This window comes from Tiliqua scincoides, chromosome 1 (genome assembly GCF_035046505.1).
Source record: "Tiliqua scincoides isolate rTilSci1 chromosome 1, rTilSci1.hap2, whole genome shotgun sequence".
Classification (NCBI taxonomy): domain Eukaryota; kingdom Metazoa; phylum Chordata; class Lepidosauria; order Squamata; family Scincidae; genus Tiliqua; species Tiliqua scincoides.
The window spans coordinates 195,105,449-195,223,408 of NC_089821.1; the positions used below are offsets into that span (position 1 = coordinate 195,105,449).

General features: G+C 42.2%; 7 protein-coding genes across 9 annotated transcripts; 4 read left to right on the forward strand and 3 right to left on the reverse strand.

Annotated features, from left to right (window-relative positions):
- Nucleotides 1-584: 584 nt before the first annotated feature.
- Nucleotides 585-23,797, forward strand: LOC136646733 (uncharacterized). Its single transcript, XM_066622725.1, has 17 exons — nucleotides 585-698; nucleotides 1,649-1,801; nucleotides 3,721-3,822; nucleotides 4,919-5,065; nucleotides 7,340-7,446; nucleotides 8,903-9,038; nucleotides 9,151-9,354; nucleotides 9,763-9,949; nucleotides 11,145-11,272; nucleotides 12,123-12,323; nucleotides 12,757-12,878; nucleotides 15,332-15,560; nucleotides 18,222-18,424; nucleotides 19,060-19,215; nucleotides 20,103-20,193; nucleotides 21,505-21,642; nucleotides 23,630-23,797. Exons 1-17 carry the CDS (start codon nucleotides 585-587, stop codon nucleotides 23,795-23,797), a joined length of 2,586 nt encoding a protein of 861 aa, XP_066478822.1.
- Nucleotides 23,798-27,293: 3,496 nt separating this feature from the next.
- LOC136646749 (coiled-coil domain-containing protein 162-like) lies at nucleotides 27,294-32,963 on the forward strand. Its single transcript, XM_066622726.1, has 6 exons — nucleotides 27,294-27,469; nucleotides 27,943-28,060; nucleotides 28,550-28,715; nucleotides 29,939-30,077; nucleotides 31,913-32,066; nucleotides 32,862-32,963. The coding sequence occupies exons 1-6, from the start codon at nucleotides 27,294-27,296 to the stop codon at nucleotides 32,961-32,963; spliced, it is 855 nt and encodes a 284-aa protein (XP_066478823.1).
- A 985-nt stretch (nucleotides 32,964-33,948) lies between these two features.
- LOC136646766 (coiled-coil domain-containing protein 162-like) lies at nucleotides 33,949-43,849 on the forward strand. Its single transcript, XM_066622727.1, has 6 exons — nucleotides 33,949-34,014; nucleotides 34,712-34,926; nucleotides 37,252-37,390; nucleotides 37,971-38,091; nucleotides 40,527-40,636; nucleotides 43,682-43,849. Exons 1-6 carry the CDS (start codon nucleotides 33,949-33,951, stop codon nucleotides 43,847-43,849), a joined length of 819 nt encoding a protein of 272 aa, XP_066478824.1.
- A 156-nt stretch (nucleotides 43,850-44,005) lies between these two features.
- LOC136646782 (coiled-coil domain-containing protein 162-like) lies at nucleotides 44,006-63,857 on the forward strand. Its single transcript, XM_066622728.1, has 10 exons — nucleotides 44,006-44,052; nucleotides 44,178-44,348; nucleotides 48,003-48,155; nucleotides 53,318-53,452; nucleotides 55,327-55,479; nucleotides 58,256-58,465; nucleotides 59,386-59,506; nucleotides 60,640-60,702; nucleotides 63,316-63,440; nucleotides 63,750-63,857. Exons 2-10 carry the CDS (start codon nucleotides 44,199-44,201, stop codon nucleotides 63,855-63,857), a joined length of 1,218 nt encoding a protein of 405 aa, XP_066478825.1. The 5' UTR covers nucleotides 44,006-44,052; nucleotides 44,178-44,198.
- Nucleotides 63,858-65,314: 1,457 nt separating this feature from the next.
- On the reverse strand, nucleotides 65,315-79,890 carry CD164 (CD164 molecule). The gene is made up of 6 exons (XM_066610505.1): nucleotides 79,491-79,890; nucleotides 75,637-75,708; nucleotides 72,692-72,778; nucleotides 70,929-70,985; nucleotides 69,321-69,416; nucleotides 65,315-67,913 (listed from the first exon to the last, which is right to left on the reverse strand). The coding sequence occupies exons 1-6, from the start codon at nucleotides 79,585-79,587 to the stop codon at nucleotides 67,750-67,752; spliced, it is 573 nt and encodes a 190-aa protein (XP_066466602.1). The 5' UTR covers nucleotides 79,588-79,890; the 3' UTR covers nucleotides 65,315-67,749.
- A 4,565-nt stretch (nucleotides 79,891-84,455) lies between these two features.
- On the reverse strand, nucleotides 84,456-100,327 carry PPIL6 (peptidylprolyl isomerase like 6). Its single transcript, XM_066610519.1, has 8 exons — nucleotides 100,229-100,327; nucleotides 97,540-97,635; nucleotides 96,060-96,248; nucleotides 93,564-93,626; nucleotides 87,366-87,513; nucleotides 86,565-86,621; nucleotides 85,233-85,368; nucleotides 84,456-84,567 (listed from the first exon to the last, which is right to left on the reverse strand). The coding sequence occupies exons 1-8, from the start codon at nucleotides 100,325-100,327 to the stop codon at nucleotides 84,456-84,458; spliced, it is 900 nt and encodes a 299-aa protein (XP_066466616.1).
- A 2,610-nt stretch (nucleotides 100,328-102,937) lies between these two features.
- Nucleotides 102,938-117,165, reverse strand: ZBTB24 (zinc finger and BTB domain containing 24). 3 transcript variants are annotated; one of them, XM_066613311.1, is made up of 7 exons: nucleotides 117,114-117,165; nucleotides 112,957-113,934; nucleotides 111,689-111,856; nucleotides 110,341-110,424; nucleotides 109,024-109,107; nucleotides 107,772-107,853; nucleotides 102,938-107,185 (listed from the first exon to the last, which is right to left on the reverse strand). In XM_066613311.1, the coding sequence occupies exons 2-7, from the start codon at nucleotides 113,927-113,929 to the stop codon at nucleotides 106,411-106,413; spliced, it is 2,166 nt and encodes a 721-aa protein (XP_066469408.1). In that variant the 5' UTR covers nucleotides 113,930-113,934; nucleotides 117,114-117,165; the 3' UTR covers nucleotides 102,938-106,410. The 3 variants fall into 3 exon arrangements, with proteins under 3 accessions (XP_066469408.1, XP_066469400.1, XP_066469417.1); XM_066613303.1 differs by lacking the exon at nucleotides 117,114-117,165 and adding an exon at nucleotides 116,740-117,044; XM_066613320.1 differs by lacking the exons at nucleotides 102,938-107,185; nucleotides 107,772-107,853; nucleotides 109,024-109,107; nucleotides 117,114-117,165 and adding an exon at nucleotides 116,740-117,044 and having other exon boundaries at nucleotides 110,342-110,424; nucleotides 111,689-111,876.
- Between the last annotated feature and the right edge of the window lie 795 nt (nucleotides 117,166-117,960).

A 117,960-nucleotide genomic window follows, 5' to 3' on the forward strand; every position in this document is an offset into this window, starting at 1 on the left:
CTGGTCTCCACCGTCTGATTCCATGGCAGTGTCTTGGACATCGAGGACAGCAAAATTAATAGAAGAAATAAAATTAGGCTCACTCACATCTTGCATCCAGGAGAGTTCATCCAGGCGTCTCTGTTTTGAGGACTTGCCGGAGGAGTTACCATGTTCTGAATGATTTCTCTGCCTCCTTGTTTTCCCCATGGCCTCCGCGTTTCAAAATTTGAAATAACAATCCACTGTAATCCCTGCGTTGTTGCAAACAAAACAAGTGCTGCCAGTGCCTTTTGGTTCAGGAACAGATTATAAGACCTCCTGGACAAAAAGTAAACCAGAAGTTCTATCTAAGGAAGAAAAAATGTAGAAACAACTAGGAATGGCCAACAAAGATAACCTGCTAGGCGGCCATTTTCCTCCCTCTCCCCACAATCAAATCTCCGATTGGGCCTCCTTAACTGTGTTCTAGCTTACTACTATTCTAGATCGTCTTTGTTTCTTTTATTATATGCTAATTCATGTCTGCTTATTCATTCATCTGACTGTGCCTTCTTATAGGATCCCAAGCAAGAGGTGTCACCTCTGCCCTCCCTCAACACAGCATGGAAATTGAAGACCTGCAGCCACAACTCAGACTTCTACTTTCTCAGTTTGGTATTGATTATAATGTGGATGATTTAAGGCATTCTGCTAATGAAATGGAACTCTTTTCTATGGTAATTCCAGTGGTTTCTATATAAATGTATATGTTGATGGGATGTAGTAGTGTTTATAAATAGGTCTAGTGCTGTGTGTGGCTCTTCAGATTGGTATCAGGCCAATTCAGACTCCCATCCTTCTCCATCTTGTGCCCACCCATTGCAAATGACCATACTCCTACCCTGCTGTTTTGTATTTAATATTCAGGTAAAAAGCTAAAATAGGTTCAATATGGAAACACTGGGTATGCAGAACCTGGGTAATATTTCTTGGCATTTCAGTTAGCTTTGATGTCTTTACTTTCTTAATAATGGGGACTCTAGATTAAGTTGAAAGTGAAATGTTGGAAAATGGTTTTGTTTTTTTTTAACCTAAGACAAAAAGGTGTGTGTGTTTTAACAATTTACTGTTATTCTCTGCAAGCAAAAAAGAGAAGGACTCTGTGGACATGAGCTAGGGTTGCCCAAGAGGGCCTTTGGATGGTGTGCTGAATCTCCTTGATAAGCTATTTGAGGGGCTCTGAATGACTTCTGGAATATGTTCACTTAAAGTAGTTGAAAAACCAACTGAATATTAAAAAAAAAGTAAGTACCGGGGAGGGGGTAAGATCAGGGAAGAAACTCTGGCAGAGAATAAGAACTTAAAAACTGATTTTGTGGCATTTCACTTGTCCCACTGTGTTCTTGGACAATGGAGAAACTTGTGCAGGATTCTCTTCTCTCACTGAAAGCCCCAGCTAAGAAACGCATTTAATTAAACAACAGAATGACAACTTCCTTTCTGAATGTCCCATGACTCACTTTTTTGGTCATCCACCAGAGGAGTAGTAAGGAATTTTGAATGCAAAGTGCAAGTAGATTTCTCTGGATTCTTCATAAAGATTCTGTTGCAATGCACAAACTGATCTAGAATTATGACCTAGCTGTATGCCTTACTGAAATGAGCATCTTCATCTTGTGGTGCTTAGGTCCAGGATAAGTTTAGAGGCATCTTCAGTAAGCAACAGACAATGAAAACGTTTCCTGTTTATGATGCTGGAATGCCTGGATCAGAAAACTGGGGTATGATGGGCCCCACCATGGCTTTGAAAAAGAGAGCCAACTGGATTCCTTTTATAAAGGTAAATATAACTAAACGGGATGCACTGACATCATGTTTTATTATTATTAAGAATATGCATAAACCGCTTTTCAACTAAAACATTCACAAAGCTGCTTACAGAGAAAATCAAATAAATGGTTCTCTCTCCCAAAAGGGCTCCTAATCTAAAGGAAGAAACAGCAGCAAACAGCCATGTGAAAAGATACTGCTTTGGAGTGAATATGGACAGTTACTCTCCTCTGCTAAATATCAGAGGAGCACGACTTGAAAAAGTGCCTCTTTACCCAGTTAGCAGTAGTTTAGAACATAGCTTTTGAGCCTCTGTCTTCTTCAGATACATATTTAGTATCTTATTCTTTCATCTGATCTTTCCTCCAAGGAGATCAGGTTAGCGTACATGATTCTCGAGCCCCTCCCGTAATTTATCCTCACAACTACACTATAGAAAAGGTTAGAGTAGGCCAGTGGTTTTCAGACTGGGGGTCACTCTGGCCTCCTTCCCCTTAAGGGGCGGGGTCAGGGTTTTGCAGAAATGGAGGGCGATCACTCCACTTTCACTTCTAATGAGTTGGGGAGCCCTGCAGGTGCTCATGCAGGGTTCCCCGCACTCCTGACAGGCTGCTGCAGGGACTGGTGAGTGCATCCCAGTCCCTGTAGCCCTCCTGAGCGGCGCGATCCTGGCCTTCCCCCCGCCCCTGCTGCCTCTCCCCCCTGCAAGGACTTACAGCAGTGCAAACTCTCCAAGAGAGTTTGAAAACTGCTGGACTAGGCTGAGTGTGTAAGACTGGCTAGGGTCACTTACAGCCCAATCCCATCCAACACTGGTGCAGTGGGGCTGCCAGGCCCATGCTGTACCCAGTGTTGAATTTGAGCAGGCAGAAGATCTCCTTGGGATAAGAGAACATTTGCTACCTTACCCTGTGTAGCGCCCCAGCCTGCAAAATGGGCTAATCAGATCTGCACCAGCTATTTAGCCTGCTCTGCCATCTCCTCTAGTGTCTGAACCGCCCTCTCCCTTCCTCTAGAATGCCCTCCTGCCACCTTCCCCTGCCTCTCCAATGCTCAGCACTACACCTACCTGCCATGGCAGCCATTGGGCAGGATGCGGCACTCTTGGGACAGCGTAGGCCTTCCAGCATAGGCAGAGCCTCACATGCAGTAGTTTGTACACAGTGCTCTAACACACCTGGATCGAGTTGAAATCTATTGGGCGCAAGTTCTTTTTCTTCCTTACACAGTAGCACCCTTTTGCAAACATGAGAACCATCATCCTTGCAGGATCAGAGTGAGAAATATTTTTCTGCATGTGCTGTATTGGGTCCTTGACACATTCAACATATTGTTTGGAACTTGAAATCTGATTTGTGTGTGTGAGTCAGGCATTAGAGCCAGTCCCAGCAGCAGTGCTTAGCCAATGTTCCTCGGATTTTTCAAAAGAACTAAAACTATGAACGAACCAGAATGTGCTCCTTTATGAGAGATCTCCCTGAAAGGTGGAAAAACAATCTAAATGGAGGCTTTGTGGTATAAGACGACCTGATCCTCCCCACTTCGTATGGTCAGGTTAAAAATAGGAAGTAGCTACAGTCTGGCAGCATGTTCCTGTATCTTGCGTGAGACAAGCAGTTTACTAGATCAGGGCTGGAGTGGAAGGTAAGGGAGCAAGCCAACTCTGAAGCACCATAGGGTACAAACTTGCTCTCTAGTAAATTAATGTAATCTGTTGTTGCTTCTGAGAAGTGTTCCAATTCCTACTTCCAGCCGATGCTTAACCTGTAAAGAATGTAATATAAATACAGTGTATTGCAAAGTTAACATAAGCAGGGTTTTCTTCTTCAAAGGGGATCAGAACCAGTGAAGCATTACACCCCAGAACTTCACACTGCTTGGGGATGTGAGATGAGTGTGTACCAATATATAATTTCTTTTGTCAAACAGATTAAACCTAAACAAGATCCATGGCAGCAAAAACTGTTAGTGAAACTGAAACAATGGAAAAGAGTAGATGAACTGTTGTGGCTTCAGTCAGTGTTTTTAGAGGTAAACAAGAAGCATTGAGTGATCATGTATTCTACTTCTTTCTGTCTAGAATTCTCTGTGTATTTGACATGTATCCACTTCTTATCAAACTTTATCTCAGATTTTTGATGAATGCTTGATATGCATTGTATGTAAACCAAGATTCTAAAGGCATCTAAAGCCAGGCACCTGGCCTAGATGCCTTTAAAAAGGCATGGACACATTCATGGAAGAGAAGTCCATTATAGGTTAAAGCCATGAGGACTATATGCAACCTCTGGGTTTTTGAGGTACCTCTGAATGTCAATGGCAACAGGATACAGGTATTGTGTTGTCTTCAGTGCTCTCTGGGACATTTGGTGGGCCACTGTGAGATACAGGGAGCTGAACTAGATGAGTTCTTGATCCAGCTTCCGAAACCACCTCTTATGTTCTTTATTTTTTTTAAGTGAATCAAAACCTTTTTTAGAGTCTCACCAAGATGTTCAAAATTTGCTGAGCTTACAGAGTGGGAAGAGATGGCACACCTGCCTTTTCCAACTAATCCAGTGGCCTTATTTGCTCAGGATTACCATGGCAGTTCCTTTCACATTCTCTAGGGAATTTGTAACATTCCCTAAATGTATTCTTTTGTTTACAAGGTTCTCAACATTTTAAGCTCATTTGCCATTTCTGTAAATGATCCTTTTCTGTCCTTCATGTGAACATGAAGATGAAAGTGAAAGATTTTCCTTCCTATTCATACTTCAGTGACTTGCTTTCCAGACGTTTCAGTCTTGGAACAGCTTCCTGCATTTTGTGTGCGTGCGTGAGCTACATCCTTTTTGTTCTGTTGCATCCCAAACTGAATGTGATCTACTTTCTTAAAGAAATTCACCAAAGGGATTTATTTTGTGTTCACTGGGAATGGGAGATGGACTGATGTTCTAAAGCCCACTTTCAGTTTTTCCCAATAGGGATTGTGTTCACTTTCAGTCCCATTTTCTTCTTGTGGAGGAGAAGGAATATGGGGAGACTGTCATGTCCCCATGCAAGCTCCACCAGAACCGAAGGCCTCTGCTTTCATTGTGCCTTCTGTTTCTGTAAATGTAACAATGTTTCTGTGTCTTGGAACTAGGCTTCCAATGTGGAGCGAGTGATGGAGGCACTGCAGGAGCATGCAGCAGCTATACTGGAGCCAAAGCCAATTACCTCAACTACTTTCAACTTGGATCAATATGAACAAGTCTGGAAGAAGATTTATCACAATCCAGAACTCCATCAGGTATCATGAAGGAGCATATAAACAATATGTGTTCCACTGTTCATAGGTATTATGCACACTTCTTTGGGGAATGAGTGTTCCAGACATTGGCTGATAACCCTTTGACTTGGGGAAAGTTCTAGTATTTTGTATCCAAGTCCTTGTTTGACTACCTGCATGTGTGAAACTGGACTGCTACTATTCCTCCCACACTGCAAGTTTGTGTGGCTGTGCTATGTCATGTCCACACTTGTGGACAGCGCATCGCAAAACATTGCTGGGCTGCAGTAGGTAGATACAGTCATTGCATGGCTGTGTTTGGGATGTAGTTGAGGCAAGCAGAAGGAAGAATTTCAGAACTTCTCCTACAACAGGAGTGGTGATGTCATCAGCAGCAATGCTCAGGCACTGCCTTTGAAACTTTTTTCAAAGGATCTTATCCAATAAGAAGCATCAGACTTGGAAGCAGGTAGCCTGAGAAATTTCCCTAGGGGCATGTGTTACCATCATCTTTTCCAAGGACTATCTGAGAGACGGTTAATGTTATGATAAAATACAGTCTTGTGCAAACTGATCTGGAAGTCATATTGACTACAGTGGGACTTACTTGTGAGTAAACACACTGAGGCTAACCCTCTAAATTCTTTTCTATATTTGTCTGGGACATTTTAAAATCCTATTATTCCATTTTTATGTATTAGTTTTAAACAATTGCAACCTAGTCCAAGAATTTGGGATGAAATGGGCTATAGATGAGGTTTAAGTTTCAAAGTGGCAGGAGAAGAAAACACTCTAATGAAGACACTTAAGTTGTACAGTCTTAGTGGGGCTGTCTAAGGGACTGTCATGATGAGCTCCTGCACTTCAGAATTTACAATTATGCATCTGGCTGTGCTATTTTTTTTAAAGTTGGATTTTGACAGCACCTCTGTTTTGTTGACCTAAGCAAGCAAGAAGAAAAGGTATATTTAGGTACAGGTCAATGGCCAGGTACTGGTCAGTGTCTGCTGGTGATCTACATTCGCCTTGGTGGGTCACAAGTTCTTCAGACCTAGCATAGGCAGACATACAATTGGAGGGTATGATATGGAGAATCCTTTGGGATCAGATTAGATATAAGCTATATGAGAAAATACCAATAAGGATTAAACCATTGGCGATAGCGACCAAACCAGATTGGATTGAGGAATTGCAAAACAAAATGTATTGAGAGTTGCTAAATGAAAAAACAGAACTGTGGTTGAAAGAAGAACTTAATAACAAAGGTATAACTCTGGGCTGGTGGTCAGAAATCCAAATAAAATCAAGACTGAAGGAAGATGAAAAAACAGGAATATATTTACATGATACTGACTTTGATAAGTTATTTTTAGAAGATGAAGGAAAATATATAAAAAAGATGTATAAGTTTTTATTAGATATAAACATGGAAGATGAAATAGTAAAAAACACAATGATACAATGGGCCAAAAATATTGGACATACTATACCTTTGGAAAGTTGGGAGCAGATGTGGAAAAATAATATTAAATTAACTAAAGCAGTTTCGTTTAAAGAAAATATTTATAAGATGTTCTATAGGTGGCATTTTTCACCTGATAAACTAGCTAAAATGTATACAGGATTGTCTAATAAATGCTGGAAATGTAAAGATTCTGTGGGCACATTTTACCATATGTTGTGGACCTGCCCTAAAACAAAAAAGTTTTGGGAAAACGTACATTCTATGTTACAGAAAATGTTAAAATGTTTTGTCCCTTTTGTTCCAGAATTATTTCTCCTAAATATTACACCAGATAGTTATAGTAGAAATATTAGACATGTTTTGATCCACATCAACACTGCAGGAAGACTTTTATTTGCACAGATGTGGAAAAATATAGAGGCACCAAATATGAACATGTTGATAGAAAAAATTTATGAAATACTTGAAATGGACATTTTAACAGAGAGATTATATGATGATGGTAAATTAAATAGAATTAAGAATATATGGGAAGCTTTTTACAATTGGTTAGAAATAGAATAAATAGAACAAAATGAATTAGAAGAGATGTCAGATCTGTAGTTATTTGAAAGACAAAAACTGTCTTCTGGTGGAGACCTAATGTATTTTTCCTATGTATTCCCCCGACCTACGTATGTGCCCTTGTACTTATTCCCATATCCGAATAAATAAAATTTGGGAAAAAAATATGGAGAATTCTTTGTTCATAATTCTGTATAACACTCAGAAACAAAACCTGTGTGTGTGTGTGGCTGTCGCCATAATAACAAGTTTTCAAATTGGGGCAGGAACAAACAAGTAATGCTGCTGATGATATGGCAATTGGTGAGAAGGAAGTGGAAAACAATAGCTTTAATCAGAGTTCCACATTTTCAAGAAAAAAGAAAGACACAAGGTGAGACTTGTATTGCTTTTTCTCTGCACGTAGGCATTTATTTTCATGTCAAAATTGTGTGTGTGTGTGTGTGTGTGTGTGTGTGTGTGTGTGTGTGTGTGTTCATACAGATATGAATATATAATAAGGTACATGTGTAATATATTACTACGAGTACAGCATTAGTTCTTTCAATGCCTATTGTCAGTCTGCTCACAGAGCTATACATATAAGTATAATATGTGTAGCTAGTTCTGCGAAACTGCATCAGTGACATTGATGGAATCCAGGAAAGAACCAAATGGGAGATAACCAAATGGGTGACCACTCCAACTGCATATGTGGAAAAGTGCCTTGTCTAAATTGCAAACTGGCAACCTTAACTGGGATCTATGGATCTTTCATGCTTCTCCCATGCATGAATACTGTAGAGCAAGGGAGCCCCCAGTCTCGAATGACCCTCTGGCCCTCCAGAGACTTGCTGGAGCCCACGCTGGCCCAACGCAACTGCTCTCAGAATGAGGATGACTGTTCAACCTCTCACCTGAGCTGTGGGACAAGGACTCCCTCCACTAGTTGCTGTTTCACGTCTGTGATATAGCAGTGGCAGTGAAGGAAAGGCTGGCCTTGCTCTGTGCAAGGCCTTTTATAGGTCTTGAGCTACTGCAAGACATTCATTCATTCATATAAGTTCCATCTCTAATAAATTCATTTATGTAAATTTATTAAAGTTTTAAATGTAAATTAATTCTTTTTCCCCCCGGCCCCTGACAGTCTCAGAGAGATGATGTGGCCCTCCTGCCAAAATGTTTGGACACCCCTGCTGTAGAGGTTAGAGTGGTAAACAAGGGCCAGGAGTCAAATTCCCACTTAGCTATGGAGTTCACTGTGATGATAGAAGTGGGGAACCAAGTTCTCTGCCCTGAATGCCTTGGAGAAAAAGTGGGATAGAAATGTAATCAATGCATTAAGGTTTCAGTGTTATACACATTTTCTGGGAGTAAGCCCCATTGAATACAATGGGACTTGCCTCCGAACAGACATGAATAGGATTGCATTGTAAATAACAACAACAACAACAACAGTATTTATATACCGCTTTTCAACTAAATGTTCACAAAGCGGTTTACAGAGAAAAATCAAATAACTAAATGGTTCCCTGTCCCAAAAGGGCTCACAATCTAAAAAGATGCAAAAAGAATACCAGCAGACAGCCACTAAAACAGACACTAAATAATGCCTTTTAATTAATGTATGACTATGCACATGTGATTTGCATTCAATTTAATGCGATTGCATCAAAATGCACTATCCCTATGTTTACATACTACTTTGTTGCACAGGTTTCTAAGTGAGTGATTTCAATAGGAAATTGCTTTTAGAAAGCAACTATAAAGAGATTATTTAATTTAGATATAGCTTAGCAATCTCTTGGAGGAACAGTGACTTAATTAAATTTCTCCTTCTTGGAAAAAAGATACAGTTGCACAACCACTTCCCAGCTGCTGGGGTTAGATGAGGGCATGGAGGCCAGCAACAAGGACCTCACCATGACTAAAGGAGCCTACTTATCTCTACTTTTTTTGCGTCACCTGAGAATCCGAGAACTGCAGGTAAAAAAAAAAATCCTACACTCTTGAACAAGGTTTTATATTATTTAAGGCTGTAAAGGCAAAATAAAACTTTACAAGAGAAAAACATCTATTTTTATCTCATTTGTAACAGAGAGTTTGCTTGGGAATCCTCAACTACTTTAGATCTGTTGAACGAACACTAACAATCAGCACCTCAAGTCTCACCTTGCGTGCTGGTGATCTGGTCTCCAGTGCTGAAGATTCATGTTGGATAAATGCAGCCAAAGGAGGCATTGGTGCCTTTGGTGGCCTTGGCTCTCACTGCTACATGCATTATACACCAGCTGACTATAAAGTGAGACACTTGAGAACTTTGTAAAATATCTTCAAAGATAGTAATGCCAAATCAGCATTTCTTATGGTGGCTGTCTTAATCTGGTTTCTAACTGTCATATAGCAGTTAAACAGTTTTGATGTCAAAACTGATGGACTTATGGAGTGGGGGGGGGGATACATGGGTAATGCCTGTAGGTGGATCTGCTGACATTATACCACCTATATCACCTACCTAGTACATTTTTAAAGCATTTATAATTATAATTTATAAAAATGTGCCCTTGCAATAAAAACACATAACATTGCTTTCTACATTTTTCTTCCTTGGGGAAAAACCAGAATCTGTGGGAAAAATAAAAAAGTTTAAGAACACCTCTAGTTATGCATTTTATAGCTTGCTTTTTCTGTTTGCAATCTACCATTGCAGGTTCACAGTGTGGAATTTATGGAATTTGCTGAGGCAGAAAATCATGATGATTTTTACACCTTAGACAATATGTACATTCACACACAGGATCAGCGAGGGGCTTATGTGATGTACGATGTTGCCCTCCAGGACCTGAAATTACTAGAAAAGGAACTTTTGCTTGTGGCAACCCAGTACATTGAGACAGGTTAGATGGCTAAACTTCCATCAGCTCTGTTATATCTTCAGTCTAGACTTTTGAAGGGGAGTAATAAAGAACTATTCCCAGTCCAGAAGCCCAGCTTGGGGGGAGGGGGGAAGACCATTTTCAACCACAATGCGTGGCACGCTGGTGTGCCGTAAAAGGTCTGCAGGTGTGCCGTGGGAGTCTGAGGGAGGTCATTCATTAGTAGGGCCATTGGAGGATGCAAGCCCCCCATTGACAGTACAGTGTGCCTTGTCAACTGTCCAAAAACTGATGGTATGCCTTGGCCATTTTAATCCCTTGACAATGTGCCATGAGATGAAAAAGATTGAAAATCGCTGCATTAAAACTAGCTTGGAAGGGTGTAGCAGGAGACAATAGGCAGAAACAAACTCCAATAGTTAGTCCTTTACCAATTCTCTCCTGCAGGGCAAATGTGGGATAAGAACTGTGTGTGCTTGGTATAATGTGTATAACCCAGAAATGACAGCTTTAAACAGGAAAAAAAGAAGTACCTCTCAGACATAGTGCTGGTTAACAGTGGAGCTGGTGCAGTTCACCATCGCTGTTCTTATGCTGCTGTCGCTGTGTCCTCCTGACCCTCATGTAATTTGTTCATCCATTTCAACTGCTGGCAATCAATATAGGAATCTGCATGGTTCCTGTACAAACGGAACAGAGCAACAGTTAGCAAAAAAAAGTGGTTTGGGATGATTGTCCAAAATGATGATCATGTGGTATGCTAAAAGCTGTGAGTGCCTGTTGCCACTGAATGATCAGTCTTGCTGGGTTTATAACCATCTGTTCTCCTTCCCCAAACAGAAACTTTGAAATGAGTGTGCCAGCCACATGTCGCCCCACATGCACCAAATTTTTCAGATGTATTGCAGTGTGGACTGTGGAACAACAAGGGCCATCAGGCACCTAGGAACATGGGCCTGTGTATCACGTACAATTACAATTTGGAAACTGTCCAAGAACTTTATTAGTGCTAGATTGGATTTGGTGACAGCAGATATCTTTGATTCTTAGCTAGGCTGCTGATTTATATATATACAGGAAGGAAAGAAGGCTTTCGCAAAGAAAAGAATGGTAGTGGGGAAAAATAAGCAAGCATCATTATGCTCTAACATATTTGGCCTCTTACCATGATGATTTCTGTGGAAATGTCTGTGGTTGTGTTGTTTTCTTTCCTAAGGCCACAAAGCAGGCAGTGCTTCCTGTCATAGCAATCCCTCGGAGTTGACACATGCGCTGGTGGATCGATCTGCAGTATTGCTTGACCTTTGGACTTGTGAATCAGCTTTCTTAGAAAATAAGTGGCAGGTATACTTACTTGTATTTTTATTTAAGAGTAGGAACCTGATAATTCCTATTCTAGTCAATTTAGGACACAATCTTAACCAGATTTCCAGCACTGAGGTAAGGGCAATGCAGCTCCAAGGCAAGGGAACAAACATTCCCTTCCCTTGAGGAGGCCTCCGTGACTGCCCCCAACTGCAGTATGCAGCATATGCCTATTGGCACAGCTATGTCAGCGCTAGCAAGTTGGTTGGGATCTGGGCCTTAGTGTGTTTTGGATTTGGTATATAATAAGCAAAGCAAAAACTGAGTGAAGTGCTTCATCACCAATTTACTTTTTGGGGGAGTTGGCTCTACCCAATTTTGTGGGTGGAAGTGAGAAGCATTATTTTCACCTTGAAGATGAAGATACTGTGACTTAGATGGAGCGCTTTATGTCCTTATATTAAGGCTGTCAAGATAAAAGCATACTGAGTGATGCTAAGATAACCTCTTGTCCTAAGACAGCAGTGGCTTTCATGCTTGCCTAAAAATGGGTTAGTACTTATTGCTTGACTTGCCTTCAGTTATGTCTTTACAAAGTTGAACATCACCTCTGAGTGATGCTGAATCCTTTTTCAGCAATGATGAAATGGGAATTATGCTTGTCTTTAGGAAAGACACTGCTGCAAAGAGACTTTTCAAGCTATTATTTTGTGGGTAAGAACCTATGTCAATAAGAAAATATACTACAGTAAGCTATGACCCAGGAAATTCCTGGCTAAAGTTTTACTTGAGACCCAGTGAAGTCCAAAGTATTTGATATAAAGCTTTTAAAAAAAAGGCTAAAATGGGAAGGAAACTTTTCTTATTTTTGTTTTAAATGTCTTTTCAGCTTCTGGAAAGTTACTTTGAAGCTTACCAGCATGCCTTAGATTTGGAAGAACGATTTGCTCTGGCCCAAGTAATAACTGACATCATATATAAACGACCGCGATTTGATTTCCACCTTGGATATTTTGTCAACACCTATGAAAATGAGTGCATGTGCCTAAGATTTCAGCTACAGCTGGTGAGGGATATATTGAACCAACAGGTGAATAGAGACCAGGTTGGAGCATTGGCTGTAGACAGTGTGTGAACCAACACTTGCCAAGTATTAGCTTTTGAAACCTGTCCCCAGTGTTCTGCCAGACATGAAACTAAAATTTCAGTTTGAGAAAGTGATGCCTGAGGGTGTGTGCTAGAATTCCTGTAGTCTTCTCACTACTGAAGTGGAAGTATCAATGTTAAAATCTGTATATTGCTCATTGTCCATTTCATCCATGTTTAGTAGAAAGAGGGCAGAAGAATTCTTTTTAGTTGATAAGTCTGGCAACCTGCTCTGGCAGTTGTCTGCCACCAGGTCTTCCTGCAATATTCTTGCAGCATCCATGAACTACAAGTGTACTATCATGCTCTTGAAAGCTTCCAGAAATCCATGAGTTTCATATAATCTTACAAGAGATTTTTGTTTGCTTGATTTTCAGATTGATAACCAGCGTGACTATAATCATAAGATTTGGCGTGATGGTCCCAAAGGTGGCATCAGGGAATTTGGTTTTCCTCCATATATAATTGCAAAGCAATTAATTGCTATGAATAACAGTCTGTGAGTAATGTATGTCTAATATGCTACATATATTTTAGTGCTGTTCACCATTACTGTCTGTGCTTGATTGAAATCTTACAAGCCGACAAGTGTCCCACTGTTATCTCCTTTAATTTAAGTGACCGTGGTTAAAGTAAGCTAATCCAGGTGCAGTGGCGTTCCCAGAGGGGGTGCACAGTGCGAAGTTTTGCAGGGCACCTCCCCGTCCCCCTCCCAGCCATTCTGGGCTGTGAGAACAATGCAGAAGTGTGGTCCTCTTCATTGCTCTCCAGCCCAGGATGGCTCTGATGGCAAGGGGGAGGGGCAGCTTAAACCACATGTTGAGATGTCCTGAAAAAACGTAGCAATGTAACCCCCCTCTGGGAACACCACTATCCAGGTAGTCACTGTTGGAACCTTCAGCATTGTCATTTCTCAAGCTTAGAATTTTCAGATATAACCACTGCAGACACGTGCCTATAAGTCGACACCACAGATAAGTTGAGGGCAGGTTTTGAGCCAACAATCATGGAATTTTCTATGACCCTCGGATAAGTCAGGGGTTAAACTTAGGGGGGTGTCTGACTATAGTTTTGTCTGATTTTACCCGAGGCCAGATCCTGAAAAATAACCTACCACTAATTGTTACCTAAGAATTGTAGTCTCTAATTAAGTGATTTTCAACCTTTTTCATCTCACAGCACACTGACAAGGCACTAAAATGGTCAAGGCACACCACCAGGTTGACAATTGACAAGGCACACCATGCTGCCAGTGGGGGCTCACAACTCCCATTGGCCCTATTAATAAATGACCTTCCCCCAAATTCCTGTGGCACACCTGTGGACCACTTGTGGCACACCAGTTGAAAATGGCTGCTCTAATTTATTCAAAACGTAGTAAAAGATCATAAGATACATTTTTATTCTTTTTAAAATTCTGGTCTTGACCACCTTTTTGTAAACACTATCAGAGTAAGTGCACTGTAAACTACATACCAGTAAAACAGTGGTTCCCAACCTGGTATTCACATACTCCCAGGGACACTCAACAGGACCTTTAGGGGTACTTGAAAAAGAATGGAATAATGGCAGAAAAAGGAATGCCTTGCAAGGACCAGCAAGGCAGGAAGGGAGGTAGCTAGTTGGCTGTGAAAGCTCCACCAATAGCTAGTTTTTGGTCATCAATTCATCTATGAACCAGTGATTGAAAACCAGCACAGTCAAAAAGCTGAAACATAATATGGAAAGTGATCAATCACCCAGAATTTCTCAGCACACTTCTGGTGCAAAACAGTGCAAAGGCAGTTCTTCAAACAGATGAAAAGAGAAAATATGTGATGAATACATGAAGTCTGGGCTTTCATATGGAGGAGATGAAGGCTTGTATTATTAATTACAAACATTTTGCTAATATGAAGGGTACAATTTATGGAAATGCGCTGCCAAGGGATATGCAAGTGAAAAAGGTTGGGAACCACCATGAATCAAATCCACCTTTAAAGGTGTCTGGCTCTACATACAACAGACAATCCATAACACATAACTGAGAGTGTGCAATTCAATTTACGACAGAGAGATGAGATATTTGCAACCCTTTTTACTCAGAAGTAGACCCACTGCTTTCCATAGGTGTTATTCTTAAGTAATGGTGCACTGAATTGTAGCCTGGGAATGAGGATCCCATCCTGGTGTTTCAAAAACCAGACCTGCTTTGCAAGCATTTGCCAAGCAGAACCAGGCTGCAGCAGAAGGAAGGAGAATAAAAGGTTAATTTTGGCTGGAATGTCCCAGGAAAATCACTATAGCAACTAATGAGGTGCCTGCCTGAGCTTTGCTGAGCTGAGCAGAGAAAGGAAACTGTTCAGAGTTGAAAGGCTCTGCCCTCTGATTGACCCAGATAAGGCGAAGTGATAATTGTGGAGCTTGATTACTTGGCAAAAATTTCACATACTATATCTATGGAACTATGGTTAGTGCTGTTTAACTATGGTTAGTTAAAAAGATGCACACACAGTTGTAAATTAAAAATACATATGAGTACACAGACTTGTTTTTAAATCTTTAATCCAATTATCCTGCACATAAAGACTTGTTTTAACTTCTGTAATAATGGATTTCTAGCTTTGTTTGTAAAACAGTACATGTATCAAAAGTGCTTTTATACAGTATATATCATCAATGTGATTTCAAGTTGATTCAGTCAAAAGGGTCATAATGACTTTCTCTGTATTCTTCCTGTTCTTCATCCTATCAAATCATGAAGATCAATGAAGATCATTGATAGAAGCCCTTTGGGGTGCTTTTTTCAATGATTTATCTCATTTGTTTATCCTGACGTCGGCTGGGAAGATGGTAAACCACTTTGAATGTTTTTCTCATCGGTCTTTTAGAGTGAGGGTTGTTTTTTTTTGGTCATCCTTCTGCTCTTTCATAATTCCTCTTAGCCTTCTTTTTTCCCCCCTTCTTTTAAAGACCGGCTTTGAAGAACATTTATTTACTAGAGTTCCACCCCTCCCTTGGCCTGATATCTCTAATCCCCAAAGCTCTACACCACATTCTCCAGGAGTTCCAGCAAATCTGCCGACCAAAGGCAGCCAGTGAGGCAATTAATCTCGAGAATCGGGTACTTCAGCTTGCAGTGAACACGTGGTTGACCATGGAAAGTCCCGAGTCTTTTTATGGATCTCAAATTCAGAAAGATGTAAGTTCTTCTTCTATCTCCAAAAATTTATGGTAGTTTCTTCTGGGTTTTTGAAACCAAGGACAGAGACGCTGACATTTTAAGCCATGCCATAATGGGAAGGATCTACAGTACACACCATAGTCATTCTAGCTAGTTCAGCCAAGTATTCACATTTGTTTTCGACAAATAGATACAATGGATTGGAGGCCTTAGCTAAATGGGCCCTGCATCACAAAACCTGTTAAGCATAAACCTGTCATCGCTGCTGTTCCTGAGCTCTCCCAGCAGTGCTGAGGGAGGGTCTGAAACTAGGTGGGAGTTCTGACAAGGGGCATGGAATTTGAGCCCCCTCAATTGGGGAGTCATTCAAGGGGCAGTCTCGGGCTCTTCCTTGAGTGACTAGGGTTCCCATCTCTACTGGGGGTTCACCAGGACAGGGGCTAGGAGAAGGGGGTAAAGGGGGTCATTTGTACCTGGGCCAGCGTCAGAAAGGGGACCCAGGAGTCAAAGGAGGGGGCCCAGAAAGTTCCTGGGATCTGACATTTTCCTATCTCACCTGAACTTGCTGCCTGCGCATGATGCTGCAGGCACAATCATGGGCATGGAGGAGCAACTGGGCCCAGGAATGCTTCCATGACCCTCCTTAACACAGTGTCAAATCTGGGAGGAAACTGGCCTGCTGCAGTAACTCTTTGGCAATGAGTTGAGGAGAACTCATTGGGTACAGCTACTGGTAGGTTCTGATAGCTCCATTGTGGTTGAATACCTGTTTGCCTAGGAGAAAGCTGACCTCAGCATTTTTTGAATGCTACAATGTTTGGGCCTCTTCAGTCTAGAAAAGAGGCACCTGAGGGGGGGGGAATGATTGAGACATACAAAAACATGCAGGGGATGGACAGAGTGGATAGAGAGACGCTCTTTTCCCTCTCACTTAACACCAGAATGAGGGGACATCCATGAAAGTTGAGTGTTGGGAGAGTTAGGACAGACCGAAGAAAATATTTCTTTACCCAGTGTGGAACTCCTTGCCACAGGAAGTAGTGATGGCATCTTGCCTGGATACCTTTAAGAGGGGATTGGACAAATTTCTGGAGGAAAAGTTCATTACGGATTACAAGTCATAGTAGGTATGTGTATGTTCTTGGTTTTAGAGGCCAGCTGCCTCTGATTGAAAGATGCACGGGAGGGCACCGGGACACAGATTGTGTCTGTTGTCTTGTGTGCTCCCTGGGGCATTTGGTGGGCCACTGTGAGATACAGGAAGCTTGACTAGATGGGCCCTTGGCCTGATCCAGTGGGGCTCTTCCTATGTTCTTACGAATGAAATCAATGATATAGATTGCTGGTAGAATAGACTCAGAAGGGCTGAATTTCTTCCTGCTTTGGTTCTTTAAAGTGACTCATGGTTCCTTTTTTTGTATGTTTATGCAGTCATATTGCTTTTAGTTGGTTGGTTGGTTGGTGCAATAGTCTGTGAATCTTATTCTTGTTCCTTGACAATCATAGTTGAACAAAACTGGTTGGCATAGTAAGTGTTTGAAGTATTTCCATTTGTGAAGTAGGCAATGTTGTTTGCCCCCGTTTTAAAAGGAATTCATTGCTGTGTATCAGAAAGCTGCTCAGGACCTATCCATTATGAACTACGAGTTGTATAGAACCCTGATTTTACCCATTTAATCTTGAACTTTATAACATTAAGACACCAGTTTTAGTTTTCAGTTCCATCAAGTACATTTTTTTTTAACAATAAGGACAGGATTTATAAAGAACAACATTACAGTGAAAAAATTAGGAAGGAATGCATTCGTATTTATTATTTGAATCCACTTTTCAATGAAATATTCCAGAGCAAAGGGAGAATAATGTAATCAATAAAGTAATTATGAAATGAATTATGTGAGTGTTGCCATTTGTGTGAGATACTTTGGTAACTTTATGAAAAGGAGAGTATAAATATTGTAGTTCTGGTTGCACATCAGTTCTGATTGCCACATCTCAAAAAGGACATAGTGGAAATGGAAAAGGTGCAAAAGAGAGCGACTAAGATGATTACGGGGCTGGGGCACCTTCCATATGAGGAAAGGCTACAGTGTTTGGGCCTCTTTAGTCTACAAAAGAGGCGCCTGAGGGAAGACATGATTGAGACATACAAAATTATGCATGGGAAGGATAAAGTGGATAGAGAAATGCTCTTTATACTCTCACATATCACCAGAACCAGGGGACACCCACTAAAATTGAGTCTTGGGAGAGTTAGAACAGACAAAAGAAAATATTTATTTACTGAGCGTGTGGTTGGTCTGTGGAACTCCTTGCCACAGGATGTGGTGATGGCGTCTGGCCTGGGAGCCTTTAAAAGGGGATTGGACAAGTTTCTGGAGAAAAAATCCATTACGAGTTACAAGCCATGATGTGTATGTGCAACCTCCTGATGTTAGAAATGGGCTATGCCAGAATGCCAATGCAAGAGAGGGCACCAGGATGCAGGTCTCTTGTTATCTGGTGTGTGCTCCCTGGGGCATTTGGTGGGGCTGCTGTGAGATACAGGAAGCTAGACTAGATGGGCCTATGGCCTGATCCAGTGGGGCTGTTCTTATGTTCTTATGTACATGTTTTGTTTATTATAATAATAATATTGACTCTGGTTGGTTGTTTCTAAATCGTATGCTTCTCTGGTAGTTATTTGCAGATGTTCTGATTGAAGATCCATCACTTGTAAGAGAGATTGCAATGTCAGCACTGAAATCCAGAACAGACGAAGGACAGAAGCAGAGCAAAGAAAAACAAGCTTTAATTCTGAATGTCTTTTCAAGGCTTCTTGAACTCCTAACCCTTCGTCATCGATTGATAGAGGCAGCGGTAGAGAGTGCGCAACTGGGCAGGTCAGCAATGGGTTGCAGAGACTAGCACAGTAGGAAGTTCTACCAGATATATTTAAGACTCTTTTTTTCCCCTTCTTCCATATTTTGGATCTGTGGGCAAAAAATGTACAGCCAGATTCTGAGCTGCTGTAAAACGGGATTGTTTACATTCTCTCCTTTCTTTGATCCTTTTAAGATGCGATTGTTAAATCTGTCAGAATGTCCCTTTCCGTATCCATTCAGATCTAGTATGTCATTTATATTGGTCATAATGTTAAAATTAATATTCTTGGTGAAATATTAAAATATAAGTGACAGTTTTATTTGAACACTGTAATTTACTGTGTACTGTAGTTTCCTCCTCAGTAAAATCCAATCTCTAGACTTCTCCCTCCATGTCTTACTTGGCCTAGAAGAAACCCAAAGTCTGCCGCAGGATTGTATTAAGAGCTTTGCCAGGGAGTTTCTGTAGAACCCTCCTAATAAACAACTTAAGTTCATCAACAGCTGTGTATATCCTGTGTTCAAGGTTCAACAGACTTCACAGTTGCAGCTTTCTTGATGACCCTGAAAAACCATTGTCAAGTTGATGCATCCTCAGCACATAGAGTATAGAAATCATATAATGGAATATATCTGTGTATTTTCTTTTGAAGGCTGTATAAAGAATTTGCAGGAGAAATGGGTTTTGATGAGTTCCATTTGTACTTGAGGCCCGTATATTTTGAATTTGCAACTGAAAAAGAAAAAGCAGATCAACCGCCACTGACGTTCGTTACTTGTCTTTTTGAGGATGACACTAGTGTGGATAGGTACGTCGGGAATATGTGGGATTTCAGTATGTTTCTTTTTGTAGATCAACACCAAGCTTAGGGCGCAATCCTAATCAACTTTCCGGCACTGGCATAGCTATGCCAGGGGGGCATGTTCTGCATCCTGCAGTTGGGGGGCAGTCACAAAGGCCTCCTCAAAGTAAGCCAGCATTTAGTCCCTTACCCCGAAGTTACATTGCCTTAACTCGGTATTGGAAAATTTGTTAGGATTATGCCCTTAATTGCTTTGACCCCTTTGACCCAACAATATCAGCAGGTTTGGAAGAAGATTTATCACACTCTAGAACTCCATCAGTTAACAGGTGAGGGAAAAATATCCAAATTTAGTATAGAATAGTGTCCCCTTTTCATCACTTCATCTCTTACTTCTGTTTGGATGCTGACAGAATGAGATTCTGGAGGCTCTATAATTGCTACAATTTCACCTCATCAAAAAGAATAGGTTTTTTTATAGCAGCATTGAGAAACAGATAAATTAAAATTGATATATTGCATTGAGATGTGTCACATTTCTCACATGTCCCTCTAACTAGTAAGGGACAATCCATATCAGGTGTTTATTGGGCGGGGGGAAACCTACTGTAAGTGCTGGTAAGTATTTGAACATGAGTCTAACTTTGGCCATCTTTCAGGAATGTTGAAAGATGGCCAGGAAGTATTTGAAAATTGAAAGATGAAAGGAAGTATTTGAGTCTAACTTTGCTCATCTTTCCTTAATGAAATGATGTTGAAGTTCTTCATAATCCAAAGTGTAAAGGATGTACAGAAGAAGAAAGGATATTTTTTTTCTTTCATTTTAATGTCTAGGTTGAAGCCTTGCATTCTCCTTGTTTCTGAGGTTTTTTTGGGAAATCTCTTTCCTACAGATACATTCCATCCAGCTTGGTGTTAAACATTCAAGATATTGACAATCAAATTGGAAAATTTAGCTTTCGCACAACAGAAAGCATTCTTCAGGTGAGTGAATTATTTCATGTCCAATCTGTTTTAACACTGAATAGTGTTGGGGTCCAGAAGTGACGTCATTAAGCAGGAAGTGATGTCATTAAGCAACTGATGGCTAGAAATAAGCATATTTTTCTCAAGAACTCATTAGCTGCAAATGATGGAAGAGCAAATATGCAAATTTTGATCATATTTTCAAGGTATGGAACAGCCCAATTGTCACGCAGGACCCTCTTTTGGCAGCACCGCTTCTACCAAGGTGTCACTTTGCAGCTCAGGAGCTGCAAAGTGCTCTGCAAAGTGATGCCTTGGCAAAAGCAGCACTGCTGAAATTGTGATCATTGGGCTCTCCCAGCACCACCCTTTCAATAGTGCTCTTTCTGCCTATATGTCGCTTCACAGGTCAGCAGCCGAGAGCAACTGATGCTGCTGCTGGGAGAGTCCAGTTATTACTGGGAGTGGATAAAGAGCTTCTGTGGCTCATATCTGGCCTGTGGGCCTTATGTTTGCTCCCCTACCCTGACCTATGACTGTAAGAGGTTGACCATTGCTGCTGCCATTCCTCCTACATGGCAGTGGTGGAAGATGATGGGAGGAACTAATTCTACAAGTAAGAGCCAGGTTGTGGCCCATCCTCAGAAACTACAGCCTTCTTGTTGAAAAATGCATCTAGATTGTCATGCCCACTGTTTCCTCTCCTGAAGCATTTCCTGGTAGCAGAAAATGAACCCTGTGCTAGCCTGCAGATGCAGCTTCTGTTGGCCGAATGCACATTACCTGCATCAAACATTTGAATGGTTTTATGGAATTTTTAACATTTTTCTTTCTTATAATACTGTATAAATTACACTCGGGACAAAGAATATTATAAAGCAACACTATCATAAGGTATCACTGAAAAGTTCTTGTCTCTTCCACTGTCTCCTGTACACCTTCCTTCCCATGATGCATCTCAAGAGAGCAGATGAATAACAGTCTGAGGAGGGATCAAATATTTTCTGAAGAGACCATTTCAATTCTGAAGTTACCCCTTCTGCATTTCCATCAGAAAACTTCTGACCAACATTTCTCCTTTATTTCATGCCCTTTCCTTATGGGGCACCTGTGATAATTCTGATTTGCAATGAAGTGAGTTTCAAGATTCCATATAGAATATGATCCTGTGTCCAACTATGTATGAAAGCAAAATTCCTATCTCTTCATGAGCCTGTAGTGAACCCAAAGATACATATAGTAATACCAGAAAAGGTTTTCTAAACTTTGTGCTATGAATACAAGATTGTTAATCAGCTTTTTGTTTTGCTTTTAATCTTTACCCTTCAGCTTTTGTCACAGTCGGGAATGGAAAATTTACAAATCACTCTGGCCTGCCAAGTCACTCATAAAAACACACTCCTTGTTGCTGTTCAGCAGGCTGCATTTTGTGGTGTGATGGAGCCCATAAAAAGTGTGGATATGAAGGTTAGCTTGTATTTTTTCTTTTCAAGAGTCAAACTACAGTACGTATGCCTTCTGTGTAACTTTCTACTAAAAAGCTGCAACCAGAAGCAGGGGGCAGACAGGCTGGGGAGTAGTTTGTATCCAACCTTTTTGTTTGCTGTATTTGTTTTCTCTTGCCTTCACCACTTTTTTCTGCTTTTACCCACTTTCATGTTTACAGTTTCCTGTATACCTTCTTCTGCTGGAAGAAAAACCATTTGTGAGGTCCAATTTTGATAGAGGTTTTTACCAGCCTCCTCCTGTGGTACACCTAGATGTACCCTCTTGGAATTCAAACATGGGGCTTATCCCACTGCTTAAAGTGAGATTGAAACACTCAACCAGGTGGACTCTTGCGGGGGCCTTTTGCCAGTGCCTGATCTGACTGACATCTGAGCCCATCGCTGCTAACGACATGGAGTGCATGAATTTTACATGGATAGAAGTCACATAGTTGTGACTTAACCTTATCAAAAATGGACATGGCCTTTAGTTGCTTTAAAATAGGAACAGTTTAGTGTTCAAATATAAACTGCCTGTTTTCTCACCTATGGCACACAATTATATCTCACAATTGTATTTAACTAATCTTTCAGTATGCTTAGTATCATGCAGAAGTAATCATGCAGAATATATGTCTCTAATATTTAGGAAGGAAGCTTAAGTCTGAAGAGTCACAGCAGCTCAGCAAGTGGAAGAAGTTCAACTACTGGGGGTGGAATGGAAAACCAACTGCTGGCAACACCAGCATCAATCTCTTATTCCATTGTGCGTCTTGCCACTAGACACCGCAGTTTAAGGAGGTAGTTTTGTCTTAAAATGGGCTACAGAGTCCTTTCCATGTAATGGTACTATTCACAACTAGTCCTCTGAATATCAACACCATATCTGCAGATCCCATATCCAAGGCTTCACTTGGCCGCAGATGCAGGGGACCCCTGTGCCCTTCTGCTATGCTCCTCTCATTTCCAGAGGCTCTTCTGAGCTCCACAGAGGCCACATGCATCCACCTTTGAGCTCCATGGGGCTCAGAATGGCCGCTGAGGCCAAAAATGTTTTTATACCTTTAAAAGGTATTAGGAAGGCTGGAGAAGCTTACAAAAGCTTTACAAAAAAAAACAACAACAACAGGCTTTTTTGGCTTAAGTGGCTATTCTGAGCCCTACAGAGGCTGTGAGCAGATGCACACAGCCTCTGTGGGGCTCAGAAAAACCTCCAGAGTCAGAAGGCGTCCCTGATATCCACTGATTCAGGAATCCGCAAGGGGCTCCACAATGGAACCCCCCACAGATACAGGGCATGCCTATGGGGCATTCTGTGTGGCATTGGGTCACAGGTGATTCTTCTTTTTTTCTCCCAACCCAGTTTATCTTCAGGAAAAAAGATAGATGTAAGGAGAGGTTTTGTGGGAGAGAGGTTCTTTATTTTTGGCTAGTACAGAAAGCATTCTGAACTTGGGAGCATTCTTTGTCTTATTCATTGGGCAGAAAGTGTTTACTGCCAAGGCAGCTTGATGGACTTAGGAATGTGCTCAGTTGAAGTGAACAAGGTGTCATCATAGGGCATTGTGGAGAATTTCTTAGTAGGATCTTCTGCCTTCAGAGATTGTGCTCCTCTACTTGAAATTTGTTGGGCAGCAATGTGGACATCTGTGCAGATGTTTGCTAAGTTCTGTGAGTGAATTTTCTTCTACAGATGCCACTTTTGGCCATTGGGTTCTGTGTGATATTCTTTTGTAATGAAAGCTCTGAGTGTATTCCAATACTACAGTGTCACATCTCACACATCCTGAATGCCCTTTAGCCTTTCCTCAGAGAAAATTTGGATTATTTATTGTAAGTTTTTGTTTTTGAGAAAAGCCGTAGGACTCCCCTACCTCTTAACTGGTTTAGGATTGGCTCCTCTTTCTGGAGAATAAGTACAAGAGGTAAAATAGTAGAAAACTATTTCTTTCATATATTCCCATAAGATTACCATGTGGACAAATTTGTTTTTGGTAGATTCTTTGCCTGTGTTCTCAGGATTCCTGTATCTTTGTCAGTCTAATCTGAAGGGAACATCCTCAAGAAGTCTGTCAGCAGCTGACCTGCCTCCTGACAAGAAAGGAAAGGATATCCTAAAAGAAATTGTTCAATAACAGAAATTTATAGTAATTTTTTTTTAATCCAGTGATTTCTGCATCACACTTATATTCCATCCTTCCCCAAAGGCGATTAGTATTTCCTGTGTGTGGAAAGAGCCATCCAGTGTAGGTCCACAGGAGGAAGCGAGTGGCTTTCATACTTCTTATTACATTGGGCCAAAGCTGACAGACTCCACTGCTTGCTATGTGGGTGACCACGCACATATTTGTATATGGAATGACCCTGTTCCAGTGAGCCATCTGATTATGTTGGCATCCTTCAGTCTCGGAAGACTATGGTGTCATGCTCTGAATGGTGGTTCTGGAACAGAGTGTCCTCTCCAGTGCGCGAAGCCTGGGTAAAGTAGGTATGGAGGATAGGCTGTTACCCATGCAGCAAATCCCCCCTCTCCACGTCGCTGAAATGGTCCAATGAAAGGCAGAGGCCAATACGGTTGGTTCCAGCGACGTCGCAGGAGTTGCCAGAACGTGACTGTGTTCAGCCATGAACTGCCTCAGGGACTCCGGCTCCGGATTTTGCCTCGAGGTTGTCTCCTGAAGTCTTTTCCGTAACTGGATGTAGCCACAAGGCAGTGGAGGTTTGGGATCAGAGTTTTCCTTCTCTCAGATGAGCTGCCTTCCCAGGCTAATGAGTCCCATCTACCCTGTGGCTGTTTAGTCGCCTCTTACAACAAGTACAGCCAAACTGAGGGCCTATTCTTATCCCCAGCCCCCAGGGGAACCACAAGTACAGCTCCAGAAAGAAGTGAGTGTAATCCTACCGGCTCAGCCGAGGCCACCGGACCGCAGCCTGCAGCTCCCTCTCACTCCACCATCTGATTAACCCGTTACATAATGACCAAATATTGACATTTGTAAGGCAGTAAATACTGGCTGTGCATCTTGCCCTTTCGCAGAATAATATGTCACTCTGACCAATTATTCATCTCAAGGACAGAATTGTCATTGATTTTCCAGGTCCCCAGAAGCTTTTGTTTCAATTCAGCTGGAGAAACAAGGTCCACGGGACATGATGCTTAACATGTTCATTCAAAAGAAAAAAATCCTTGGGAGCAGAATGCAAAACCCTGTAAGTCAGTGATTCTTACCCTTTTTTTTTTTTTAGATCATGGACCCCTTTGAGAATCTGTTGAAAGTTTTGGTCTTCCTCCATTAAAAATGCACATAAACATAGGTTACTAAGTACAAAGGGGGATAGAGTGTCTATACTTTTAACCATTGTTTAAATTAGAAGAGGGAATTTTGGCAGGTGCAGCTAAACATGGATGGGTTTAAAAATATGCACCTGCCACAATTCCCTTGTTTATACAATGGTTAAAGGTATAGGCTCTCTGTTCCCCTTTGTATCTGGTAACCCTACATAAACATATACATGTGCAACTTTTTGCGCCTGGTTCATGGACCCCCAGAGGGTCCATTGGCCTGGTTAAGAACCCCTGTTTTAAGCATATCCAAAATTCTTCTACATTTATCTTACTTAAGACACTGAGCAATGCAATTCCGAGGTAAGGGAACAAACATTCCCTTACTTTGAAGAGGCCTCCGTGACTGCCCAATTGTAGGATGCAACATGTGCCTAATTGGCACAGCTATGTCACTACTGAAAAGTTTGTTAGGATTTGGGCCTCAGTTGTTGTTTTTAGCGAAGTTTGGTCTACAGTTCTAGACTTGCTTACCTGGGAGTAAGTCTCATTGAACTTGGTGGAGGTTACTTCTGAGTTGACATGCATTGGACTGCACGGTCATCATTAATCATAGTTATGTTCAGACTTTTGAGAATTCTATCATGGCAGTTCTGTTATGCAGAATGTGTGCAAGTTATATGAGAGAGAGAGAGAAGTTTAACAATACAACAGTAATGAAGCAGATGTAAGTCATTTAATAAGAAATGTTGTGCTGCTTTAGTGCTTATCCACAGAAAGGAAAATTAGGCTAGTTTGCTCAGTTATTGTGGCTACTCCGTGATGTAACCATTGGGATTCTGATGTGTCTTGTTGATGATCCTCTACATTGGAGGTACTTTCTTTACATTTGCCTTGAACAAAAGTTTCATATGTGTGGATGTGTGAATTTAGTTTGGGTATTTGTATGCATTTTTATGTATACTCTCTTCCCAGAACTTCTGGGATTAGATTAGCTAAATTGTTAACAAAGAGAGGCATTTCAACCATTCCGTGAGACAGTGGCTTGTATCCTGTCTTCTGTGAACAGAAGGCATTTTCATTTGCACAAAAATGGAGTGATTTTTGCCAATCTCCCCCATTTCCACAAGCTTTTCCCCCACACTTTCCTTAGGATTTTCACTTTCCATCCTATCCTTAGGATACAAGCCAATAGTTTTTTCCCCCTTTTTTCAGTGTACAGCTTTCCAGTAAAGCCTGTGTCTGTGTTATATGAATAAATAAATGCATCTTTATTTTGTACACCATTGTGGAAATTTTAGGCAAATAACAAATGATATAATTCACTATAGGATGAAGTTGACAAAGTCAAAAAGGAAGTCATTGTTGACTACTGCCATAAGTAAGTTCATGAAATGTGTACAGCTTGTTTCTCCAAGTCATTTGTGTGAAGTTTGTTTCATTGAGATACAAAAAGTAACTCCCACTCACAATGTATATGGAATAGCCAGATAGCAGTCCTCTCATCCAAAAATGCTGTATTGGTGTGATGTTCTGAAAGGACTTGCTTCAGCAATGGGAAACAAATATTTGTCTATAGAATCAGGCTTTAATTAGAATTTCAGCCCTTTCTTTAGGATAACATAATAGTGTAATAGACAATAACAAATGTCTGTGTCCGTAAGTCAAAAACACACAATTACAATGCTCAAAACTCACATAGCCTGTGGGAGAAAAAGAAAGTCTTCTAAATTGCAGCATCAATTGATATAGGCTGCATATACATTAATATAATAATCTAGAAGGTAAATTGCCACATGAGCAGTCAGACAGTTCCCTTATTATGTGTTGGTAGCAAGTGGGAATTAGTAGGGAGAAGCAGGAGTCTGAACGACAGGTAGGGAAAACAACCTGGTAATGCCTGAAATCTCCAGAGCAAAGATATTTTCACCTGGGACATCACTTCTGGATCTAGCCTTGTGTCCTCTAAATGCAGTAAAACTACAACATGGCTTGCTCAAGGGAACTCTCAAACTTGTTGCACAAGCAGATATTGCAGGTTGAAAGAGTAAATACGTACTTATCTCCCGTTATTTGGAAGAGAAAATCATACGACTATGTTTTGCATCTATAAAATGGAACAATGTGAAATGCTGATTGATATCTATATACAAAGGAACACAATATTCATTAAACTATTTTACATGATATGTATTCCCCACATGGCAGAAAAACCACAGGGTTGTTTCTTTGCCAGTGTTAATAACCTTTTAAAAATCATTTCACTGCAAGAAAATGATAAAGCAATTTGTTACCTTGGATATTAGTTACACAGTATCTTGTTGATGCTAATTTTTGGTATCGTCAGGATGAATCATCGTATGTCGCAGTACTCACTTCGAAGTCAGATCGCTGCATATTACAACAGTATAAAAGCTTTGTTAGGTGACTTCCCCAGCGTGAGAGACAAGTACTTCATTATAGGGTTGCCATATGAGAAGAAAGGAGAAAAGGAGTTAAAAGAAAAGCTTGAGGAGGATCCCAGGTGGGTAACTGCTTTAAGGAGGAGTTTCTGGTTTCCAGAGTTTCATATTTTATGATTTCAAATGGGATCACTACTGCTACCCATGCATTGGCTTCTTTCTGATTTCTGATATACATTCAGCAGCATTTAGTAAAGTTGGATAATATGGTAGACAATGTTGTTTTTGTTTGAGGGATGGGACTGTAGCTCATTGGTAGAATCTTTTTAGCCACAGTTTGGAGGTTCAATCCTTGACATCTCCAGGTAGGGCTGAGATAGTCTACTTCCCCAAAACCTAGAGAGCTACTGCTGTTTAGACCAGACAATAATGAGCCAAGCGGGTCAACAGTCTGATGCAGTATGAAACTATATGTATTGTGCATTGCAAATGAGAAACTGCTATGCAGATCAGACCTTTAAATATGTCCTCAGGTGCCATATAATATTTTGGTGGTTTTCTCCAAGTAATTCAGCTTCTTCCTGTAACTATTCAGGTCATTCCAGCGGCGACCCCATTCTTTGATGTCTGCTGATGGACGATTCATCTTGAATCTGTGGTTCATTCCTCACCCTTCAGAAGTGCTCATGGTGTTTAAAACTTTGCCAGAGGAGGTTAGCCTGCTTGTAGTGTTCAGTCTCAGTAATCATACTGTATAGATGTATCTGTTACTGATCTCTTTTGTGCCTCTTATGAAACGTTTGTGGCACAAAAAAGAGAGAGTGATGCAATGGCACCTTTGGGAATCTAACCACAGTACCTTATTGTTGAAAGATCATAGTTTGAAAAGAGTCTAAACTCTAGTCATTTTGGTACCCAAGAAGGAAAACACCAAGAAGGTGCTCCTTATGATGGGAAAAAAATTGTGATGCCAGCCAGTACCTCATAGATTGGCTCAAAGGAGCTGTTCCCTATGTATAGGGAGAAGATGGTGGGTGGCAGCTTAATAACTCATCAGCTAGGTGGCAGACCTTAAAATTAACAATATGATTGCAAATGGTGACTGCTGCTGATTTCAGCTTGTTGTTCCAAACACTTTCTGAAATATTTGTGCCTGTCTTTGAATCTTTTTCCCCCCTGACTTTTATTCCTTTTTTCCTTAGACTGGCTACAGAGCCCTCAGGCAGACACTGCAAATTGTGGCAGCTTTTCATGATATTATTGGATACATTTTAACCTTTGCTCAGTTAGGAAATGCGCCAAAGTGTTTGGATTACCAGTGTCCTCCTGCACATCTCACTGCAGACTGGGGAGGGACTGAACAGATTGGTTAGTGTCAAGTGTTCTCTTTGGGACTGAGAGTTATGGTAGACCTTAGATGCATGTATAAAAGAATACGCAGAGCTTTTTAAAAAGAGGAAAATGTATGTTGCTGCTCAACCTCTATGCTCTAAGCATTAAATTTACATAAATACACTCACCTTAAAGTATGATTGGTTAGGAAATGTGACCTTGAATCATATTAGCTGGTAGAGATCATTTTTGCTATTCTAACATATGATGTGCCTCATTGACTTTGAGCCACCTATATTTGTTGTGGTAAAACATTATTCTTAATTGGGTGTACTTTGGTCAATGCTACTGTCTAAGGGCCCAATCCTATGCAGTGCGCACTGGTGTGCACTGTCACAAATGTACCGTAAGGCACGTTTGCGGCCCTTAGCACCAGTGCTAGCTGAGTGCTGGTCGGTGCTGGGCTAGTGCCTGTGGGGCACTGGAGTTTTGGCACATGGCAGTGATTCAGTTCGCCAGGCAGTGGAGAGGTAGGAGCATGGGGGAAGGTGGGGAGGAGACATTCCAGGGCAGGGGGAGGTGGAGGGAGGGCAGGGATGAGATGTGCTGGGGAGAGGGAGACGGACAGGAGGGAGGTGGGACCGGTGGAGCTATGCTTCACCAGGTCCTGAGCCTCTGTGCCAGGCTGCCCGCCCAACACGGAGGCTCTTAATTCTATGCCGACCCTTGCGTTGCCATAGAATCGAGTAACCCCATTGTGGGGCTACTCGCCTTACCTGGGGGAAGGGGACAAAAGTCCCCCCAAGCGGCAGCATCTGTTTATGTGCAGATTAGTCTCCTTATACAGTGTCCTCCATTGCATATGTCCTTCAGGTGTATCCTGCAAGAGTTTAAAGCAAAATGTTTAAAAAATTGAAAATGGAATTTAAAAGAATTCCAAAATAATAATAATAATTATTATTAACAGTATTTATATACCGCTTTTCAACTAAAAGTTCACAAAGCAGTTTACAGAGAAAAATCAAATAACTAAATGGCTCCCTGTCCCAAAAGGGCTCACAATCTAAAAAGATGCACATGAATACCAGCAGACAGCCACTAGAACAGACACTGCTGGGGGGGAGGTGGGCTAGTTACTCTCCCCCTGCTAAAAAAAGGAGCACCCACTTGAAAAAGTGCCTCTTACCCAATTAGCAGGGGTTAATTAGGGTGTTATCTTCTCTGGCACTGTCTGATTATTGCTCTATTTGGGGTTCCAGGAATGGAGCTCCAAGAGCTACAGAGAAAGATAGACAGCCTTCATAATCCTTCAGATCCAAGTAAAGTAGCCCAGTTGCTGACCATGCACAGAGACGTGTTGTTTTTGCAGTTTGATTCCATTGTGAGACATTCCATGAGGTAAGAAGTCATAGAGGTGCTCACCACTTCATATTCTAGCTCACAGATCAACTTGGGTAGTGCTGACTGGGGTTTAGAATGGTTCAAGAATAAGGATGTTGATGCAAGTTGGGGAAATGGGGCATGGAAGAAATGCACAGAAGCCTGTCTTTAAGGCTTAAACTAAACATGGCTTACAGTTCCAGGGAACATTAAAAAAAACACAGAAGCATTCTCAGGAGGCTATGAGCTTAAGCAGAGGAATGGTGGGGAGCAGCTACTGTTTAAACCTTCTCCACCTGGCCATTTCTGCATTCTGAATATTTCTGCACTCAAAATTGCACCACTCCAGCTGCTTTTCTATATGTGAAGGTAAAGATACAGGAAATCCTATCTTTTGTGTGGAGTAGCATATGGGCGTCGAATGGGTTCAGTAATCCCTCTTCTCCAGCTTGCAGCGCCCCCCCCCCCGGCTGTTGTTTTAGGATTTTTAAAAAGTTGGGGAAAAGTTAAACACATCTGTATATAATGTCGTCTCTCAGCCAGAGACTCCAAAACTTATAATAGCAGAGCTGCCTGAGTGCTTACACTCCGTGCTTTTTTCTATGCCTTTGCTGAGAACGTGTTTTTTAAAAAGCAACTTTCAGTACTTTTTATTGAAGCTACATTGAAGTTTCTTGTAAGGGGAGAGACATTCATCTATTTAATAAATACATTGAGAACCAGGTTCTTTGAACAGTGATTAAACAAAATGTATCTGCTATTAAATAAAGCTTTCTGCAGCTTGTATTTGATGCCACATATGTAACAAAAAGTAGGAACTGGGACTCAATGGGTGTGAGTCAACTTCTACAAGTAGAATGAAGTTTTTCTGCCTCCCCTGTCCCTTGCAGCTCCTGTGGCCCTGAATGGCTGTTCCGGAAAGTTGGAGGACCTCTTGTAATAGTATAGGGTTGGGGGACAGCAGCAGAAAGGAAGAATTAGTGAATATGAGGAAATTGGGCAAGAATGCCTTTCAGGTGTATTAAAGGGGAGAAAAAACCATGCTAATAACCAGTCCATAATATATGGACTGCAGGTAGTTGGCAATTCTTCTCCCTTTCAGAGTTATTCTGCACATTATAATTAGGGCTTCTAGTATATGATTTGGAGGGACAATTTCCATGCCTCCCTTGTGGTGACATGGGTGAATTTCAGGTGTGTGTGTGGGAGAGAAAGAGAGCAGTTTAATAAGAACATTTGAGAAGCATAGGGAAAAGTGCTGTGGGTTTGGAGAGAGTGCTGAAAATCAAATTGCTCGTTAAAAAATGAAACCAAATCAATTGCTGTAGAGGCCTAAGGCCATATCTACGCTACAGATTTAAACTGGTCTTGGAGGCATTCCCTCTCTCCATGGAATAATGGAAATTATTGTTCTGTAAGGGAGGACGTTCTAACATAATTCTCAGCATTCACACCAACTAAAATTTCTAAGCTTTGGAGAAAGAAGTCCTGCCAGTTAAATTGATAGCAGTTTGTAGTACAGGTATCTCCCCTCACAAATCAAATAAGAGCTATTTTTGGCAGAAAGACATATTTCATTCCACAGTAATTCCACTGGTGGGTATTCTGGTGGAACACATTTGTCAAGGAGATGGTTCTGCTTCAGCTGGTGACAGATTGATTGCTCTGTTCACTTCTAGCAGAGAAGCAGTGCATCTCCCTGAATCACAAAACCTGTGTGATGTGTCAAGCAAAGTCTGTCATATGTCTTCTGAAGTATGAATTTACAGAGTTGTTTTTGAAAAGCAGAATAAACTTGAATTTGCTTTTTAAAATGTTGGTTTTTGTTTGGCTGGGTTTTTTTATCCCTTCAGAGAAGCATTTTTATCATCTGGAAATATATCTGCCTATCAGAGTGTTACAGGCCTCATGTACCATGGGTTGCCTCCCATGAGTAACTCCACTGTCAGAAGTGTGTTTGCTTCCCAGCTCCAGCTTCCTCAGCCACTGGATCCACGTGGTCACCGAGTGAGTAAAACTATGGGCTTTTAAAGAAATGGCTGCCTTTTAGTCTATGGGGTGCTGCAAGTTTCCCTCTTGTCCCCCATGTTTCATCAACATGAAACTAAGGCTGAAGTTATCCAGAGCCTTGTGCTGAGAAATCATCAATATGTTGATGATATCCAGCTCCATCCTTCCTTTATCCATGCCTCTGAGGAAAGTAGTGTAAATCCTAATTGCTGTCAGATAGCTATCTGGGACTGAGTAGGGGAAGAAAAACTGAGACTCAGTCCAGACCAGAAATTTGGATAGATGTTTAACTGATCTTGGCCCAGGGGTTCAGACTGTTCTGGATGGATTGCACTTTTTCTAAACAATATGCTGGATCCTAGCCCCGGTTCCTGAGCTGCGCTCCTGAGGTGGCACAAGTCTGAGGAGACCCATTTGGGCTGCGGTGGCTTGCCCTGGTGTAAGGGGAAGGGTTTCCCCTTACCTCTGGCTCAGCCGCTTGGGCCCCTATCTTGCACTGGATACAGTGCAGGCCTCTTGGCTTGTGTGTTCCAGTGCAAGATAGGATTATTCTGCATGACAGGTGGATTCAGAATAGGTCACAACTTTATTAAACACAACAGTAGGTCTGCAGCAGGTTCGTTCTTAGCTTCTACAGCAATGGGTTGCTAACTCAAAGGGCACTAGGTGAGGTAATGCTCTCTTCCCCCAGCCTTTTGAGGAATCTCACTCTGGCTCTGAGCAGTGAAAAATTAAATGTAGATTTTTGTCATTCAACATCTAAATTTATGAACTTCCAACTTTTGCCTTTAGACACTAATGCTGTTTCCTTGGAGAACATTCCTAGCTGACAGAGGTCCATTTCCCATCACCATTGACAACCTGAATCCCATAAATTACAATATGCAGGTATAATATTTTTACTTCAAGTTTGTATTTTTGGGTGACCTTCCTGGATGGCATTGGGCCAGTCACTATCCCTTAGCATCCCCTTCTTCACAGGGTTGTTGTGAAGGCAAAAAGAGGGAAGGAACTATGTATACCACCCCGTGGAGAAAGGGCAGTATAAAAATGTGAAAACTAAAATATTTTTGTACATTGTGAGTGTAAAAGTTAAATGAAATCTTTTGGTGTTTCCTACCACATACACATCACTACAAAAATCTAAATAATTGACCTTACCTGTTGAACAAAAATTATTTCTTTGACTTGTTACCTTGAGTGCCAAAAAGCTTCCAACAAACAGGCAGCCTGATTCTAAGCCAGATCGGCGCTGGTGGCCTGCGCACTGTCCCAGTAATTGCTGTTGTGTGAGTGCTGTAAGGCACTTCACTGCTGGTGGGGAGCACACTGAACCAGCGGAGAGAACAGCACCAGTGAATGCTGGGCCTCTGCGCTGGCAGGATGCCACAGATGAGAACTGGGTGGTAAGTATTCCCACTGGGAGTGGGGGAAGGCGGGGAGGGATGGAATAGGGCAGAGAGAGGGTGGGCCTGAGGGAATCAGAAAGGGGTGGAAACGGCGGCAGAGTCTGCTGCCGAATCCTATCCCCCCTCTGGAGCCATGGAGCCTTACACAGACCTTTTTGGTTCTGTGCCAGCTCAAGAGCTCTACCAGGATCCCAGTGTTCCGTTATCCCAAGGAGAACTTTGGCATCTTCCCTGGACCCACAGGTTACATAGGCAGCCATTTTGGCACTGCTGAACTGTGCAGTGTCACCAGCCCATAGGATTGGGCTGTTAATTTTCCTCTACTAGAATCAACCTCTTGAATCTCTAATTGCTTCAGTTATTTTTCTATGGGCAGCTCAAGAATACTCAGGATTTCTCATCCTTTCTAGTTATGCCTGTGTGGCTTGAATGCTGAGGATAGAAAAGCTGCTCATGGGGCGCTAGCTGGGATGCAGTTTGTTGCAGAGGATGTAGGCTGGAGTAATCACAAAATTCCGGATGAATACAGAGACCAGGTAAAATAAAAAAGCAACAGCGAAAGTTTGTTAGACATATTTCAATGTTAAGATTATTTTTGTTTCTTGTTCTGCAAGTCAATAACTAGCATCTAGTACTATATTCATGTGAGCGATTCTGTTTCAGTCATATCTGCCCAACTTTGCATATACACAACAGGGATCAAATGAGTACACCTGTGGGCTGGGCAGAAATGGGTTAATACATTTCCTTTATTTTATTAATGCTTTTAAAAACACCTGTACTATTAAACATGGAGTCAGAACAAAAATTTTGCAAAAACTACATGGTATACCTGTTGCTGGAATGACCTGTTTCAGAAGACTGTAGGTGGCATCAAGTATTTGAATGTTTCACCAAATTTAAAAAAAATAAATCCCTGAACATAGAAAGCTGCACATCAGAGAGAAGACTAAAGTTAATAAGTGCCACAGTATATGACTGGCTGAATGAAACTGACAAAGATATGGAGTGTGGTACTCTTTTTTTTTTTTTACATTAACTGTATATCAGTGTTGATTATAATGAGGGGACTATGACTTAAAAATTTTTTTAAAAAAATAACAGTTGCTACCTTTTTAACATATGTGACTTTGGAAAATGTTTGTCATTTTGCAGCTCTGGTTAATGTGCACTGGCTGCACATTTTGTTCCTAAAACCCTATGTGACAATGCATTTTCCAATAACAATTTCAGCAGAGTTCAGGAGCGTTAGCAGAAACAAGTGGAAAAATTAGATCAAAAGCGCTGCTGGAGCTGCCCGATTCAATGGTTTCCTGTGTCTTGCTGAGATCTTACTTGATCCTGTGGAAACAACTGGAAGTATTAAAAGCGGAATGGGGAAGATTTAAATTGAAAGTGGAGGATATCAACACAGTTCCTCTATACAAGCAATTTTCTGAATTCTATGCGTAAGTTACAGTTTGGTGTAAAAAGATTGTCCATCTTGGGCTGCCATAAATGTGTTAATGATAAGTGATATAGAAGACAGAGTAAATAAAATGCTATTGTTTTAAAATTTTATTTTATGGGCTTTCTGCATTATCAGAATCAGAACCCAACCAGATAATATTTCACTCATGATACACTCAGAGGAGCTCAGTGCACCAGATACACCCTGGTGTCGTGACACTATGTTAGCTAAGTATTTAAATAATGTGATTACAGTACGATCACATTACATAATCTTACATAACATATTTTTCAATCTGCACCCTATTTTTTTGGTAACAATATTGTGAGCTGGCTAACTGAAACTGTTAGCTTGCTTGAGGTCAGTCAGTGAATCCATAATGTTCTCAAGCCTTCAGGGAACAAATGTAGAAGGTCATGTAGGTCGAGCTCATTTTGGAATATATTCCATATCTTCCTTAATTTTTGCCTCATTCGCATTCTCTTGTCCTCGCTCAGTACCTCAATGCTCCAGTTTCTCTATATGAGCTCTGCCTTGTCCTCTCTCTCACGCTCCCAGTACCTTTCTAATTGGCTGAACAGGGAGCAAAGAACGTCATTTGGAGGAATTTTCTGCCATCATCATGGAGGTGGTGTTTTGAGGAAGATTTAGCGCATTTAACAATTCATTATTTATCATGCCGCCTTGAGGACATCTACTTTTATCTACTGAATGAAAGCTGCTGATCTAAGGATTCTAAGGATCCTCTGAAAAACTATTGTTCACTCTGTGTGTGACCTGTCTGTTGACAGCAAAACTGTTCTTGGGGCACAGAGAGCTGTAGCAGCAACTGGGGAAAGATGCATTATCTCTGCTATACAAACAGAATGAGGCAAAGCTGCAGCACAGGGTATTTCTCATTTATTTACAGTAAACCTCCTATAATGTGGGTATGTTATAGGAAACATAGAAAACAAAGTACTGTGTGAAATAGTAGCAGGGGTGAATAGTACAGTTCACAGTATTGTACTCACCAGTGCAGTGGTTTTCAAACTTTTAGCAGCAGGAACCACTTTTTAGAATGAGAATCTGTCAGGACCCACAGGAAACGATGTCATGACCAGAAGTGACATCTTCAAGCAGGAAATTTTTAACAATCCTAGGCTGCAGTCCTACTCACACTTACCCAAGAGTAAGTTCCATTGACGATCTTCATTGAAAGCATATACATTGTAGCCGGTTCAAAGTACAGATCTGTAACATTTCCCCAAATGCAGTCACAAACCATCAAGTCTAATATATTAAAAATAAAATATTGGAATCCATGGGGAACCACCTGAAATCGGCTCACAGCCAACCTAGTGGGTCCCAACCCACAGTTTGAGAAACACTGCACCAGTGCATTAGGTTGCAACTTGCCATGTAATTCGCTGTGGCGGCTGCTGTCAGTCCTCCTTCATGCAGTGGTGGAAAATGATGGGAGGAGCTGTCCCCAGGAGGATGAGCCAGGTTGTGACTCACCCTTAGGAGCTACAGGTTTCTTGTTGAAGAAGGCATCTAGACTATATTGCCTTGCCCCCTGCTTCCTCTCCTGAACACTTCATGGTAGGAAGCTATTGGCCCCTCGCTAGCCCAAATAAGCACAGTGCAGACAGCTGTACTTTTCTACGCCAAACTTTGGAATGGTTTTGTGGATTTTAACGTTTTTCTTGTTTATACTATGGTAAAAATTGCACTTAGCACAAGGAGTGCTACAAATTCAGGACAAGGAGTGCTACAACTAAACAGAGGAAGCAGTGCTATAAGGAGGCATTACTTGTTGTGAGAAGAGCTTCCCTGTTGGGATGTCACAGGCCTTGTTCTCAGAAAGAGCAGATAAAATGGTCAACCTGTGCCTTGTTGGTGCCACTTCAGACAGCACTTGAAGACTCATATGACTGAATGTTCTTTCATAGAAGAATGATCTGTATGTAGAAAAGTGGGTGCTAGAAGAGAAGGGTTCCAGCCTGACTTTCTCTCTAATGTCCTACGTTTCTACATGAGTTTTTATACAAAGGTTCATGCCACATGCAGCTCAGACATAACTAAGTGTACTCATCTGAAATTTGTAAGAATTGGGTCTAGATTTTGCTTTTGTATTTAGTTTTTGAACCTGATCTCTTCTTTGCTGCTTTCCTCGCTGAATTTTGTTGAGCAGTCGATGTAATAGAACCGAATAACATTAGTCAAAATTTTGGAAAAAAATAGGGATATGAAAACAGATATATAATACTGAGATATTAATGTGGAATAAATTGATCATATTAAACATATGCATAATATGTGTATCTCTGCATTTTTCCAGTGCAGAAATTCTCTACCCTGCTATGAGATCCATAGCGATACAAATGGGTACAGAAGATGAATTTGAAGGATTTGTAACTACATCCCAGTGTATACTTCCCCCTAAAGAAGCTTCAGAAATTGAAATCAAATCACGGCAGGTAAAACATATCTTTATAGACAGAGCAAAATACAGCACAAGATAAATTTATGAAAGTCAAGAAAAAGTTACCTTCTATAAGAAACCCATTCCCTGCCAGGTTTATTATACAGTTTTTATAATTAATTAGAAGATCCCTTGTGGAAAAGTGCAATGGTATATCAGTTCCAGCCTCCTGTTTCCAACAAGCAAGGCCCTTTCCCATAATTGCTTCCAATCCACTGAATTTCAGAGGCATACTGCTCCTGAACTTGGAGGTTCCATGAAATGATCATGGTTACCACGTGTTCATAAACTGAAGCAATTTTTCAAATGTCAGTGGTCTTGTAAAACCTTCAGTCAAATTGCCCTGTCATTGCTCCTGATGCTATGTAATGATTACCATCAAACAAGAAATTGATTTTAAAAAATGTACTTTCTTCCATATTCATCTTGCTATGCTAATATGATAAAGAAACCTTTGATTTGGATTTTTCCCTTTCATCTTTTCTTTGCATTCTGCAAAAAAAGACACTTTACTGCTGAGTGGTGATAAAAATTCAGTTAACAAAAGCAATCTATTCTCTGGTTTTTAATTTTAGCTTCAAAAACTCTTGGAAAGTCTAGAAATACATATGATTCATGATGTGCAAAAGAAAATTAACAAGGAGATGACACTGGTTATATCTGAAAAAGCAAGAGAAGAGCGAAATCTCCCTACAGGTAATCATAATGGCACATGTTTAGTATTCAGCTTGCAACTTTTATTCCTATTTTAGTTTTGAAAAGAAGTGAAGGCAGAAGAAACAGGAGAAACAATCCCATGGGTTGTCTGAAAGGTGACACACACATCACACCCCCCTTAAATTATCTGTCGTGGGCAGCTTGTTCATTACACAGATAAAGAGAATGTTCTTCACAGTACTGCAACAGACCTCAAAAGGGACATGTGATGGGATATAGAAAGTTTCCTTATCTGATCTTGTGAGCAAGAACTATAGCTAAGGCAGCTGGTAACTTTTGACAGTCAACTTGGAATCATTTTAAAGTGGCTTAGGAGTATGCTTGATTGAAACATAGAAAATCCTTCTGGTGTTTGTTCAGTTGGGATAGCTGTAGGTAGGTAATGTTATATATGTACTGTGTTAAAGCAAGCAATTTAAATAACTGGGAAATAAGATCTTGGAGGATTTAGAGCAGAAATTAATAGCAAGAAAAGGTTTGGTAGGTCAGACATCTCAGAAGAAAAAGCACATTTTGGGAAGGAGGAATTTACTTCTGAGAAAAGAATTAAATATACATGGAGCACAAATATACATGGATGTGAAGCACTTTCTAATGGTGACCTGGAAGAAAGGAAATGGGAGAATTTGAATTAAGGTGCTGGAGAAATATGATGTAAAGTCAGTTGGACAAATGAAAATTAAACTAGAAATTTTAAGAATGGAGAGGGATGAATACTGATGCAGTCATGCAGGGATGTGTGAGAATCACAGCACCAAGTCTTCGAGTCAGTGACCCCCCGAGTTGAGTTGCCAGTCAGAACATGTATCACATGTGTCATGTAACTTGACTCGCAGAAAATTTTGAATCATTTTGACTTGAGTCCCGAGTCATTTCGAGAAATGAATCAAGTCCTTGAGCAAAAAACAAAAAAACCCTTATGCCTTCCTCCTCCCCACTTCCTGAAACTACCTACCCTCCTCCCACCATTTCTGCTGCTGTGTTGATCTGAAGTACAGCTTCTGGATTGCATGAGATCTTTTGGGGCAACATGAAAGTGATGAGGGGACAAAGAATAAGCAAACAAGCACACACACACACACACACTAAAGAGAGTTAGGACTCGAGTTATAATTTGAGTCATGACTCTTTTCCAGTAAAAACCCCAAGTCGCAAGTCAGTGCCTGAGTCAGTGACGTGTGTAACTTGAATCCCCACGTGTTGCCAAAACATGTTTTTGTAACTCAAGAGTGTTGAGTGCCCCTCCCTGCAATCAGGTATGATAAAGGAGCACATATGAGAAAAAGGTGATGAACACAAGATATAATTGAAGAAAATTGGGAGAAGAGGAAGACCTAGAGGGACTACTACATAAAGTAAATGGAGGAGAAAAAAGAGTGATGCAGATGGAGCTGAAACAGCTTGTACAAGACAGAAAAGAGCAGAGATACCAATAAATGGAGTATGTGCATGATCATGATAAGCAAATAAGCAAATGAGTGATGAAGGCTTTGGGATTTGCAAAGCAATACTCTTTCCCCAGGGACTGATCACTTTGCTCTCTTGGTGTTTTGCTTGTGTGAGCTGTGTCCTCCTCCTTCAGGAGGAGGATTTTTTTCCTCCAAATGGAGAGAAGCCAGTGGAGCTGCTGGCCTTTTCTTTATAAAGAAAAAAGACAAATGGGAGGTGGGGGGCAAGGCTTGGGGATGTGCACCCCTTGCTCCTCTAGGTCCACCACTGCTGGATACTTAAACACATTAGAGAAGGGTGGGGGATGCAAAGGAAAGAGCAAAAACCTGGGACTTAGTGATTCTAAATGTTCTGGGGCGGAGGGATCTGTGAGAGCCACTACCCTGTAGGGTTCTATGATATTAGCATATCCACCATCTCTGCGCAAAACATGTAATAGTTGTGCATGCTGGAGCAAGGATTGCAGTTTCTGGGCAACTGCATTTAACAACTCCAAATGCTGTGTGTGTTTTTCTTTTGATTCCTAAGTTCGATATGGCAAGGGTAAAATGGTCATGAACACTTTTCTTTATGCAGGTCAGCCATTTTCACCCACTGTGCCGTGGTACACTGGAGTGCTGCAAATGGCCTGCAGGTGTGCCACGGGAGTTTGGAGGAGGATCATTTAGTAATAGGGCCTTTGGAGGATGTGAGCCCCTCACCAAGTGCATGGTGTGCCTTGTCAGTTGTCAAAAACTGATGGTGTGCCTTGACCATTTTAGTACCCTGTCAGTGTGCTGTGAGACAGAAAAGTTTGAAAATCACTGATGCAGACACTGAGATGGCAGAGCATTTTAAATGGAATGCCTCCCGCTCCAATAATTTCAGTGAAACATAATTCCAGGTAAAGTGGTGCTTAAGACTGTGGCTTGAATGTTCTGTCATTCTGAAAATTGCCAATGGAGGTCTTTTCCTTATTCTTTCAGAGCTCTGGAAGCATCATAGCATGCAAGAAAATTTCACTGTCACAAGGCCAGAAATCGTTGAGTCATTTGTACAGAGGCTGATGGAAAATCATCAAGAAACTGATGGAGAGGTACATATATTGTGTTCCTTATTGATTCTATTCTCAGGTAATTGAATTATATAAATGTTACTGAAATATTTGCTAGCGATAAGTCTATAAATTTCTTTAACCCACATGAGACTTCTTTAAAGCTATATTTAACTATACTGCTTTATAGTTATATTATCAAATCAGTGGGATAGCTAAGGGGCTAAATTGCCCCAGGTACCGCACCTTGAGAGGGTGCCAACCCGCACATCCTATGGCAACCCTGAGGTAAAAAAAAAGTTGGCTGCTCAGAGTGGCTACATGCAACCTCTCTGAGCCTCAGAACACCTCTTGGGCATGATGAGGGGTTGTTAAATTTGATTTTGTCATATGGGAGGTGTTAAAAAATTTTGAACCCCCTGGGAGCCTTAGTACACCACTCTATTAAATCATGATGTTTGCTAATTGTTTTGTTGCCGACAGTTAATGAGCTTAGCAGAAGAACCATGTTATGCCAGGAACACTTTAGAGCCCATCATGAACTGTACTGCAATTGGGCTGCATTAAAATTTGGATTGAAGTTGTAAAAGATATGGAAAGGGATGTTGAGGATTCTGTAGGAGGCACACTTCTTTTGAATGCTCTTGAACAATGTCTGGGCTTTTATTGCAGCTGTTTAAGGAAGGAGGAAACAGAAGAAGTGAGATCATTTATTTTGAACCACACAAATCAGAGCAGATAAGAAGAGCCCAACCCTAAGCAATCAGATTCAGGAACCTTTATTGGCATAAAATAAAACATAAGACAATACATTTAAATCACACCTAAAACAGCCCATAAACTCAACCAGTACTCCACCCTTACTAACTTACACCACGCCTCCTCAAAATTGCATACAGAAATTTTGCAACCTGGCGTGTACATGTGTCATACTTTCCTAATAGCAACTGATGAAGCACAAAGTTCCCCGACTCATGTATGGAAGACAAAATTGACCTGAGAAACTGCAAACGCAGATCGTCAAACCATTTGTAAGTTAAAACCATATGTGAAAGAGATTCAATGCCCAGGGAGTTGCAGCTACACACCCTTGCTTGCACACTCAGGCCATTGTATCTCCCCGATGTAAAATTAGATGGCATAACATTGCAGCGTGCCAGGGAGAAGGCTCTCCGTTCCTGTGAATTAAATAGGAAATGTAAGTATGCGGGCCATTTATCTGGGATGGGGAAAAGTGTAAACCTAAGGGGAGAACAGGTCGTGGTTGTGGCTGCAAACATCTCTTGATGCTCTATATCTTTGAACCGGGTTTTCAGAGTTTTAAATGCCAACTCTGGTGAGAAGGTTCATAGCAGATCTGCTCAGAGACCTATGGCCTAAACCTTATTTAGGAACAATAACAGACCCAGGGAGAATGTTGGATCAGTTAATAGGTTTCTGACCAGAATATCTTACTCAGTTGCGTAACAAACCCTTAGCCAAAATTTGTAGAAACTCACCCAGGCCATGGTTTCTAACTTGTGCTGGCCCACTTCCAAACATAATACTGCGTGTGGGACACAGTGTGGTAGAGCAAATATTTTATATTTTATATAGGAACATTTGTCAAGCAAATGTTTGGAGTACATCTTGGCTACCTCTGACAAAAGGCTTATCGGTTGGAAGTTTTCAAGGGATCTTTTGTTCCCTTTTTTGTGTAGTGAAACCAAGATGGATTTTGTCCAGCAGGCAGGCATAATTCCTGACCTGTCCACCTGAGTGAACAGGCTAGAATAGGGGCCCACCAATCCGGATCTAACTTAAACAGGTCAGAGGGTAGACTGTCTGGTCCAGCAGCCCTTCCTACACTGAGGTCACTAATAAGCTTTTTAATATCTGAAGCTGTTACTGGAGGCCATTCCTGAGTATCCCCTAGAGGGCATAATCAAAGGTTGGTTCTTGATAATTCTCATCAAAACAGATTGATTTAAAATAGGACTCCCACAAAGACGCAGAGATCTGTGAGGGTCCCGTGGGCGGTTTACAAAGAAAAACCTGAGACCACCCTCCAGAACTGCTTGGAATTTTTTGAGAGAATCGCGTTGTGGAGTACCTTCCAATGATTCATATTTGAGCAATGTTGGTTCAGAACGAACGCCTCTTTCAGCTGTGACCTCAATGCAAAATAATGAGCTAGCATAGCTGGATACCTATTTTCTCTAAAAATTTTAAAAGCTCTGCACAGGTCAGCCTTAAGGGCCAAGCAAGTGCTCTCAACTCTGGACATCTCACCCCTTTCATAGTTATGCTCCAGCCGTAGCGGAGGCAGGCTTAGGGCAGATGTTATAGTATCTACTAAGGTTTCAAACCCAGAAATAAACTCTATTGATGACCATGAGGATTGCAAGATGGAAATGACCTTCTGTAAAGTATTGCTTTGCATCAAGTTTTTAAAAAGGATTTTTGTTTTATCATTAACTTTAACACAAGGTAAAATTGCCATATTGAATCCAGATGCTACATGGGGAGCATCCGGTAAAGAAGGTGCAGAAAGTGTCCGACCGCAGTAAGGCAATGCCATAGTACAGGAGAGTGGAAGATGATCGCTTAAAATAGGATCGCAAATTCGGAATTCCACCACATAGGATAAAAATGAAGCAGGGACCAGCATATAATCTATTATGCTGGACCCTTGAGGGGCAATATATGTATATTCCCCCCCTTAGCAATCAGACCAGGACAGTAGTTGTGCCAAACCATATTACAAAATGTAAAGAAAGTCAGCTGTCCTAGAAACCTTCCCTTTTAATTTTAACATATTCCAGGAGTCTGTCTTTCTATTAACGATAAATGCAGAGCAATTTTGGCAAGAGATACTGACTCAGATAATTAATTCTAGCCATTACTATCCACCCTGACTGGTGAAAGCTCTCTAGAGTCATCTTTGAGGATTAGTCTTTCCTACTCCTGACACCTGACTCTTTATGTGGAGATTCAGGGGTTAGGAAGCTCCTGGGAACTGTGAAAGAAGCACTGATACAAATAGATTTGCCTATGCACCATAGGAAAATGGGTTTTGTTTTAAATTTTCTATTTTATTTTTTCCAGGTTGCCTTTGGAAAAGACCACTTACAAAAATGCCTCACAGCTCTGGGTTGTGACATCATGGCCAGAGAACGCAGTAACTTTGAGACTTACTCCATGTTCTATGAAAATATGCTCCAGAAGCAACATCAGCAACTCTATCAAAAAGAACAGGTATTGTTATACTCTTGATTCTGTGGTGGCAAAGAGCTGGTGTGTGGCACTGATTTCTCAGTCCTAGAAGCTGTTTGCATATTATTGTACCAGTCAAGCAGGAAGATGTTGAAAAGCATTTTGCAATGCCTATAGCAGTTGAAAAGTGCTTTCTAATTCTGTTTCAGGAAATGCAAGCAATAAAGGACAAAGGAGAAAATGCTGAATTGGGTCTTAAACAGGTGGGTGGCAGTAATTTTTATTATATTTGTTCAGGTGTGTCTCCATGTCTCAAGTACTCAATGTTTACCCGTGTTATGAATAGGTTTGTAAATAGTCTTTACTGCATCTTTCTTTCCATTGATAGGTAGCAGACCTGAGTCATGAGATGATTATGGAAATAGCAGCTCTGAGAACCAGACTTGCTGACCTACAAGGAGAAGACCAGAGCAGCCTCAGAGAGAAGATCAGAAAAGAAGTGCAAGAAGATTATGAAACTCTGGTGCAAAACATATTTATGATGTGTCTGCAATTAAAAGTATGTATAAAAGATGCACTGCAGTGCAAAATGCAGAGCAGGGTATTTCACTTTGGGCGCAATCCAGAGAGCACCCTTGGTCAGCGCAAGTCCTTTGCACTGGCCAAAGAGTGTTGCGAAGGTGCCGTAAATCACACTTGCGAAGGTGGAATCGCACCATCTTCGGAGGAGGGAGGCCGGCACATGGATGTGTGCCAGTCCCCAGATGCTGGCCCAAACCCCACTGTGCTGGTGGAAGAGGTAAGCCCACGCCGACTAAGTCAGGCTGACGTGGTGATCAGGGGACATTGGAGGCGTTTTGGGGTGGGGGGAGGGCACGTAGGCCCATGGGCAGGTGGCGGGTGAGCAGGGGGGGGAGGACCAGGATCTGGCACTTTTGCCAGATCCTAACCCTGATCCCAGGCAGCCCAGATTGCTCTGCTTGGAACTGTGCCACCTCCTGAGATGGCGCAGATCTGAGTAGCCCCATTGGGGCTGCTACAGCTTTACCCAGGGTAAGGGGAAGTAATTAACCTTTGCCCTGGTCTGAGCTGCTTTTGGCCCCAACCCTGCATTGGATACAGGGCAGGCCAACCAGCCTCCCCATGCCAGCACAGGTTAGGATTGGGCTGCCTGTTACTTAGTCGAGGATTGTAGTGGATGGAGTGCATTTAAGAAAACCGTTTGCTAGGTTTGTTTAGAATTCTCCTGAGACTAAGACCAGCCCTAGGAATAAAGCACACTGGCTAAAGTCTGACACTGCGCATCTCACCCATTCTACTACCACCTTTTGACTCAGTTTCCAGTGTCTGGCACACTACCACCTCCCACGCTGTATCTGTCTTGTGATCCCTAGATAGTCTCCTCACTATTGCTCCCTCATGCTCACACAACCGCTTATCTTCCAAACTAATATTGGGTTGAATCTCAAGTGCTCCTTCAACTTACACTGTTTGCACCAGAAATGGAGGGAGGATTGATTTTTCTCTCATTCCCCCCAATCTGCTACTTAGGTTTGGGGGGGGGGGGTCCCTTGGGAACAGATTTTTGGAGCAGTGATTTTCAACCTTTTTCATCTCACAGCACACTGACAAGGTACTAAAATAGTCAAGGCACATCATTAGTTTTTTTACAATTGACAAGGCACACCATGTTGTTGGTGAGGTGCTCACATCCCCCAGTGACCCTACTAATAAATGATCCTCCCCCAAACTTCTGCAGCACACCTGCAGACTATTCATGGCACACCAGTGTGCCATGGCATAGTGCTTGAAAATGGTTATTTTGGAGAGTGCAGGGAGCTACAGAAGAAATGGATGATTTGGGGAAAAGTCACTCACAAATGGAGGAGCACTTGGGATACCACCAGGCTCAACAGCAATGCATCTTTTAACGCATTATGAGCTTCTGTTGTAGGAAATGCTGTGGCTTGTTGGTGCCAGCTGTCATGAGCATGTATTGGACACACTAGCAATAGAATTACACCTCCTTGAGTCTTCTACCATCTGTGGATACCGTTTTGAAAAGCTTTCTTCTACTTGCTTGTTTCTTTTCTTTCATCTTTAGAAGTTATACACACACATACCTTCAAACATGCAAGCATACCTCTCTCCATGTATTAAGACAAAAAAGACAGCCAGTGCCTTAAGCTCCATGCCCCATAATGGCACTGATCTTCTCCATTGTTTTCTTTTATTAATGTTTTTATGGTTCTGCACTATTCCCCTCTCCAGAGCTGCAAGAACACATTGCACCAAAAATCAAAACACACTAGCAGTTGAGTTTTCCCTTCTGCTTGGTGAAATTGATTTGGTTGGGTGACAATGCAGTTTGTTCAATAAATCTCTGTGAATTTCATTGTCTCCTTTAAGTCTTTATCTTATATTATATAGAGTGCAGTTTAAATAAACACTCTTGAGTTAATGAAATTTAATTAATGCGTTCCTATGGGCAAAAAAAGTCAGAACAAAGTCAAATTTGGTTTACAAAGTGTTTATTAAGTGCTCTTTAAAGGCATACATACTGTACAGAGGATTTCAAAAATTTCAAGCTCAAAACTTCAACTTTTTAATTTTAAAAATTTGTCTTGCGAAGCACGGCATAGAAAAATTCGTCTTGCGAGTCACCAGAAAAAATCGCAAAAATGCTTTCGTCTTGCGGGTTTTTCAGTGTGCGAGGCATTCGTCTTGCGAGGCACCACTGTATATGGATTAGCATCTATATATTCATGTCTAATCTTAAAAAATGAAGTGATTTCCTATATAAGAAGAGTCCTGCTGGATCAGGCCAAAGGCCCATTTAGTCCATGTTCCTGTATCTCACAGTGGCCCACCAAATGCTTCAGGGAGCACACAAGACAACAAGACACAACCTGCATCCTGGTGCCCCTCCTGCATCTGGTAATCTGAGGTAGCCTACCTCTAAACCGAGGAGCTTGCACATACCTACCATGACTTGTAACATGTGATGAACTTTTCCTCCAGAAATTTGTCCAATTCCCTCTTAAAGGCATCTAGGTAGGATGCCATCACCACTTCCAGTGGCAAGGAGCTCCACAGACTAATTGCATGCTGGGTAAAGAAATATTTTCTTTTGTTTGTCCTGATTTTCCCAATACTCAATTTTAGTGGTTGTCCCCTGGTCTGGTGTTATGTGAGAGGGAAAAGAGCGTCTCTCTATCCACTCTATCCAACCCCTGCATAATTTTGTGTCTCAGTCATATCCCCCTCAGGCACCTCTTTTCTAGACTGAAGAGCCCCAAACACTGTAGTCTTTCCTTGTAAGGGAGGTGCCCAAGTCCAGTAATCATTTTGGTTGCTCTCTTCTGTACTTTTTCCATTTTCACTATATCCTTTTTAAGATGTGGTGACCAGAACTGGGTGCAATACTCCAGGTGTGGCCTTACCATCAATTTGTACAATGGCATTATAGCAGTGGTTCTCACACATTTAGGACCGGGACCCATTTTTAGAATAAGAATCTGTAGGATCCACCGGAAGTGATGTCATGACTGGAAGTGACATCATCGAGCAGAAAATTTGTAAATTCTAGGTTGCAATCCTACCTACACTTACACAGGAGTAAGCCTCATTGATTCTCATTGTTAAAAGTATATATATATTGTAGCCTGTTCAACATGCAGATCTCCCCAAATTCAGTCACATATTATGGCCCCAAGCATTATAGCATCAAGTCTAACATATTAAAAATATAATATTGCAATGGATGGGGACCCACCTGAAATTGGCTCGCGACCCACCTAGTGCGTCCCGACCCACAGTTTGAGAAACTCTGCATTATAGCATTAGCCATCTTATTCTCCATACCTTTTCTAATGATCCTAAGCATAGATTTAGCCTTCTTCACCGCCGCCACACATTGGGTCAACACTTTCAATCGAGCTGTTCACCAAGATCTCCCTCCTGATCTGTCACAGACAGCTTAGAACCCATTAGCCTATATGTAAAGTTTTGATTCTTTGCCCCAATGTGCATGACTACGTTTACTTACATTGAAACGCATCTGCCATTTTGCTGCCTAGTCTCCTAGTTTGGAGAGATCCTTCTGGAGCTGTTTGCATGTAAACCTGGAAAGTCTTATGGAATTGCATGTCTTCCCTGAATTCATGTATTTTCAATCATTTCAAGTATTTGGGGCCTCTGGTTGTGGCTGCAGGGCAAGCTGGATGAATATCGCCTAAGCATGAGCCGACACATGTTTGAGATAATCAGTGAAGTGAGAAGAGAAGGAGTGGACAAAATGATTGACCTGAAGAAGAAGTTTGGCTCCACTAAAGATAACCACGCACTCAAACAACATTTGTCTCAAGTAAGCTGGGGTGTGAAAGCCACTTGAATTTAAAATGGTTCTCAATGGCTAGAATTTTTTGTCCTAAGTGCCCAGTGACATTTAAAGATGCAGTGTGAAAAATAAATTGGGCCCAAATCCTAACCAACTTTCCAGCGCTGTCATAGCTCTGCCATTGGGGCATGTGTTGCATCCGTGGGGGTGGGGGGGGCAGCCACAGAGGCTTCCTCAAGGTAAGGAAATGTTTGTTCCCTTACATCGGAGCTGCATCCCCCTTACCTTGCTGGAAAGGTAATTTTTTACCCAATCACTTAGCTGAATTTTAAGTGCTCTATAAGGAAAAAAATAAATCATGGAAGTTGGGTAGTAGTAGTATTGGCAACCTTCAGTCTCGAAAGACTATGGTATCGCGCTCTGAAAGGTGGTTCTGGCACAGCGTCTAGTGTGGCTGAAAAGGCCAATCCGGGAGTGACAATCCCTTCCACACCGGGAGCAAGTGCAGTCTGTCCCTGGTCTGTCTCCCTGGCTATGGGCCTTCCTTCTTTGCCTCTTAGCCTCAGACTGTTGGCAAAGTGTCTCTTCAAACTGGGAAAGGCCATGCTGCACAGCCTGCCTCCAAGCGGGCCGCTCAGAGGCCAGGGTTTCCCACTTGTTGAGGTCCATCCCTAAGGCCTTCAGATCCCTCTTGCAGATGTCCTTGTATCGCAGCTGTGGTCTACCTGTAGGGCGCTTTCCTTGCACGAGTTCTCCATAGAGGAGATCCTTTGGGATCCGGCCATCATCCATTCTCGCGACATGACCAAGCCAACGCAGGCGTCTCTGTTTCAGCAGTGAATACATGCTAGGGATTCCAGCACGTTCCAGGACTGTGTTGTTTGGAACTTTGTCCTGCCAGGTGATGTTGAGGATGCGTCGGAGGCAGCGCATGTGGAAAGCGCTCAGTTTCCTCTCCTGTTGTGAGCGAAGAGTCCATGACTCGCTGCAGTACAGAAGTGTACTCAGGACACAAGCTCTGTAGACCTGGATCTTGGTATGTTCCATCAGCTTCTTGTTGGACCAGACTCTCTTTGTGAGTCTGGAAAACGTGGTAGCTGCTTTACCGATGCGCTTGTTTAGCTCGGTATCGAGAGAATGTGTGTCGGAGATCGTTGAGCCAAGGTACACAAAGTCATGGACAACCTCCAGTTCATGCTCAGAGATTGTAATGCAGGGAGGTGAGTCCACATCCTGAACCATGACCTGTGTTTTCTTCAGGCTGATTGTCAGTCCAAAATCTTGGCAGGCCTTGCTAAAACGATCCATGAGCTGCTGGAGATCTTTGGCAGAGTGGGTAGTGACAGCTGCATCGTCGGCAAAGAGGAAGTCACGCAGACATTTCAGCTGGACTTTGGATTTTGCTCTCAGTCTGGAGAGGTTGAAGAGCTTTCCGTCTGATCTGGTCCGGAGATAGATGCCTTCTGTTGCAGTTCCAAAGGCCTGCTTCAGCAGGACAGCGAAGAAAATCCCAAACAAGGTTGGTGCAAGAACACAGCCCTGCTTCACTCCGCTTCGGATGTCAAAAGGGTCTGATGTGGAGCCATCGAAGACAACAGTGCCCTTCATGTCCTTGTGGAAAGATCTGATGATGCTGAGGAGCCTGGGTGGACATCCAATCTTGGGGAGAATCTTGAAGAGGCCGTCTCTGCTGACCAGGTCGAAAGCCTTTGTGAGATCTATGAACGCTATAAAGAGTGGCTGTCGTTGTTCCCTGCATTTCTCCTGCAGTTGTCTAAGGGAGAATACCATATCAGTGGTGGACCTGTTGGCTCGGAATCCACACTGCGATTCTGGATAGACGCTCTCTGCAAGTACCTGGAGCCTCTTTAGTACAACTCGGGCAAACAGCTTTCCTACAACGCTAAGGAGAGAGATGCCGCGGTAGTTGTTGCAGTCACCCCTGTCACCTTTGTTCTTGTACAGCGTGATGATGTTTGCATCAGGTAGAGATGATATTGAATACTGACTCCAGCGAGGCACCAACCTCTCATTAATTTCAACTGACCCCATGATGCTACCTTCACAATTTAACCCATCCAAATGCCAAATGAGGCAAGAGCAGGGGTGGGCAAACCTCAGCCCTGGGACCATTTGTGGCCCTTAGGGTTCTCCATTCTGGCCCACAGAGAGCCTCCCGTATCTAATGAGTCTCTGGCCAGTCAGAGACTGTTGGAGTCCATGGTGGCCCACGACGACCAGTTGCATTCGCCAGACAGGTGCTGCGGGCCAAGTTAGAGCAAAGCCTTTTATTGTCTCCATGTGTGTTCTGCTTTTCCCTGGGCATTATTTTAAACCCCACCCCACCCCACCCCCGCCCCCATTGCCTCTGAACAACCTATGTCTCCAGGTGTTTCTGGCTTGGTCTATACGTTTTCACTGTGCAAGAGGTGTGTGGCAAACAGTTCATAGTTCTCATGTGGTTTTACATGCCTGTATTATAGTTCTTGTGTGTATTATAAATAAGCTCAGTAAAATTCATTCATTCATATAAGTTCTGTCTCAAATGTATTTGTTTATGTAAATTTATTCAAATTTGAAATGTAAATTATTATTATTATTATTATTGTTATTGTTGTTATTGTTATTGTTATTATTATTATTAACAGTATTTATGAATACCAGCAGACAACCACTAGAACAGACAGTGCTGGGGTGAGGTGGGCCAATTACTCTCCCCCTGCTAAAAAAAGGAGCACCCACCCGAAAAAGTGCCTCTTACCCAATTAGCAGGGGTAAATTGGTTCTTTATTTCCTGGCCCCCAACGCAGTGTCAGAGAGATGATGTGACCCTCCTGTCAAAATATTTGCCCTCCCTGCCCCAAGAGCCTTGCAGCACATTTTTGCAAGGGACATCACAAGATCTTGTGCTTTGTGTAATATGTTCTAACCATAGGGAGAGGGACATCAAGACTTATTCCAGCAGAGAGAAACACAGGGTGGGGTTATCATAGGAGAGTCTGAGTGAAAAGGTAAGCAAATTAATTAACTGATAACTCTTTGAAGTTGCAATGTCAGGATACTGCAGTCAAAGGGAGCATGGTATTTAATGTGACCTCCTTGACTCTGGCAGTGGAAATGTTCAGAAAGAGTACAAACTAAATACTAGGAGCAAACTAGTTTTGCAAGCTAAAACATTCACTTAGCATTGCAAACTAATACATTCAGTTACTAACTTTCTGTCATAAATGTCAAAGCAGAGGAGGGTTTTGAGTTTTGAAGTTGCACAATTATCTTCTGCTGGCAACAATACAGGCCCAATCCTATCTGGCTCGTGTGCCACTCAAAAGTGGGTACAGATCTGAGGAGACTTTCCTAACCTAACTTTCCTGGGAGTAAGTCCACACTAGGACTTACTTCTGAGTAGACCTGCTTAGGATTGTGCCCTAAGACATTTAGTTCAGATCAGAGGAAGCAGTTTGTTTTTCAAGGGTGCCAAGTTCTTTAATAGTCTCTCTGAAACCAATGTTGGCCCAAAGGTTTTACGTTCCATAATATTTTGGATAAACACATGAAGAATATGCTTACATATTTTTTGTTAATATTTAATGTATTAAATATTTATTACTACTTATACAGCTTATATTGGATGCAACAAACCACTTTAAATCTATTTTGATTTTGAGATTTGTGCTCAGATTCCTGAGTTGTGGGGACTCTAGGCTTCTTCCTTAAGTGGATTTTTGGTTCCTGTCTCTTGTATTCTGGGTATTAGATATCGAAATTAGGCCAGCAAGGATGTTGGTTGATGCAGATTGCACGAAAAAAAAGGTCTTGGGGTGAACTGGTGGATTTCACTCAAGGTTTAACTGATCACTTACAGTTGGGGTGAGGAAGGTTCTCTCCCCCCAGTCACATGTTCTGGTTATCCTGGATATTTCTTGCTTTGCAGTGCAACGTTTTGCCATGTCTTCCTTGAATAAGTCATCTAAAGCTATTGCTCTTTAAGCACCTTAAGGAGTGTACTTGCTCTGTGCTTCTGGTGGAATAAGTTATGGTTGTGTAGGCTGATCTATGAATAGTTCTGTTCTAGAAGACTGATAGTGGTGTTAACTAGATGGCCTCCCCCAACTCTTAGATTCTGTGATAGATTGGATAAATTGACCCTCAGTTTAGATACGTTAGAAGTTGTTAGGTAGATATAGCTAAAATTGATCCATGTTTATGGTGTTTATTCCAGAAATAGAAAATGGGAATTTCAACCTTTTTCATCTCACAGCACACTGACAAGGTGCTACAATGGTGAAGGCACACCATCAGTTTTTTGACAATTGACAAGGCACACCAGGATGCGGGGGGGGGGTACATATTCCCCATTGGCCCTGCTAATGAATGACTGTCTCCCAAACACCTGCGGCACGCCTGCAGACCATGTGCTACACACCAATGAGTCATGGCACATTAGTTGAAAATCGCTGCTCTATAAGATGGTGAGCCAAATTCACTGTATTGGCTATCATTCTAGAGGGTATATCTTCACTTTAGGGCACTGGTTTTCAAACTCTCTTGGAGAGTTTGAACCACTGTAAGTCCTTGTGGGGGCAGGGGAGGCAGCGGGGGGGTGAGGGGAGGAAGCGATGCGATCCCCAGGATCACGCTGCTCAGGGAGCTGCAGGGGCTTGGCTGCACTTCCCAGAGCCTCCTGGGGATGCAGGGAGCCCTGCGCGACTGTCTGCGGGCTCCCCAAAGCTTCAGAAGTGAAAGTGGAGTGATCATGCTACACTTCTGGTTTTGCGGAGGTGGGGCACAATCGCTCCACTTTAGCTTTTGAAGCTTCGGGGAGCCCTGCAGACAGTTGCGCAGGGCTCCCTGCATCCCCAGGAGGCTGCAGGAGGCTCTGGTAAGTGCAGCCAAGCCCCTGCAGCTCCCTGAGCGGCGCGATCCTGGGGATTGCGTCGCTGCCTCCCCTTGCCTCCTTGCTGCCCCCGCCCCTTAAGGGTTGCGACGCCCCAGTTTGAAAACCCCTGCTTTAGGGGAACATTATTTTTATGCATAAATATAATGCCTGAGTTTCTTTTGAACATTTGTGTTGCTTGCTTCATAAATACACAGTCTGATGCTCATTCTCAAAGCTGCACAGACAAGCAGCTGCTGGAGAGATGTCAGTATATCTAAACCATACCATGACAGGGATTATCTGCCTTTGTTAGCAGGGACAATTGCAGGAATTAAGGGATGAAAACTGCCGGTTACAGGAACTGGTGTGTAAACTGAAGGCTGTGAACTGCTGGAAGGAGACAGCCCAAAAAGCACAGTTGTCTGCCATGCTGAGAGCTGTGGAGAAGGTGAGATCTCACAAAAGCCTCTCTGTTAAAACAGTTATTCTAGAGAAATAAAAAGTGTTGTGTGTTAAATTATAGAGGATTCAAGAGAGGGCAATGACTTTAACATCATATTTTTAGGTAGCCGACATGAATGAATGCACAAAGAGTTATTTGTATCCTTATGAACTGGAATAATTCATATATTAACCAACAGAAAATCTTGACTTTAGAGAACCTTTGTGGTGTAGTGGTCAGTGTTAGACAAAAACTAGGGAGATCTAGGTTCAAATTCCTACTCAGCTATGACACTCACAGACTGTGAACCCGTTGTGTACAATCTCAACCTAATCTGTCTCACATGGAGGAAGGGGAAAAACAACATTGCCTAAACTCTTTGGAGGAAGGGTGGGATATAAAGTCTCAGGACCAATTTATGCAGGTATCAAACTGGTGATCCTCTACATGTAGTGAGGCATCAGGAACTCAAGCTTAACTAGTTGTTTAAAAATAATGGGAATCCTTTATACATTCTGGGGCATAACCCACATACCTTATGTTGTGTACATTGTCTCATATGACCCAGAATGTATATAGGGGTCCCATTATTTTTAAACAACTTGCTAAGCTAAATGTGTTCAATTATATCACAATAGGTGCTCATTATTTTTATCCATGGAGAAAGTGGAAGAACTGCACACATGGCCCTAGGTTAGCTATAACAATGTATGCACAATGGCCTAAACACAAGCTCCACCTTGTACTTGCTGGTTTGAGGAGTGTGTGAACCAGAATCAGAAAATCTAATTATCTCTGCTAATTTTACATTGATATGGTAAATAATGGGATGAGTAGACCTGTCTTGTAGTAGTAGTAGTAGTAGTAACAACAACAACAACAACAACAACAACAACAGGTATTTATATACCGCCTTTCTTGGTCTTTATTCAAGACTTTATTCAAGGCGGTTTACATAGGCAGGCCTTTATTAAATCCCTTACTAAATAGGGATTTTTACAATTTGAAAGAAGGTTCTTTCTTTCAAGAACGACTACATTCAAGGTGTTTCATTCCGATCTGGCTTCACATTCTGGCCTCCATCCTCCCACGCTCAGAGCAGATGGAATTGCTCGGCTTCAGCTTGTCAGCTGCTCCAAGGTCGCAGGGTGTCGGTGGCCTCGAACTGGCGACCTTGTGGATGTTATCTTCAGGCAGACGGAGGCTCAACCCTCTAGACCAGACCTCCTGCCTCCTTGTCTTTAGCTTCTCCTTGGTTGGATGAAGTGGTCACATGATTGCTTTGGCACACAGATCCTAATTTACCGTATTATTGCAGCAATTCAGTTTAATTGCAGAAATTCATTGATTGATGGCTTGGCTAATTGTGGTAATGAGAATGTGTGCTATAGTTGTGAGATGGCCCCTGCATGCCCATTTAGAGATGTTTTGTCACCTAAAAATTGCTATGTGAATCAAACCTGCAACCGAAGAAGAGAACAAAAATAATTTTTTAAAATGATACCAATGACATTTTACTCTAAGCCAAATGTTGTTCGTGTTCTTTTAAATTAAGTAGCTAGATTGGGAATGTGGCGTGGAGGGGGAGGTTTTGAAACCTACCCCTTCCCGCTGGCTTGGTCCTTAGGCCCTCCCCTGGCAGCTGCTATTTGCTTTGCATTCCTACTGACCCCAATGGAAATGCGTTTTCCTTGGGAAATAGCTGCTGTGGGCAGCCCCCCTTATCCAGATTAGGACCATGTTGAGGGCACAACCTTCAAGCTCCCCCCTCCCCCGCACTGTGGTTCCAGTCTGTGTGGTGGCAGAACTGGCTGCTGGTCGCCCAGAGTTATTTTTGCAGAAAAAGCTTGTGTCTTCAGTATGCCTCTTCACATTCACAGGAAGCCATTCAGAATAAAAAAGAATGTTTGAAATCCAAGATGATGGCCAAACAAGAGGCCTCTCTATTTCGTCAGCAACTGAGGGCCGTGAGGAAAGCTTTGGCACAGTCACAAACAGAGAATAAAAAGTTGAAGCAACAGCTAGACAAACAGGTAAATTACCAGACTCTGCAGTAACACCTGCATAATGGAAGGTCATCAGTGAAGGTGATAAGCAAACCTTTTTGTAGGGAATTCCAAAGCCCCACCCACCCACAAGACCCCTCATGGGTCACAACCAGCCAAACCCTGAACAATGCAAATCACAAGCACCACTATTCGTTATCAGTGCCATCATTTCAACTTGTCTAGGAAGCTGAGGATGCTTTGATTCCTCTTATAAAATCCCCCAAATATCTGGTTATCAGTAGAATAAAGTAGTTATATGTGGATGGCACAAAGGTTTCAAATCCAAAGCAAAACATGGCCTCAAAAAATTAAATAATTTATTTGTAGAACAATCTGAAATGGCATGGCATTTGCATGTAAGAAAAGAAATAAAATATTTATTAAATCAGCTAGAAAGTCATCTTTATCTGTAGTAGCTTAAAAAGGGACAATGTACATACTATGTATGTGCTGTGACTGGTTGTTGGCATCCTTCAGTCTTGGAAGACTATGGTATCACGCTCTGAATGGTGGTTGTGGGACAGTGTCCTCTCCAGTGCACAAAGCCTGGATAATGTAGATATGGAGGATAGACTGTTACCCATGCAGCAAATCCCCCCTCTCCACATCGCTGAAATGGTCCAATGGAAAGGCAGAAGCCAATACGGTTGGTTCCAGCAGCATCTTAGGAGTTGCCAGAACATGACTGTGTTCAGCCATGAACTGCCTCAGGGACTCTGGTTCCGGATTTTGCCTTGAGGTTGACTCCTGAGGCCTTTTCCATACCTGGATGTAGCCACAAGGCAGTGGAGGTTTGGGATCAGAGTTTTCCTTCTCTCAGATGAGCTGCCTTCCCAGGCCAACGAGTCCCATCTACCCGGTGGCTGTTTAGTTGCCTCTTACGACAAGTACAGCCAAACTGAAGGCCTATTCTTATCCCCAGCCCCCAGGGGATATATGATATAGGATATGTGACTGGTATAGTTAGAGCATTCAATGAAGAAAAATCTATTTTCCAAAGTTGGCTTCAAAAGCCTGAGAGGTAAGCAATCCCCAGGAGGCCCAAGTACCCATAGTTCAAGTGCATGACAAAGGAAGGGTGCCCTATGGCATGAAGGCCACACTGAAGCTGGATCTGGGAATCTGAATCCCTCCTATAGAACCAGATCCACCCTTTAATAGGGAAGTTGTATGAGAGGGTTGCATACTGGCTAAATTCCATTTGGACTTGAATCTATCAAGGCTTGGAGGGAAAAGCCAATTTGGGTAAGACATGCAAGATGTAGAGTCCAGGACAAGAGAACTTCAACAACAGAATGAAGAGGCAGGGGAGAGTTGCAAGAAAACAGGTTTCTGATCTCCAAGGGGGGTAGGTATACAAAACACTTCTTGGCAAGAACTGGGAAGGTAAATGGGCATGACATGCCTCCTGCGATTTGGCAGTAAGAAGAATACAAAGGAAATGCAATGTGCACATCAACTGATAATCTAATTACCTGTTTAGCCAACATGGACTAGGTCTTTGAATAGACTTTGGACTTGAGGAAACATGGAAACTAATATGATTAAGAGTTCTATCCTAAGATTGCGCTGGGCTGGCACAAGTCCCTTGTGCCGGCCTGGGAGGAAAGCATGTTTGTACCTTCTCCAGAGTCAGCCGAACCAGTGCATGGAGGTGCACCAGGCTTGCGGAAGCCAGATCTACCCTCCACGGTGACACGCACCAGCTGAGCTTGGCCAGCGTGGGGGTCTGGGGGTTTGTGGAGAGGGTGGAAAGGAGGCATTTCAGGGCAGGGAAAGGAGGGCGGCAAGCAGGTCCATGGGTGGGTGTTGGGGCAAGGATGGGATCAGGCACTTAATGACAGATAATATCCCCTTTCCCAGGCAGCCCGAGGCAGTGCCAGTCTGCTTGAATCTGTGCCACCTTTTTAGAAGCAATTCCCCTTGTCCTGAGCTGAGCCGCTTTCAGCCCCAAACTTGCACTGGATATGGGGCAGGCCTGCCGACCTAGTTAGGACTGCACTATAAATTGACCAAGTCTTAGAAATCAGGCCAATATAGACAATCATAGTTGCTGGTTTCAGGGGCACTCACAAAAGATCTTGGAAAATCTTACAGCGCAGGAGGAGTTAGCCTGACATTGCAGACAATGGTGTTTCTATTGCTTTATGATATTTTTAATGAAGAAATCTGTTTGCATGGTTATATGTATATGTATATCTCTCTTACCCAATTTGTTCAGTGTTTCAGTGTTAATAAGTGTTATATAATAAGGCAATATTAATTTTCCAAACCAGTGACTTTCCTCATTTTACAAAAAGGCAAACTGGTATGTTGCCCTAGAAAAGAAAAACCTACAGAAGGAGCTCAAGAAAGATCAGGTGCAATGATCTGAAATTTTCTCAAATTAAAAAAAAAAATTCCTTCAATTCACAGATAGAACATTTCCATATCATATATTTTCCCCCCAAGGATGACAATTCAACCTCTTTTAAACAAATGTTTTTGTTTTTTTTAAATTGCTACCTTCATTGTTTTGAAGTGAGGTTTTTTTTCTTAATTAATCTTAATTGCTATTTTCCATGTGTGACTTGTACATTTCATGCATTTTACAGTACTCCATGGCACCTTTTCAATCTTAACGTATTGGGTCTCTCATACATTTGTGTTTTGGTTGCCATTTGCCTTGGAATATACCTTTTGGAGATAAAGATCCATAAATAAATACGTGTGTTCTCATACAGTAGATTCCCATCACTGCTGTTGGCGTTTTCTTGCATAGGGACACTTGTTACAGGAGACAGAACACAAGATGAATCAAGAGGTTCACAAAAGGCAGCAACTTGATCTGGTCAGGACTGCAAGCTTGGAAAGGGTGCTGGAAAACCTTGGCGAGAAAGAACTAAGACTGCAGTGCCTCACAGAAGAAACTGAGAAATCCTCTAAGCAAAGGCAGCTTCAGGGAAAAAAAGTTAAAAAAGAAATGCAACAAGTAAGCCTATAAATGGGTGATTTTTCTACCATTTTCATCTCATATTGCACTGAAAATGAGCCAATATTGTCAAGGCACACCATCAGTTCTTTGACAGTAGACAAGGCACACCACACTGCTGGGGGATCTCCCCCAGTGGCCCTACTAATATATGACACTCCCCCAAACCCCTGCAGCAAACTTGCAGACCATTTGCAGCACACCAATATTCTGCAGCATAGTCAGTGCTATAAATTACTGAAAATCGCTGCTATAAATACATAATATAACACAGGCCAACACACATTTTGCTTCCTTAAACGTTACACCAATTCCTGGGTATATTTGGGGTGCTGATTCCAAAAATGGCATCTGTTTTGCCCTAGCATTGTCTAGTTTTGGAGATATAGTATAGCCTCATTATTGAGTGGTTCAAGCATTCCTCATGAGGAAGCCTACACCAGGGTGGCATCAGAGATTGGACACCGCCCAAGGATCTGTGCCCACCAGAGGGCCCAGCTACCTGACTCTAAAACCCTACTACTGGTGACTATAGAAGCTTCTGTCAGGGAACAGGTGGAGGTGCTGTAGGAGTACAGTACAGGACCTTACCCCAGGGTCACGGCACTATTAGGGACTATTAGTTCCAGTGATACCACTGAATCCAGATTCAAGAGTTGGCCCACCCAGATGGTCCTCTGATTAGTGAGAGTCATTGGACTGATCTGAGCAGCCCCTGATAGCTAGTATTCAAGAGCAGGTTTCTTGATGCACTACCTAAAGATTACTTTTTAAAGCAGCCTCTGAGAAGCATCTTATTATGTAGAAAGCTAGCAGGTTCCAGATCCCACCTTGACTTTATGCATCTTCTTTTCAAAAGCAACCCAAAAAATATGATTGTTTGGGGTTGTTTGGATCACTGAAAGCTAGTATTTTTTTAGATAAGAAGTCAACTGACCCAGGAGCGCAGTTTAAAACTGGATGCCTTTCAGAGGGTGGACGAGCTGCAGTGTCAGCTTTATGACTTGGAAGCAAAAACAGCTGAGAGAAATCACTCTGCAGGTATGGATATCCTTTATGTGATAGTTGGCTTAATTATATGTGATGCTGCACTTGCCACTTGCATATGCTGAAATGCACAACAATATGTTGAAATGCACAACATAATTTTAAGAAATTGAGGTTAGAAAATTCCAGAAGAGAAAAATGAATTACTGTAGTTTAACTCCTCACCCAGTAGCACTGTTCAACTTGCCTGTCCTAGTGTCACATTAAATTGTGGTTTAACATCTGAGTCAAAGCTGACAAATGGCTATAATTTGCTATCTATTTTTATGAACTGCTGACTTTGAAATCTGTTCAGGTTAATACTACCATGAAACATCCCTGAACCAAACATAGAATAGATTCTCATTCTAAAAAGTGGGTCCCAGTGCTAAATACGTGAGAACCATTGGAGTAGATCATTTAAATCAATCCAGAAAAATATACAGTATGTGAATTGCATGCAATGCTGTGTTTTTTTTTAAACAAACACATGTCTACAGAGTATTGTTTTCTTGGTATTTTACTTCCAGACTCTTATTCATACTGATTATGTATGTAGCCTGTCCTCAGTTGTTCAGATCATGTTTGCCTGAAAACTGATCATGCAATTCAGCAGATAAGTAGCAGGTAGTGAACATCAAACTTAAATCTGTTCTTTTCTTGAATAAGAGATACAGGTGCTGTTCTGAATTGAGTCAGTGTGATCGTCAAAGAGCCCATAGGGTTTTGATTACACAGAAATGTGTTGGGCAGAATGCAGAAGCAGCCCTGACAAGGACATAATCAGAAACTATTCAATTTTGCCTATGTGTAATTGAATGGATTAACTAGGAGTAGGGTGCAGATCACTCTCATGATTTAGAAAATGTCTGTGTACATTTTCTGCCTTCCATACAATTATGAATTATAATTTTAAAGCAAGCCTTTTAAAAAAGTTGCATATGTGTTTTCTTTTGAAAGCATTGGCTCTACTGAGTAGAGTTTGTCTAGATGTCTTCTATTATGTCTGCCAAGTTTAATATTCAAAGAGGCAACCAGGGATACAGACATAAGAGAAATGCTCTTCCCAATATTGGTAAACCTTAAATTGTTCATGTTTTGTATGGCTACCCTCACAGAGAATCTAATCTATGTTTATACTTCAACAGCTGTAAAAAGAAAGCCTGTTAGTCGTTGCCGCAGTGCCAGCAGCACAAATCATTTTTTTTCAGGTAATTACACCAACAGCATTGGCTTGCTCAGCTGCATGAACTGAGAGTATGCTGTAGCGTATATTTCACAGGACTGTACCTTGGAGCTATCTATTGCAGGCAAGATCAATAAAGGCAACCAACCTGTCTTTTAAGGTCACTTATCTACTCTCACTGATCTTCTTGTTGAGAATACCACTTTTAATACCATCATCTTGAGCTTTTTTTTAGCAAGTAGTTTTGCAGGCATTATGCCTTTTAAAATTGAAACTGGCAAGTCTGTTGCTAATGTCTAATCGATACTTTAAAAAGTTGTGATTCTGTAACCTGGTCACTTAAACAGACAAATTCATTCATAATTCAATTGTCCAGTATGTTGGTTGTTAGGGTATTCTGGAAAAGCACTGCCAGTTGAAACCTGAAAACATTTCTCATACAAAGCAGCAGGGCCAGTAATGTATTAACAAGGAATGCAGTGCCAGCAGTGTGTGTTTATAGACACCAGCGTGTTCTGGAACTCACTCTGGCAGTTCTAGTGCTTTCTCTCCACCCCCACCCACCCTTGAGATAACAGCCTATCTGGATGAGTCAGAGACTGGTCCAATTCCCTAGGGTTAGGAGCTCTTGTTCGCAACTAGAATCCTAGTGACATACCCCAAAGCTCCTTAGAGTTCCCGTTCACAATGAAAGCTACCCAGAATTGGCCCATCCGTGAGGTCAATTGAAACAGTTGCCTCACAGCCCAATCCTGCCTGGCGCACTGGGCTGCTGCAGTGCCAAAATGGCTGCCATGGTAGCCTGAGTGTGCCAGGTAGCCACTGGCGGCACCTCAGGGGAAGGGGATGAATGTCCCATTCCCCGGCATAATGAATGTAGCCCCACAATGGGGCTACTTGACTGCGCTGGCTATTTAGCAGGTGCAGAACAAAGGTGCTCCATGTTGGTCTGAGAGGCTTGACATGGGACCCCCCCCACCCCAGAATGCCTACCCCCACCTCCACCCATGTCCCCACCTACCTCTCTGCCAAGCGGCAGCCGCACATTCTCCACACAGCACAGGCTTGTGCTGAGCCAGCGCCCACGTTGGTTGGGTGGAATGTGTTGCAGGTGTGCCTTATGGCACAATTGTGACACTGCACACTGGTGCTGAGTTGGCGTGCAAAGATCAGGATCAGGCCTTCAGGCAGCAGATTGATAGGGATTGTCCATCTGTCTGCCTGCTTGCCTCCACTGCTTCTCCTTCCATTTCCTGGATTGGAAAAGGAAGAGGGGGGCAGAGACAGAATGAGAGAAATGGGGGCTGAAAGGAAAAGGATGGAGAATGAGAGAAATGGGGGCTGGTATATCAGGTAAGGGAAGACAGCATTAGGAATGCTGGCTTGGGTGTCAGAAGCTCTTGGACTAGCCCTGAAACTACCTTATACTTTGTGACAAGATATGCATTTCATTATCAAAGCTTGTGATCAATATACAGGTTATATATTTCTCTGTCTCCTCCCTCATTTTTTGTTTCAGATAGTGTGACAATTTGCACATCTGACCTTCTCCTTGTAGAAGGCTCAAGAGAATGTATGATGCAATATTTGTAACAGATAAATAATTCCTTTTAAGAGTTTTTTCCTCAACTATTACTTAGAACTGAGCTTTATAAGTGGGATATATTGCTTGTGGCCCTGAACGAAATCAGATTATTACTGTTTCCACCATTGGTTGTAGAGGATAAGGTGACAGCTAAGCCGGGGAGGAAAAGGGAAATCATTTTCACTCCTCTCACCGCCAATTCCAACACTCAATGAACATCTTCACTTTTAATAGGCAGTTTGTGACAATCCAGTTATTACAGCTATCAAAAACATTTCACTTTCTGCAAGAAAAAACTAGGCCTCATATAAATCAAGAAGGTAGTAGAATTGTCCTATCTTTAAAAAAATGTATAGAAAACTAGCATGATAGGGAGAAATTCTCATTTTACTATCTCCTCCCTCTTTTTTGTGTAGTTCTGTAGCTTGGCAACCCAAAAGTTTTAGTAGTGATGTGATGACATCATGGCATTGCCAAAATTTCCCAGTTGTCAAACTTTTAGATTTTTTTAATGTGAAAGGTTCACCTCTGGAACACGTTTTCATCAGTGAGAATGAGAAAACATTCAGTTACTCGGTCTGGAGCAGGCTGAAGTCCGCCAAGTACTCTGCTCTGCTGTCTCTCACCTGCTCCAGGTTGAGTCATGTTGTTCTCGCTGACTAAAACACATTTGCTGATGAAAACTAGCCTCACCAGAGGCAAGTTTTTTTAATTTGAAAAAAATGTGAAAGCTCAATACGCTTGAAGCTTGGCAGAGCTCAGGCACTGTTATGCAACCCACCTAAAATCAGGTTGTGATCCATGGTTTGAGAACCACTAGTGTAGTGGTTTTCTCCCTACATGGAGAAGCAGCCAAAAACTGGCAGCCAAATATATGCTACTAGGCATAGTTTGAAGTGATTTGGAGCTCTTAAAATGAGTCACTTTATGACATTTGGCAACTGTGGTGTCTCTGATTTTCTAACCAACTTATGTAGAATGACTTTGATTTCAGGCTCCATGAAAAGTTTTAGTTCTACAACAGTTGGAAATTTTTTGTCATCTATGGGCCAGGTTCTGCTTCATGGACCAAGAATACAAGAACAACATTCACACTAACCAGGAATTTCAGGCAATATGCTTTAACAGCTGTGGATAGCAGCAACAGAAATCTAGAGGAGATTCAGAGACCCAAGACAGTAAGTAGTAATGGATTTGGAAAATGTGGCAATGTCCTTCCTAAAAGTATATTGCATGGTATAAATAAGCAGGCTTTTCTGAAGACTTGCATTGTGAAGGAGTGGTATCAGATGAAACTTGGCTGTACATAGCTCAAACAGTCAGTTGATTGCCTTTGTTGCCCAGTCAGTTGCCCTTGTTTCCAGGATATCCACCAAATAAATTAACTCCTTTTGGGTCAGTTTTTGCACGTAAATAAAGCTATTAATTGAGTGAAATTTTGGCCACACAAAGAGCAACATAATTACAACCAAGTTATTTATTTTCAGGTACCTGCTGGATGGAGAAATAAAATAGTTGATGCTCTCTTGCCAGATCTAATGGAAAGCTCACGTTCTACTCCACCTATCCAGCTTTGTGGACAGAAGGCATCTTAAAAATAAGCTGTTTTTAAAAAAAAGGAGAATCCACTTTTGATTAAACCTGACTGCATGAGTGAGTAGAATGTATTCCAACTGACCATTTTTTCAGAGTTTAGGATTGAAAACTGGGTTTAAATTTATCTGTCATGGTTATCCATAACAGTTAAGTTACTTTCTTCCAATACACTTCTAGTGGCCAAAAGTAGATAAATTAGACCCCATTGGATGATCTTCATCTAGATGGAGCAGTTTGTCTCTGCTGCTCCTGTTGGACTTCTCACTGACTTATCCTTTCGTATTGGAATTCTTTGGCCAAGTTGGGGATTGGAGACACTATTTTGCAATGGTTTTCCTCCTTCTTGGTGACAGGTCCCAAATAGTGATGCTAGACGACATCAGTACCCTGGTCTTTACAATGTAGGGTGCCACAGGATTCTGTCCCCCATGCACTAACATTCACATGAAACCGCTAGGTGAGATCATCCAGGGATTTGGAGTGGAGTGTCACAAAATACTGATGACGCCTCTATTGCTCCTTGCCTTCTTGTTCTGGGGAAGCTGTGGAAGTCCTGGAGTGTTATCTGGAGATAGTTGGGACAGCTAAAAGACTGAGAATGCATCAAGACAAGACAGAGATTCTCCTGGTAAGGAAACCCTTGATGCAGGTACTGAATAATCTGTCCACTCTGAAAGGAGTTGCACTGCCCCTGGAGCAGGTGTGTAGTTTGGGTGTGCTCCTGGACAGCCAGTTAGCAGCAGTGACTAGGGGTATGTTTGCCCAACTTTGGCTAGTGCACCATCTACAGCTGTACTTGAGTCAATTGGACCTGACTACAGTGGTCCAAGACTGAATAACTGTAACATGCTCTACATGGGGCTGCCTTGAAGACACTTTGGAAGCTGCAATTAGTGCAGAAAGTGGCAGGCTCAGCAGTTATTGGAACTAGATGGTTTGACTCTGTAGGACTGCTGCTTTAGTAATTGCATTGGCTGCCCATTTAGCCTGTATCCAAACTGTGAAGAGCTTTAAAAGGTAATCTGAGGGAACCACCTCAGTTAGATATAACTTATGTTACTTTTTCCCTGTGTCAATAACTGGCTTATCTAATAATTGGCAGTAGGTTGAGGACCAGCCAAGAAGTAGCATTTCTTCAAACATTTCTGGAATGCAGAGTCACAAAATTTGATGGCTACTGGCTTAGATCTGACTGGCCATCATTAGAGGGGGGCTGGTCTTAGAACATTTTGGCCCATTGCTGCAAGGAGTTCACATACTTGGAAAGAAATGTAATGCTATGTAGTGCTTTTGGTCATATGTGACACTTGTTTGACAAAAAGGCTAAAAGACCTGTTTGATTTCTTCAGCCACCTCTGCAGTACAAATATTACCCTTCTATCTTATTGAAGTAAAACCTTTCAAGGTCATTCAACACATCACAAATCAAAGTTCTTTAGAAAAAGATAGACAGAAATCTTTTAACGAGTGATTTATTTGGTTGTGTGGTTATAATAGTTTGCATTTCTTCCTGAAGGCAACACATATGCAGTACAATAACGTCTAACATTCCATTCCAGATGCATGTATGGGTTTTAAGAACAATCCAGATAAAGAGCTTGAAAGTCAATATTTACTGTTTTAGGATTAGCGGCCACAGCCAGCTATTTCACACAGCTTTAAAAAAACAAAAGACCACCCTATGCTATATGCTTTAGAAAAGCTGTAAAGACCTATAATTTGCTATTAATCAGCTTACACTACACAAAACAGCAAATATAACTTTCATCCATCATTAACAGGAGGCAAGGATAAATGAACAAGAGGGTATCCCCTCACAGTCTCAGCCAAAATTTAAGCTGACAAAGTTTGTTCTAGGAAACCAAATTTTATGCCACTGCGTAAAAACATAGCATTGTCCCATAATCTAAATACATTGCTGTCTGCTAACCAAGTAGAAAACGCAAACTTCCTGAAGAGTAGCAGTGACACCTGAATTAAGACCTTGGAAAATAGCAGTTGCTGGCACTAAGGGGCCACTCATTCCATATTTCAACAACAGGAGGTCAAGCATAAAGAGAATTTAAGGCACTTGAAATAGATCCATCATGTTAAGATTAGCACTGAATGCATGACTGTTTAGCTGCATTTTAACTGCAGCTAAATTTTAAACAGCAGATTGTAAGTTGATTACCTAACCAAACTGGCTCAAATTGCAGTTGTGGGGTTTGTATGCAGCACTGCATCTTAACACACTGCCACAAGCTTACAAACAAAATATTAACAGCTGTTCAGGAGCCAGTAAGGAAGCAATGCAAAACAGTGGTAGGAACCAACTCCTTTTAAGTCTCACCATTAAGCATGAGTTTATCAAGGAAAGAGTGCATTTTTTAACCAAGTGTCACCATTTTTTACACCTATGTTTTAAAGTCGTACTTATGCAACTAAAGAGATGGGGAAGTGACAGATTATCTTAAGGCCATTAAGTACCACCCATTTCAGACATGCTTGCTGAAAATCGGCTGGACAATTTACTGTTTCATACACCTGAGCTGATTGTCTTTAAGAAGTGCATTTGCCTGAAAGAAAGTTACAGTACTGTTTGCTAAGTATTCTTATGAACAAGTTTTCTAATCCAACATTATTGAAGTGAATATTATTCAGGCTATAAGGGCCAGACCCATTGAGAAATCACACTAATTTACAATAAGATACAAACCCAGGTAGCAGTCACTTAATATCAAGCACTGTTTCCTTTAAGAGTTTCATGGAGGCTTGTTAAGGAGCAGCAAATGTGTAACTGAGTTTCAAACAGATAACCTTTATTTTGCAAGTTGTAATGCAAGCAATCACCAGCTAAAGCAGCTCCAAGTGTTCCACTCACTTCTACCATGACTAGTATCACATTCAGTGTGTTATGAAAATGTTGGAGGAACTCCACTGCTGTGTTGAGACAGATTATCAAACGTTGCTCAATGGATCAAGAATTACACTACTTTTGAAATGATAGTGAGAACTACTGAAACGAGTGTCCTCAGATATTGAGCACGGAAATGGTATTTTCCAAGAAAAGTAATTTGAAGGTTTAACTTCAGAAATGGCATACAAATAGTGAGGACTGCTTACAGTAACTTGCTTTCCATATCTGACCTCACTAAGTTATTAAAGATAGATAAGCACATGCAAATATGCATTAAGTGAAAAATATATGCTGTAAACGGAACGACATTCACTGTACCCTTAAACAAAAGAAGATGGCACAAACCTTTCAGTTTGTAGCCTACTCAGTAAGGCACTGGTCTTTCTCCCCTATGCACCAAGGAAACTTGTACCCTTCTAAACGTTCTTCCTATGGCTGCTCACACTTAAATTAGAACATAATTATCCTTCTGGCATCATCAGGTATAGAAAAATATTGGCTTCCATAACTCCTTAAAAAAAGATAACATTCTACAAATCTGCTCCAATCATCTAGCGGTATGCTATAAAAGCCATAGTTTTCACACAAAGTGTTTTATGCCAAGTTACCAGTAGTTCACATTTTAATAATGTAGGGGATATTGCATCTACAGCTAGCTAATTTACCCACTGCAATCATGATTATCTATTGCTGCCACTGAATACAATTACTATTGAAGTCTACATTTGGCATGTCAGGTAGAGGAAAAAATTCCACAGCAGCATCAACTAAATAAATTTAAGACAGCCAATAAGGATTCATGCAGATTTTGAGTATTCTTGCAGGGCAAGACATGATTCACACAGCTTCCTTCCAAGCATGTTGCAAAAATATTTTCTTTGTTAAAAGTCTTCAAGAAGAATATTTTGAATTGCTGTCATCTTTAAGGAATAAAGATAGTTTTGGTGTAGCTAACCACAGATGTTGAGCTATTAGTCCACTTGTGACATATCCTATAGGGTATGGTAGTTTTGTTCTTTGGACTTGCAGAATTTATAAAGGAAGAAAATTACTGCTTGCAGACCCAGCACAAGGACAATCCCACCAATGAAACTGGCAGCATCAAATGTAGACTTATGGGGAGATGGTTTGGCGGTTGGCTTGGGAGGCTCTGGGCCTGTCAAATAGAAAATTAGTTATTAATGACCACCCATGAAAGTATATTTACTCTCTGTATAGTAGCTTCATCTTGTTAAAAAAAGGATACAAAGTCTGCATCATACTTGCAATTTTGACCTGGATGATGCAGCGCCTGGAGCACCTTCACTACCAAAGGGAAGACTACTTCCTCCCTATATTAACTAGGAGAGCTACTCCCCAGAAAATTAGGGGTGGATGACAAAAGCCCCTCTCTTCTAATTACCTGTGGCAGGGATGTGATTGTCTACCCCCAGTTTTTCCAGAGGTAGTGCCAAAATTCAGCTCCCTAGTGAAGGAGCCAAGACATTTATTTTGCTTAGGGGTTGCTCTGAAGAGCTACTGGGGGGAAGGGATGGCAGCAGAAGCCATTCCCATGAGGAACCTCTCCCTCCAAGGGTGCTTGACAGTGGGCTGCCACCTTTAGTCATCAAGTAGCCCCCTAACAAAACAGATCCGTTTAGTGTTATTTTGAAGGGAAGAAACTGTGGCAGAGATATCAAAAATATGGCCCACAGGCCAGATATGGCCCATAGCTCTTTATTTAGTCCACATGATAACTGGCTTTCCAAGGGTCACCTTTTCAACAGTGCTGCTTCTGCTGAGGCTCTGGGAGGGAGAGACAGAAGGCCTCAAAAGTCAGGGAATGCTACAGACAAAGAGCCAGATCACGAGGGATGAGAGAGAGATGTTGTGAGACCACAAATTGTCACATGGGACACTCTTGCATCAGTACCACTTCTGCAGAAGCATCACTTTGCAGAGCACCTGAGCTGCAAAGTGATGCCTCAGCAGGTGGAGCTGAAAGGGCGGCCTATGTGACAATTAGGCTCTCCCCATATCTTGAAAATATGGTTAAGTTTTGCAAATATTCTCTTTTGCATCTAATAAGTTCTTTTGTCAGAACAAAGTGCTTATTTCTGGCCATCATCTGTTTAATGATGTTACTTTTGACCCTCAGCACATACCATGAGTGCTATTTAGTCCACTGCATGAAACAGGTTTAACAGCGCTGGACGGTGGTCTTAAAACCCATATCTGCCCATAGCACCTATATGTTGCGTGTATACGCCCTCAGACACAGATGGGTTTTAAGGGGAGAAGAGATAAACGTTCATCAGGCAAGCTCTCCTCATCTCTAAAATCATCCAAATCTCTTTAATTTGCTATTTCCTAATATAGCTTGACTCAGTCTTTTGTGTTTGAAACAAGACATTTTCTGCCTTATTCAATATGTAATACAGTAGACCTAAAAAGTATTAAGCCATTTCTGTCCAATGTTGCATATATGCAACAGGGATCAAATATGTACACCAGCGGGCTGGGAAGAAATGGGTTAAGACAGCTTCATTCCAAATTGATATTTACTGTTATAAACCTAGATCACCTTTTGTTGCTGATGATGCAGTAGTAGCAGGTGGTGTGGTTACCGTAGCATTAGCAGTTGGAGTTACTTTAGGTGAAGTTGGGCTTGTTAAGTTACCTGTTTGAAAGAAAATTTCAGTAAAGTTGAAACCAGCTTTAAACTGCTTTATTTAACCCTACAATTGGAGTGTAGTTACAGAATACTCACAGGGCTGAATGCAATTCACAATGAATATATTCATATTTATTTATTGCTCAAATAGGTATTCAGTAGAGGGTGGCATCCAGAATAGCATATCTATAAATGGAAGCGTCCCCCTGCCAAGATTAGAAGATACATTCTGCTTGTGCAGTGGTGCTCCTTTGTGCAAGCAAAATGCTTCTTCCATTCACTGAAGGATGGTTCATTTACCAGGCAAGTTTCCATTCAGAGGCAGTATCTTGAATTCCACCCCAAACTATTAACTTGACCACCCTTCTAATCTAGAGGCTCAATGCCATGAACATTGTATTGTACAGATTTCTGTACTACAAAATATTTTTTTTTAAAATTACACATTAGAACACACCATCAATAGACAGATATGAGTAATAAAAAATTGCAGTGCATCTCCGTCCCTTCACATCCCTTTGTTCAGGGCAAAGGAAAAAGAAGTGAGGAACAAAGAACCCACACTTTTTCATCTTCCTGCAATTTTCCACCACTGTGCTATTCAGTGCTAAGATGCCAACATCCTGGCATCAGAAGACCCCAAAACCACAGCAGATGATGTAGTGGGTCGCCAAGGTAAGTAGCCTGAAAACTTCCAAACTAAATGAATCAAGGGAGACAAATAAAAACTCCCTGAAACTATTTTGCATGTGTTCTTACATTTCAGTTGTTCCATAGGACCAGCATTATGCATAGTCCTGAAGATCCTCTGCTATACAATAGTTTAGTGGGTGACAAATTGTTTTTTGGCCACATAGCTTCCTGGGTGACTCAACTGCTATGCCTCAGCCTAGAGTTGCACAGTCACTTTTACTGAAAGAATATATGGATAACATATTTTAATACCTGGGAGCCTCATTATAAAGGAAGGAAAAAATAATTGCTACAACATTGAATGTATGCTTATTTTTATTTACATTTTTTTAAAAGGTTAACTAGAAACTTTCAGAACAGCATCCAGTCAGCCACTTCTGTATTTTGTTAAAAATTTCTATTTGACTGATTACATGAATCATCTTTAGTTGCATCTAAGACTGTTACGGTAGCAGGACACAGAAGTGCCAATTTTCACATAAGCAGTGTGCCAGTTCCCACCATCCCAAGGAGAACCAGAAGAATTGTGGAAGCAGAGTGCTAGATATAGAATTAGCGTCCTATCATTCATAGTTGTATTAGTGTATGCGCTCACAAGATTTATTGTGGCTAGTCATGTTACATACCCCAACATACACTAATGCACACTGCAGATTTCTCATCCATCTACAAGTTTAGCTACATTTAACATTCCTGTAGCTGTTATAAACAACCAACAAGTACTAGAGTTGCAACCACTTTTCAGAGTTCAGATATGGCAAGCTTTGTTACAGCCAAAAACATTATATCTTATCAAGTTATTACTGCATTAAAAGCAAGTGTTACCTGGGGTAGGAGTGAAGGTTGTGGTTTTATTGGCTTCAGGAGTAGGAGTAGGAATAACTAAAAAAATATGAAAAACATTAAGAAAAAACCATATTACCACTATTAACAGCTAGCCTTACTCCACAGACAAAAGTATGATGCCAACATATCTTAGAGAAACCAAAACTGCAACTGTAACTAGTAGGGCACACATACCCCTAAGGGACAATTCGCTGTTATCCCCAAGTGTGCAGCATGACTCACAGGACTTCTGAAGCAGGAAAGTGATGTTGCCAATCAGTACCTCTTGAGTTTAACTGAATATTTCAGCCCTTTAAGAGGGGGATGCAGTATTTTATATACTTTTAATATCGTATTTACATATCATGGGGTTATCTTGATTTAGACAGTCCTTGCAAAGTGGGTGAAAGAACTGCTAAGTCATCTGCTTTAGGCTTTAATACCCAGTGTTCTAACTTAATTTCTGTCTTGCAAGACAAAGTCATTAGCATAGTTACAATCTTCAGAAACAAACCATACTAGAAAAAAATTGACCAAAGAGAACAAAGTCCAAACTTAAATGATACACTTTCTGCTAATTATTTTATTATACAACTCAGGAAGTATCTTTATCATGACACAGTTCCAACTGTCTTTTGTAGTATAACAGAGACAACATCCTATACATGTGCCTTCAAAGGATAAAAAAGACCCAGATGAAAAATGCACTAGCATGTTCACATTGAGGTACTGCAATTAAGAAACCTGGCCCCTTAGAAGAGTTTAAAGCTAGCTATAATTCCAAAAGACGACTAGAAAATGGAAGACTATTTGAGGGCACAAGATACCAAGTCACAACTCCTACTTGAAACAGTGCATAACCCTGACCTCAAAATCTGCTTGCCTGCAGGAGGAATAAATCAGCAACACACTGGTAGGCATATGAAGCAGTCTGCCTAAGTAGACAGATCAGAGAACTCAAAAATAAACATTCTGGGGTCACGACATGGTTACTCCTGCTTACAAAGGATATATGTCACCTAGCCAAAAGGGTCAAGCACTTCCACCACTGCTCTACAGTAGGGAAGGGAAACATAATTACAAAACAAATTATTGAACACTCATGGGACATATTGTAATAAGGTGGAACTGCTGGATCACAATCCAAATATCCTGCCTGCCATGTTCTGAAGTTTCTGCACTTCCTTCCCATATGATAAAAATCAATTACTACATCAAATGGGGAGTAGAGTAAGTAATATGAGAGGAACGCAGGCAGGAGATACAGCAATTGCTCTCTTGTCTGTTACCTTGAAGAGCTAGCTGCAGTCTAATTAATGAGGATTTGGACAGAGCAGCCTGTTTCATTTATTGCCACTTGGGTCTATAGCAGTGATTCACAAACTGCACCACAGTGCTGTCATGCACTACTCACAGGATGCAATAGGATGCTCCTGGTGGTCTTCCTGCTCTCCCCATGCCACCATCTTGGATTGTGCAAAATTGTCTGAGATCTTGCACATCCAAGACAGTGGCACCCAAAAGAGCTAAGAAGATAAGTGCCACCATCTTGGATCAAGCAAGATCTCGTGTAATTCTAGTGAGATTTTGCAAAAATGATGGTGCGTGGGAGGGTAGAGAAGAAGAGGTCACAAAAGAAGAGTACTGTGACCCTGGTAAGTTTGAGAACCACTAGTCTACAGGCTCTGGCAGCTCTGTTTCCTGATCCCAAATTATCAATTTTTTTAGCATCACTGTAAGTATAAGTATATTTAAGTACTTACCAGAACAGCTTCCATTATGAGAAGTGTGAGTACAATTGACAAGGTCTGTTGAGTTTGCTGTTGAGTTTGCACAGAAGTTTCTGGTTTCTGACACAAAAAGGTTGTAGAAAAATTCAGCATATAGTTTTTCCAAGAGTAAAAGTCTGAAGTGTTCAACATGATACTTTGACTACAAATTCCCATTAGAAACCATTCTCTACATTGCCTTAAAATGACACAGCTCTTAAACCATTTTTGCCCAACACTGCATATACACAACAGGGATCAAATGTGTACACCTGTGGGCTGGGCAGAAATGGGTTAATCCCCTTTACTTGCAGTGTCCTGTTTCTCCTTCAGCAATATATATTTCCTGGTTTTAAAAAAATGCTGATTTTATTTAGAGCAGATCTTGTTGGCATCCTTCAGTCTTGGAAGACTATGGTATCGTGCTCTGAATGGTGGTTCTGGAACAGAGTGTCCTCTCTAGTGCACGAAGCCTGGGTAAAGTAGATATGGAGGATAGACTGTTACCCATGCAGCAAATCTCCCCTCTCCAAGTCGCTGAAATGGTCCAATGGAAAGGCAGAAGCCAATACAGTTGGTTCCAGTAGCGTCACAGGAGTTGCCAGAACGTGACTGTGTTCAGCCATGAACTGCCTCAGGGACTCTGGCTCCAGATTTTGCCTCGAAGTTGACTCCTGAAGTCTTTTCCATAACTGGATGTAGCCATAAGGCAGTGGAGGTTTGAGATCAGAGTTTTCCTTCTCTCAGATGAGCTGCCTTCCCAGGCTAACGAGACCCATCTACCCAATGGCTGTTTAGTTGCCTCTTATGACAAGTACAGCCAAACTGAGGGCCTATTCTTATCCCCAGCCCCCAGGGGAAGCAACTCCGCTGGAACCAACCATATTGGCTTCTGCCTTTCCATTGGACCATTTCAGCAATGTGGAAAGGGGGGATTTGCTGCATGGGTAACAGTCTATCCTCCATATCTACTTTATCCAGGCTTTGCGCACTTAGAGCAGAGGAGCAAAAATAAACTGAGGATTCTGTTTGTTAGCCAAAAAATCAGCAAGTATGTAGTGTAACCTGAATTCATCCTTTGTTCCTGCATACCTGAAGAGCTGCACAACATACACACACCACTGGCTACAAATTGTGAATGCAAGTTGTACTTTCCAGAATTTGTAGAATAAATAATAAAGCAACAGCTAAATTTGTTGTTTAACTGTAAAACTATCCTTTAAAGAATGATCTATATGTTGAATTGCAGGTACAAAATTTTAAACTATTAAGGTTAACTTTATGCTCATCTATGTACATGACCTGGAATAGTCAATCCCTGCTAAACAGACAAATGGAGCTTTTTAAAGTGATGGCTCTCATTTTTAGCAGGAGGAGAGCAACTGTCTTTTTGTTGTAGCTCAGAATTCCTCCCAATGACTATTGCTGGCGCTCTCCTTGCATTTCTTTTTGGATTATGAGTCCCTTTAGCGCAAGAACCATAGTATTATTTTCTTTACTATGTCAGCTACTTTGAGAACTTCATCAAAAAGCAGTTTAGGAAAAAATCTGTATGGCTTCTTACTTACCTAAACAATACAAATGTTTTGGGAAACTAAGGAAACAATTACATGCACTCAGCCTTATACCCAAGTGTAAACAGGGCCTATTAAAGGTATCAGGCTTGAACAGGTATCCAGATGTTTCAGGCAATCTTCTCCTTAGATTTTCACAAGGTGGTCAAAGGTGCGTCTGATTTCATTCAACAAATAGTATTCATGATATTCAAAGTGCATCTCTATGTTACCAAAGTATCATTTTAAAGAAAAACTGAGGCCTGTGTTCAAGGAACAGGATGATTAATTCAAATAAGAAAGTATAACAAGTCCCACCCTCTAGCCTAGTCTCTATCTTCAGTCCCTCTCTGGGTTATCAGATTGCATGTTGCAGCAACAGTAAGAGCCACAAGTGACAACACTTCAATGCAAGCTTACAAGAACTGCAGTTTTCAAGTTCTAGACTGCAGTCCTAGCAATCCTATCCCCACCTGACTCCCTAAACTCCCAGTCTCTCTAATCTGCCTATACTTTTTATTTTCTGCTACAAGTGTACAAACCCTCCTAATTACCCTATCATGTCACCTAATCTCCTGGATCTTTCTTCCTTTTTCACTAACCCATGGTTTCTTTCAGATCCCCATTTCAGCCTACTATTTCCTTTGTTCCATTTTGTTTAATCATCCCAAATCTTGCCTAAACTACCTATAACTTGCCTCCCTTTCCAAGTAACATATAGCCTCACATTCTACTTTAAAATTCCTTCAGTACCTTCATGCAGGACTTCTGAGAATGCTGAGCTCTGAGCAAGGCTTAAGAATACTGGTCACAAGTCTGATATGGTTTGTACAATTTTCACTAAATGGCAAACCTATGTCTGTGTTGTACCACTTCAGAGTGCCAATTCATGTGACTGAATGATCCTTTATAAAAAAAAAGGTTTTGCAACAAGAACTATGCATCAAGGGAAAAGCTAGGCTAGAACCAGTTCTCTATGTATATTCTCTTTCCATGAGAAAGCAGACTATCCTATGAGCCCCAACTAGAAGCCTGGTACTGCACACACATGTGCAATTCTTCTCAACCAAAAACAATCTCTGACTGTGAATTTCAATAGAGAGGTTCATGCTATACAAGTAGTTTGGACTGTCTCTTATCCTGACATAGCTCACGTTTACAACCTTAATGAGAACGAGCCTAGAAATTAATTGGACATTTAAGAGTTCTGTTCACCATTAGCAATCTTTCCTATCTTATTTTTAATTGAATTTTGGACAGAATAATCTGTTGCACTGGCATTTTCCTCTGCTGATAAAGATAACCAAAAGAAAACCTGTGCCAATACCATCAATATGTATATTTAACTACTCTCAAATATATTAAATTCAATGTAATTCCACTTACCGTTGCACGAATACCATGTGCAGCTTAACTGGGAAATACAGGAAGTGCAGTTGATAAATGTTCCACAGTTTGCTGAAAAAAGAAAGAGGTTATCCAGTTAATAGGCAATAGAACAACTTCAAAGACAACACAAAATTGGAAGCTCAAACTACATGTGAACTGATCTCCAGAAGTACCAGGGGTGCCAAACTCATTTCATACAGTGGGCTGAACAGCATTCATGGCACCTGCTGTAGGCCAGAAGACACATCATTAAGCAGGTGATGACCAGAAATAAGCACTTTTTTCTCAGATTTTTCTCACTTGGGAATTCATTAGCTGCAAATGACAAAAAAATACAAATCTTGATCACGATTTCAAGATATAGGAAAGCCTAATTATCACACTAGCCCCCCTTTTAGCAACACGGCTTCTGCCAAGGCATTACTTCATAGCTAAGAAGCAGAGAGGTGGTCTGTGAAGCGACACCTCAGCAAAAGCAGAGCTGCTGAAAGGGCAGTCTGGATGATGAATGGGCTCTCCCAGTGCATCTGCAGCTTCTCCCTTCCTATTTGCCTGCCTCTTCCCCCATACTGTTCCTCACCTTCTAAGGCTTCCTTCCTTCCTTCCAGTGCTTTGGCAGAAGTAGCAATGCTGAAAGGGCAGTGCTAGGAGAGCCAAATTATGCAGGCCTTCCTTTCCGCAGTGTCACTTCTGTCAATGCATCACGTCGCAGCTCAACAGCTGAGCGCAACTGATAGTGGTGTTGGAAGAGCCCATCTATTACACAGACTAGATCAGTGTTTCTCAATCAGTGGTACTTGAGGTGGTGCCTGGTGATACTTGCAGGACCCTTGCCATCTGGCAGCAAGACGAGGAATAGGACACAACAAACAGTGGTGAGAGGCTTGGCTTAGCAGCAGAGCACTGAAGCATGTTTTTCCATGCATGAAAAGACCCTCCTGTCCATCCTGGGCCTCTCACTGGTGTCTGTTGTGTCACATCTGAACTCCCAACCCAGTTAGTTCCAGTGGTACTTCGAACAGGTGGACAGCATGAAGTAGAACAGCAAAGGACAAACCTTGAGGAACACTGGGCTAGATAAAGAGCTTCCATGGGCCACCTCCAGTCTACGGACCCTATGTTTGACACCCCTGCACTAGAATCTGCTGTTAAAAACTAAGATGTTAACTCTCCATTCCCAAGGAAGAAAGGAATCACACAGAAGAGATTCAATTTTCATATTTACTTAGAAATCATACTACTCCTTCATTATATACTTTAGGATCAGTCTTCCAGCAGCACAATTATCACCAGTCAAAATTAGTATGCCAAAGATGAAAGTTGCAGTGAGTTTCTGACCACAGTAGGTTATCATTGTCTCAGTAGCACTGGCCACACAATCAGAGGCCAGTTCATCCATATAACATTCTGTTTTTTGGTAATTTGTAAATTGATACAAGATCTGTGTTCAACAAATAGCTAATATGCATGTTCAGAATGCCATTCTACATTTCATATTAAGTCCAGTTCAGCCCCAGATCCATTCTAGGGGGACACAGTCAGAACATTAACAGGAAGCAGGACAGTTTCCTGCTTCTTGTTCACATTTGCTTAGTCTCCTCCCTCTAGCATTCAGGCTACCTGCTTGCATCTTTCATTCCTCTTGTAGCATCTGAAAAAGCAGGAAATATGTCCATTTGTTCATGAAGAAAATTGAAGGTAGTGGGTGGAGGAAGCAAAGCATTGTATTTATAGGGTTTCCTTGTACCTGCAGTTTCCATATCTGGGGTGGAGGCTCTGCTGTATCCTACTCCTTCCTAGACCAGGCAGCTTTACACAGAGTTGCTCAGGTTTGCACCAGCTGTTTAGCTGGCACAGATCTGAGTAACCCCACTGGATAGGTTGGAGTATTATACAGGATAAGTGGAAAAATATCCCCTTACCAAAAGGAGACCTCCAGCCTCCCCCTAACCAGCACTAGATAAAACATAGGCCACTCAGCTCTGCTGTGCTAGCACAGGTTAGGACTGGGCTATCAATGTGCTATATTAGCAAAATAAATAGGATATTGCATCACTTTCATTTTGCTTTGTCATAATTTGACACACAAAATCATAAACACACTATGAATACTGTCACCCTCGAGGCAACCTTCATACCTCTATCACTCTACTGTTACCAAAGATACTACCTATCTTTCTTTCTTATGTGGTACACCTTTTCACTCTCCCTCTCCAACAGCAAGGTTTTCAGCTCTTAAGGGAGCCTAACAGTTACAAGCATTAGGAATACAAGATCAACATTTGCATACTGGATAGTTATATAACCTTCAGATTAAAGTTGCACAGTTCTATAGCACAATACTTTTCAAAAAATGAGTGTTTTTCCAGGCAATCTGCATTGTGAACAAATGCAGGTATGAGCGTCAGTGATTCAGAAGACTCTAGGGATGTAGCCTATTTTCTAGACTGCTATAAAATACAACCAACTGAGTTCTGGGAAACACCTTTTCTCCTCAGGAACCTTTTTCTCAATGCAGTCTGACTGTCCTCCATTAGCTATGTGACGGGGAAGAAAGTTAGAACCAACCTATCCTGAACTATACGCAAAAGAACTACTACTGTTTTGGTATTTTATACCTGCATTTGTTGGGTTACTTAGGGAGACAAAATGATATACGACCCCCAAATGAGTGAATCCAACTGATAATTAAAACCAGTCCCATAGTGAAAAAAACCAGGACTTTTAAAACACCAAAATCCTAGCATTTTAAGTCCTTTCATTAACTCAAACTAAGTAAAAAGCTTTTATGTCATTACAGCAGGAGAAAAGCAGCAAGCCAGCATTTTTCTTGGCTGAACTTTCAAAATTGCCTGTGGCCTTCATGTAATGCTTTCCAAAACCGGATCATGCACATTGAAGTTACACCTGAGTCACAAGGAGCCATCCACCTCTACCCTCATTCCAAGGCCCATGCACAGAGGTTTCCAAAGGATGAAAGGGACACCTCTCCCTCGAGGACCTCTGTTGTCACCAAATGCAGGAGAGTCCATCATACATCCCCCCCCCACTTTCCAACATCATGAGGCCTGCTTCTTTGCAGGCTTCCAGTAGCCACGAGTTCTTTTACCAGCTGTGGTTTGGTCATACCCAGACCAGACCAGCACTACCCTCCCTCGCCAGTGGCAGAGGACATTCTACTCAGGTCAAAGTACACCCTGATCGAGTTGCATCTCCTCCTCCCAATAGATGAAATGGAGGAAGGGCGTCAGCACTACCTATTTGACCAGCACGTTGAGCGCTAATAAATACCACCCTGTGTATGGTACACCTATATACGCGTGTGTATATGTATGGGTGTGTATATACCTATAGAGAGGTAGCACCAACACCCTTGCTGCATATATGTATGTGTGTGCGTACGTGTGTATACACGCACATATGTGAAGAGCGTGTGTGTAAAGGGCTGTACATTCAACACATCAACAATCGCGCCCGCAAGCTAAGCCACCGCCTTGCAGCTCCCAGCGCTGCTTTCCTCGACCACAGCGGCCTCTCCCCACAGCTGCTCCTTCCCCATGCAGGGCGGAGGGGCACACTAAAGGTGCTAAAGCCACCGGCAGCGCAAGCAGCAGCGATGGGGTCAGAGTTCTCCCCCAGCCCCTCGCGTGGCCCGCAGAGGCCGCTCGCTCCCTCCGCTTGAAGGCTCCTTCCTGCGAACACACAATGGGATAGGGCGGGGCGGCCAGGCCCCCGGGACACTCTCCAAGCAGCGGGGGCGGAGGCCGCAGCCCGCCTCTCCCCCCTTCAAGATTCAGGAGCCGGGCTGAGCCCTCGCCTCTTCCCGCCACCCTCCTGCTCCCCCCGCGCACCTTCCTTCTCCCCGAGGAGCGGCGAGGGCAGGCAGGCGAGGAGCGCCCCCAGCAGCAGCAGCGACGCCCAGCCCAGAGAAGCCCGGCAGCGGCTCATGGCGGTGAAGAGAACGAGGAGGCTCCGCGGCACCCGAAGGACGAGGAAGCGAAGGCGCTGCTGTTGCTGCTGTCGTCGCCGTCGCAGCTGCCGGCCCAGCGTCCAGCCCCCTCAGTCCGCGCAAGCGCCGCGCGTGATGTAGTCACGTGGTGTGGCCGCGCGACGAAGCCGTTCACTGCCACAGCGCGGGAGGCTGGATGGAGGCGAGCGCCGCCTTTCTATTGTCCGTCGCCCCCCGCGGTGAATGAGAGGTGGCTTCGCTCCTCCAACCCGCGCTTGCCGCTATGGAACGGTCCCCCGGGAAAGGGCGCTTCCTCGTCACGTGGTCCGCCGAAGACTGGATTGACGTAGAAAGATATCGGGGAGGCGGGCGTGGCTGCGGCGACGGAATAGTCCCAGGGAAATTCCTTGTCACGTGGTCTGCCTAAGGCTGGGCCTGGGTGGAGGTGGGCGCTGCCGCCGTGGCGGTTGATCCGTGGGCGGTTGGTGTGCTCGCGCGCGCAAACGCTGCGTCATCTGTCCAGCTGTGTCTGGAAAGCTTGCAGCCTCTGGTTGCCAGTACTGATCTTCGGGACTGGCTGCTCTCCTGCCAACCCCAAGGCAGCCGCACGGCCCAGTCCTATGCATGTCTACTCAGAAGTAAGTCCCATTAGTGTCAGTGGGGCTTACTCCCAGGAAAGCGTGGATAGGATGGGGCTGACAGTGCACCATAAATGGTGGAGCTTAGGGCTTCAATCCTATCTGCACTTACCTGGGAGTAAGTCCCATTGGCTACAGTGGGACTTACTTCTGAGTAGGTATGGATAGGCCTGGGCTCAAAATCCTGCTGGCTTGAGTGTCATGAGGAAGGACAGAGTACAAATAAATAGAAACGAAGGCACAAATCTGGGATAAGGGAAAAGCCAGGCCTGCCGATAATAGAGGGTGCAAAAAGCAGCAGGGTGCATTAGAGCACCCAGTGCAGTTTCCCACACTTGAGATGGTGTCCAGTGGTACTTGCAGCACTCCCAAACCAGGGATGTGGGGAGGCAGAGCCTCCGCACTGGGGTCCTCACACCGCCACCATGTGAGGTGCCCAAGCACCCCCAACCCACGCACTGCTAGTTTATTTTACTAGCAGTGCTAGTTCTGGTCTTTAAGCCTAAACAGCTTGGGAACAGCATATTTGAGAGACCACCTTCTTCCATATGTTCCAGCCTGTTCTCTTAGGTCAGCCATTTTCAACCACTGTGCTGTGACCATTATGCCACAAGTGGTCCACAGGAATTTGAGGGAAGGTCATTTATTAGTAGGGCCAATAGGGATGCCAGTCCTCCACTGACAGCATGGTGTGCCTTGGCAATTGTTGATAACCTGATGGTGTGCCTTGACAGTTTTAGTGCCTTGTCAGTGTGCAGTGAAATGAAAAAGGTTGAAAATCACTGTCTTAGGTCATCGGATAAAGCCCTGTTGGTTGTGCCACCATCAAGAGAGGTTAGGGCGATGGTGGCCAGAAATAGGGCCTTCTCAGTTGTTGGCAACCTTCAGTCTCGAAAGACTATGGTATCACGCTCTGAATGTTGGTTCTGGCACAGTGTCTAGTGTGGCTGAAAAGGCCGATTCGGGAGTGACAATCCCTTCCACACTGGGATCAAGTGCAGTCTGTCCCTGGTCTGTCTCCCTGGCTATGGGCCTTCCTTCTTTGCCTCTTAGCCTCAGACTGTTGGCCAAGTGTCTCTTCAAACTGGGAAAGGCCATGCTGCACAGCTTGCCTCCAAGCAGAACGCTCAGAGGCCAAGGTTTCCCATCTGTTGAGGTTCATTCCTAAGGCTTTCAGATCCCTTTTGCAGATATCTTTGTAGCGCAGCTGTGGTCCACCCGTAGGGCGCTTTCCTTGCATGAGTTATCCATAGAGATCCTTTGGGATCCAACCATCGCCCATTCTCACGATATGACCAAGCCAATGCAAGCGTCTCTGTTTCAGCAGTGCATACATGCTGGGGATTCCAGCTCCAGGACTGTGTTGTTTGGAACTTTCTCCTGCCAGGTGATACCGAGGATGCGTCGGAGGCAGAGCATGTGGAAAGCGTTCAGCTTCTCCTGTTGTGTGCGAAGAGTCCATGACTCGCTGCAGTACAGAAGTGTACTCAGGACGCAAGCTCTGTAGACCTGGATCTTGGTATATTCCGTCAGCTTCCTGTTGGACCAGACTCTCTTTGAGAGTCTGGAAAATGTGGTAGCTGCTTTGCCAATGCATCTGTTTAGCTCGGTATCGAGAGAAAGAGTGTCGGAGATCATTGAACCAAGGTACACCAAGTCATGGACAACCTCCAGTTCATGCGCAGAGATTGTAATGCAGGGAGGTGAGTCCACATCCTGAACCATGACCTGTGTTTTCTTCAGGCTGATTGTCAGTCCAAAGTCTTGGCAGGCCTTTCTAAAACAGTTCATGAGCTGCTGGAGATCTTTGGCAGAGTGGGTGGTGACTGCTGCATCGTCGGCAAAGAGGAAGTCACGCAGACATTTCAGCTGGACTTTGGACTTTGCTCTCATTCTGGAGAGGTTGAAAAGCTTTTTCCTCTGGAGAGGTTGAAGAGCTGCGGAGCACAGCTCCAAAATCCTCCGCCTGCCCGCACCCTGGTACGCCTCCCACCCGCCCCCACCCGCCCCCACCAGCCTCCCCCCTCCCCGGAACGCCTCCTCCACGCCCCCATCTACACCCCCCGCTCCCGTTCTGCTGCTCTGCGGTCCAGGAGACCACCCAGCTGCGGAACCTGGGCAACCGCCCCGCGCTAGCCCAGCATCGGCTGGCGCTGGGCTAGCATGGCTGGGAGCCTAGCGGTGAGCCACGCAAATGTGCCTTATGGCACATTTGCAACTGTGTTCGGCAGCACGGATCCGTGCCGCTGACCACAGGATTGGGCTCTAGGAGAATAAAAGCCCGGAACTAAATATGCCAATGGCAGAGTTTTGCTATACAAACAGCAGAAACCCTTGCAAAGTTCCCCTTGCGCTTTCCATAAATTGCATTTATGAATGGCATGAGATGGCATGAAATCTCATCATGTGCATTTCCTCACACCTGTTCACATTAATGGAAACCAGAGAAATGCACAACATGACAATTTCCATACATGGGAGAACTCAACATAGGGTTGCTGTTTCCAGCAGCAAGCCATCATTGTTTCTAGTTCTGACTTCAGTCTTTAAGAGCCCAATCCTATCCAATTTCCCAGTGCCAGTGCAGCCATACAAATGGGGCATGTTCTGCATCCTGTGGTGGTGGGCAGTCACAGAGGCCTTCTCAAGATATGGAAATATTTGTTTCCTTGCCTCACGGCTGTATTGCAGCTACACTGGTGCTGGAAAGTTGGATAGGATTGGGCCCTTATTTACCTAAGGATGACAGAATACTTTGCTAGACCTTTCGTTTCGAAAAGATATGGGTTGGGGAAAGCACTCCAACTATGAAGAACCATTTGGATTACAGCACTACTGTAGCAAAATACAGTTGGCAGAAAGCTCATACATTATATCATTTTTTTTTGTTGATGCTTCATTGTATTTAGCCAAATTAGGGCCCAATCCTTTCCAATTTTCCAGTGCCTGTGCAGCTGTGCCAATGGGGTATGCACTGCATCCTGTGGTGGAGAGGCATTCACAGAGGCCTCCTCATGGTGTGGGAACATTTGTTCCCTTACCTTGGGGCTACATTGTGGCTGCACCGGTGCTGGAAAGTTGGATAAGATTGGGCCCTTACAGTATCCAGAACTTTGGTGGAGTGGTGTACCATTGGCAGAAGTTCCTTTCGTGCACTAAAGAAGAGTTCCACTTGTGCAAAAATCCTTCATGTGACTTTTGAAGGAGTTTCTATTGATAGTGTGCAGCTGTGTGCAATGCTGCCCTGAGATTTTTTAAAAAATGAAAAGCAGCTACAGGAACCTTCAGTCTTGAGCAGGAGACCCAACACATGGTGAGTAAGTGATTAATCCTTTCCACTTGGGCTACTTTTCTACTCAGAATTATGTCTTCCCAGCCGCTTTCCTCCCCATGGGCTCATGGATCACTATTTTTATTAGTCACCATCCATTCTCTCATTATTCTGTACTCCCTTATTTATTCCCCACTTCATATCATTTTCCAGCCTCTCAGTTATATTAACATCTACCTTATCACTGTTGAGCACATGTTCTCCCTACTCATGTCCTTTGCCACAGAATCATAATCTTCATGGTATATTATTAACAACCTATTGCACGATCCAGTTAAGAGAAAAGATTAGACGGTTGACCCTTGCGAAGGTAATGGGATTAAAACGTGTCTCAGTACTGCATCTTAACTGGACTATTAATTAGGTTAGCAAACATAACCCTGAGCCACCATATGGTGAACAGTATCTTTTGTTGAATGCAGAACAGTGCATAGCTCATCCTCAGTGATAGGCTAAACTTCATTGCAGGTCCTTTCCTCAGTTTTTATTTGTGCATAGTGGTTGCATCATTATCCAGATCATAAATCAGATGCGATAATTTTTTTTAGTTAAATAATTTATGTTGTCTCTTTCTCTCCTAGTCCCTTCTTTTAAAGGGGGCATTCCTTCCCTTCTGCACTGCATTAATCTGCAACCAGTCTAGAATCCTTTGGAGCTGTTTTTCCTACTTTCTCCTTGAAGGAGCAGGAGTGGCCCTCCTGTATTCTTCTCCAGGAAAATCTATATTAAATAATTTCCCATGCAACTCCCTTGGTTACAGATCAATAGAGAGTGGCTTGCTTTTTCAATGAAAAATGTTTTAGATTTGTTTTCTAAAAGTGAAAAGGTTACTTTAATATTTTTGAAACATTTTTTCAACCACTGTTACATTACAGTTCAAAAATCTAACATAACATAATCATGGATTAAAAATTCCACAGTCAATAATTCTACATTCTACAATTGGCCTCTCATTGAATGTGTTGACTGCTTCCAATTTCCGGAGAACTGATGAACCCTTGATCACCTGTCTATGAAAGATAAAATCTATGTAAATACTAGGAAATCACAGCAATTATTTTCAATTCCAGTCATATCACAAAGCTGAACAAGTCTAAGTGCTTCAGAGCATAATCCTAAGCACACTCTGGGCTGGCACAAGTCCCTTGCACTGGCCTGGGACAGTCACAAACGTGCCATAAAGCTCATTTGCATCTCCTTGAGGAGGCTGGTGTAAGGACACGTGCCAGCCTCCCCACAACAAATCCCTGCTGATGACAGGTGAGTTAGTGCCAGCTGATTCGGGCCGGGATGGGGGTTGGGGGGTTGGGGAGAGGGCAAAACTGAGGCATTCTGGGGTGGGCAGGTGCTGGAAGGGCCCATGGGTGAGCCGGGCCCAGAAGGGGGATCGAGCCAGGATCCGGCACTTGGGCTGGATCCTAAGCCCTCTCCCAGGCAACCTGGCACAGTACTGGACTGCTCGAAGTGGCGCAGTCCCAAGTAGCCCCATAGGGACTGCAGCTGTGTTACCTAGGGAATTAATTCCCCTTGCCCTGGGTTGAGCTGGCCTGCACTGTATCTAGCACAGGTTAGGACTGGGCTGTCATTTTCCCATCAAAGCTGTTTTAGCTCCCACATTTTACTTCTGTCACATGCAACACTTGTACTTGGGATCTATTTAAGTCAAAATATTTACCCAAAAGCCACATATTTGTCATTCAAGTAGGGTGCTGCCTGTAGTGTGATGTAGAACTGGGACCCATTGGTGTGGCGTCCTTTGTTGACCATGCCAAGGACCCCTCGTCTATCATGTGGGACTGCAAAACTTTCATCTAGGAAGAAGTTAATATGTGCACAATGATTGTTTTCCTCTTTCCATTGGTTCACTTTTTCCAGGTTTCTGTCTCTTTCCTGATATTCCAATTCACACAACACTAAACCATAGTTTAGCTTGATAAGAATGCAAGCTTCAAGCTTATGCGCCTTCTGCTTTCAAGCTTCCTTTCATGGATTGTAACAAACTAATTTCCCATTCCATCCTGATTTCATATTCTGGTTTATTAACAACTGTTTGCACAAATCATAGTTTACCGTATTTGTCCATTATTACAGACTGTGAATGAACAGAAGCTTCAGATTGCGTGTGAAGGAGGAAGGATGGAGAGCAGGAGAATATGCAAGCTAGAGACTTACTGCTCAATCCTATGAACTGTTTTCCCCGCTGGAACAAGCATTCTGGCCGCATAAACATCTTCATGGCTGTTGCAAACGCAATGATGCCTGCAAGCATGGATTGGCTGCTGCTGCAGGCAGTGAGCTGCTGGTTCCGCACAGTGGCGGACACTGGACACCTGACGTGGATGGTAAGACCACGTAGGGGTCAGGAGAGAGGCAAGGAGGGGATGGAATAGGGTGGGAAGTGAGTGGAATGTGGCGGCCCAGTTGGTCACTGACCTGAGTTGGGCTGAGCCTGCCATGCTGTTGCTCTGGCAGCTACACTAGCCCATTTCATTTCATTCCAAGCCCACTTCAAGGTGTTGGTGATGACCTTTAAAGGTCCTTTGCAGCATAGGACTAGGCTACCTCAAGGATCCCCTTACCCCATATAATCCTGCATGTCTCTTACAATCATAAAATAAGGCCCTGCTGCCATCTGAAGCCAAGGGGATGGTGGCAAGGTTGAGGGCCTTTTCTGTTGTGACACCCCATCTCTGGAATCAGCTACCGGAGCATCTGAGGAACAGCCTCTTTATATGGTTTCTGAAGGGTTTAAAAACTTCTTTATTTTGCTTTGCATTTGAGGAGGGAGGAGGACCTCCTAGGGACACTTTTTATCTTCTGTTGCTCCTTTTATGCCATTGCTTTTATGTTGTTGCTGTTTTATATTTTTAACCATATCATTTAATCCTGTATCGTTTTAAATTGTTTTATTCAAATGCTTTTATTTGTTGTATTATTTTTATTATTTATTGTGCACCATTTGAGCATAGGAGTATAAAATCTTTTAAACAAAGAAACAAACTCTTACCTGCAAACACTGGCCCATAAATTGATTCACCACCATTTCCTCTTCCTTCATCTATGTCTGTATATTAATGGAGAGGGGGGAAAACTAAGGTTATATATTTGTCTCTTCAGCACTGAAGAAAGAACATGGAAATTTACAATGATGCACTATTGAATATAATTTTTATATCTACGTTAACTCACCATAAGAGTGGTAAATCAAATTCATAGCATTAATTTATAGTCATTAGTTATTTGATTTTCTCTGTAAACTACTTTGTGAACTTTTCGTTGAAAAGTGATATATAAATATTGTTAATAATAATACTAAGGACTTTTCAGCTGAACTGCTCTGTAATTGATGGTTGGTTGGTGGATTTGTGCTGAATTGCTTTTTTGGTGTGTGTTTTTTTTAACCAAAATGCTTCCACACAATAACATCTGCATAAAACTCTCAATAAAATCCTCTTAAAGTACAATCCTAGGCATGTCTACACAACAGTAAATCCTATTTAGTTCAATGGGACTTGCTCCCAAGTAAGGCTGCAATCCTATCCACACTTTCCTGGGAGTAAGCTCTATTGATTATAATGGGACTTACTTCTTAGACAGGCATAGGATTGGGTTCTAAGTGTGTTTACGATTGCAAATGATTGGGATGCCTATGAAAACATTCAGGTTTCATCTTACAAGCATATGACATAAATATTAATTTAATCTCAAAGTGTAACTATTTTGATGCATTAACAATTATACATGCTGAGGAGGACAACATGGTACAGCTTCAAAGCTATGATACATTTGAATAGGCTTTAAAACCCACCTCCGCCTTGTATCCAGCCATTTTTTACAAGTCGGTGAAATATAGAGTTTTGGTATGTAAGTTGCAGCCCTTTCTCAGAAGTCCCTTTCTCTCCCGTACACAAACACCAGAAGTTCCGACATGTCCTGGGGCAAATATCAGAATAGAGCTAGCAAATGAAGAGAGAAACGGAGCAATAAGATAGTGCCTTGTGTTATCAGTGAAGATAAATACAGTATCACATGGACTATATATTCCATATCACTTTGCACTCACTCCATAAGTCTAAAACAGGGGTGTCCAAAGATTTTGGCAGGAGGGCCACATCATCTCTCTGACACTGTGGGGGGCCGGAGGAAAAAAAGAATTAATTTACATTTTAAATTTGAATAAATTTACATAAGTTTACATAAATGAATATATTAAAGATGAACTTATGTGAATGAATGAAGGTCTTGCAATAGCTCAAGGCCAATAAAATGCCTTGCACTGGCTGGCCTTTCCTTTGCTGCCACTACTGCATCACAGACATGAAACAGCAAGCAGTGGAGGGAGCCCTCATCCCGCAGTTCTTTTGAGAGGTCAAACAGTTGCCCTCACGCTGAGAGCAGTTGCGCCAGGCCAGTGTAGGCTCCAACAAATCTCCGGAGGGCCAGAGGCTCATTGGAGACTGGGGGCTCCCTTAGGGCCACATTGAGAGGCCACAAGTGGCCCCAGGGCTGGGGTTTGGGCACCCCTGGTCTAGAACATTCCTGAATGTGACATGTAGTAAAAGCAAGCATCTAGCCCTCATGGTAATATGCAGAAGTTTTAAAATGGGAGAAAATAATCTACCAAAGTTAATTCAATAATAATGCAAATCTTTGGTAGATTTAATAAACTACCAAAAGCCCCCAAAATGCCTTTGACATACCCAGGGCTGGCCTGCTGGTTGGATATAGTCTTACTCTGGCATCCATTGCCCCACTCACCCTCCTCCTTTTAAAAGACAGAAAATGGGGAAGAGACAAAGGAAGTGAGTAGAGGAGATCATGTAGTTTTGTCTCCTCACCCCTTTCCCTCTGTTTTTTGAAATGGCAGAGTAGGAAAAAATAAGAAAACAGCTGGAACGAAAAGTGGGTAAGTTTGATGGGGGGGTGGAAAATGCAAGAGATGGGGGAGATGCACAGGGAAATGCCAAGGAAGTGCAGGAGGTGGTTGATGTAAAACAGTGGTTCCCAACCTTTAGGAGCCCGCGGACCACTGAGCCAAAAATTGGAATTGTTGTGGACCACGTGGTTGTGGAGAGTCTCGTCTCCATCCTCTCTTGTGGTCTGTCTCCCAAACAGCCCCCCCACCCCATGGACTATCAGAGAGGATGAAAAATGGCCTGCCCACAGCTGACACTTTGGTGGTTGTGGCTGTGGGTAATCCATTCTCCTCCCTCTTTGGTGTTCTGTGGGAGATTGCTTGCACAGCAAGGCACTGAAAGTGATCAAAGGTGATTTTTTCCCCTGAAAGCTTGCAGATCACTTCTCAGGGTCTCACGGACCACAGGTTGGGAACCAGTGATGTAGAAGTAATGGGAAAATGCAGGAGAGATGGGGTTAAAATGTGAGCATCACAGAAGGCAGTAGGCAGAAGGTGGACTTGGGCCCAGGGCCTCAGAGGAATTTTATCAGGGGGTACAAAGTTTCTTTTGGGCCCCTTCCCCAAGGGGGAGGGGCACAATGGATGCAGGCAGAACAGAGGGGAAATAAGGCAGGGGGAGGGTGCCAGTGTGGTCTTTGGAGTCCAGGTGTACCAGGCTTCTTGATGTGGAGCCCAGGTCCACCCGACCATGCGGCACTGGTATTTAAATAAAGGAATATGGAAAACCAAACAGAAATATAGAAAATTCATTGCAGAAATTAGCATCATTGTATTTAGGCTCACACTAAGATGGAAAGTATCCTGTGTGTACCAAAATGAACTTTTGCAGCACCTGTAGCCCTACAGCTGGGTCCCTGAGCTCCTATCCACTTTTTATTTTCCAAAAACAAATATAAACAAACACACATAACACAAAAAACATGACACCACTACACACACACACACAAAAAACGGTTTAGGAAATCATATATCATTATCATATATCACTACAACTAATAAATCATTACATATTTTAATGAATTTTCTCTTCTAAATTTACCTCTTAATATCATTTTTCATTCATCATACATATATCGTATATCAAAGATAATATATATGTAATACAACCATGTAAATGCCCTATCATATATTTCTAAAACTTCATTTTCAACCAAGCATAAAAAGATTTCCATTGCTCAATTTGTGTTGGTTTTCGTTATTAATCCAAAATATCTGAACACCTGTCCATTGCGTCATTATTTTCTCTATTAATTCATCTTTCATTAATATTTTAAAATCCTTCCAATATCTAACATAAAAAATTCTTACTACAATTAAAATCATAACTAAATACACATCATTTTCTTTATAACATCTAAAATAATACTAAGCAAAAATAATTCAGGTTTCAGCAATATCATAAATTCGACAATCTCTTGTATTACATTTCTTACCATTCTCCAATAGATTTGCATTTTTTTACGTATCCACCACATGTTCCTTCCACACATTTACACTTCCAACAACTACTTGATATATTCTGTTTTATTTTTACCCATTTTTTGGTGTCATATACCATCTATAAAACATTTTATATATCTTTTCTTTAAAATTTGTTGTTCTAATAAGTTTTATATCATGCTTCTAGATCTGTTCCCATTGATCTATTGTGATATTATAGTCTATATTTTATACCCATTTTATCATACATTATTTTTTCTTACGTCTCAAAATCCAATAAAAACATATACATTTCTTTTATATATTTTTCTTTTGTTTCTAGCAATAGTCTATCAAATGGTGTCTATTCCATATAAAAACCTTCTTATTTGTCTCTTTCAAATCTTGAATCTAATTATAGGCACGTCCACCAGCCAGTCTCCACACCTTGCCTTGACAATTCTTTTTTCTCTTCTTCCTCACACTCCATGGAACATGTCTCAGAATTCTAGCTTTATTGTCATCCACTGTCCATTTCTTTTCCTGTGAAGCCTTCAGTAATTTATTTCTATAAAAGGTTCTGATGAATTTCACATGAATTTCTCTTGGTAATTCGTGTTTTCTCAAATAAAAAGTGCTCACTCTTCTCACTGAATCCAATACTTTCGGTATCTCCTTCTTTGGTGTATCAATCCATTCTGATATTAATCTAACAATCCGTTGTAATGTATCTTCTTCTTTCTCTTCTGGTATATTTTGTATCCTCACCACTCGAGCTGCACTATCCATCTGAATTTCCATTAATGTTGTCTCTGCGTCGTGCTGATTTTCTTCTATCTCCAATATTTTAGCTTGATCTTTTCTTATCTTTTGTCCTGATCTCTCAATCTCTTGTTTATTTTCTTCTGGTGTACTTTTCACATCCATCAGGTGTCCACTAACTTCATCTAATTGTTTAGTTAAAACATCCACGCTGGCTTGAATCTGTGCAGATTGATTTATTTGTTGCTGTACCATTGCCAACAGTTTTTCCATGTTGTCCTGCATAGTCTGTTTCCAGTCTTTCCTGTTCACTTCCTCTTGTACTAATTTTCCAAATCCCGTCTCCGATGCTGGCAAACTTCGGACTTTCTTACTCGCCATCTTCATTCTTCCTTCCTGTGGAACTCAAATATCTTTTGCTTGCAATGCTCTTTAAGACCACTAGATGTCCTCAGCATATTATCTTCCTTGCTCCACTTATAAACACAAATCCAATTCTTGCAATGTCTTTTTAAATCCACTAGACATCACTGGCGCACTGTTCTTGTTTTGTTTCTGTTCTCTTATCTCTTATTTATACTTGTAGCCTTGGCAACCAACATTCCTCAGTCTGCAAGAATGTCAAAACATTCAGCCATTTTCAGGCAATCCAGAACGAAAGTATAAAATCAAGGCAATAAATGCTCCAATACTCAAACTTTATCCAAGGACAATTAATTTGTAGTCCACCGGAATTCAAAGTTATAAAGTTGTAATTATATTTTCAGATAATCCTAACAAGCTTAGTAAATCTCTTCTATGATTTCTCCTCACACCGATAAATAGCTGAGTGGGGGAACCTCCCCCCCTTCTTCTCACGGCAAAAAAACCCAAATCAGGCAGTCAATTATTCAATCCACGCCAGGCATACACAAATGGAATAACACTTACTTAAGTCTTTCAAAGTCTTTCCCTGCTGGGGCCTTCAGCTTGATTCAACATGAATTCTTCACCATTGCTGCCAAGATGGTGGAATCTCCTGGGAAAGCCCCCTGGCCGGGCTTTATCTCCTCAGGAATCAGCCATCACATGGAGGAGTTTGTCTCTCCTGACAAACAATCCCCGGGTCTCCTCAGATCCACAGTTTTTGGGAAAAATCAGAGTGCCCTTCAAGAGCTCGAGAAAGGCACGTCTGCTCTCTGCTGGCTGGTCCCTCCCCCCCACCCCAGCTCCTATCCACTTCTTCATGGTTACTGGATCCAGAAGCTGAAGAGCTACTGCATCAGGCCAGTTTCCTCCCAGATTTGATACAGTGTTAAGGATGGTCATGGATGCATTCCTGGGCCCGGTGTGTATAGCTTGCAGCAGCAGTTGCCACTGCATATTCATGGCTGTGCTCCCAGCATCATGTGCAGGCAGCGAATTCAGGTGAGATAGGAAAATGTCAGATCCCAGGAACTTTCTGGGCCCCCTCCTTTGACTCCTGGGTCCCCTTTCTGACCCTGGGCCCAGGTACAAATTACCCCCTTTACCCCCCTCTCCTAGGCCCTGCATGGGCCAGATCCAGACATAACTCCCAAAACAGGATATACAGTACTTTGCTCCTCCTTTGCTACTTATACTACTGTATATTAATTTTCTGTCTCTGTGAAAATCAGCTTTCTCCTGCCCCACTGTAGTCTTCTGTTCATAGAACACTGATTTAAGATATAAAATTTAAACAGTACAGGCAACAAAATCAGTGGATTTTGTTCTATTGTATTGTGAATCACCCAGAGAGTTCATGTGAGGAGCATACAGACATTTAATAAGCAAATAAATGGGGGGGGGTGTCCCTCAAATCTTAGTTGATTAATCATGTAAGTTTCAGTAAATTGATTAATGAATGAAAACTGCATAGAGAAACAAAAATTATTCTAAAAACAATTCTAAAAAAGAGAAAAGCACAGTTTTTAAAGATGTTGTACACATGTGCAGTCAGCACCACCATAGACGAGGTAATAGTCCTTCACTCTCACACTGGAGGACCTGCCTCTTTCAAGACAGCTCTTCCGGCCTGCAGGTTTGATAAGGACTCACTAATCTGAATCATAAGGACTGCTGTCTGATTAATTGGGGCACTTTTTTAGTAGATCAACATGTTTTCTAATGGACTAATTGAATGAATTAATCAACTGTAAGTTGTAGCCATAAAATTTAAAAAATAGAATGCTGTAAACACAGTCATTTCAGTTGACGCTTTAAAGGAGCAAAGAATCAGCATCCAGACACTTCCTCCTTTTCAGTTTCAGCTTGGCAAAGCCAGCTTCAAAATGGCTACTGCCATTCAGAATGAATGACCTGTTGTCTTTGTGACATTTCAGTTTTTGGTATGTGTATATAAACAAACAGATCAAATCCAATCCCACAAGAACTGACCTGGAAGTCAGAATGCACGATTACATTTCAGTAGGTTAACATTCCATTTTAAACAAATACATTTTCTTCATTGCAGTCAGTTGTATTTCCTTGATGTAGAACAGTGGTCTCTAAACTATGGCCTGGGGGCCACATCTGGCCTGCCACAAAATTATTGCCCGCAGCAACTTGTTTTTTGTCAAAGCATTTGCTATTATTTGACATTTATTCATTATACATAATTTTCAGTTTAAATACAGCATTGTTTCTTTATAATTGTCACATTTCTCTTTTGTTCTGAATCATATCATGCTGATTACAAAAAAAGATCCAGGTAAAACTTATTATTCACTTAAATTTCATCCATTCAGTTCTAAAACTGATTTTTTCTTTTTGGCCCATGAAAATGTGTAAAATATATGATGTGGCCCTTGTACTGAAAAGTTTGGAAACTCCTGATGTAGAATATAAATCTGCAAATGTGAAGCAAATGCAAAGCATCCAAGGTTGGATTCTTCTTCTGTAACTTACCTCAAACAGCAATTGTCCTACAGGTTCCCCATCAATAGCTATGTCCAAGTATACGAACACGTGCTGCCAAGATAAAGAAGTGAAAACCAGTTTTCAAGGTGGAATACTCTGTATAATCAGATACAGACCTCTCTTTGGAACATTACTCACATTTTGGAAGGCAAATAGTTGCAGTTCACTTAATAAGGATATAGAAGCTGCCTTACACTATACTGAATCACAGCCCAATCTTGAGCTTCCCAGTGTCCGCTGGAGCACCACCACCAAAGCAGGCTACTCCAGCAGGTACCAGGAAGCAGCCAGAGGTCTCTGAGGAAATCCCCAAGCCCTACAATGGGGCTTCTCAAGTCTGTGCCAGCTATTTTGCTGGTACAGACTTGAGAGAGTGCATATCAGGCCTTCTGGCCTGACACGGAATTCAGAATACAGCAGAGCAGAGCCCTGCTGGTCCCACCCGACTCCCACCCCAGTAAACATTCACGTTCATTTGCTGAGGATGTGGGGTAAGGCACACTGGGCCTCATTGCCACCTGTGTGAACTGAGAATGCACTTAACACATGTCCAGCATACTCCTATGGCTGTGCAATTGAGAGTAAGGGAGATTGATACTGCTAATTAACCCCTGCTAATTGGGTAAGAGGCACTTTTTCAAGTGGGTGCTCCTTTTTTAGCAGGGGTAGAGTAACTGGCCCACCTCACCCCGGCACTGTCTGTTCTAGTGGCTGTCTGCTGGTATTTATTTGCATTTTTTTAGATTGTGAGCCCTTTTGGGACAGGGAGCCATTTAGTTGTTTGATTTTTCTCTGTAAACCGCTTTGTGAACTTTTAGTTGAAAAATGGTATATAAATGTCATTAATAATTAATAATAATACTGGGATGGCAGCCTGTCTGCTTGATTACAGATTTTCCCAATTTTGTCTGTTTGAAAACTGGTGCATTAAAGGATACAGATGTCTTCTCTTTCAAAGAAAAAAGAAAAGCCTGTAGTCTGCAATGACCACAAATGTTTAGCTGTCTAAAAGATTAACCTCACCTTTTCTTAAAAAAAAAAAAATCTCAAAGATGTCTTACAATAGCCAAGTAATAACACTAACACATAAAAACATCAAAGACCCATAAAAGCAGTGCAATCAATTTAAAAGAGACAATTGCTGAACATGACCAGGGCTGAGGCAGAGGAAGCACTCACAGTAAGCCAGAAATAGTCGGTTAGAACAAGAACAAATGCAACTTAGAGGCAAACAAAATAGGATGTAGTGACTCAAGGGCAGTGATCCATAGATCCTCAGGCATGTCGGTTTGTTGAAAGCACTTTGCTGTGCATGAGGAGCTCCGTGCTTGTACCGCTCTTGAACAGTTTGTTAAGTTCTGCTGAAGGAAACAAAACAGAACTTAAGAAGCTAAGGAGCCTAGCAAATAAGTTTTGGGTGGCAATAATAATTTTTTTTTTAATGGTCTCGCTTTCTGGGTTATTAGACTATGGGCCCAGTCCTATCCAACGTTTACTGCCCTTGGTTCTCTCTGGTCAATAATGACTTCAGAGGGTGAAAAAATATTGAAAGTATCCCATTTTTTTTCCAGGGAGCTCAGGGCAGCATTCCCAGAGTTCCCAGAAGGTCACCCATATAGAGAATGCCCTGCTAACTTCAATGGGGTTGGTGTATCGTGTTATTCAGAACATGCTCTGGATCTTGGAATGTGCACTGGGCTTTTATGTTGCTCCATTAATTGGCAGTCATGAAAAAGCAGAGGCCCAAGCACCTATTGGCTGCCACTGCAAGGAAGCCAAGCTGTACACTGGCCTGGTATAGACATCATGTTCTTAACATCCAGACCATGGTGTGTAGGATCAGGAACACATCTCCCGCCTCTTACATCTCCTGTCTCTTGCATGCAGATTCTGTCTTCCATTTTCTGGTTTCTCTTCTAACCATAGTTTGCTGCAATGTCTGAAATTTGACTAACTATGGTTCACACTAACCTTCAACCAACAATTTAAGAGATTTAAAAATAGGAGTTTGGAGCTAACCGAAGTTTGATTCAGATGTCACTGCACAGAATGGGTAGAGTGGATGATGGCATGTGCAAATGTGGAAGCTTACAACATGGTCCTGAACTGGAACATCTGCCTGATGCAGTACTGGATGCTCCCTCATTGGAGGTTTTCAAGCAGAGGCTGGATGGCTACCTGTCAGGGATGCTGTAGCAGTTGCCTGTACTGAGCAGGGATTGGAATAGATGACTCCCAAGGTCCTTTCCAACACTAACATTTCATGATCTTCTAAATCATGGTTTGTAGGATCACCTAAACTGAGCTAATAAGACTCAAGAAAAACAAAATCACATAATGTCACAACCAGTCAGAACCCAATTTCAACTATGGTGCCCAGACTTTAAAGACAAATTTTAACAAGGACAAGAGCAATATGATTATTCTGTCAGACTCTAAGTTTTCACAGTTTATCCTATTACCACCCGAAAACCACAAACACACCTGTTTGCCTTTCATGTGTTTGGTGAAAAAATCCTCCACAATAGCTTGGTAAAGGGCTGTAGTTTTAACATCTTTATACTGCCAAACATCATAAGCCCAATGGAGCAGCATTTTCTCATCTCCAATGAGCTGGCCGTCAATAAAGCACATCACATTAGAAGGATATTCCCATGTTTCCCCTTTCAACTCCTGCATTTAGAAGACAAAAGGACAATGTTAAGAATCAGAAGTGTATTCAGTAGAGAAACAATGAATGGAACATGCAGATTTTACAGTAGTGAGTTAATTAAAAATACACAGAAGAATGGATCTCAAAGCAAGGGCTTCATTTGCTTTGTAAGTTGCAGATACTTTTGCGGACCCTCTCTGACAAATGCTGTGTGTATTTTGCTAGACCAGGAGACAGAATGACAATTTAGGGCCCAATCCTATCCAACTTTCCAGCTCCAGTGTAGCCACAGTGTAGCCCCATGGAAAGGGAACACATGTTCCCATACCTTAAGAAGGCCCCTGTGACTGCCTCTTCACTGCCCCTAGGGTGTGATGCAGTGCACACCCTACTGGCACAAAAATCACCAGCACTGGAAAATTGGATAGGACTGGGCTCCCACTTACCTTATTCTGGATGGTGCTCATGAATAGTGCTTGTGAGTGTTTATACAAGGATACACAAACCTCCTGTAATGTTCCTTGTTGGATATACCTTGTGAGAAAAAGGTATAGAACCTACCTGTTCCTTTCAGGTAGGTTTCCTGCAGTGGCAAGCTGGAGCACCAACCTGCAGGCAAATCTTCTAATTGTAAATAGGGTTTTGTTATCTCAATCACCAGGCTAGAGTATCTACCAATGAGAAAAGGGGCAATCCTATGCATTTTCCTAGTTAGTATGTCTCACTGAACTCCATGAGATGTCTGAGGAAACATGCAAAGGATCACATTATAAGGCTGAATTTTATACACCTTTTCCTGGGAGCAAGCCCTGTTTAGCACGATGGGTTCCATGTATAGAATTGTGCTGCAAATGTTTGTATGCAGTGCTCCACTCAGGCAGTATATTTTACCCTCATTGTCTCTCTTAATCTTCATGAAATCTTTGCTTTTGTTTGCGTGCGTGCGTGCATGCGTGCGTGTGTGTGTGTGTGGTGTCTATGCAGAAAGAGCTGCAGAAGATCAAAGAGGAATGAGATCAGAAAATGAGAGATGGATTAGTTTTTAAAATGCAATAAAAGACCTCATACCTTTAAGTACAAGCTTAAAATTAATGCAAGCAAGAACTAATCAGACACTGAAAACTACTTGTGTGTTTAAGCTTTCTCTGTGCTCAGGACCACACAGCTCAAACCTCAGTTCTGGGGGGGGGGGGGGAACTCTTATGAATAGAATCTGGAGAAGCAGAAGCATCTTTAGTCTGAATCTTGCAAGAGAGTGTGTGCTGTAAGGTGATTTGAGCCAATTCACTTTGTTTTGGAAGGAAAACATACCTTTTTTTTCTCCTGTAGATATTCATCCCATGCAAATTCCAGCAGAGGAATTATTTTTGGCTCTGCTATCATGGTTGGAAAATTCCGCCCCAGAGCCTAGATGTTCAAAATAAAAAGCAGCTTTAAAAAAGTAAAATACATACCCACTGATATTGTATAATGGTGCTCTCACAACACATATGGTGAGTGGACTTATATGTTGAGTGGACAGATACAGTGAGCAGATTTATACAACCATATTTCCATGGTGATAGAATTGTGTTTGTGGTGAAGTGTTATGGTAGGTAATTATGATTAAAAAAAATAGAGGTACTTGCAATTCTACCTCCCACAGAATGAGCAGCAACAGGGGCTAATTATATGATCTGAGTCTGGAAGTCCCTGGTGCAGATCCTGCCCCAGCTGTTCATAGCTTTCTTTCTGCTTCTCTCCCTCAATCTCAGCCCCTCCCACTTGCAAAATGAGGATAATATAATATTGACCACCCTTGATGGAAGGATTTCCAGCTGAAATCATAGGATAAGTGGTGAATAAGGCCATATTCTACTTTTCTTGCTCCAGCACAACCAAACCCCTACAGCCCAGTGGACTTCACTGACCTGACTATAAATATTCTCAGGTTCTGCATCTTTGCCTGGACAGCAATGAGTTTCTTGCCTTGCTTGTTTGGCTCCCTTGGTTCCCTACCTCTGTTTTCCATTGGACTTTCAGCTTTGACTTTCTGCATCTGTGTGAAGACCGGGTTCTAGATTCCATTTATAGTGTACACCTCTTCCTGAGGCTACTCCTCTTGCCTCACACTGATGCCAACCCTACCCTTTAAATTACTTGTAGCCCCAGCAAGTGTAGACTATCCATGGTTCAGTTTATACACAAATGCAAACAGAGGTCCGTTTTCATTCCTTCTGATGTCGTCCCTCTGAGTAATCATGTCTGGTTCTGATAAATTGCCCACAGCCCTTCCATTGTCTCTTTACTCTCACTTTACTCTCACTTAACAGCACCCTCTCCTATGGTCAGATATGCACCTTTTACATATTCTAGTAATCTTGTAGATTGCCACAAAATGTCCTAGTTCTAACAGTATTGATTAAATGCTGAAACTATTGGGGAATCTTAAGGAAATGTATTTCACAGAAAAACTGGATGAAAATTATTACTAAAGGGTACTTTATTATTACATATTACAGATGATATTTACCAAGCCAGTGACCATGCTGGACACGCTCCTCTAATTTCCCAGCATATCATGTCTTTTTAGCTTAATTACCTGGAGAGGTAGTTTTTCTGAATTTCTCTAAACATGCTGCTAACATACTACAGTAACATTCAGTCTGGCACCTAATTGTCCAGCATTCCTGTTAATCCGGCATCAATATTGAACGGGAGTGCTTCCACTTTGGGTGTGGACTATTGATCATACCTGCTCCTGCACAGATGCAGTCATGCCCAGCTCAGTGATGGTGTTACTGAGACAAGCCGTAGAAGCCACTCAGGGACAACCTGAATGGCTTGGTGCTAAGGACAGTATCTGGACAGTAATATAAGTAGTGACCCTGTTGCCATAACAATGGGGACACTTGATCTGAAGATTGAGGATGGGATAGCACCACCTGATGGTCTGGCATATCCAATAATTCAGTACCATCTTGGTCCCAAAGCTGCCCAGCCATTGGAGTTTTACTGTACTGTACATATAAAGTAGTACTACTAGCACCCAATGCAGATTAACTATGCTCCTCAGCATGCCAAGAAGTGAAAGGAGCATGTGTGCACAGTGCAAATATGCAAAGTTCAGCAAGTCTCATCCAAACCAGCCCACAGGTAACTTCCATATCATGATTTTGTAACACTGTTTCTAGTGACTCAGGGCTCAATCCTATCCAATTTTCCAGTGCCGGTGCGGCAATGCCAATGGGGCACACACTGCATCATGTGGTGGGGAGGCAGTCACAGAGGCCTCCTCAAGGTACAGAAACATTTGTTCCCTTACCTCAGGGCTGCATTGCTGCTGTACTGTGGCTGAAAAGTTGGATAGGATTGGGCCCTCAGGCTGCAATCCTATCCATACTTACCTGGAAGTAAGTCTCACTGGCTATAGTGGGACTTACTTCTGAGCAGGCTTGTATAGGATGATAAAGTATCTCAGTATGATAAAGAGAAAGGCAATTCTCTGAAGGCCTGGTCTGCTTCAGCTGGCCTCATCAGTATGGAATGAAGACTAATTTTTTAATTCCTAAAAACCTTCCTTTTCGGTAAAACCTTTGACAACCCCCCTAGTCCCCATATCTTCCAGTAACTAAACCTAGGTACATACAACTGAAATAATCATATATTTTCCCAATTACCCTCCCCTTATTTTCCCCTTTGGGCTACCTCATATCTAATTTTTTTAGATTGTAAGCTACGTGGGGCAGAGACCTGTCCTCTCTTTCTAAAGTGCAGTGTATGTGGATGGCAATATATAAGTAATAATAAAAGTGTCTGAGAACATTAACAAATCATTAATAACTAGCCCAATACACATTCATGCTCTGGAACAATCTACCTTGCATTAAGTTTCAACAATATGTATTTGTAATGAAATAGCCCATTAAGCAGACAGCCTTATAAACAGCATACAAGAAATGAGACAAGTGATGTTAGCAAATTACTGCTGATGTAAGAGTAAGAGAGGTCTCCACATTACCTCTGCTACAGCTGCTGCGATGTGAAAGGAGGTTTCTGTGAGAAGCCCCACAACCTCCACTTTTTGCCCCTTTGGCTGCTTGGCAGTCTTAGCCCACATACTTCACACAGTTTCTGTCTTTTCTCCTTTCCTTATGGCTGCTTCACTTGTTGCTTCCTCTAAAAAAACAACAACTGGAGGAGGAATATAAACAGTTCCATGCACCATAGTAACTCCAATCAGATGCAACCATTCTGGCCAACTGTGAGTTCTACTAGCCCATGATTGGTGCTCTGTTTCTTTTGTGCTTGCACAAGGCAAGAGAGAAGACAAAAGCAGTCACCCTGTGTGTGATTGTAAGTCTGATCCAAAGTTCAAACTATCAGCATTTCCACCTTTAGTTTTTTATTGGAGGAGTCACAAGATAGTGACAGATATAATTAGATAAATGTATTTTGTCATGCTGGTTAAGAGGTCAGGACGTTGTAACAGTTGCAAAATAAGGTGTTATGTACAATTCTGAAGGATATAGTCAACAAACCATTTACAGTAGTACAGAGTAGGTTTATTGACTTTAGTGGGCAGGTAATACAATGAAGAAGACAGGGTGAAAACTATTATCTTGCAGTTATTCTTCTTTCCAGTTACTAGTGGCACTATTTTTTAATTTTAAAGTAGTGAATTAGTACTTGGGAAAAAAATGGAAGCATTACTCTAATTATAGTGCACTTACAGAGAACTGTCTGACTGTACAGTCGTATAAAATTGATGCATAAAAAAGGAAATAAGTATCAATGCTTTGGCATACCTTAATTGCACCATTAGGGCTCTAATCTATTATTAGAGGTACGTGGCAAGATTTGCCTGGTTATTGCAGATATACATGTTAGCTTTAGGCTTCCATATCTCCTTGCAACATGGATCTCTGTTCTGTCCACTCTCTCCCCAAGTTTACCATCTTGCAGGCTGCTTTCCCCTTCATTCCTTGAAACTACAACTTGTCCCACCGTTTCTTTCCTTGGTTTCCGGTCACCTTATATCAGAGGCCCTTCTGCTTAGCTTGCCCCTCTTGAAAATCTGAGCAGTTCTGCCAACAGCAGCCAGAAGCCATGCACCATTCACATCCTCCTGTGGCATTGGGGCAGGTCATTGAATCACAGTCAAAGGCTAATCTTGTAGCACATAATACTGTGTTGTTGAACGGATAAAGCAGCTATTTCAACCACTGTGCCATGGCACAATAGTGTGCCGCAAGTGGTTCACAGGAGTGCCACAGGAATTTGGAGGAAGATTATTTATTAGTAGGGCCAATGGGGATGTGAGCCCCCACTGATAGCATGGTGTGCCTTGTCAATTGTCAAAAACTTGATGGTGTACCTTGACAATTTTAGTGCCTTGTCAGTGTGCCACAAAATGAAAATCACTGCAATAGAGAAATTGCTACATGACCTCATCATGTAACCATGGAAATTGGCTAAACTGTCATCAGTGGCATGCAGATGATTTTTAGCCTTCATTTTTTAAAATTGTCATAATAATCAGATAGTCTAGAATCTTAGCAACTTCTAGTATTCAGCACTTGGGAAGACCATAATGAGAATCTTTCATTTTGAGCAGAAAAAAAATGGGGCTTCGTCTGAATTTATAAACATTTCCTACTGGCAACCAAAACACAATTCCACAGTTATAACATGCAGCCTGTTACAAATACATGAAAGGCCTGAGAGTACTTAAGTTAAAAAAAAATTTTTTTTTTAAAAGACTTTATTTGCTCTTCTAACAAAGGAAACCAGATTAAATTTCTGCCAAATGTTACATATACATAACAAAGATCAAGTTTTCCTTAATTTAAACGAAGGTTGAGTGGAAGAATTCTCGCCTGGCCCGGGTTTGATTCCCGGCCAATGCAACTGCACAATCAGAATCAGTCATTTGCCAGTGAGTTATAGCTTTTATTTCTGATTTGTGGCAGATGCACACTGTATTTTTTCATAAGTACAATTTGTGAATCCCCTGGGGGCTCAGGATAAGAATAGGCCCTCAGTTTGGCTGTACTTGTCGTAAGTGGTGACTAAACAGCTCTGTTCCCCTTGCCTCTGGAGGGTCCTCTGAGCTCAGCAGAAGCTGCAGATGTCTGTCCACAGCCTCTGCTGGGCTTAGACTGAGTTCAGCAGCTCAAAACATGCGACTTCCAGTTTCATGGAGAAACTGGAAGTGACTTTTTAATGTCTTGTAAGGTATTTGGAGGCCCGGGGAAGCCCCAAGGCCTCTGCTGAGCGCAGAAGCCCCTCCGGAGGTTAGGGAAGCCCAACTCCCCTTGCCTCCAGAGGGTTCAGACCACAGGCACTCACCCATATCCTCAGTATTGGCTATGGGAGGGGGGTTCTGCAATGGAACCCCTTTGGCTAAAGGGGCACACCTGTAATTCCTAAATGATATTAAAGTGGGAATTTCTTATTCATACTGTAGGAGCATAAACCTGACCAGTAGTTTTTCTTTTAATCAATATATAGGAAGGCTGAAATACACACAGTGCTTATAGGTCTTGTGATGGAGTTTGTGGCTACCAAGGAGACCTGGCAGCATGTAGATAAATCACACAGGGAAAAATGATCGGTGGAGAAGTGTGGAACTTTCAGTATTTGCTTTTCCAAAAAGCCCCATGTTATAGCTGAGAATAGACCACACAGCACAATCCTACACAAGTTTATTCAGAAATAAGTCCTGCTGTGCTTAATGGGGTTTATTTCCAGGAGAGAGTGTTTAGCCACAGACACAAACATAGTTTTGTGGTTTTAAATCTTAACCCAGAGAAGATGCATACTTTTTCTTTTCTTTTGTCAGTTCAGGTCAAAATCCTAAACACAATTACAAGACAGTAAGTTCCTTCTGAATATATATGCGTAAGATTGCACTATTAATCATTTACTTGGCAGTTGCATCTGGTATAGCAGAATCATGAATTTAGGGCCCAATCCTAACTGCTTCTATGCAGTCATAACTCATGTTCTGGTGGTACAGCGGTCTTTCTCATGTTGCAAAACATGACATGCTGTTGCAAGCAACTGGGCCAGTGGCAGAAATTGTGAGTGGCAGGGGTAGCATGTCAGAAGGCCATGAAGATGCTCTGGAGCCGGTAAGTTGGCACAGGGTGGGGAGAGTAGGAGGAATGGGGCGGGGACCAGGGCAGGGGTGGGAATAAGTATCTTATCCCCCTTCCTGCGTCTACTCAGAGTTGCACAGACCAGAGATGGTACCGCTCTTAGACCCTTACGCTGAGGTAAGGGAATGAATGTTCCCCTTACCTCAGGGGGGTCTCAAGAATTGCTCCCCACAGGATACAGTGCACACTGCATTGGTGCAGCTGCAGCAGCAGGGGGTGTTAGGATTGGGCTGAAAGTCAATTTGTTCCTTTTTAGAAACTGAATTTCTAAATTGTGTCTCTTTTCCATTTTTTTCCTCTGAATAACTAACAAATTTATCATTTTTCTCTATAAGAACTTTGGCAATGATGTACTTTTAGCAGGTCATTGCAGCATTTTAAGGAAATCTTTTGTGAGACATGCACCATCTTAAATCTTTCAATATGTTTTGAAAGAATCTATTAGCAGCTTAGCTGAATAGCCAGATCACATAATATCATTTTAGCCTACTATTTTGATTCTATCATATTCTTATGTCAAAATAAAATACCAATTTTAAAACAGTGATTTTAACAGTTGTATTCCTTGATTTAAAATATCTTGCACATTTCTAGTGGTTAAGTTTCCAAAGATAACCAAGGCGTTTTACAGAGGCAATGAATGTTTGTTAACCATTTTGCAGGTGTAAATGCTAAGGCACTGAAAGTTTAAGCGATTTGGCTATTGTTGTAAATACATCAATGGCAGAACCAACAGATGTCCCCAGAATGCCTAGGAGTTCATTCTGGTCACTACACTATATCCCCTTTGTATTGAATACATTCACTGGTGTGCTTACATCAGGAGCAAGCAGAAGTGACCCAATTCAGCAGTTTACTGAATTACTCTTATTGCAAGAGCTACAGTACACATTCACACACACAAAGATCCCCCACCGCTGGCCTCCTCCATATAATTAAGCAGAGGTGGTGGCTCTGTGTGTGCAGAGAACGGGGGACTACTCCATCCACTGAAGTGAATGGATTAGTTTGCTTGTGCAGATGCTCCAGCTACCTGGCACTCTGGATAGGAGTAATGAACAGATATGAATAAAAACAGACTGAACATAAATCAAATGCCTTTGGTTTCCAGTAAATCAGAGAAAACAGTAATACAGGGCAATGACACAATGCAACACTGGCCCTTAACAATGATTAAAGTTTTGGGAGGAGGTTACCAGATAGCACATTCTGTGTTTTTTCCCCTCTTGTACACAAAATCCTGCAGCTTCCTTTTGCCACAGTTCAGCCTTGCATCCATTCTCCCTGGTTAGCACTAGGATGCTACAGTAACCCACAATGTTCTGTTTCCAACATGGATACTGTTGCACTGGTACAGACAATTATTCTGAATATTCTTCATGTCCAATTTTATTACATTCACTTTCCATCAGGGAAAAAAATTTGCTGTTGGACTGAAAGATCTTGCACAAACTTGGGAGAGAGAAGTTGAATGAGCATTGGAATATACAGCCAAGCATGGGTGATTGGCAGCACAGCATTACTCTCACTGGATGCATATTCAAATGCACCTACCTATCCACAAGTGCAGTAGTGTGATTAGACATGAACATAAGAACAGCCCCACTGGATCAGGCCATAGGCCCATCTAGTCCAGCTTCCTGTATCTCACAGCGGCCCACCAAATGCCCCAGGGAGCACATCAGATAACAAGAGACCTCATCCTGGTGCCCTCCCTTGCATCTGACATACCCCATTTCTAAAACCAGGAGGTTGTGCATACACATCATGGCTTGTACCCCGTAATGGATTAGCATAGCCATAGAGTGACTAGAGCCCAACCAGAGTGCATACAATCAAAGCCTACATGTGGAACATAAACAAGAAGAACTAAAACTTTTTTTGGAGGGGGGGCCTGTAGCTGATGTTTTCCAGGATGGCCTATACTATTCTTTCCTTTTCAAATTGTGTCTGTGCTGCTCAGACATCAACAGGCAAGGCTTGAAGGCAGAATGGAAATTGTGACACAACCAGCACTATTGCACATGCATCTGCTCATGTAAAATGACAATATCTTATGTGCCAACCTACCCCTACAGTGCATCAGTTTGTGCAACTTTTTTTCCAAGGGTGGGAAAAACACATCCAAAGGATATATAAAGAGTCAGGTTGGTGCAGTGGTTTGGGAGTTGCACTTGGACCTGGAAGATCCAAATTCAAATTCCCACTCAGCCACAAAGCTTCCTGGGTGACCTTAGGTCAGTCACTATATCTCAGCCTCATCTACCTCAAAGGGTTGTTATGAGGACAAAAGGAAGGGAGGAACTATGTATACCACCTTGAAGGAAGGGCAGTATGAAAATGTGAAAATATTTGAAACATTTTGTAGATTTTCCAGGAATATCAAAGATTGTGGAAAGGGGGGAAGTGAAAAAAATCATTGAATAAGATGGCAGATTCCCCACACTCTTCATATAACATAGACATAGGGGTGCTCCAAACCTACTTTTAATAATTCAGAATTAATCTGGATTTTCACTGGCCTGGAATGTCATAAAAGAGCACATGGGGAAAAAAATAAATAAGGATCTCCACTATTAACACTTTGCTAAAAATACTGGACATACTGCACCCAAAATTAAGTACTTTCATGTCCCATTAATTTCAATGGGAGAGTTCAGCACATGCTGCCTAGCTCTCTCCCAATGAAGACAACAGGATTTCAAAGTACTAATTGTATTGTACTCACAAAACTACATGATTTGTGCATTGATTGTACTCACAAAACTACAGTATGAATGGTAGTTCAAGAAAAAAAAAATATAGACTCTGGCCAAGGAATCATCCTGTCAACATATAATTAAATTGAGATAACTCTTTTCAAAAACCCAGCTTTTAATAAAGCCATCCTCCATCAACGTTTCCAAACTGCAAAGTTAAATAGTCGATGCAACATGATATGATCTGTACGAAGACCTCTTCTCACTCTTGCTAAGTAAACATCTGAAAAGCAAATTGATCTGTCAAAGTTTGCCCCTTGATATTATGATTCACTACATAACTAGTCTACAGCCAGAGAAGGTTGTGGTGATTCAGAGACATGTACAGTCTGGGTCTGTCTTTTGTTCACTTGAGGAGGCAGGACTGCATCTTGGCCAACAGGAAACTGCTGACTGGCTTCTTGGACTACCTGCATGTGTGAATCTGAATGTGTCGTTCCTGCTGCTATCTGAAGCACCCCTGCTTGACTATGATTGGCATGGAGGTGTTCCAGGGCTTCTTTCGAGAGAGTGATAACATGCATTTGCTCGGCCTGTGCAGGCTCCATTTGATTACTCATGACATTGATACTCTGAATCTGGTCCGTCGGTTCTGACTGGGTTGAAAGAAGCAAGCTCTGCAGCTGCTGTGGTGGCTGAGTTAGAAGAGTAAGGCTTCCTGCATGGTCTGTCATCACATTCTGGGACCCCTCAGCAGCAACAATGCTAATGCCTTGGTTATGGCTAGGCACAAAGTTGATGTTGTGCACTGAATCTGTGACCAGCAGCTGGATCTCCTGTGCTCCCGAGGTGGAGAGTTGATAGGGCTGCAGCTGAAGAATGTTCTTGGCTTCCTCTGTACTGCCATTGTTAGGAGCACTGCTTACTTCCTGCAATTGTTTTTCTTTTACATGGATCTTCAAATGAGACTTCAAGTTGTCTAAGCGTGCAAACTGAACACAGCATTCTGAGCACGAGAAAGGCTTTTTGCCAGTGTGCAGGATACAATGTCTCCTCTTGGCACTGGAATCAGAAAAGGACTTTCCACAAATGCCACACGAATATGGCTTTTCTCCTCTGCAAGAGAAGACATTTTGGCTCCATCAGATACATCAATACTTTGCAAGACACAGATATTTTCAAAAAAAGACGTATAGCTTAGATTGAAAATAGAGGCCATGTGGATATTTTGCTATGTCACTACAACAACAGGACAAGTTAGAACTAATTCAGTGGCGACTAACCTTTCTTACTAATTGTGCTGTGAGCTTGTGTTAACCCAGTGCACATGCATGTTATGGTACATGCACCACACCTTGGTGTAATTTTGCCTTGAGTTTACCGAATAGGGGCAATAGCAAAGTGTAGGGGGGTAGGCAGGACCGCAGGTCTGATTCAGTGCCATAGCCACAGCCAGGCCTACAAGCTCTCATGCTCTGATGTAGGCATAGCACTAACCCCTTTACAGGCTGTGCCACTTATTTTATCTAATTTTATTACAAAAGACAGCCGCACACAACACCATCCCCTGGTTTTGTCTTTTAATCACATGCCAAAGTACCAAGTTGCCACAAATAACAATTATGTAACAAACCTTATTCAAAGTTTCCCATAAACTGTTTCCCATATACATTTACATGGAACAAAATGAAGAGTGGCATACCTGTGGATTCTGATGTGAGTCTGAAGGGAGCTTTTTGCTGTGAAAGATTTGCCACAGATTTCACATGTAAATGGCTTTTCACCTACAAAAACATGTTGGTTAGTAAGCTATCATTGCTTTAATTACAGGATATCATAATTAAACAGCCTCACAATGTACAAGAGCTGGGCATCATTCTCACTAACAAACTAAAAGCAGCTCAGTCAAACCAAAATCTTCTTGTGCCACCACATCATTGTTTAAAATGGGATATATCTAGAGGTTCAACAACACAGTGTCAGAAATATCAAGTGATGGAAGCAATGTAGAGTTGTAATGTTTGGTTGCTGGGAGATAATGCAGGCAGAAATATTTAGGACAGACCTGAAATCTTGTAAGAGTTTAAAGAGCAGAGGAAATGAAGGGAGTCTTCTGCACCCAAATAATTCTCATAGATGCCTAAAAGAGGAATTAACAGCCAGTTTGCCCCCCTCCCCCAATTCTGGGCCTCTGAACAGCACAGAAAGTGCTGCAATATGCATCCTTTCTCCACTGTTCCAATGTGGTCACAAAATCTAGGACACATGGGAGGAGCCCAGAATGCAGCTTTTCCCATGCCAGTTGCTGCTGCTGCTCCTGGAAACTGGGGCAATGCTAGCCTGCTTCTCCCATGTGACTCAGATCTTCCATCCTGCAACACTGTTCACACTGTGAAGACAATGTTAGAATGTTAGAAATGGGAATTATTTCCAGCTGAGTCTTCTAGCAGTAGAGGGTTTTTCAGGTGAACAGAATATTTTGTCAAAAATGGTTAGTGTATTTTCACTACCTACATGTTTCACCTAGCACTATAGTCTGCAGAATTACAAGCAAACTGACCATATTTCCTGTTGCCAATCTGCTCATTGTTTTCAATGGTCAATAGTAATCTCTTTAAACTTAAGACTCCTACTTTCCATCACTAACATCTTGAACATCATGGATCCTGCACTGTAAGGATTCACCAGTAAACAATAAGAATTCATGATGAGACTGTCCTGGGACTCAGGACTAACTCCTAGAAACCATTTGTGTATCAGATTTCCCCTGGTGGGGAGTGGCTTGTGCCTAGCTGGTGCCAAGACTCTCCCAAGAGGGAAGCAAACTTCTCCTTCTATCGGACACTGCTTGCTTGAGAGTCCCTGCCTAGGACTATGCCCAGCAGCTAAACCCCTGTGGCTTTGCATGGCATCACTCAAATCACTATTCAGAAAAATACAGAGAGTAACATTACCGGTATGTGTTCTTAAATGTTTCTTTAACTGAGCTGCATCCATGAATTTGCGATGACACAGGTTACATTCTGGCAGCAACTGGCCTTATTATAAAAAGTAAAAAGAGTGTCTATGATCTTTTCTAAATTCATTTGAACATTTAAATTACATCTCCATCACAAGCTTCCACTCAACACAGGTGGCGCACAATAATAAAAACAAACTGCAAATTTAGTACATCTAAAACCAGATCAATACCACAATTAAACGGTAGTAACATAAAGACAGTCATAAAAAGAGCAAATTCCTTCTTTGTAGAATATTTACTTTAATGTTGCATATGAGACAATGGTTGCTGTCTTTTTCCTGCTGCTGAGTTGAAGTTCAACAGATTTGACATTTATTATTTCCTAGTCCCAACACATACTTGGGGTGGTTAAACAATTATGAACAGTATTTATCTTTCATGGGCTATTAAGCTGTAGTTTTCAGAGTTTTGACATTTAGGAAAAATCCCCAATTGAGGGCTACAGCTTAAAGATCTTTCCCAAGTAAATGATATGGCTGTCAACTTCATTGTGGCACCCCACAAACCAAAGTAGTCTTCCAGGACCACCTCTTGGAAGGGTCCCTCCCCCCAGAAACTACAGGAACAATTGAAGAAAGCTGTCCTGCAACCCTACCCTTGCAAGGTGACCCAGAAGGATGGTATTCCAAGTAGCAGATGGGTCTGGAGCAGAGGTGCCCAAACCCCGACCCTGGGGCCACATGCGGCCCTCAAGGCCTCTCAATGCAGCCCTCAGGGAAACCCCAGTCTCCAATGAGCCTCTAGCCCTCCGGAGATTTGTTGGAGCCTGCACTGGCCTGACGCAACTGCTCTCAGCGTGAGGGCGACTGTTTGACCTCTTGCGTGAGCTGTGGAATGAGGGCTTCCTCCACTGCTTGCTGTTTCACGTCTGTGATGCGGTAGCAGAAGCAAAGGAAAGGCTGGCCTTGCTTTGTGCAAGCCCTTTAATAGGTCATGAGCTATTGCAAGACCTTCATGCATTCATATAAGTTCATCTTTAATATATTTATTTATGTAAACTTATGTAAATTTATTTAAATTTTAAATATAAATGAATTCTTTTTTTCCCCGGCCCCCGACACAGTGTCAGAGAAATGATGTGGCCCTCCTGCCAAAAACTTTGGACACCCCCGGTCTGGAGAATTAGCAGAGCCTCAATCTTCATTTTCATCTCCCAGTACAGGTTGTCCATTAGAATGGCCAAGACAATTTCCATTCCAAAACTCAAGCATCCCATCAAACCCACCATCGCTTTCAAATATGCTTATACCTGTGTGAACTCTGTAATGGCTCTTCAGTTGTCTCTTCTGGCTGAAGAATTTTCCACACTGGTCACATGTAAAAGCCTTCTTACCTGGGGAAAGAAAATGATTTTTTTTTTACAACAGTGGAGTCCTGAAGACATCATGACTGTACACTTGGAAAGGGCAGTCTGATCCAGTGCTGTCTCAGATCTGGCACTGCAGCCCCAGTGCCAGCCACTCAGGGAGTAAACTGCACCAGTGGGGAGGCATGCACTGTCTTGTTGATGCCGCAGTCAGAGCCCAGGCCGCCAGCAGAAAGCAGAGTGGGGAGGGTGGAAGAAGGGTGTGGGGGAGGTGTTCCTGGGTGGAGGGAAGGTGGCTAGAAGGTGGCATGGGGAAAGGGACAGGCCTGGGGGGCCTGGGACTAGTGGAGGCCTCCTCCGCTGAATCCAATCCCCCATGTCAGGCTCAAAAGTCCAAAACAGGGCATCTCGAGTCTATGCCAGCAAAATAGTTGGCGCAGACTCAAAGCAGGCTGAAGCGTTAGTTGGGGTAAGGGAATACATTTCCCATACCCTGAAGAGACCTCTAGCCTGCTCAGTTCCAGAACAGGATGCAGCGGTAGGAGTTTGGAGCAGTTGCTCCTGTGCTGGATAGGATTGGGCCATAAGTCTCATTCAGGTGCTACTTAAACATGCAACAAAACATTAAGCAAAACCAAGTTTTGTTCAAGGAAATGTAACTATGTAATTAACATGGAATTCATTAGTACAAGATGTGGTGACAGCTATTTTAGTGATGGCTAACTTTGAGCCCAATCCTATACATGCCTCCTTGGAAGTAAGTCCCATTGTAGTCAATGGAGTTTACTCCCAGGAAAGTGTGGATAGGATTGTAGCCTTAAATGGCTGTAAAAAAAAAAAAAAAAGATTATAAATTAAGGGAGGAGAGCTCTATGAATGATTAATAGCTATAATAGTGAAATGGTTTGGTTGGCAAGCTTCAGTCTTGAAAGACTATGGCATAAGCCTACAGCACCCGGTACTCCCAGGCGGTCTCCCATCCAAGTACTAACCAGGCCTGACGCTGCTTAGCTTCAGAGATCAGACAAGATTGGGCATGTGCAGGGTAACAGTTGCTAATAGTGAAATGGATCCTCCATGTACAGAAGTAGCATACCTCTGCATACAAGGTGATGGTTACAAACAGGATAGTCACCTCCTTTATGCTCTGCTTGTAACTGCCCAGAGGCAGGCAGCAGGCTGCTGCTCAACAGTTCTGAGCTAGAGGGACTTTGGTCTGATTGAGCCAGGCAGTTCTCAATTTTACACATTGAGTACTGCTAGACGGCTTTTGACTTTGGTTACTACTTACCTGTATGCAGGCTCATGTGTTCCAAAAGGGAGTGCTTTGTGGTTAAAGCCTTATTGCAGACTGTACAAATGTATGGGCGCTCTCCAGTATGCATCCGCTCATGAACTTGGAGAGAGTGTTTCTGGGAAAATCCTTTTCCACATTCACTGCACTTAAATGGGCGCTCCCCTGAAAACAAGGTACCAGGTCTGTGAATGGCAAATAGTTAGACATTTCAAATTGACAGAAGGATACTTCAAACAAGAGTTCTTAAAAATAACTACCATCCAACAACAGTTTTTGCACTGCAGAAAGGATAAGAAAACAAAGGCATAACAAGTTACTGAGAGCATTCAAAGAGCTTCACCTATATTACCCTTGTAATTCATACAACAGCTCTGTACAGTAGGCCAGTATTGCCATCAACATACTACCAAATGAAAAACTGAAGCTAGGTGACAGTGGCTTGCCTATGGTCTTATGTTCAGTGCAATCTTATGCATGTCTACTCAGAAGTACATTCCATTGCATTCAATGGAACTTACTCCCAGGACAGCGTGCATAAAACTGCCGCCTCAGGCTGTATGGCTGAGGACTTCCTGATATACAGCTTACAGCTAAATAAGCTCTTAAAACAACTGATATCGGGCTGTGAGGGCCTAACAAAAACAATTCGGGCATCTTATAAATTCGGTAGCAATACCTGAATTTGATGTTGGGAAACATGTTAATTATACCACAGTAGATGTGAAAACAATAGGTTTATTTTGTGGTGCAAGAGTGCCTGCCAAATTCTTAATCCTAGAGGACTACATCTACTCCAGGTTAAGTGTATACCAACAACAGTGAAATCACAGTCTGGTGGGCCTGGTGCTGCTACAGTAGGTAGGTGTTGACTATCTCTGCACTGGTCAGAAAGAAAAAAGGATTTGGAAGAAAATCCTGAAGACACCACGATAGTCAGACTTCATCACTTGGAACTGAAGAGTATTTCATTTCAGTAAATGAAATTTAGTATTTCAGTAAAGTATTTCATTTCAATAAAATTTCATTTTATTTCAGATTTAGGTATTGCTACCCACAATTTCAATCATCAGAAAGCTGACTGCTTTTGATATTTTACCATGACATGACTTACAGTAAACTAATGTGAAGTGCTTTTAGTCTGTTTTAATTGTGTTTTTGTGTTTGTATTTTTATTTATTGTTGTAAGCTGTCTTGGGTCCCTTCGGGGAGAAAGGCAGGATATAAAGTAGTAAATAAGTAAATAAATAATGTTCAGAACCTACCTGTATGACTTCGTCGATGTATGGCTAAAAAATGGTTATATTTGAACAGTTTCCCACAGTCTTTGCACTGAACTTCAGAGCCTGGACGCTTTCTGCTCCCATCAGTTCTCTTTTTCAATCCATTGTCTTCTTCGTCACCAATAAGTTTATAATCTCTTAGCTTGATAGACCTCCGTGTTCGACGTTTGCTGTATCGACTCTGACTGGCCTGAACGCTTTGGCATTTAGGATCATAGTTCTCATCTTTTTCAGTAGAGAGAGAGACCACAGCATCTGAACTGCAAGCATGCTCCGTTTCCCCCGCTTCACTGCTTACTGGAACCAGCTCACTGGAACCTCCTTCTTCTACCACAGCATCTTTTTTCATAAAGTTTTGCTTATTGTGAACTGAGTTGTTCTCTCTTAGCTGTGCATCTTCTGTAGAGGACATCTCCACTTTTTCTTCCTGGATGTCCTTCACTTTTCTTGGCCTTCCACGCTTTCGCTTTGGTGGGTCTTCACTCTTCTTGTCATTTGTAAAGACAACTACTGTGGCTCCACTGTTTGGTATGACAGACAGTGCACTATTTGGACTACAGTTCTTCTGATGGTCTGTATATGCTTTTATCAAGTCATTCACTTTGAGGAGATGTGCAGTGGCCAAAATTTGCTCTGTACTTTTTTCACTAGCTTGTAGGCAGCCTGTATAAATAAATTCCAGCAGGGCACCAAAAGCATCTGCCACCATCCCTTCAAGCATATAGATTGACTGGCCGATCTCTCCCTCATCAACGAACATCATTGAGAAATATTCACTGCTAGCAGCAAGTAAGGCTTTGTGGGCTCGGAACTGAACATTTTCTACAATTAAAGTGATATCACACAAAAAATTCTTTTTCCTCTGCTCTTCAAAGTTGGCCAGAATGGTATCTCTGTGAACCTTTGAGTGAATGATTATAAGCTTCTCCGAAGTGTCAGGAACTGCTACATCCATTGTTGCTTCAAATAGGAAAAAAAATGGAAAGACACTGATAAGAATCCACTTCTGACAATGGAAGGTGCTTCTGTATATTTATGGGATGTATCACCTTACACCTCCCTCAAAGCAGCTCCAAAGGCTCTTCTACCCTTCAAGAAATTATTCTGAGGGGCGCACAAGACTGCACACAATACAGTGCTGAGTAGAACAGGAGAAACCCCCATGGCTACATTGCCCTTTGCATTCCAGCCAAAATAATTAGGAAGCAAACATCCTCAGTAAAAGAAGCATTGGGAGCACTAAAACAGTTAACTCAGTAGATGACCAAATAATGATAGACTTAAAATGGAAACGCTGGCTGCAATTCTAACTTCACTCAAATCAACTTGCTCCTTGTCTGTACAGGGGTAGAACAGAACCCATGGCTAATACGAATGCCTAAGCTATGGACAGAAGCTTTTATTGGTTGTAGAAAAAAAAAAAAAACACCAAAAAGTAGATAACATACAATCTTCTCTATAGCCATTTTTTTAAAAAAAAAATTGCTAACTGCCCTATCTAGAGTGAAAATTACATCTACTGTTAAAATGATTGCTTTGTAAAACCAAGAGATGCACAATTTCTGGAAGGGTGTTTTTAGGAGTGGGAAAAAGAATTCAGATGTTTCTGGAAAATCTGATATGTATGTATGAGTTATCAACCTGAAATATGACTTACCACTTTAAGAACATGCAATGTGGTGGCCACATTCTAATAGCATGTATGCTTAACAGAACACAGGCCTTCCCATCCTCTGTTTGGGATGGCACTGAACATCACCTATGCTCATACAAATGATTATCACTCTCATTGATGACATAGCTTGTATTGTGAACATGCAAGCTCAGCTACTGGCTTAAGCCAGGAACCAAACCAGGTCCCATTTCCACATACAGTGCAGAAGACTGCTTCCACGTACATATGGTCCCTAGGTAGATTGGGGGAACTATGTGCACTAAGGCAGTTAGTATATAACATAACACTATATGATTTATTTATGTACCAGGACAGTATAACTTCTTTAAGGCTGCAATCCTATATACACTTACCTGGAAGTATATAAGTCCCATTAAAACTCAAGAGGTTAACTTCTGAGTAGACATACATAGGACTAGACTGCAATTGTGAAACTTTTATGTTCCAAAATGATTAATAAAAAGTGATTTTTCCCCCATTTTCCCCAAAATTCCTAACTGGGAAAAGGATGAAACTAGCCTTGGTTCAATTTATGGATCAGTACTTATGGCAACTTCGTGCTTACGTACTAAAAATACAGCATGCATCTTTCTTGCCTGCTCTAATACATCTATCCCTGCTAACCAGGCAAAGAGTCACTTTTTAGTCCTCATATTTGCTGGAGGACAGCAACTGTCCCTCCTCATCCCAGCATGGTAACTTTTCCACTGGCTATAGCGGTGCATCTTCTGCATCTTAGAGAACCATTTGTTGATTTATTTTGCTATAGACACAGAGTTACAAAGGGAACTACTTTTTGTTGTTCATAAGAGATATCCTAAAATGAAATGGTCTTTCCTTGAGTAGCCACATCTTTAAAAAGTAAATCAACATTGACTATTTATGAAGAGATGATGCAGGTTAGTCAAGTGCTCTTCTGCTTAGATGTTGTTCTTATTGTGTTTTCCTAATAAACATGAGATAAAGAAATTGCATTATAAGAACTGCCTTGAAGGAAGGCTAGATTACATGCGCTGATCTTGGTCCTACAGTGGACAGGCCCATTCCCCTGGTAAGTTCACAAACTAAGCGTGATGGTAATGACAATGTATCTGCTGCTGGGTGTGTGTTTTTTTGTACATTTTTAATTATTATTTTGTTGTTGAATTTGATTTTATTCTTAATTGTTTTTATACTTGTTAGTTGCATTGAGATTATTTGGCAAAAGACAAGATTGAAATGAGTGAATAAGCAAATACTTCTCTATTAATCCCAGGATTTCATTCTCAGAGGTACACTGTAGCAGAATATGAATGTATATTTAATTATGGCTACATGGCCAAAAATAAACCAATTTGCCATGAATTTGTCCATGCATGAAAGACACAGCTTTCTTATATTTAAGGGAAAGAGATAGGAGTTTGTGTTCTCCCGTTTTAGAAAATAAAATCAGGGTCTGAATAGTATGTGCCAGAATATTATCTGAGAGATAGAACATTAATACACTGCTTGATCATGGTGTCCAGATGTCATAACCGCAAAAGAGGTCAAAGCACCCCAAAATGTAGGGCATCTAAGAAAAATATAGGACATGACAAAATAAAAGCTAAAAACACTTATATATTGATTTCATGAGGTTAATTTAAACACTATATTACTTATTAAATTTAAAACTATTACATATAATTTCTTAATTCCAAGAAGGCTCTGCACTGCCTGCTTACAGGGAAAAGGAGTACATTTAAGTTCTTTTCCAGGACATGAGGCTAAAAAAGGAGGACATGTCCCGGGAAAAGAGGACGCCTGGTCACCCTGAGCTTGATTCAAGATTCGACCTACTGCTTAGTTCCATCTTCAGTACAATCTGGTCTAGATTAATGTCAGGTTGCATTCTGGGGAGAAAGGAAAGAAACCCGAAGCCATCACATTTGCATTTACTATCAAAGAAGAAAACCAAAACAGATCAGGCAGCTGTAGATCCAGCCACAGAAAAACATGAAAGGAAAGAACAGGGAGGATGGATGAGGAGAGCAGGCAAGAGAACTGGGTGACTCCTTTTTTTTCTAGCACGACTCCTACACCTTTAAGGCTGTAATCCTAGCCACACTTACCTGGGGGTGAACTCCATTGACTATAATGGGACTTACTTCTGAGTAGACAGGCATAGGAGTGGGCTCTGAGGCTACAAGCCTAGCCACACTTTCCAGGGAGTAAGCCCCATTGACTACAATGGGACTTACTCCCGAGTAGGCAGGCCTAGGCTTGCGGCGACCGAAGAAGCAAAGGGTCACCAGGTGAGGCTGCGCCTGACCAGAGGGCTCGGCTCCCGCATTTCTGCGGGCTCAGCGGCTGCTCCAGGCCCAGGACTCGTGCCGGGAAGAGGCTGTCAGCCGAGAGCGGGGCTTCCGGACGGCTTCCGGAGCGCAGGGCAGGGCAGGGCAGGGCCTCCGGCGACATCCAGGGCCTGGGGGAGGGGGCGGCTCACCACGTGATGAGAAGACCAGCAGGAGCCGGGCGACAGCAGCCCCCGACGAGCAGCAGCAGCTCCGGGCAGGCGCACAGGCAGCCTCGGCGCAGCCCAGAAGTGACGCACCGGCGGCCGCGAGGAGGCAGAGTTACCGCTTCCTGCCTGGCGAGGGAAGCGCCTGCCAGCCACGTTGGTCCGTCTCCGCTGAACCGAGCGGGAAGGAGTGGCTGCGCCTGTCGCTCTTGAGCGGGTCCGGCTTGGCCGCTCCGCAGCAGCAGCAGCAGGCGGGGAGGCAGCGCAGGCAGTCCAGGGCTTGCGGCAGAAGGAGGCGCGGCTTGCGAGTCCAGCTGCATTCCTAGCCACGCTTCCCGAGGAGGAAGCCCCATTGACTACAGTGGGACTTCCTTCCGAGTAGGCAGGCAGGCAGGCAGGCAGAGGCGAGTTCGGCTGAGGGCCCGGTCCTGCCCAGCGGTGCGCTGCATCCTGCAGTGCGGAGTGTGGCGGCCTCCTCAAGGTCAAGGGATGTTAGGGCAGCGTTGGCGTCCTGGGGACACCCCGAGGAACACCCAGGGACCACCTGCAGGCGTGAATTGGGTCGCCACGCAGACTTTTCCAGTGCCAGTGGGGTGCGCGCGGCATCGGTGTAAGGGGATGCTGTTTCCTCATCTTGGGGCTGCGCTGCAGCTGCGCTGGTGCTGGAAAGTTGGATAGGACTGGGCCCTAGTGAGCTCCTTCAACCCAGTGCTTTGCAAGGGAGACTGTTGAGTTGATGCTCCTGCCCTTTCCAGCCGCATAAGAGGTTTGAGGCTGAAAGACCCAGGAAAAGCAGTGGGTGCCTGGAGAGCACAATATAGGAGGCTGCAGA

Excerpts from the sequence above, each read along its gene's own strand:
- LOC136646733 (XM_066622725.1), top strand. The coding sequence starts at position 585 with ATGGAAATTGAAGACCTGCAGCCACAACTCAGACTTCTACTTTCTCAG. Across the intron at positions 699-1,648 it reads AAATGGAACTCTTTTCTATG|GTCCAGGATAAGTTTAGAGG; the intron begins GTAATTCCAGTG and ends TGTGGTGCTTAG. Across the intron at positions 15,561-18,221 it reads GATCTCAAATTCAGAAAGAT|TTATTTGCAGATGTTCTGAT; the intron begins GTAAGTTCTTCT and ends CTTCTCTGGTAG.
- LOC136646749 (XM_066622726.1), top strand. The coding sequence starts at position 27,294 with ATGAATCATCGTATGTCGCAGTACTCACTTCGAAGTCAGATCGCTGCA. Across the intron at positions 28,061-28,549 it reads TTAAAACTTTGCCAGAGGAG|ACTGGCTACAGAGCCCTCAG; the intron begins GTTAGCCTGCTT and ends TTTTTTCCTTAG. Across the intron at positions 30,078-31,912 it reads ATTGTGAGACATTCCATGAG|AGAAGCATTTTTATCATCTG; the intron begins GTAAGAAGTCAT and ends TTATCCCTTCAG.
- LOC136646766 (XM_066622727.1), top strand. The coding sequence starts at position 33,949 with ATGCAGTTTGTTGCAGAGGATGTAGGCTGGAGTAATCACAAAATTCCG. Across the intron at positions 34,015-34,711 it reads CGGATGAATACAGAGACCAG|CAGAGTTCAGGAGCGTTAGC; the intron begins GTAAAATAAAAA and ends TAACAATTTCAG. Across the intron at positions 40,637-43,681 it reads ATCAAGAAACTGATGGAGAG|GTTGCCTTTGGAAAAGACCA; the intron begins GTACATATATTG and ends TATTTTTTCCAG.
- LOC136646782 (XM_066622728.1), top strand. The coding sequence starts at position 44,199 with ATGATTATGGAAATAGCAGCTCTGAGAACCAGACTTGCTGACCTACAA. Across the intron at positions 44,349-48,002 it reads TGATGTGTCTGCAATTAAAA|GGCAAGCTGGATGAATATCG; the intron begins GTATGTATAAAA and ends TTGTGGCTGCAG. Across the intron at positions 58,466-59,385 it reads TTAAAAAAGAAATGCAACAA|ATAAGAAGTCAACTGACCCA; the intron begins GTAAGCCTATAA and ends GTATTTTTTTAG.
- CD164 (XM_066610505.1), bottom strand. The coding sequence starts at position 79,587 with ATGAGCCGCTGCCGGGCTTCTCTGGGCTGGGCGTCGCTGCTGCTGCTG. Across the intron at positions 70,986-72,691 it reads TCATAATGGAAGCTGTTCTG|TTATTCCTACTCCTACTCCT; the intron begins GTAAGTACTTAA and ends ATATTTTTTTAG. Across the intron at positions 69,417-70,928 it reads AACCTTCACTCCTACCCCAG|GTAACTTAACAAGCCCAACT; the intron begins GTAACACTTGCT and ends TCTTTCAAACAG.
- PPIL6 (XM_066610519.1), bottom strand. The coding sequence starts at position 100,327 with ATGTGGGCTAAGACTGCCAAGCAGCCAAAGGGGCAAAAAGTGGAGGTT. Across the intron at positions 96,249-97,539 it reads ATCTACAGGAGAAAAAAAAG|GAGTTGAAAGGGGAAACATG; the intron begins GTATGTTTTCCT and ends TTCTAAATGCAG. Across the intron at positions 85,369-86,564 it reads TTATGGGCCAGTGTTTGCAG|ATGAAAGTTTTGCAGTCCCA; the intron begins GTAAGAGTTTGT and ends ACTTCTTCCTAG.
- ZBTB24 (XM_066613311.1), bottom strand. The coding sequence starts at position 113,929 with ATGGATGTAGCAGTTCCTGACACTTCGGAGAAGCTTATAATCATTCAC. Across the intron at positions 107,854-109,023 it reads ACATTTAAGAACACATACCG|GTGAAAAGCCATTTACATGT; the intron begins GTAATGTTACTC and ends ATGTTTTTGTAG. Across the intron at positions 107,186-107,771 it reads ACTCACATCAGAATCCACAG|AGGAGAAAAGCCATATTCGT; the intron begins GTATGCCACTCT and ends CTTCTCTTGCAG.